This window comes from Zootoca vivipara, chromosome 10 (assembly GCF_963506605.1).
Source record: "Zootoca vivipara chromosome 10, rZooViv1.1, whole genome shotgun sequence".
NCBI classification, from domain to species: domain Eukaryota; kingdom Metazoa; phylum Chordata; class Lepidosauria; order Squamata; family Lacertidae; genus Zootoca; species Zootoca vivipara.
In genome coordinates this window covers 67,534,039-67,655,934 of record NC_083285.1, presented here as the reverse complement: position 1 = coordinate 67,655,934, position 121,896 = coordinate 67,534,039, and the positions used below count along the sequence as shown (strand labels likewise).

Below are 121,896 nucleotides of genomic sequence, written 5' to 3'. Positions count from 1 at the left end.
AGCTATCGCGATCTACCGGCAGATCGCGATCGACCTGTTGGACATGCCTGCTGTACACCATACTCTGGAGTAGACCCACTGCAACCCGCAGGAAGCCGCGACTCTAACTCGGCTCCCTTCATTTCTGGAGCCTAATCCCACTCCTTTCACGTTCCCCGAGACGAGGCGGTACAAGGAAGGGAGGAGGAAAAAAACAACAACACCCTCATTCTTTTGAAAAATAAATAATCCCCAAAGCGAAGAAGACCTCAGGCCTGGCAGCTAGGCCTCTTCCCCCACTCGCACCCCGCGCTGTCTCCTAGCAACCGGCCGTCGGCGGCGCTGATTGGCCGGCGCGGCTCCCGCCGCCATTTTCAAACGGCTTTTTTTTTTTTGCCAAAGCGGCCGGGCGGCCCTCCTCCCTCAGCCGCCGCCATTAACCATTCTCGTCCCGGGCTTAAGCGGAGGCGAGTCTGGTCTCGCCCGGCATGGAGAGCAGCCCCCTGGCTGAGAAGCCCCCTCTGAGGAGGAAGGGGAGGCGGCGGCAGCAGCAGCAGCAGCAAGCGGCGAGGCCCGGCGCCGCCGCGGGGGGAGCGCCTGTGAGGCGCAGCGACGGCGGCGCGCTTCTTTTCGAGACCCCCGGAGGGGCCCGGCAGGCCTCCTCCTCCTCCTCCTCAACCGCCTCCTCCTGCGGGCGGTAAGTGCCCCCTCCCACCCACCCCTGCCCTGGGTCCTTAGGGTGAGGGGCGGGTGACGAATAAATTCATGGTAATAGGAATAATAGTAATCGACGGGGGGGGGGGAGGCGGTGTGAGGTGCTGGGGTGTTGACCCCCCTCCCCAATATTACTCGCTTCAAAAGGAGGGGGGCGTAAGAGCCTTCAGCCCCCTACCCGTCACAGGGACGATCCGATTGCATCACCACCACCGCAATCATTATTGATTACAGTACTATTGAACCCCAGGCCCAGTTTTCTCCCCGAAAAGGGGAGGGTGGTGGTGGTCTGAGATGAAGCTGAGAACCTGCAGAGGGGTCCCCCCTCCCCCGCGGCACACCTGTTAAACGGATGAGTCCAGTACAATCTTATGTGCATTGCTGTATGCCATTATTATTATTATTAGTAATAGTGTTATTGATGCTCAGCCCCAGCTTTCTACCTGAAAGGGGGACGGAGGGGGTCTGACATAAAGCGTGAGAACCTGCAGCCCCCCCCCACCTGTTAAAGGGATGAGCCCCTATTTGTGTTATATTCTTGTATCATCATGAGTTGAGTGCAAACTATTCATATTGTATTGTTGTATCGTTATTATCAAACCCCCCCCGCCCTCATATAAAAGGATTTCGAGCCTCTGCACTCAAATAAAAGAAAATGAATGGCAGGTGAAGAAGCAGAGCAAATGCGACAGTCCCCTATTGCACCACCCATAGCAGTATGGCAAAAATCCTAAAATCAGAGTGACGTAGCCAGCCAGCTCTTTTGTATATTTCATATGGATTTTTGAAGTGGGCACTTGATATGTGATGTGTGTGGTTTTTTAAAAAAGTAATGACACAGCAAGCATCCCGTATGAACACAAGAGCGCTGCTGGATTACAGCAGAAATCCATCTCATTCTGTATCCTGTCACCCACAAAAGCCAGCCAGATCTGTTCCACCCCACCCCTGGGAAGGTCAGAAAGAAGGCATAAACACAATAGTATTGCTCCCCAGCAACTGGCAAAACTGCACGTTTTAGATTAATGCCCAAGGGACTTTTCTCGATGACACGGAAGCTGTTTAGACCTTATGCAGTGTGTTCAAGGTGCAAGTCTTTTCCCTGCCCCTCAAGATGTGTGCCCAGTGAGGGGTACCTAATGCCGCAGAATACAGAACTGGGATTCAAGATGACCTTAACAGATTGCAGAACTGGGCCCAAGCTAACAAAATGAATTTCAATAGGGACAAATGTAAGGCTCTACACTTAAGAAGGAAGAACCAGCTGCACAAATATAAGATAGGGGACACCTGGCTTACCAGTACTATGGTTGTTATTACTATTAATTCAATTTATATACCACCCTTTATCAAAAGATCAGGGTTTGTGTACAACATTAGAAACATATTACACGATATCAATGATAAAATCATAATAAAGAGTCCTATCCCCAACACTTTTGCAGGCCATAGATTATTGAATAACCATAGGCCTGGGTAAAGAAGCTTTTGCCTGGTGTCTGAAGACATGTAATGATGCACCAGGCGAGCCTCTCTGGGGAGAGCATTCCACAGATGGTGAGCCACCACAGAAAAGGCCTGTTTTCTTGTTGCCACCCTCTGAACCTCTGTGGGAGCGGGGAAGAGAAGGGCCTCAGATGACAATTGCAGGGTCTGGGTCGGTTTGTATGGGGAGAGGCGGTCTTTAATTTATTGAGGTCCTGAGCTGTGTAAGTACATTTATATTTGAAAAGGATCTGGGGATCTTAGTGGACCATAAGTCAACAGGGTCATGCAGCATCACAAAAAGTGAATGCTATTCAATAAATAAATAAATAAATAACCTTTATTTGGCATGACAAATTCAAGAGCTTCAGAACAAAATTATGGATAAAACATTCACGTTATAGACTTCATGAAATAAAATACATATTAATTAAATCAATATTTTAAAACGATATATCAATTTTCAGTTAGCATCCCCTGGTCCTCTCCACAGTGGCCCAATGCTATTCTAGGCTGCATCAACAGAAGTACACTGTCCAGATCAAGGGAAGTCATAGTACCACTCTATTCTGCCTTGTTCAGACCACACTTGGAATACTGTGTCCAGTTCTGGGTGCTGCAATTTAAGAAGGATTTTGACAAGCTAGAATGTGTGCAGAGGAGGGCGATCAAGATGACCAAGGGTCTGGAAACCAAGCCTTATGAGGAAGAGTTGGAAGAGTTGGGTGTATTTGGCCTGAAAAAGAAGAGACAGATGACATGAGAGCCATCTTCAGATAATCTGAAGGGCTGTCACATGGAAGATGGAGTGAAGTTTTCAGCTGCTCCAGAGAGTGGAACTCAAACCAATGGCTTCAGATGACAAGAAAGGAGATTCTGACAACCATCAGGAAGAACTTTCTGACAATAAGAGCCGTTTGACAGTGGAACGGACTACCTTGGAAGGCTGTGGACTCTCCTTCCTTGGAGGTTTTTAAACGGAGGTTGGTTAGCCTTCTGTCAGGGATTCCTTAGCTGTGATTCCTGCATTGCAGGGGGTTGGACTAGATGACCCTTAGGAGTATCTTCCATTTCTGCAGTTTTGTGATTCTATCAATGACCCAGGCAAGCATCACACATTCAATTCAAAACAGTTCATTATTCATTTTTTGGATTTATATACTGCTTTTCTGCCCAGGCACGTCAGGCAGTTTTCAAGTTTAGCACTAAAACGGCTGCATTATATAAAATGAAATTTGACATATTCCTCTCATGCTAACTGGGAGCTGATAGAATTTGTGCTTGCTGCCCTGGGCTCCTTCTCTTCTCAGTTTAGGGAAGCTAGTTGTGTGGAACGATGCATGGGAAAAGTTTTCTTGTAGACCTGATATTATGTCTAAATCTGACCTTAGGTCTGGTCTACCTATGCAGCAGAATGAGGTGGCAGAATCATGATAGGATAAAATAGACTGTGTAATTGCAGATGAGGGAGTAATCAAATAACAAGCAAACACTAGCACACTAAGGAGAAAGGTTCTAACCCAGCCTTCTCCCTGCTGTTGTGCTAGTTGTCTGCTAGTGGGGTGGAGTTTTTTTATTTTAAAACCAAGCCACATTCAAAATCTGACAACCTCCCCCTCACCACAGCCTAAAGTTGTGCAGTACATTCTACCATTGCTAACCTTGACCTCATAATGCTGCAACATGTGCAGATGAAGCCTTCAACATGCAACATTTCTTTTATTGCTAGATGGCCTTCTACTAGCCTTTTATTGTAACTCCAATTAAAATTCAGCAGCCAGCAACATACTTTTACTTATTTCAAGTAGGTCAAGTTTTCTTGAGGCATACAAGGACAAACAGGGTTGTTTTAAAGCATTTCTGCCCTGGCCAAGATTGCTCCCATTGCACAGTACTTTATACCAATACGGTAGCTGGCTTAATGGAGGGTAATAATTGTATTGATAGAGCTGGTCTCCATTATTGGAGCCAGTGATGGCTATGACACCCTTTCTCTTGAATTCTTACATACCTGTTCAGAGGTCCTGGGAAATTTTAAATCATGTCCATTAATTGGGAAGTGAGGAGAGCAGAAGTTGTCTTAGGAGTTAAAGTGCAATGCAGGCTTCCCCTTAAATACAGAATGTGTGAGAGAGGTGGAAAGTTCAGGTGCTGCCTCTAAGGTGAAGGAAGGTGCCCTCAGTCCTGCCATTCCTATTGAATGCTTCCATGATGTAATACTAAAGGTTAGCTGCCACTTATGCAAGGGTATTCTCAACTTCACATAATATTTGGCCCCAATCAAATAGGCAGCCAGTTGACCAGCATCCCAGCCCTACTCTGTGGATGGAGTGCCAACTGGCAATGTTGAAAAGGGATGAAACATTTGTCATTACTATAATAATAATAATAATAATAATAATTTATTATTTATACCCCGCCCATCTGACTGGGTCTCCCCAGCCACTCTGGGCGGCTTACAACAGAAAAATGAAATAAAATAATCTATTAAACATTAAAAGCCTCCCTGAACAGGGCTGCCTTCAGATGTCTTCTAAAAGTCTGGTAGCTGTTTTTTTTCTTTGACATCTGATGGGAGGGTGTTCCACAGTGTGGGCGCCACCACCGAGAAGGCCCTCTGCCTGGTTCCCTGCAACTTGGCTTCTCGTAACGAGGGAACCGTCAGAAGGCCCTTGGTACTGGACCTCAGTGTCCGGGCAGAACGATGGGGGTGGAGACGCTCCTTCGGGTATACTGGACCGAGGCCATTTAGGGCTTTAAAGGTCAGCACCAACACTTTGAACTGTGCTCAGAAACGTACTGGGAGCCAATGTAGATCTTTCAAGAGTGGTGTTATGTGGTCTCGGCGGCCGCTCCCAGTCACCAGTCTAGCTGCCGCATTCTGGATTCGTTGTAGTTTCCAGGTCACCTTCAAAGGTAGCCCCATGTAGAGCGCATTGCAGTAGTCCAAGCGGGAGATAACCAGAGCAGGTAGGTAGGTCAAGGCTGGTATAAAGTTATTTTACACAAATTCTGTATTAGCATTTATGGGTTGCAGTGCTTGTGTCCTCTTTCTGTAAGCTTGGAGAACATTAAAATCACTCGTCCATTTTATAGCAAAACTATTCTAGGGTGAGAGAAAGTGACAAAACAGGTTTACCATTCTGCCAGCCACTTTTGGAGCAATCCTGTACAAGTTTACTAATGGCAGAATGTTTAAAGGTGGCTTAGATATGTGTACCACATGTGCTTTACTTTCCAAATACACGGTACTGGGATTTTGAGTATCAGTATGTGGAGCCCTCAAAAACATGCATGCTATAGAGTCTGCATCTTACCCATTTTTCTGAATCCCAGGTTTAAAGTGGGTCCATATTAAGTTTAAAATGATGCTAGTTAGTTGTTGTTGAAACATTAAGATGAAGCACTGTTCCAATGTCATGGAAAAGAGTTGCCAGTGTCCAACCACTGCCCAGAACTCCACAATACACAATACACAATTCTTCTTCTTCTGTTTATCCCAACTGAATGTCTGTTGTAATGCAGAGAGGTGTTTTTTTTATACACTCAGGCTCTCACATTGGGACACTGCTTATAACCTCAAGCTCAAGGGCACAAAACTCCTTACAGAAATTTACAAGGCAAGGCAGGGTGAGTGGGTGCAATCCTTCCCTTAAGGATATTTCATGCAACACAAAACAAGGCATGCTTAGTTGGAAGTATATGTCCTATAGTATTCATTGGGGATTAGTGTAAATTACAAAATTAGTGTAAAATTACAAAATATAGCTCTATTTAGCCCCTAAGTGCTCTGGATGATTGTTTCAGCATAACTGATTTTGTTTTTATAGTCTGGACTTCCTTAGCTATTCAGTCTCTCCTACCTAATGTAAGGTGTATGGTGTGAAAATGACTTCCAACAGGAAAGCATGGGGTGCAAGTTGTTCTTTTTAGACCTAGGAAGTGAGGCCTGACAAGCAGACCTATGCTTCATAGGCTTGGATTTAACTAATCTTTGATGACTCTGTAAATACAGTTCTTGAGACACATAACAGTTCCAGCCTAGCTGTAGAGTGTTGACTGTAAGTCAGCTTCTGTCCACTAGATGCCAGTAGATGATAGTGATAATTATAGAGACTCTAGGCACTGTAAAAATTAGCTGTAATGTTAGCAGCCCCTGCCTGCAGTTTGCAGTGTAAACTAGGTAAGGCAGACATGGTTTGGGAAGGCTGGATGCAGAACAAAGCAGAATTGGGTGCTGAACTAAAATATGGGGAACTTGGGCCTTTTAAAAGGTTGTAGGATTCCCACACCTGTCACCCCTTACTATTCACCATGCTGCCTAGGAAAGAGGGAGTCCAGCAACACCTTGAGAGCCTGAGGTTTCCCGCCTCTTGGCTAGTAAAAGCAAAGGAGAGAAAATATACTAAAAACACAAATTATAACAAGGAAAATATCACCGTGTATGTCTTCTGATATTAAGACTCCTGGGTACCTGTGGCCTGAACCACCAAGAACTATGCTTCTTCCTTTAAAGTGTTGACAGCATTTCCCAGAAATGCAAGCTGTGATTTGAGTGTCAAAGATTAGATGAGGGAAATACACTCAGATCACTCACAGAAAATATTACTATTAACAAACAGGTGTTCACACATGTTTGTGGATTTCAAAGGGAAATTCTGCTCTTTGCCCCAGCTAGCAGTAGTAGTTTTGGATGACCCTCAGGATCCCTTCCAACTCTACAATTCCAGGATTCTAACTGTGAGTACAACATAACTATATATTGGGTTTGGTGTTTCTTGGTATTTTTGAGGTTGAATGCTTCCCCCTTGATACACAATAAAACAGGATCCCTTCACTTTGGTTTTGGCCTATAGTGTGATAGAGTGTCCTATCTCCTTTCTTGCTTTTTAAAGAAATTAAGTTCTGGGTGTCAGCTTTCCCTCCAGGTCTCAAGGGAACATGTACACATGGGAGAGAAAAGTAAACAGGTAATTAGGGAAAGGCTGCTTGAACTCAGAGGCAAAGTACATACTTTGCTTATATAAAGTGCCAGGTTCAATCCCTGGCATCTCTGGGTAGGACCGAGAGAGAGCTGCCGATCCATGTAGACAGCACTGAGCTAGATGCACCAAGGTAGATTCTGAATCTATACTATAGCAAAAAAATCCTTTCAGTTTCTCCTTTTTTTTACTCTATGGTTCATAATACAGTATAACAATGAAACACGGGAATGGGTTGATTGTGGTGGGAGCCAGGAGTAGAAAGTGAAAGGAAAAGCTTTGTTATCGTGATTTGCAAGCCATCCAGAGCAAGCGAAATTAACAAGGCTTCCCCCGTATGGCTATGACTGATGATGCAAGTGGGGCTCGATGCTTTCCAGAAAGCCATGTGGACTTCATGAATACAAATGATGATTCCAAGCAGTGCATCAGATTTTACCGTTGATGCTGATTTTGTAATGTTCTCCATCAGGGAATTCCCCCCCTTGCCCCAAAAGCTTGTCATTGCTTGAAAAGCCAACCATCCATTGCTTGGGGGCAAACTATATTTGGTTCCAGCTTAGTATGAAAGGATGTGTTTTGTTGCTGTTTCTTTTCCCCTCTTATCATAAAAGGCCCCATCTTTTTAGTAATTGGCATTAGAATTAATTGCTTAAACACATCATTTTATATTGCACATCTTTTTTCCAGTTCTTAAAGAGAATGCCACTAAATCGGATTATGGCATGTATCTTTACATGCTGTATATGCATGAGCACAAGGTGGCGCAAATTATGCTGCTTTTTTGACCAACTTGGTCCTTGTATGGAGCTGCTTTTGGACAGTGTTGTGGAAAACAGCATATTTTGTTCTGTATGGAAAGTCTTTCAGTTTTCAGTAGCTAGAACAATGTGAGTGTTTGCAAAGGTTGTTCTATGTCTGGCTGTACAATATTTTTTCTTCTTGACCACAGGCCATTTCCCTCTTGAATAGAAAGGTGTGCATTCTTTCCTCCCCAGCTTCTCCCCTATAGTAAAAGTTACTTGACATGTTATTTCGGAAGCATTCTTGAAGCTTCAACCTAAGCTACACCAAACAGGTTTTGTTGCAGCAATATTTCTGCATCTTCTTTCAGAACAGAATAGTTTTTATAGTGCAATCTTATGTATGGCTACCTGGAAATGAACCCTACTGTGTTGAGTGGTGATTATTCTCTGATATTGTGCTTGGGTTGCAGCTGCAGAATACTTGAATTGTTCACTCTCACAACAATCTGTTGTTGAGGACTGTTATTTTAGTAGACTTGCAAGTAACATGAAAGCAGTGAATTGTGCAGATGGTTATGCTGTGGTTGTGTTTAACTGGATTGTGTTGGCTTAATAAACCTGGGTGTATGGTGGGTGGTGGGTGGGAAGCACCCTGCACTCTTAATGTATTGGAAAGCTGCAAGCTATTTTCTGCAATGTGTTCAGATGAAAATAAATGCCCATCTTCATTCTCTTCTAATCCCAAAGTGTTTAGAAGACAGAACTCAGGATACCTCAGTCAGTAGAGTTCATCTAAGGGTCATGGGTTTGAGCCCCATGTTGGGCAAAATATTCCTATATTTCAGGGGGCTGGACTAGATGACCCTTGCAGTCCCTTCCGATTCTACAATTCTATGGTTCCAAGTGCATGGAAAACAGCTCCTTCACAACTGACTTAATAAGCAGCGTTTTGGCACACTACAGATGGTAGGTTCATCTTGTCCTTGATCCGAACACAGTGTAGAAACAGGGATTACTATTCATTGGGAAGGCCACAATACCATCAGCTTGGTGGTTACATGAAAATACAATCTGGCTGCTTGGTCAGAGAATAACACATCTCTTTGTGTAGATTAACTCAAAACTGGAGGTCTGCTTTTCCCATTTGTGTTGTCTTTAATTAATAAAATGCACACAGTAACTTTTTTGCTAATGGCCCTGCCAAAAGGCCACCATAATTCATAAATGGATACAATGTGACATCCAATGTATATGTGAATGTGCTGTAAATTTGAATTGAAACAGTGTTCACCTGCATGTTGTTCTCTCACCCCCCCCCCCAATAAGAACAACATAACTTCTTGGATATACATTTAATATACTACATATCAAATAGTAAAACAAACCTTTCTGAATGTGCACAATTACACCTGTACATCTATCCTTTCACCAGAGATTTTGATGTGGTATGAAAAAGGGAATGAAGGAAGAGACTGAAATAGCCAAGGTTATGCAATTTCAGAAACTACCCTTTTCTCTCACAGAAGGAAAATAGCAAGCTGTCTATGGTGAAAGGGTGGCTGTGCCTCAGATCAGCTCTTAAAAACGTTAAAGGGGAGAAACTATGGTAATGAAGCAGGATGGGTGGGAAAATGGGATGTGGTTGCTAGCTTTTCACTCATCTCATCTAGCTATGTGTTTTACAAGCAAGGTGATATGCAGGAATTAGCAGGAGGAGCTATGCATGGCAAAGAGACCTACGTTATCACTTGCTAGGTGCTCCACAGTAAGCTGCATCTAAAACGCTTGCTTATTGATTTGCGGTTCGAGGACCCGCCCCCCCGCGAGAAATAAAGACACAGTGACACATGGTATTTGAGTTAATAGGTAGAATAAGGCCACAACTTTATTGGTTAGAGCAGGTGAGAGGTATTGGCTTAGGCATTGGACTCCCTAGCAAGCATGACTCCACCCTGCTCAGTGGGGGGGGTCATATCAGGTTAACACCCCGAGGAAGGAGCCTGTGGATGCAAATACAACTGAAAGCTCCCCCTGGTGTCACCGGGGGTTGTACCATGGCCCTAGCCCCCAGCAGGGCGTCGGACAGGATTCACGACCGCCGGATCTCTTAAGGGGATACCCCTATAAGAGGAGGGTTGGATGATGGACACAACCAGTCCTCGAACACACCCGACAACTCCATATTCCAGTGCCTAACGCCAAATACCGAAAGAAGTGACGGAAAAAACCAAGAGGCCGGTGCCAATTAGCCAATTGGATAAAAAACTCCTACCAGGCCCCTTGGACAACCAAAGGCGACCAACCGAATTCCATAGCAAGGTCAAAGCAAACACACTAAGGGAAGACCTAAAGGGAGGGTGGGCGGGAGATCCGTTGAAGAGCAGCGGCAGAAGGGGAGATCGGAGGCTGCTGCGCTGTTTTAAAGCAGGTAAACCCCGCCCACGAGCTGGCCCTATTGGCCAGCCAGGGGCCTGAGCGCGGCAGCAGGTATAGGTGAAGCAGGCACGTAGAACGGGTCCCGCCCGCAAAGTCTCCCCTCCCTGAAGAGGAGAGATCTTAGCAGAGAATTGACACCCTGCATTTCCTCAGAGAATTGACACCCTGCATTTCCTCATTTGGGTCCCAAAGTGGCCTGCAGTTGAGACAGGAACTGGAATAAGGAAGACTATTACCAGCTCTTCATGCTATTCTATTTCAAAATGAGCCACTGGAGATGAGGCACAGAACTTCCTCATCTTCGGCTTTGGCTGCCCCCTTTCAAACTTTTATCTTCAAACAGACAAATTTAGTGTCTCATGCCACACAACTCTTGATCTTACAGCTCTGTTGTCCCAGGCATTTTAATTTTCCATTGTCTCTTATTACCATAAGCTGTAGTTTAACATTAAAGTCTTCATGGTCCTAATACCAGTGGTTTGGTAAAAAGGAAAAATTATTTCTGACTCAACCTGCCAATGGCTGAGGAGGGTATCTGCACAAAGGCAGCGGCAAAATGCTAGGTATGAGAAAAGACTCTTGGGCAAGCGGAGAAATTCGGTGCTGAACATTTGTCTTTTTTACTGCTCCATTTAAAAAGATGGCTTGTTTGAAATTTGATAGCTAATTCAGCAATTCAGTTTACTTGACCACAAATCCTTGTGCAGACCAAAAGTTGCGGGCTTTGTGTCTCTAGCAGTTTGCAAGCTACCTGGTTGTTGGTTAAGAAGAGAGGGTGGAGACATGCAGTAGATATAGATATGGCTGTTCTTTTATAAGCACTGTGGACCTTAAAAATGAAAGATCCATGAACATAGCTTGGCCCACCCCCACACAATGGTTTTTGGGTTTTTTAAGGTTTGCTAAATGATATAGGCATTACTCCTAGCACAGGGGTGGCCAACCCCCAAGAGACTGCAATCTACTCACGGAGCTAAAAACTGGCATAAACGTATAGCCGAAATCTTGTTGCTATTCATTGCAGATACTGCTTGAAACTAAAGGAATTCTTGTCTCATAAACAAAGTGATCATCTAAAATAAATAGCTAACAGAAAACAGTGTCTTAATCATGGGAAATGTGTTTTGTGACAAATCTCATGCCACGACTTCTGTTGATCCTAGTTGGGCATAATTTCCCACAAGAACTTAAAATGTCTCTTGAACCTCACCCCACCTCTGGCAATTCTTTTGAGCTGGCATGATCTGCGAGTGGGGTTTTTGCTCATGGATTTGGCCCAGTGCCTTTATTTGATCTTTGCTGTTCGTCTGTGGGAGCACTTGAAATAGGTAGGAAAAAAATGTGCATCAAGTTCAGCTAGCCTTGGAATTGGCCTCTTGCCTGCTAACTGGAAACATGCTATTAGTCTGGAATTCTATTCTAGTCTATTAAGTAAGCTGGAAAGCTTACTTAAAAAGGAGGTAGAGCAAATCCCAAGGGGCTGGTGGATGGCAGCAAGGAATCGTGGGCTGTGCCACGGTCCACGTGGAAACAACCTGGTGTGCGTCTTTCTCCAGGAATGAGTACAGCACAATCTGCCCTTTCCCATCAACGCTGCTGTTTGCTGTTCTGCTTTGGAATTAGAGTTCACTTTTTTCCTTGAGCATTGGCCATATATTTAATCCTATTTATTGCTGAGGCTGCTTAGTGCTAGGTCTTGGGTTTTGTTGGTCCTAACTGTCTACCTTAATTTTTCAGTTGTGTGCCCAGGCTTGCTTTCTTGCTTTCTTTTTTTAAGAGTAGGAGGCAAGAGATAAGATGTCCTAACTGATAAGCTAGCACCAACAGAGTGTGTTGGACTTGGACCTGTGAAGTCTTGTGGCGTGTTCTGCTGTCGACTCACTAGATGCTTTGGATTCCGTTGCAGTTTCTCCGCTTGCTTCCCTGTTTGTAAAATGGGGATAACTGGGAGCATGTTTTTGGACTCTTGGAGATTTGATGCAGGCTACAAAGTATCTGATATTTCTCCCAAACTTGGTTTGTTTTCCTATCTGGTTTAGAGGTGTCACTGTGAGAGGTATTCAGCACAATCCTACTCAGAGTAATGCTACTGAAGTTAATGGGCATGACTAACTTGATTTATTAGGTCTACTCAGAGTAGGATGCAGTTGGATACAGCCCCATGGATTTGCATGTCTGCTTCCCATTCCAAAACCTGTACAGGAGGATTTCCCAAGTATTTTTGTGGGGGAGGGGGCTGTGGGCACTGCCCTCATGCCACAATGTATGCATAGTAAGCATATGCATGTACCACACAGCTACTCATGTGCACCACTTACTACTCATACCCATGCACCACAATTAGGTTTGAATAAAGCTCTCTTCGACTCAAATAGAAAGGTCCTTTGAAGTCGTAATTTCAGTGCATGGGGTGGGTTTAGGTGGGAGACAGGGTGGGACCCTGAAGGACCAGGGAAGTCCTCTGTGAATGTACTCAGAATGAAGTCTTGAAGCGGTCACACTGTCATAACACTTTGCCCAGAATATCTTTTGAGTACATTTTGTGGTTTGAAATAGAATGCTGGACTCTGGCGCTGTGAGAACCTTAAGCCACTGAAGCAGACATCCCCAAGCAGGTGCCTGCTTACAGTTGTCTGAGCAGGACTGTATTATTGCAGCTCTGCAAATAAAGCCATAAGGTGCAGGTCTTTCCTACCTGTAGGTGGCTCATATTCTACCCAGAGATCCAAATGAGTGATTCTTTGCAAGCTTGGAATGTTGTCCAGAGTCAATTTCCTTTGCAGAGTAGCTTGGCCTGAACCTATTGCAGGTTGCTAGGCAGTTGGCTTGGACCAGAAGTCCCATGGGAGGAAAATCCGGAGAGAACATAAAAGGAAGGTCCTTCCTATAGGAAGTCTGCTGTTGGGAGATAGCGGAGGAGTTAAATGGTGAATTCGGGGTTGATGCATGGATGCTGCCATGATGATGTGGGAAGCATGCCAGATCACCACTGCCCTTCATATAAATTACTCGTGGATAATGACACTTTGTTAATATTCTCTGATGAGCTCAACTGTGTTGCTTCACCTTTTCAAGCTGGACAAAGAAGTTGAGGGCAAATGTTCTTGGAAGTCTGTCCCACTGCGCCATGGGACTTGTTCAAAAGCTGGCGTGTTTATGATTACAGCCATTGTTTTTGCTATTTAAAAGGAGGTGGGGGAGCACATGCACAGTATTGCTGAAACCTGTCTGAGGTGCCTAAAGCCCCTTCCCTCAGAAACCCCAAAGGATATAAAAAGATCAAAGTAGTGGCTTCTGTAGACTGTCTGAAAAGTACAAGAAGTCCCGAAATCAACAGTAGCAGTCTGTCTTATCCACTTGGTTACAATGGTCAGATTTTGTTTTGCACACGGACCCACACACCAATTGCTACTTAACCTTTTCCACCCAATAGCACCTTAGAGACCAACTAAGTTTGTCATTGGTACACGAAAGCTCATACCAATGACACACTTAGTTGGTCTCTAAGGTGCTACTAGAAGGAATTTTTGTTTCAACTACGTCAGACTAACACGGCTACCTACCTGTAACTTTTCCACCCAGTTGTGCCACTTTCATGGTTTTGCTGTATTAGAAGCAGCCACTAGAATTGCTAATTGAATCAGAGTTGCAAATTGCCAAATAGTGGCTCAGCCAGAGTGTTTTGGGAGTTGCTTTTCTCGGAGGGTAGAATTCCCCCTTAGATTTGAGATTTCTACCTTTCCCACTCCTAAGGATTAATTTTAACAATATGTTTACTGTATGTGAAAAGCTCTCTCTCTCTCTACACACACACACACAAAACAAAAGTAGGGTAACAGTAAAGCTGTGTGCAGTGGGGCTTACTTTTTAATAATAATAATAATAATAATAATAATAATAATTTAATAATTTATTATTTATACCCCGCCCATCTGGCTGGGTTTCCCCAGCCACTCTGGGCGGCTTCCAACAGAAATATCAAAATACACTAATTTCTTAAAGATTAAAAGCTTCCCTAAACAGGGATGCCTTCAGATGTCCTCTAAAAGTCTGGTAGTTGTTTTTAGTAAACATGTAGAATTGTGGCCTTAAAAGATGCAAACTAGGTACAAATACATTGGGCTGAAAGCACTCCCTTTCCAACCTGGGAGTGAAAACTGCTTACTCAATTTCTGCCTTGTTGACAACTGTTAGTTAGAGGGTGCTAAAGGTTATTTCCTTGTTGTAAATTGTTATTAGCATAATCTAGCTGCCTGAAAATGCATTATTCAATATGCATTTAATATCATTGAATAGAGCTGTGTGTTTTAAAACTGGAAAAACAAAGCTGGTTAGAAGCCAAAGAGGAAGGAAATAGAGAATTGCTACTTAATTTATTTTGGACATTGAAGGGTGTTTTAAGGTTAACAGGGCTACTAGATACAGGTAGGTAGCCGTGTTGGTCTGAGTCGAAGCAAAATAAAAAAATTCCTTCAGTAGCACCTTAAAGACCAACTAAGTTTATATTTTGGTATGAGCTTTCGTGTGCATGCACACTTCTTCAGATACACTAGAAACAGAAGTGTCAGACCCTATATATATACAGAGGGTGGTGGGGGTGGGTGGGAATGGGAGATGGGCTGATGGGAGTGGTAAACCTGTAGATGGGTGTTAATGGCTGCTGATGGCTGCAATTAGTCCTGGGCTGAGGTGCTAAAGAAAGCTTGATCATGCATAATGAGATAAGAATCCGATATCTCTATTCATCCCAGGTGCTTCCATGGTTTTAAGCTTGGTAATGATTTCCAATTCAGCAACTTCCCTTTCCAGTCTGTTCCTGAAATTTCTCTGTAATAAAACAGCTGCTTTGAGATCTTGTATAGAATGTCCTGGGAGATTGAAGTGTTCTCCTACTGGTTTTTCAGTCTTATGGTTCCTGATGTCAGATTTATGTCCATTTATCCTTTGGCGTAGGGTTTGGCCTGTTTGTCCAATATAGAGAGCTGAAGGGCACCGTTGGCATTTGATGGCATACACAATGTTAGAAGATGAGCAATTAAATAGTCCTGAGATGGTATGTTGGATGTTGTTGGGGCCAGTAATGATGTTGTCCGGGTGTATGTGGCAGCAAAGTTGGCATCTGGGTTTATTGCAGGCTCTGGTACCAGTGTCCATGTTAAGTCTGGTGGTTGTATTATTGTGGGTGAGGAGTTGTTTAAGATTGGGTGGCTGTCTGTAGGCAATGAAAGGTCTTCCTCCCAGAGCTTGAGAAAGGGAGCTGTCATTGTCCAGGAGAGGCTGTAGATCTCTGATGATGCGTTGTACTGTTTTAACTTGGGAGCTGTATGTGATGACTAGTGGTGTTCTGTTATTTTCTTTTTTGGGTCTGTCTTGCAGCAGGTTCTCCCTAGGTATCAGTCTGGCTCTGTTGATCTGTTGTTTAACTTCATCAGGTGGATATTTTAGTTCTAAAAAGGTTTGCTGTAGATCTCTTAGGTGAGATTCTCTGTCTGTAGAGTTGGAACAGATACGGTTGTAACGTAGGGCCTGGCTGTATACGATGGATTGTTTGGTATGTTTGGGATGGTAGCTAGAAGCATGTAGATATGTTTGTCGGTCAGTTGGTTTTCTGTATAAGGTGGTGTCTATACGTCCATCCTGTATTTTTATAGTAGTGTCCAAAAAATGTATTTCTTGCATAGATTGGTTCATTGTTAGGTTGATGGTGGGGTGAAAGTCATTGAATGTCTGGTGGAAGGTTTCCAGGGTCTGTTGTCCATGTGTCCAGATAATAAAAATATCGTCAATGTATCGTAGGTACAAGAGAGGTTTGAGTGGGTAGGAGTCTAGGAAACGATGTTCTAAATCTGCCATGAAGATGTTGGCATACTGTGGGGCCATGCAGGTGCCCATGGCTGTGCCGCTGATCTGGAGGAACAGGTCATCACCAAATTTGAAGTGGTTGTGGGTAAGGACAAAGTGGCAGAGTTTGGTAGCAAAGTCCGCTGTGGTTTTATCTGAAATGGTGTTCCTTATGGCTTGTAAACCATCATTGTGTGGGATGTTGGTGTATAGAGATTCCACATCCATAGTGGCTAGTATAGTATTGTTAGGAAGATTGTTCAAAGATTGTATTTTCCTCAGAAAATCTGTGGTGTCACGTACGTAGCTGGGAGCACTGATAGCATATGGTTTCAGAACAGAGTCCATATAGCCGGAAACACCCACTGTAATGGTGCCAATACCTGAGATGATGGGGCGTCCTGGATTTCCTGGTTTGTGTATTTTAGGTAGATGGTAGAAAGTTCCTGGTCGAGGTTCCGCTGGTGTGTTTGTGAGGATCTGTTCTTGGATGTGTAGGGGTAGCTCCTTGACAATCTTGTTCAGTTCTTTTTTGTATGCTTGTGTGGGGTCTGAGTCCAATTTCATGTAAAAGGCAGTATTGGAAAGTTGTCTGTGGGCCTCTTGGATGTAATCAGTTTTGTTCATGATGACGACAGCTCCACCCTTGTCTGCCTCTTTAATTATAATGTCTGGGTTGTTCCTGAGATTTTCTATGGCTCTCCTTTCAGCATGGTTTAGATTTTGTTGTAAGTGATGGTGTTTTCTGGTCACATCCGTTTGGATTCTGTGGCGGAAGCAGTCGATGTACAGATCTAGTGTGGTATTGCGTCCATCAGGAGGGGTCCATCAGGAGGGCTACTAGATTAAACTTTCTGGACAAACCCTCAAACAGAACAGCTACCAAAGTTTGGTTGAATATGCTGATGGAAGCTTTTGAGACTTGCAGCAATTTAGAGGTGACTTGGAGGAGAAGCTGGACTGGAAGATATACTGCTACCTAAGGGGAGTATCCATCTCTCTTGTCTAATAGTGTTAGGTATCCAGGCTGTAAGGGATGTGGGCGTCGCTGTGGGTTAAACCACTGTGCCACTTGGGCTTGCCGATCGAAAGGTCGGCGGTTCGAATCCCTGCGACGGGGTGAGCTCCTGTTGTTTGGTCCCAGCTCCTGCCAACCTAGCAGTTCGAAAGCACGCAGTGCAATTAGATAAATAGGTACCCCTCCGGTGAGAAGGTAAACGGCATTTCTGTGTGCTGCTCTGGATTCGTCAGAAGTGGCTTAGTTATGCTGGCCACATGACCCGGAAAAACCGGCTCCCTCGGTCTGTAAAGCGAGATGAGCGCTGCAACCCCAGAGTCATTCATGACTGGACTTAATTGTCAGGGGTCCCTTTATCCTTTACCTATCCAGGCTGTCATGTTCTGGCTGAATGGACCAATGTGTGTTGCTCAAGCAGAGAATGAAGAAGAAAACTTTGTTCTGTTGCATTATAAGGCATTCATATTTAGTTTCTAGTAATATGCAGTAATTTAGTAATATGCAGATTTATTAAGGTTGATCCATCTGTTTTAAAGGCAGATGACTGATTACGTAACTAAAAATGCTTTGAATACCTGACAGCTCTGCTATTTTTATTTTTTTTACATCTGCATCTTTTGGGACCTTCAAAGGGTCCTCTTATCTATATTTTGGGAAGAATCCAAGCTTATTGTTCTGTTTGATGTTCCCAGCATGCTTCCTCCACAACAATAGATTGACAAGATATGCATATAGTGGGGATGGGTAGCAGGCTTTCCTTTGAGTTAAGCAGGCAGAACAGGAAACGTACCACAAGGGTCCAGTATATTTGGCTGAAGGGAAACACTCTTGTTTTTCCTTCTTCAGTTTGCCTCCCTTGGTGCAGATTAATTCTGGAAGGGGAGAGGGTGGGGAAGGTTAAGCAAACAAGCTGAGCTTCCAGCCAGGCAGCCAAAAGGAACTTGCTGTCAAAGCATCTTTGGAGAGGCAAAGCAGAAATTAGAAAAAGAACCAGATGGCATAAACATTGAGATATGCTGGCCAGACTCTTGACTGCTTGCAAAGCAAAGGCACCATCCAACCTCAACAGGAGAATATCCTGTTCTGTTCTATCCAAGTGGATGGTGTGCACTGCTTCTCCATGATGGATTTGCCAGTGACAGGATTCAGTTCACTGCGTTACCCTACCTACCCATGGTCTGCTGGATGCGACTAAATGTGGATAGGGAGGCCTCATACCACTACACTTGTGTGCAAGTTGTGACTATGGAGCAAGACACCCACAATTTATTAATGTACTTATATTTATTTCAACAGCTTGTCTACCGCTTAATCACAGTTGTCTCTAAGTGATGTACAGGAGGCTAAAACTGAGTTAAAACAATAAAATCAGATCCCAATTAACAGCTTGCTGGATTAAAGAAGTCTTCAGCAAGGGCCAGAAGTTCAAAAGGGAAGGGGTCTTGTCTTACCTCAACTGGAAGTGAGTTCCATAAAATTGGGCCTACAATGGCTCTTGCTTGGATATAAACTGTACATCCGAGCCATAAGGTAAAGGTACCCCTGACCATTAGGTCCAGTCGTGACCGACTCTGGGGTTGCGCGCTCATCTCGCATTATTGGCCGAGGGAGCCGGCGTACAGCTTCCAGGTCATGGGGCCAGCATGACAAAGCCACTTCTGGCAAACCAGAGCAGCACATGGAAACGCCGTTTACCTTCCCGTTGTAGTGGTACCTATTTATCTACTTGCATTTTGACGTGCTTTCGAACTGCTAGGTTGGCAGGAGCTGGGACCGAGCAACGGGAGCTCACCCCGTCACAGGGATTCGAACCGCCGACCTTCTGATCAGCAAGCCCTAGGCTCAGTGGTTTAACCCACAGCGCCACCTGGGTCCCATACATCTGAGCCATAGGGGACCACTAACAGTGATTCCCCTGAAGAGAGCTGGGATTGAGCAAGGAATATAAGGGATCAGGTGTTCCATGAGGTATCCTGCACCCAAGTTGGTTAAGAACCTTGGAAAGACACTTGGAAAGTAGTAGGGCTTCCTAGGGATGACCTAGACCTGGTAGAGAGTACTGTATGTGTTTTGTATGCAAAATGTTCCAGCTGGTAGAGATATCTGTGGAACCCTGGAGAGCTGCTACCAATCAATGTAAGCAGTATTGAGCTAGGTGGAGCAATAACTCTGGAAGCTGCCTTGTATTATGTTCCTAGGGATGAAAACCTGTTTCACCTCCAAATTGGAGGAGAGGCTGGGATGATGGTCCAGTGGTGCCTTGCTTTGTTGTTGTTGTTTAGTCGTTTAGTCGTGTCCGACTCTTCGTGACCCCACGCCTTGCTAGACGAATTTAATTCGTTCCACAGGTCAATTCGTATAACGAAAAATTCGTCTAGTGAATCCCATAGGAATGCATTGAATTTTTTCCCCAATGTCTTACAGGACATTCGTCTAGCGAGGCACCACTGTAACTGCAAATTATGGCTGGCTGAATAGTGTATTCCAGAACGGTCTTAAGAACAATTTGTCTGTGAAATTGAGAGATGTAAAAGTTATCCAGTCCCTCCACACCAATTTGGAGGTCAGTGGCTCCAACAATTTTTCTGTGGGGAAAGTGAGCAACTGACCAATTAGCATATTAATATAGACAAATGGAGAGGCTCAGAAGCTTCCCGTCAAATCCCAGGGTGATTGCAGCTATTTGTTGGAGGAAGTCGTGCCATTGTTCAGTCTTCCTCAAGTAAATATTTAAGGGTTTCTAGTATGCTCAACCCCTTCATGGATCAATGCCTTGTCGTGGCGAAGGGGCTTGAATAACTCAGAGAAGCTATGAGCTATGCCATGCAGGGCCACCCAAGATGGACAGGTCATAGTGGAGAGTTTTGACTAAACGTGATCCACCTGGAGAAGGAACTGGCAAGCCACTCCAGTATCCCTGCCAAGAAAACTCCATGGACAAAGACAACAGGCATATAAAAGTTATGACGCTGGAAGATGAGCCCCTCAGGTCGGAAGGCGTCCAACATGCTACTGAGGAAGAGCGGAGGACAAGTACAAGTAGATTCAGAGCTGATGAAGCGGCTGGGCCAAAGCCGAAAGGACGCTCAGTTGCGGATATGCCTGGAAGCGAAAGGAAAGTCCGATGCTGTAAAGAAAAATATTGCATAGGAACCTGGAATGTAAGAACCATGAGTGGAGGTAAGCTGGATGTGGTCAAAAATGAGATGACAAGAATAAATATCGACATCCTGGGCATCAGTGAACTAAAATGGAAGGGAATGGGCGAATTCAGTTCGGGTGACTATCATATCTACTACTGTGGGCAAGAATCCCGTAGTAGAAATGGAGTGGCCCTCATAGTCAACAAAAGAGTGGCAAAAGCTGTAATGGGATGCAATCTCAAAAATGACAGAATGATCTCGATACGAATCCAAGGCAGACCTTTTAACATCACAGTAATCCAAGTTTATGCACCAACTACCGGTGCTGAAGAAAGTGAAATTGACCAATTCTATGAAGACCTACAACACCTTCTAGAAATGACACCAAAGAAGGATGTTCTTCTCATTACAGGGGATTGGAATGCTAAAGTAGGGAATCAAGAGATAAAAGGAACAACTGGAAAGTTTGGCCTTGGAGTTCAAAATGAAGCAGGGCAAAGGCTAATAGAGTTCTGTCAAGAGAACAAGCTGGTCATCACAAACACTCTCTTCCAACAACACAAGAGAAGACTCTACACATGGATATCACCAAATGGGCAGCATCGAAATCAGATTGATTATATTCTCTGCAGCCAAAGATGGAGAAGCTCTATACAGTCAGCAAAAACAAGACCTGGAGCTGACTGTAACTCAGATCATCAGCTTCTTATAGCAAAATTCCAGCTTAAACTGAAGAAAGTAGGAAAAACCACTGGGCCAGTAAGATACAATCTGGATCAAATCCCTTATGAATACACAGTGGAAGTGAGGAACAGGTTTAAGGATTTAGATTTGGTGGACAGAGTGCCTGAAGAACTATGGATGGAGGCTCGTAACATTATACAGGAGGCAGCAACGAAAACCATCCCAAGGAAAAGGAAATGCAAGAAAGCAAAATGGCTATCCAACGAGGCCTTACAAATAGCGGAGGAGAGGAGGCAAGCAAAATGCAAGGGAGATAGGGAAAGATACAGGAAACTGAATGCAGATTTCCAAAAAACAGCAAGGAGAGACAAGAGGGTCTTCTTAAATGAGCAATGCAAAGAAATAGAGGAAAACAATAGAATGGGGAAAACCAGAGATCTGTTCAAGAAAATTGGAGATATGAAAGGAGCATTTCGTACAAAGATTACCATAATCAAGGACAAAAGTGGTAAGGACCTAACAGAAGCAGAAGACATCAAGAAGAGGTGGCAAGAATACACAGAGGAATTATACCAGAAAGATATGGAGGTCTCGTACACCCCAGGTAGTGTGGTTGCTGACCTTGAGCCAGACATCTTGGAGAGTGAAGTCAAATGGGCCTTAGAAAGCACTGCTAATAACAAGGCCAGTGGAAGTGATGATATTCCAGCTGAACTATTTAAAATCTTAAAAGATGATGCTGTTAAGGTGCTACACCCAATATGCCAGCAAGTTTGGAAAACTCAGCAATGGCCAGAGGATTGGAGAAGATCAGTCTACATCCCAATTCCAAAGAAGGGCAGTGCCAAAGAATGCTCCAACTACCGCACAATTGCGCTCATTTCACACGCTAGCAAGGTTATGCTTAAAATTCTACAAGGCAGGCTTAGGCAGTATGTGGATCGAGAACTCCCAGGAGTGCAAGCTGGATTTCGAAAGGGCAGAGGAACCAGAGACCAAATAGCAAACATGCGCTGGATTATGGAGAAAGCTAGAGAGTTCCAGAAAAACGTCTACTTCTGCTTCATTGACTATGCAAAAGCCTTTGACTGTGTCGACCACAGCAAACTATGGCAAGTTCTTAAAGAAATGGGAGTGCCTGATCACCTCATCTGTCTCCTGAGAAATCTCTATGTGGGACAAGAAGCTACAGTTAGAACTGGATATGGAACAACTGATTGGTTCAAAATTGGGAAAGGAGTACGACAAGGTTGTATATTGTCTCCCTGCTTATTTAACTTATATGCAGAATTCATCATGCGAAAGGCTGGACTAGATGAATCCCAAGCCGGAATTAAGATTGCCGGAAGAAATATCAACAACCTCAGATATGCAGATGACACAACCTTGATGGCAGAAAGTGAGGAGGAATTAAAGAACCTTTTAATGAGGGTGAAAGAGGAGAGCGCAAAATATGGTCTGAAGCTCAACATCAAAAAAACCAAGATCATGGCCACTGGTCCCATCACCTCCTGGCAAATAGAAGGGGAAGAAATGGAGGCAGTGAGAGATTTTACTTTCTTGGGCTCCTTGATCACTGCAGATGGTGACAGCAGTCACGAAATTAAAAGACGCCTGCTTCTTGGGAGAAAAGCAATGACAAACCTAGACAGCATCTTAAAAAGCAGAGACATCACTTTGCCGACAAAGGTCCGTATAGTTAAAGCTATGGTTTTCCCAGTAGTGATATATGGAAGTGAGAGCTGGACCATAAAGAAGGCTGATCGCCGAAGAATTGATGCTTTTGAATTATGGTGCTGGAGGAGACTCTTGAGAGTCCCATGGACTGCTAGAAGATCAAACCTATCCATTCTTAAGGAAATCAGCCCTGAGTGCTCCCTGGAAGGACAGATCGTGAAGCTGAGGCTCCAATACTTTGGCCACCTCATGAGAAGAGAAGAATCCTTGGAAAAGACCTTGATGCTGGGAAAGATGGAGGGCACAAGGAGAAGGGGACGACAGAGGACAAGATGGTTGGACAGTGTTCTCAAAGCTACGAACATGAGTTTGACCAAACTGCGGGAGGCAGTGCAAGACAGGAGTGCCTGGCGTGCTATGGTCCATGGGGTCACGAAGAGTCGGACACGACTAAACGACTAAACAACAACAACAGTATGCTCAAATGGCTTGTCCTTTAGCACCAGAGAGCTCTGAGCATCAGTAAATACAAAGGAACAGAACAATGCCCTGGCCCTCTGGATTCTACCCAGCAGAAGTAGCAAGCGGGGAGCCAGGTTCAGTAACTATCACCTTACTAGCGATGGTGGTTAGAACAAATAGTTTCTTCTGCATTGTAGCAGCAACAGTACATGCTAAATGGTAGATGTTTTTGTCTTCTCAGAATCGTCTCCACATCCCCCACAGATCACCTATCTATGACTTCTCTTCCCAGTTTTTAAAGATTGTACCTGCACAGGTTCCTGCATGTCTCCTATGTAAATGATGTAGAACAGGCATGTGTTTCCGATTGATTCAGCAGAGCACTGATGGAAGTTATACAGTTTACAGCAATTCATAGGACTTCCACCCGCCCAAATACTATGATGTAAACTGAAGCACAGAGTGGAAACATTATAGCCTGCTAGTTGTTGGAGCTTCATGTAAAAAAAAATAATCCATTATTTGATCAAATTAGGTGTTGTCATTGGCCAATTATATAAAACTACTCTTCTGAGATATTAAAAATCTGAGTTTTCGATAAAAGCTGTGGTGTCCAAAATAAATGAAAAGGTCTGTGCCTCAAGCTTATTAGACAGTGAAACTTGGAAGTGAACGTATTTGCTTAAGTCTGTTCTAGTCCTGGAGAATGACTTAAGGCAGTGGATTTAACACGCTTAAAAGGTGTATGTCGCACAACTGTGGTATTGTATGAAGTACTCCCTGGCAATGTTCCATCCTTGGCCACTGAAATACTGAGACAACATTGCAGTTGGAATATTTGTCAGAAACATATGGCTTCTTCAGAAACTGCAATTTCCACGGAGGTCACTGACATATGGCAGATGTTCAGAAGCACAGAAAGAATAACAATATTTATTTATTTATTTTACTTTGTACCTTTATGAAAATTCAGGTAGTGATCATGCAAAGAAATAAGAGATTTTCCATTCTCTTGCACTGGAAAGCCAGGAACAGCTGTTCTGTTCTGATGAGAGCAAGCATGCAGAGACCTGAGCAGAGTCAGATCTAATTTTGGAAACTAAGCACTGGTGCCGAGATGGAAGATGTTAGGAATGGAGTGTTCCCTTCTCAGTTCTTGGCGTGGAGTTACTTGTGAGGGCATTTTAGTGGGCTGCAGTTTCATGATATTATTATTATTATTATTATTATTTATTATTATTAAAATTTGTATACCATCCTTATCTGAAGATCACAGGGCAGTTCACAACATAAAAATTCAAAATGAGAACACAGAATACATAATAAAAGAAAAACAAACAAAATGCCTTAGAATGTTATTCAGCCAAAAAGCTTGGTTATAGAGAAACATTTATGTAACTTACCGGCCAGTTACCTATCTCCTTGAGTAAGGTTCTTGAGTGGGTTGTCAAGGACCAGATCCAGGTGTACTTGGAGGGAACTCACTTTATAGATTCATTTCAGTCAGGGTTTAGGTCCGGTTTTGGAACAGAGACTGCTTTGGTCACCCTTTATGATGACCTCTGTTGGGAAAGAGACAGAGAAAATGTGTTCCTGCTAATTCTCCTCAACTTCTCACTGGCTTTCGATACCATCAGTCATGGTATCCTTCTAGAGTGGCTGTCTGAGTTAGGGGTGGGTGGCCCCACTTTGCAGTGGTTCCAGTCCTACTTGGATGGTCTTTTCCAGAGGGTGGTGCTTGGGGAGTGCTCTTTGGCCCTGTGGAGCCATCAGTGTGGAGTTCCCCAGGCTTCAGTTTTATTCCCTATGCTGCTGTTTAACATCTACATGAAACTGCTGAGTGGGATCATTTAGAGTTATGGAGTAGGTTGTCAGCAATATGCTGATGACACATAACACTGCTTAAAAGCTCTCTGCCTTGCATGGGGGCAAGGCTCACTTGGCACACTGGCACATGCACACATGTGTATGTATATCTTGTGCTAAATGTTCTTGATGGCAAAGTAGCCCGGAACTCTGTAAGAGCTTCAGGGTTTTCCTTGTAACTGCTGTCATAAAAAAAACTCTTTCTGTCCACAGGTACCCTCTGCGGCGAGGAAGCTCATTCACATTTCTAACTCCTGGGCCACATTGGGATTTTACTCTGGTGAGTAAAGCAAACAGCGTATTAATTCACAATTGGAATAATGAACAAAGAAACAGTTCTCTCAACTAAAAGTTTGTTCTGTGCCCAGACAGACAGCTACAGGTTTTTTCCCTTTCTGTATGCTGCTGGTGGTTAAACCAGCTTTGCTAGCTCTCAGATGGTAGTCAGTGTACCTGATCTGCCTTGCGAGACTTACATGATGTGCAGCAGTGTATTTCCATGTGCTAGAACAACGTCTGCCATTCATTTCTTCTTTCTGCATACTGTAACAGAATAATTTGACCAGCTATGGATCGAGTAGGATTTAAACAAGACCTGCCGAAGTCAATGTGACATATACAGCATCTACATTCAGGAACTGATTTTTTTTATAAAAAAAAACATTCAGTAAAAAGATATTTCCCATCTCGAAATGTGTGTTCCCATTGTGTCTTGATTTCCTTACATGTAGTAGCTACTTCCACTCTTGCGGCTCAGAAAAGCATATTGCTTCTAGCAGGAACACTGTGTGGCTAGACAGCTAAAGTAATTTTATCTTCCAATTACACTTTCTGCTTACACATTTGTTTCTTGCCTGGGACTATCGGCATCATTGGAGAAAATAGTATCCCCCCCCCCAATCCTGCTTATCGGAGATGGTGCATTTCAAACTTGGAACACAGGAGGCATGTTCAGACATTTGCCTGAACATGTGAACGCTGTATCTGTGGTGGGAGGCAGGGGCGTACACTCAGGTCTTGCCCCTAATGTCTCCATACATGTTACCCTTTATCAGGGTCCCCAGTCACATGGATATTTAGTCACAAGAACAAGTCCTTGCAGACGTACCCTGCTCATTAAGTGGAAGTTCATGCTGTTTATCTAGGGGGAAATGTGCTCCTCAAGGATGACTGACTATTATGATCTTAACTGTTGTCTCAGTTTTGATCCTGCGGTGACTAGCTAAGACTGGTCCTTCCTTCAAGGCAACAACCAAAAAAGTGATTACCTGTACAAAACTATGCTCCCACTCTGCCTACTTGAACCTCATCTTCCCACCACTTCCATTTCTTCATGAATTGCAGAAGCTAGATAGGGATGCTAAGGGTTATATCCAGCCATGTTTTACTCAGAGTAGACCCACTGAACCAAAGTGAAACGAAGTTAGCCACACCCATTGAGTTCAGTGGGTCTGCTCTGAGTATGAGTAACTTTGGATACAATTCAAATTATTTTGGATCTTGTGGAATGGAGGCCTATATACAGAGCATTGACTGGATACCAAGCTGGATCACACTCAGGTTCTTCTATTTGCTTTGAGGCATGGGGCACTTGTCCGCTGGGGTTTTAATAGCTCTTATTCCCTTTTCTCAACCAGAGCAAATACTAGGAAAGAGCTGTAGTGGTAGGATACATGGTGTGCATGCATAAGGTTCCAGACTCAATCCCCGACATCTTCACCCAAAAGGTCATGAGGTACCAAGGCTAGAAAAGACTGGAGAACTGCTGCCAATTAATAGAGTACTTGGCTGGATGGACTAGCAATCTGGCTGTCCCTGTGCAATGAAGCCACATAAGTTCAGTTTTAAGGTTGATTTCTGTACAAGAAAATGATGATAGTACAATAAGGCCATTATTTTTTATTGTCCTAAAAGCAAAGGAGTGAAAGTAGATAGGAATATGGGCAGCAATATTTATTTTAATCTGTGTTTTCCTATTCACCTATAAACAGTATATGCCTTTTTATCTTTTATTGTGGAAAATGGTTGAGACAGGAGAAACCCTGCAGGCCTTACCCTAACTAATGCAAATTAAGATGTGCCTCCAACTCCCAGCAGCTCCAGTCTGGGATAGCTAATGCTCAAGGGTAATGGGAGTTGTAGTCCAGCAACTTCTGGAGTTCCATAGGTTAGCCACCAAAGCACTTTTCTCTTACTTCATGGTACTGGTCCCGACCTTGTGCCGTGTTTCAAATGCAGCATGAGGTCATGGAAGAACCTGATTTTCCCCGTTTTGAGCTGGTGAGGTTATAAGCAAGATTTTTGAAACTTGATGAATGCATATCTGCAAATGCACCCATGCAGAACACATAAAAAAGAAGTGCCAAGTCTCCCTTAAGTATGAAATCGAGAAGCAAAAGTTGGTGCCTGTCTGGTCTATTAAATTTTGCTGCTCAGTTTGCTTGTATGGGATTAGTGGAAGTGACTAAAATTAGCCATAAGGTAAATGGAGTACACTGGCTCATCCCACACTTCTATGTATCAGAAAATCCACCTATCCTTCAGGCTACTGATGCTGAATCAGAGCTAGAGCACCTGTAGCAGTAATAAGTGCTGTTTGACAGATGTCTGTGCACTATAAACCTAGAAATATGGCTATAGAAATATTCCTTTGCTTTTAATTCCAGCCCCTTGGTAATAACTACGGATAGGTGTTACTTCTCAGAATGAGACTATTTCTCCACTCCTAATCTCTTGAGGATCTGCTTTTGTATACTTTTTGCTCTGTTCATTATGTTATTAAGGCTTAGGGTAAGTAAATGTTCTTTTAATAGAGGCTAGTTCCAGTAGAAGAGGATAACAAGATTAGATGCTATATATTATAAACCTGAAACTGTATTTATACAAGTTTAACAGACATGAATTGTCCCCAAGGACATGAGGCTGCCAAGAATCCTGACCTTACCTGGGTAGTACAGCTCCTTGGGTTTCCTGATTTGGGAGATTATGACAAGCTGATTTTAAGCTTGTATCAAGATGAGTCTGTAAATCATGAAAGGGAATGATTAACCTGACCTCAGCATCTCCTGGTTCCTGGATTTATCAATGTGAGGGACTGTCAGAGTTGGACCTGGGTTCAAATCCCTGCTCAACCCTGAAGTTCATTGGATGACCTTGGGCTAGACACCATTTTTCAGCCTATCTACCTCCAAATTGTGAGGACAAAATGTGGCATGTGTGTGATATGTGCACACTTTTGAGTATCAGAGAGGAGAGGCATGTTATAAAGGCTATTTTAAAATAAGATTTGGTGTGGAAATAAAAAGAAGCCAACCTCACCCAAAGGAAGTTTCTCTACTTACAAATAAGAAGTCTCCTATTATCTGATACAATCATTGAATCACCCATTTTAGAAAGACGGGTTTTCTTTCTAATTAAGGTGTTTTTTTTGTTTTATAGAATGTTGATGAACACTTTTTGCTGAGTCTTTAGACATCCTGCTTTTTCAGTCTGGTGCACTCTCAGAAATACTTTTCCACATGAACTGATCTCAGGAGGGTTTAAAAGTGTCATCCAGTCTGAGAAGAACGTATCAATCGGATAGCCCTTTGTTTCTCTGAGCCATTCAAGTGCAGGTTTTTTTTAAGAGTCTGCATCTGATTTAGCAGATGTAAAACAGCTGGCTTTGCTGTCAAATGTCTGCTGTCTGTATGAATTGCGACTGGGCTGAGAAAAATGAAGGGCCCAGCCAAGGCAAGACCTATTAAAACTAGTCTAGCCAGTCTTAAAAACAAACCTCTGGACTTCCTTTAGAGTCTGGAGTTGGATGAGACTAAAGCCTATAGGTTGGCTATAAGCAGGGCGTAAAGCTGAATTGCAGAAACTAGGGTTTCTGAGTAAAAAGCACAATCTGAAATTCTTGGTAGCATTGCAAGATTAATAAAAAGAAAACAATGTCTATTTTTAATGGTATTCTGACCAAGTCTGTAAAGTTAATGTGCAAATCATTTCTTTGAATAATTTGCAGATATGTAATAGATATGGTTAGAAATCCTTTGAGGTGCAAAAACACTCATTTCTATGTTGTTCATAATATCATGGCATTATAATTTTTTGAATAATGTTTTAGAAAGTCATTTGGTGGAGAAAGGGGTATCTTTCAGGTTGTTCTCCTTTGCTTCTCCTGCATGCTTCACTCCGTACACACACACACACACACACACACACACACACACACACACCCAACCCACAGTGCATGCATGAACTGGAGACTCACACCAAAGCATTATCCTATTGGGGAGAGAAACAGTGCCACATGCAGCCTCTGTGGTGATAGAACTGTGCGCGCAACCACATAACACTGTCTTGTGTTAAAGAGGGCTGTGCTACAGGGATCCCACATGAGGCTAAAATATTTTTAAGATTAGAAGGGGGAATGAGAGCCATATGTGTTGTTCTCAGAGTATGGTCCTTCATGAACACAAGACCATGCTCTGGTGGTGGGACACATGCTGTATTCCTCTGACAAAGGCCTGGTCGCTGGGAGGAAAGTTTACTTGCCACTACCAGAGGTGAACTGGTAAGGACATTATTATGCCATAGTTGTGATGTGTAGAACAGGGGTCAGCAACCTTTTCCAGCCGTGGGCCGGTCCACCATCCCTCAGACCATGTGGTGGGCCGGACTATATTTTGAAAAAAATAATGAACTAATTTCTATGCCCCACAAATAACCCAGAGATGCATTTTAAATAAAAGCACACATTCTACTCATGTAAAAACACCAGGCAGGCCCCACAAATAACCCAGAAATGCATTTTAAATAAAAGGACACATTCGACTCATGTAAAAACACGCTGATTCCTGGACCGTCCGCAGGCTGGATTGAGAAGGCGATTGGGCCGCATCCGGCCCACGGGCCTTAGGTTGCCTTCCCCAGCAGAAGTGGGAGATAGCACACATTGGCTCTTATATAATGGTAAGCATAACTGAGAACTGTGGAATCCGAATGGGTTTCTTGTTTCGTTAAGTAAATTCTTGAAAGAATTCCAGGTGTCAATAGCGACATTCATTCATGTTGCTCTCCTTCCTTTTGGATTTTCATTGTTTTCTTTTTAATCTGTTTCTCATAGGAGCACAAAGGAGGCAATAACTTCTAGGCAAATTGCTTGTATGTCAAGTCAAATGACGTTAATTGCCAGAATGAAATTCCTCCAGCTTGTTTACATCATAGCTGTAAAAAGGAGGGCAGCTTTGGGGCACGCAACACTTGGGGAAGCTGGTTCCTTTCAAGGATTTCAAAGCCAGGCACGTAACTCGTATAACTAGTGTTTTCTTTCCTTATAGAAGAGGAAGCGGAAAGAGAGAGATGATGATGTTGTCAGTATTTGTAGCCTCGATCTTAAGGTAATTAAAACATTTTTTGCATGATTATACTGATAAGCAAAGGTGCTGCATTCATTGAGGTTTCTGGTCCACCTTATATTGAAGGCTTGTGGTGGGTTTTATTATTTTTCTCCTTCTGTTGACCAACCATCCAAGGTAGTTGAGAGGATATTGCTGTTTCCATTTAATTGATGGGAACTGAGAGATTGCAACTTTCCAAAGGCTCCACCCACCAAGTCTCCAGCTAAGCTGGCATTTTGAACTTCAGTTGCCAAGCTTCAGGCTCAGCACACCTACCTACTTGCCAGTGCTGACAAATCCAATACCTGAAAGAACCCAAATTTATTGTCTCTGATAATTGAGACCTCCAGACCTAGAGGGTGGTATCTTACTCTGTCCTCATAGTTGAAAGTGATGGACTTAAGTCCAGTGATTTCATTGAGTCTGCCCTTAGTATGGTGAGCATTGGATATCACCCGAGGCTTTACTACCTGAAGATTTTGGGTTTATTTCCAAACCTATCTCTGTGACCGTGAAGCCTAGAATGTTGCTACTTCGCTTTTTTATTACAGAATTCTAACTTTATTGAGCAATTACAAGAGGCAAGAATAAGAAACTGCTATAAAAATGGTTTCCCTTCAAGATACACAGTGAGATGGAAGATTCTCAATACCTGCTTTTGTGCATTCTTCTAGCAAAATGTCATAGAAGGGGGCAATTTTTCTGAATAATTATTTCTGTACCTTCCACAACTAATATAATTTATCAACAGACATCCAACTGTTCTCCCTTCAAGCTTTTTCCTACCCATCTCCAACAAATTTCTCACTGCCTAACATTAGGGAATAATATTAAACTAGGTTTTGCTTGGTCTAGACGCATAGAAATTCATGGACCTAACCTAGTCATGTCCATCAATTTCAGTGGGTGTACTCTGAGTAAACTTAGTTGAATACCACCCTCCCCCCCATTTTTCTAGCAGGGACTGTAAAATGCCATCTGTTTTTCTAGGATGAACTTCATTTCTCTGGTCTTTTTAATGACATCCATGCTGTAGAGCAGGTGTAGCCAACAAAGTGCCCTCCAGATGTTGTTGAACTACAACTTCCATCAGCCCCGACCATTAGTTCTGCTGGTTAAGCTGACGGGAGTTGGCTATTCCTGCTGCAGAATAACATTTCCCTGGGAAGACCCACCAATTTGAAATGTATGCTGCATAGCATCCTGAGCACAAAATGGAAAGGTAACTTGGACATTTTATAAATGAAAGAACGCCTCTCAGTGCCAAAAGCAAGAACTTAGCAATGGTGAAAGGTTTGTAATGGTGAAACCTTGCAATGCACTGCCCCTTCTGGCATTAAGAGTATATCCTGTATTTTTCCTGTATGTGGCTTTATCTTTTCCTGAGCAATGTAACTAAAGTAAACGCTATGAGACTGAGGCATGCTAATTCTGATTTATGGGATCCCCAATCATTGCCTCCTTTGTTAATTAACGATTCTATTGTTTGGTCTTTTTATCAGCCTCAATTTTATTATTTCTCAAAAGTGGATTCACTGACCTGTGAATGGCCGTGACTGTTTTTTTTATTATCTAAGGTTCACATGTAGGTTCCTTCAGCTCAGAACAAGTGGGTATCAAAGCAGGCTCAGACAACAGAATTGTTGCTCTCTTCAGTGATTGCTTCATATCAGATTGCACAAATCTCCCTGTTCATCGGACTCCTCAAAACCTTGGAAGAAATGAGGCTTATTATCAGCTCAGTAAATATACAAGTATCCAGAGATAACCACTGAAAGAAATACGTGCCTCTTCTCAGGTGGATAATAACCTACCACTTTTACTGCCTTCACCCACTGCTGCTGCTGTTCTACATGGCACTGCAGCTAAAGTGTAGGCACTTCAGCTAAAACTTCTGGACTGCCTGCCCTTACACTCCCAGGCTGGGTTCAAGGTTTTTGAATTGTTATAGAAAGCTTTGCACAACCTGAGTCCAGGATGCCTTAAGGACCACCTGAGCACTTACATCCTAGCTTGGTCACTGAGATAGTCCTGGGGAGCACTGTTAATTATCCCTGTCTTTCAGAAGCCTGACTGGCTTCAGCTAGAAGTTGACTGTTTAGTGTCATGGGTCCCATGCTGTAGAATATTCTTCAGTGGGGATTCAGCAGGCAGCCTTGCAACTAATTTTCAGGTGTCTCTTAAAACCCTTTTATGCCAACAGTTCAGTTGTTTAAACTTATTCAGTGTGAGCCAGTCATTTATTATTAGTCTGCATTTCATTTTTATGATTATTTTGCATTGTTTTAATTGCATTTTATATTTATTGCACATATAAATGTTGTTGTCTACCACCCTGATATTTTATATGCGGAGGGGTGGTCTATAACTATTTTTGTCAATAAAGAAATAAATCTCCCAGCTCTCCTCATCAAAACTTTATCCTCCTGTCACTCTGAAGGCAACAAAGCCTTTGCTGAATCAGCATATTCTCACTGTACCTATTTGCTAATTGATACTTCTCTGGCTTGTCCTGCTGCTGCTAATCTCTGTCTTTTCACCTCTCCTGGCTTGTCCAACTGATTCAAGTGTGGGGAACCTGAGGCCCTGCAGATGCTGTGGAACTACAACTCACATCATCCATAATAATTGGTCGTGCTGGCTGGGTCTGATGGGAGATGAGAGTCCAACAATATCTAAAGGACCCCCAGGTCTCCAGCCTTGGTCTAAGTCAGGCATCCCCAAACTTCGACCCTCCAGATGTTTTGGACTACAATTCCCATCATCCCTGACCACTGGTCCTCTTAGCTAGGGGTCATGGGAGTTGTAGGCCAAAACATCTGGAGGGCCGCAGTTTGGGGATGCCTGGTCTAAGTGACCATTTGTATGTTCTGCATAAGGCTTAGTGTAGTCTTAATACGAAAAATGTAGACATCAGTATTAATTGGCTTGATAGAATCCAACAGAGTGCTTTTAATTCATTGAAATGGCTTTCTGTTCTGTCGCACACAGTTAAGTGCAATGGTACTACCTAACCCAATACATATGCTTAGTGGTTATAATTCAATATTTGTTTTGAAAAGGTGTGGCTGTCTACATTAAGATGGCATTGTTTCATTTTGACTCATTAAAGCAAAAATGCTGCTATTTTCAGAAGCACGTAGCTCATACACCCCACACAGCAACTGGGTTCCATCTCTCTTGCAGCTGGTATGAATTATTGCAAAGGTCCTGTCTGAATGACATTTGCTTCTGAACATGCACAACTGTTAACATTCAAAGCCAACAAGGTGGAAGGTTAGATCTTAGTTTTCAGCAGTTCAAGTTTGTCTTGCTGACGTCACTGTAGGATTGTAAAAATCCCTGACCTTCCTCCAGCGTTCAAGCTGACACATTTGGAGAAAAAGAGAGAAACAAAGAGAGAAAGTATTTTTATTAGAGCATGAGGTTGGTGAAGGTCTGTGCCAACAAATGTTGATCGATGGCAAAATATCTTGTCTATTTTAAGCTGATGACAGTATCTTTCAAGTGTTTGCTCCCTTTGCCTTTAAGATTAATGGGTGAAGGTTGCTTGGGGGCCCTGTTGGTCCTGCTACCTTTCCAGAAGCCTCATCCTGGTTGGGCCCAGTATCCAGATCGAGAGCCTAGAATTCAATAAATGAGCGGCTGTTCTGAGCGGTGAAGAGTGAGGCTGTGGAGACAGCTGCAGCACTGCAGGTGGATTGAAGGGACAAGAATGCATGGCCATTTTAGATTCAGTTGACTTTGGAAGTTTTGAACTTCTTGTGGCATTGTGAATTCTTCCTCAGATTGATAAAGATGGTAAAGCATATTTGATGCAGACCCTGGTCTTGAAACTGTGAAAGGTTGGGGTATGTTCTTAGTGTCACACTTCACTCGGGGGTTCTCCCTTTACTGCTAAATCTGAGAAATACAGGCTGTCTGCTTCCTAATTTTCCCCTGCTTTCATGAGAGAACTTTCTAGTGCTTGGTGAGCTCCTCCCCAACTCATGGGGATCCCAGTCCACACTATTTGACAAACTTCAGTAGTCTGCCAAATTTGTAAGCATTGCTATGGTTGCAGCTGCACTGTGAAAGATAAATTGTATGGTTTAGATGCTTAGCTTTCTCTTAGGAAATGTAGTTATGTGAAGCTGGCAGGAATCTTTGAAAAACTGTGTACTTGAACCCATGCACGTGTATCTTTCCACTGCATTCTCACTTCACTCCTTGTTGAAGCAGTTCTACTATACTTGCAGTAAAACTGCCTCTGACGTGCCATAGCTTGTCTTGCTAACATTATGGTGATAGCCACCAACTTGGATGGCTTTAAAAGAGGATTACCCAGATTCATGGAGGGCAAGGCTATCAATTGCTACTACCCATGATGGCTTTGTTCTGCTTCCATTGTTGGAGGCATTGTCCCTCTAGGTCGGGGGTCGGCAACCCGCGGCTCCGGAGCCGCATGCGGCTCTTTTACACCTTTGCCGCGGCTCCGGGGCGGATACTAACGCCACCGTCGCCTGCCGCCCTCCCACGGCGCCCCTGTGCGCCTTTCTTTTGGTTTTTTTCCCCGGCGCGCCTGTGGATTCCTCTTTTTTTCCTCTGAAGCTGCCGGGCTGGGGGGCGGGACCTGGGAGGAGGTGAGGGGCAGGCTAGGCTAGCATGGCGGCGCGTTATTGGGTGGCTGACGCTGACGCCCCTCCCTCCTAACTGGCCCGCCCCTCGCCTCCATGCCGGCTGCAGCTTCCTCTTTTATTTTTTCTCCTCCCGCCGTTGCCGGGCGAGGGGCGGGTTAGCGAGGCGCCACGCTAGTGGCTGACTGGCGTGATGCCCCTCCTCACTGGCCCACCCCTCGCCCGGCAACATCGGGAGAAGAAAAAATAAAAAAGGAAGCTGCCTGCCGAGCGAGGCTGCCGGCTGCAGCTTCCTCTTTTATTTTTTCTCCTCCCGCTGTTGCCGGGCGAGGGGCGGGTTAGCGAGGCGCCACGCTAGTGGCTGACTGGCGTGACGCCCCTCCTCACTGGCCCACCCCTCGCCCGGCAACGTCGGGAGAAGAAAAAATAAAAAAGGAAGCTGCCTGCCGAGCGAGGCTGCCGGCTGCAGCTTCCTCTTTTATTTTTTCTCCTCCCGCCGTTGCCGGGCGAGGGGCGGGTTAGCGAGGCGCCACGCTAGTGGCTGACTGGCGTGACGCCCCTCCTCACTGGCCCACCCCTCGCCCGGCAACGTCGGGAGAAGAAAAAATAAAAAAGGAAGCTGCCTGCCGAGCGAGGCTGCCGGCTGCAGCTTCCTCTTTTATTTTTTCTCCTCCCGCTGTTGCCGGGCGAGGGGCGGGCTAGCGAGGCGCCACACTAGTGGCTGACTGGCGTGACGCCCCTCCTCGCTGGCCCGCCCCTCGCCCGACAATGCCGGGAAAAGAAAAAATTAAAAAGGAAGCACCAGCCGAGCGAGGAGCCCCGCCCAGCAGCCCTCCGGGCACAGAGCCTATGCCTGAGCCAGCGGGCACGGAGTGGCAGCCCTGCCTGCCAGGGCGTGCTGCCAAGCGCCAGGGCCGGAGACGGCTGGGCAAGCCAGCAAGCCTTGGGTGCCTGGTTCCTCAGCGGAGTCTCCTGGGTGCGTCGCCGCTGGGACAGGGAGAACTTAGCTGAGGAAAAATAAAAAAATTCCTTCAGTAGCACCTTAAAGACCAACTAAGTTTTTATTTTGGTATGAGCTTTCGTGTGCATGCACACTTCTTCAGATACAGTGAAATGGAAGTTTCCAGGCACTTATGTAGAGAAGGGGTGGGGAGGGGTGGGGATGGGGAGGGGGGATCACTCAGAAGGGTGGTGGAAATGGGTGATTGACTGACTGATAGCTGTTGATGACCGCAAACGACTGCAAATGGTTTTGCATGAAAAAGCAAGGGTTGAGATGGCTGAAGATCGCTTATCATGTATAATGAGATAAGAACCCGATATCTCTGTTCAAACCAGGTCCCTCCATGGTTTTGAGCTTGGTGATAAATTGCAATTCAGCAACTTCTCTTTCCAGTCTATTTCTGAAATTCTTTTGTAGTAAGACAGCTACTTTGAGATCTTGTATAGAATGTCCTGGGAGATTGAAGTGTTCTCCTACTGGTTTTTCTGTCTTCTGGTTCCTGATGTCAGATTTATGTCCATTTATCCTTTGGCGTAGGGTTTGGCCTGTTTGTCCAATATAGAGAGCTGAAGGGCACTGTTGGCATTTGATGGCATACACAATGTTAGAGGATGAGCAATTAAATAGTCCTGAGATGGTATGTTGGATGTTGTTGGGGCCAGTAATGGTGTTGTCTGGGTGTAATGGGCCAGTAATGGTGTTGTCTTAGCTGAGGAAAGAGAAGGTGTGTGTGGGTGTGTGTGAGTGAGTGAATGAGTGAGTGAGAGACAGACAGACAGACAGACAGACAGACAGACAGACTGTGAGGGAGAGGGGGGAGCCTTGCCCCCTTCTCTGTTTCTTCCCCTCCCTCCCATCCCTAGTCTGTACAAAGTGGGCCAATGCCATGTGGGGAATTGCTTGATAGGCATGGAGTGATCGGCCAATAGGGGTGTAAGGAGGGGAGGCCGAAGAGGGAGGCTGGTCAGGCTTTACCCCACCCTCTAAGAGAGGCATCATAGAATCATGGAATGGGGTGGAATTGGAAGGCACCCAGGGATCATCTAGTCCACCCCCCTGCAATGCAGGAATCTCAACTAACGTATCCAAATGGTCATCCAACCATTGTTTCAAAGCCTTCCCGGAAGGAGAGTCCACCACCTCGGGGGGGGGGTGCCAGATGGTGATCTCGCCTAGGGCGCAAAAAACCCTAGCACCGGCCCTGCTAACGAGGCCAACTGGCCTGGGCCAACAAGGCTCCGCCCCTTGTCCGCCGGGCGCGCTCCGGCTTTTCTCGATCGCGAGGCACGCACTTTTGCCGGGCGACCTCCACTGCCGCGCGCTGTCAACGGCATTTTAAAGAGGCGCAGGTCAGCACATGACTCCGGCTTTCTGGCTGGCTTTCCCGAGGGGGCCAGCAGCGCGCGCGCCTCCAGTCTCACATTTCCACCACGTCTTCTTTCTTGGAAAGGGCTTTTGCGAGGCGAGCAGCTACTTGTGGAAAAATGTAACCGAAGGGGAGGAAGGAGGAGAAGAGCTGAGCGGGCGGTGGCGGGGTGTGTGTGGAGGAAAAGGAGGGACACACACACACACGTCCCGGGCGCCCTCCATCCTTTCCTTCCTTCCTTCCTTCCTTCCTTCCTTCCTTCCTTCCTTCCTTCCTTCCCTCCCTCCCTCCCTCCCTCCCTCCCTCCCTCCCTCCCTCCCTCCCTCCCTCCCTCCCTTTCCTTCCTTTGCCAGCCACTCAGTCTCTCCAAGGTACAGTCAGAGGGCGCTTTAGCCATGCCCGCCCCCTGCGGTTGCTGTTGCTGCCACTCCAGCGCTGAGGAGGCTCCCGTTCCCCGGCCCCTGCTGCTGCTGCCGCTGCCACTGACAGATGCCCGGGGAAGCGGTGAGGAGACGGAGCCGCGCCACTGCCCCTCACCGCCTTCGTCCCTCCTTGGCATATAGCCCCCCCCGGGGGGGGGGGGGGCTGGTGGCTTTTTTGTATGGTTGGACAACTCCATCTATTTCTGGTCTATTCTAATTCTGCACAAGTCCGTTCCATTAATCTGCCACCTATTTAAACAAGAACCCAAAAAACACACATTTTGAAATGTATATTCTTTTAAAAAGACATGTTTCTAAAGATATTTTCGCTTTTTTAAATAGGCATTTTTAAACAGAGGTGTTTTTTTGGCCAGTAACTACATTTGAACATTTGAGAAGTCTAAAAGCCAGTAGATAATGATCCTAACCATGTTTCTCAGAAGTAAGTCCCACTGAATTATATAGCATTAAGGTAAGAAACAATATATGCAGTGTTATATTTGTTTTTAATGTCGCAATGGTTTTGCGGCTCCCAGTTTGTTTGTTTTCTTTGGAAACGGGTCCAAGTGGCTCTTTTTGTCTTAAAGGTTGCAGACCCCTGCTCTAGGTGCCAGTTGCTGGGACTCCCAAATGGGCAGGGTGCTGCTGTTCTCATGTCCAGCTTGCTGGCTTCCCACAGACATCTGACTGGCCATTGCGAGAACAGGATACTGGATTAGATGGGCCATTGGCCTGATCCAGCAAGCTTGTCTTATGTTCTTATTGTGCACTGTCATAAAACTAGGCTTCCTCTGGTTCTTTGAGGGATCTCATGAATTAAGTGGATCAGTACTTATTAGCAACCCTATGACTTGGCATTAGATAAAGTCTTCATTGTGTATACTGTGCTACAATGCTAAGCTCTGCTATTATGTAAGTTGCAAACTAATGATTCATGCCAGGTGAAGCCTAAGGTGTGTGTATGTTCAGAAGGTGTGGGCCCAATGTTTATTAGCAACAAGATTGCGGGGGCCTCAGTATCCAGCGCTGAGTCGAAGAGAAGTACAGTGCAGCTTGCAAAGGGCATGATGAAGCTATCCTTAGTAATCTCCAGTCTAGTCTGTGCTCTAGGTCCTCAAAAGCCTGGTAAGGAGTACTGTGAGAATTTGTTACGCGAAAGAAATAGGAATTCTGTGCCAAGAAAATATAAGTGGTTTTTTAAAAAGAAGTTTTGTACACTAAATGTAGCAAACCACATAAACAACGGCGCTTGGAATTGAGACCACTGTTATAGGAAGATACTGCCTTTTACCATGGAAAGTCAGTTAGATAGCATGAGTAATAACTGATTGACATCCTCTGTGAATTTGTCTAATCCTGCTTCAGAGCGACCTGAGCCAGTAGCCCTTGCCATAAACTATCCACTGTGTGAAGCTACATGTGCAACAGAATGCAGGACCCTTGGCACATGAAGGGCTGGAGCACCTTTGTTACAAGAGAAAGCTAAAGATTATGGCTTTTTACATTAGAACCAGGGTGGGGATCTGGAGCTGGCCAGTGGGCTGGATCCCTAATGCCCCCACCTTCTGTGGACCTACTTTGATAGGTGGGTGGGACCACCTTCCTGTCAATCACTTGATGTCACAAGGATGTCAAAGTTCAGTGGGAATCACTGGAAACCCCCAACCAGCTGCTCAACTGCTATAGTGACCTACTTTGAAGGTGCACTCCCAGCTCCAATCAGCTAATTGGTGCTGGAAGTGCATATTCCACGGGGCATGCTCCATTTGCTTGAAGCACTATTTTAGCCGAGTGGTTTGAATGCAAACTACTTCAAGAAAACAGCAAGTTTATATAAAAGTGAGCTTCCGGTTTCAAAAGATCTTCCTCTGCTTCTAACTAAGGGGAAGTCCTTAATGCATCTGATCTCAGTGAGGATTCCTGCCAGCACCTGTCAGCTGATGGGCACTGATGGAGAGGAGAGCCTCACTTGTAAAGGAACAATTGAGAGCATCAGGCATGGGGCATATGGGCATAATTTGTGGGGAACAGTCTCGCAGGCCAAATTGGGCCTGCGCCATACCTAAATAGGTTTGCATACTAGAGAGTCCCCACCACTGCTTTAGAAAAAAGACGACATAAGTGGAGACATGAGAAATCTACTAAAGTTAGACATTATGTGGAAAAAGTGGGTTATGATTTCCTCCCTCCCTTTCCCAAAGTTCTAGAACTTGGGGCCATTCAAATTGATGGGCTGTAGACCTAAGGATGACAGTATTCAATACAGCACATAATTCATTATGGAATTTGCTGATCCAAGATGTGACTACCGCAAATGTAGGTGGTTGTTTAAACCACCTGAAAGGAGTTTAGACAAATTTATGGTCATCATATCTATGGCTGTTAATCATGATGGCCAAATGGGACTACAGTAGAGGGGCATTACCATCAAGCCCTGTGCCTGAACTTTCTACAGACTTCTGTAGAAAATGAGGTGCTGGAGTAGGCAGACTTTTTTTTTGTTTAATTGAGCTGCCCCCCCTTTTTTATTAAGATGACTCTAGATTTGTCCGGATAAAGTTATATTGCATGGTAAACTAGCTTCTTGGCTGTTGCTGCTTTACAGTAGTCAAGCAAAATACAGGTGGCAACCATTTTTCACGGGAGTTCCATTCCTGACCCCTGTGTGCATCAGTGGAGCACACATTAACTCCACCCCATTCTGCCCACCACCCCTTTTCAGACCACTTCTAGGTGTGTGCATGATTGTGCATTAATTGGACGAGTAAAATGGTCGCTGTTAGTAGTAACATAAATGTGACAAGCTGGAATGTGTCCAGAAGAGGGCAACCAAAATGGTCAAAGGCCTGGAAACGATGCCTTATGAGGAATGGCTTAGGGAGCTGGGTATGTTTAGCCTGGAGAAGAGAAGGTTAAGGGGTGATATGATAGCCATGTTCAAACATATGAAAGGATGTCATATAGAGGAGGGAGAAAGATTGTTTTCTGCTGCTCCAGAGAACAAAAGCGGTAAAAGCGGACACGGAGCAATGGATTCAAACTACAAGAAAGAAGATTCCACCTAAACATTAGGAAGAACTTTCTGACAGTAAGAGCTGTTCGGCAGTGGAATTTGCTACCAAGGAGTGTGGTGGAGTCTCCTTCTTTGGAGGTCTTTAAGCAGAGGCTTGACAGGCATATGTCAAGAATGCTTTGATGGTGTTTCCTGCTTGGCAGGGGGTTGGACTGGATGGCCCTTGTGGTCTCTTCCAACTCTATGATTCTATGAAGTAAAAGAACCTTTCATGGGGTTAGAGCCGTGGTTCTCAAAGGGTGTGGCAGGAAAGGATGGCAAGTGTGGCAGGAAGATTCAAGGACAATTCAATGAAACATTTAAACAATTCATTGTAGTATAATATAGTATAGTATCAAAGTAATTTTTTGGATATACAACCAGAAACAGTATCCACACCTCTCTTTAAGAGCATTGGTTATTTTTCTACTACAGTAGTACCTCTAGTTACGATCTTAATTTGTTCCAGAGATCAGTTCTTAACCTGCAACTGTTCTTAACTAGAGGTCTGCTTTCACTAAGGGGGCTTCTTGCTGCTGCTGCGTCGCCGGCACACAATTTCAGTTCTCATCCTGGGGCAAAGTTCTCAACTCGAGGTAACTTCCAGGTTAGCGGAGTTTGTAACCTGAAGCGTTTGTAACCTGAGGCGTTTGTAACTCGGGGTACCACTGTATTCTCCACTACATATAGTGGAAAACAGGGGTTTGTCATATGTGTCAGAGTCGAAAATCCCTGCTCACTGCATATAGCAAACAGGGATTTTTTTGACTCTGACAAATATGAAAGATCATAAAAGAGAAAGGTTTGTTTGTGTCAATGAGGAGATGAGAGCTTGTCTCAAATTAGACCTAATATAAATGAGATTACCTGGCAAAAAAACCAAGCTCACACCTCTCACTGAGTTTGCATACATACTGAAAGTACATATGTAAGAGGCTCGTTTATAATTATAATTTGGGAATGATTCATGTTCTTATGTGTAGCTGCATTGTTTTATACTGTATGGGTGTCCCATGATCATATTATAAAGTACCGTACAGTGGAACCTCGGTTTATGAACACCTCGGTTTATGAATTTTCGGTTTATGAACACCATGGACCCTTCTGGAACGGATTAATTCATTTTCCATTACTTTCAATGGGAAAGTTCGCTTCAGTTAATGAACGCTTCAGTTTATGAACAGACTTCCGGAACCAATTACACCCATGCTTCAGTTTATGAACGCTTCAGTTTAAGTACTCCGCGGACCCGTCTGGAACGGATTAATCCACTTTCCATTACTTTCAATGGGAAAGTTCGCTTCAGTTTATGAACGCTTCAGTTTAAGTACTCTGCGGACCGCCTGGAACGGATTAATCCACTTTCCATTACTTTCAATGGAAAAGTTCGCTTCAGTTTATGAACGCTTCAGTTTATGAACAGACTTCCGGAACCAATTGTGTTCATAAACTGAGGTACCACTGTAGTTGTGTTCTGTGTTGCAAATCAAGCACTGCTAGGAGTTGTTTCTTTTTGTTTTCCAATGCATTTCTTATTGATAAAAAAATTGGTGTGGCCATGAGCAGATTTTTGTTCTGAAAGTGTAGCCAAGAGAAAAAACGTTTTAGAACTAGTGGGTTAGGGTTCGGTATATGACTTTCTTAAAAGCATGGCCATTACTCTTATACCAGATAGATGCTGCTGTAAAAAATAGCATCCTTTCCCGTGTTGGGTACCACTTTCAGGGCCCACAATTATAGGACCCCTAGTCAGACATGGCAGCTGAAACTCACTCATTTGTCTTGGCCAGCCCTGAAAGATAAATGATTACGGTAGTTGGAGATCAGCATTTAGGATGAACTGCCAACTGGACCACCCAAGTCATGAGGAGAAAATAACTATGAGTGTATGGGTTAGCATATAAGTTTAAATAAAGAATATAAAGTAGCTTCAAATTTGTAGTGTGGTGGCTGCTTTTCTCCCTTCCTTTCATGTAAATCTTAGCTTGTTTTTACATCAGGAGCTTATGGCAAAGCTCTTGTATTAACACAGGCAGAATGTGAAAGAATAAAGAGAAGGCTTTATTTGATTTTCTGTGCTTTCATCCATCTTGAATGTTGATATTTGAATGGTACTAGTGATGGCCTATACTGCTGAATTTCAATGGGGGAATGAATTGTAGAAAAAACACATCTGTGCTGCTCCACTGTAGTTGAGCTTTTTATTTATATAGTCCATCTTAACTGCAGAGACATCCCATCAGCCTAATAAAATGCTGTGTTCCAGACTGCATGTATACATTATAGGAGCCAAGCAACCCCTTTGTCTGCTTACAAGAACACAGCTTTACATTTTTGACAGGGACATAAATATCTATTGCTGGAATGTTAAAAGCAGGTTATAGCCAAGAAGTAATGTGGTCAAGCAGGTCATATGGGCTAACTTCCTATAAGTAGTCATTCAAACAAAGCTGTGTATTTTCCCGAAGAGCTAAAGCAAGCAGTAATTTTCTCAGTGTATGTGCATTCTGGTCATAGCATTTGATAGATGACCCCTTTGACAAGGCAGCAGCTTAAACTAGCTGTGGTCCCCCAAACCCTACTATGAGGAAATGTAAATTCTTAAAAGTTCTACCTAGAATAAGTAGATAATGAATAAAATTGCATTTTTTAAAGGACAGAAAGCAGAATAAAGTGGTAGAATCATGAGGTGTTTGACTAGGACCTGGGAGAGCCGTGTTCAAATCCCCATTCAGCCATGAAGCTCACTGGGTGACCTTGGGCCACAGTCACCATCTCTTAGGCTAACCTACCTCACAGGATTGTAAGAATGAAATGGGGAGGAAGAGAACCATGGACACACTACCTTGAGATCCTTAGAAGGTGGTATAACTTTAATAACTTTTAGAGTCAGTCCACAAATTACAAAATAATAATTAGGAGTAAAAATAATAATTGGGGAGAACCTTCAAAAACTTGGTCACGACATGGACTTCCTAGTAAAGCAAGCCACCAGGTTTGCTGGCCATTGCTCCCCATGCAATTGGAGGCTGCTGTGCACAAACTCTTTGTAATGTGAAGTTGTGCATCCTTCCTTAAGAGTTAACATTGTTTCTGTATTCCCAGGCATTTGGGTCAGGGAGTGGTGGGAAACAAAGAGAATTTTAGCATATTCTGCATGCCCATAATGCATACCCTCCAACGATTCTCTGATGAAAATATGGACGTCCCATTCCTTAATGATACTTTTACTATTTATACCCCACACATCTTATATGCCTGTTGTCTTTGTCCATGGAGTTTTCTTGGCAGGGATACTGGAGTGGCTTGCCAGTTCCTTCTCCAGGTGGATCACGTTTAGTCAAAACTCTCCACTATGACCTGTCCATCTTGGGTGGCCCTGCATGGCATAGCTCATAGCTTCTCTGAGTTATTCAAGCCCCTTCGCCACGACAAGGCATTGATCAAAAAACCCAAGATCATGGCCACTGGTCCCATCACCTCCTGGCAAATAGAAGGGGAAGAAATGGAGGCAGTGAGAGATTTTACTTTCTTGGGTTCCTTGATCACTGCAGATGGTGACAGCAGTCACGAAATTAAAAGACGCCTGCTTCTTGGGAGAAAAGCAATGACAAACCTAGACAGCATCTTAAAAAGCAGAGACATCACCTTGCCGACAAAGGTCCGTATAGTTAAAGCTATGGTTTTCCCAGTAGTGATGTATGGAAGTGAGAGCTGGACCATAAAGAAGGCTGATCGCCGAAGAATTGATGCTTTTGAATTATGGTGCTGGAGGAGACTCTTGAGAGTCCCATGGACTGCAAGAAGATCAAACCTATCCATTCTTAAGGAAATCAGCCCTGAGTGCTCCCTGGAAGGACAGGTTGTGAAGCTGAGGCTCCAATACTTTGGCCACCTCATGAGAAGAGAAGAATCCTTGGAAAAGACCCTGATGTTGGGAAAGATTGAGGGCACTAGGAGAAGGGGACGACAGAGGACAAGATGGTTGGACAGTGTTCTCGAAGCTACGAACATGAGTTTGACCAAACTGCGGGAGGCAGTGCAAGACAGGAGTGCCTGGCGTGCTCTGGTCCATGGGGTCACGAAGAGTCGGACACGACTAAACGACTAAACAACAACAACAACACCCCACACATCTTACTGGGTTGCCCCAGCACTCTGGGCAGCTTGCAACATATATAAAAACATTAAAAAAAACCTTCCCTATACAGGATTGCCTCCGCCTGCTTGGGTGTTGGAAAACTCCATACCCTCCAACATTTCTTAGATGAAAATATGGACATCTGCTGACTTGCTTGTCTTCCATTTGATTGTTCATCCTCTGTTTCTGAGTAAACAGGGGTCAGTGTGTGTAGCGGTTAAACTAGTGTTGGGAAATGTAGAGTCCAAAACCTACTTAAGTGATCTTGGGCTGCTCAGCCTATCCTACTCCATAGGTGGAGGTGGAGAGAACATGCATGCCATGCTGAACTCCTTGGGGGAATAGTCAATCAAAATGCACATTGGAGCCACAGCCAGGGAGGAACAACGCATTCCCCACCCCCATGCTTGCAAGAGCCTCTTATTGCTCATGCCTGGAGATTGTCCACATGTGATTAGTTCCATAAATGCCTTTGCAGAGAATCATCACATCCACTTACTTATACCTGCCTGTGTGTACCTTGCAGCATTAAATCATCACCTGCTGTCCCATCCCAAGGCACTTCACAGGCTGCAAATGATTCTTCAGTGCCTCTTATACCTCCCGGGGCAAAAGATTGTGTCACAATAGATTAGGGCTCTTTTGCAGTTCAACCAGCATTGATCATGTGCTAGTTTCATTTAAGTATGAGCTTGGAGCATTTGGGTAGGTGAAAGTTGGCAGGCATTGGCGAATCCCAGGTCAGCAAAGATAGCAGGAACAGTTCTTCCCTACCAAGGCCTTTGGTAACAAGAAAACACTTCACACCCACAAAATATGCCCAAGCTTACATAATCCATTGCCAAGCATGTTTAAGAGGCAGAACATCAGTTCATTGTATTAGGTAATTAACACTAATTACTTAATGACAAGTTCCTGTGTGACTCCATGGAACTGCTCTTCTCCTACGATAGTAGCTCTGTCCTTTTCTTCACTACATTTACATTGCTGTGCTAGCCTTTCTGCTGGCTAGATGTTTGTGCTGTGGATATCTTTGGGACTCTCTTTAGAGACTAGCTGTACAGATCTTGTGATGTGATGATCTCCTACCCACCAGAAGATGTTTTGGCTGACAGGAAAATGTGGTAATTTCCTGAGCATCTGAAAAACCAGAACAATTAGAACAGCTCCTTGGTGATGTCTACCTGGTCCTTTGAAGTGAGTTTTTAAAGTAATGTGCTTTTTTATATATATAAAAAGCAAATAGTTTGAGATGGGGTAAGGAAAATACATCATATTTTATACCATAGAAAAAGGCTCCAATCGAAGATATTCCACTGGTTTCCTGTACAACTGGGCCTGTTATGCTGGGCCGGGGTGGGGGGCAAGGGTCTAGCAGTAGGAGAACAGGCTCAATTTAGACACCATGCTAATTTGTTAAAAATGAACAGATAAGAACCTTAGTTTCATACACTCTTCGCTCCCCTTCTTTATGACGTGATGGGAAGACGCCAGACTTGAACTATAGCTTATCAGTTCGTCTTCAGATGGTAAGCCATGATTTTGTGTCAAAGCTATGGTTTGACACAAACTTAGAAGTACAAGAGTTTAACCACCTCCCCTCATATAGAAAGGAAGAAAGAAGCATAAGAGTCTAAGGCTCAGTTGTCTCATTCTCTCATCCTCCCTATCACTAGATTGAAGTAGGTAACTTGGAACAGGGAGTTATGTGGGTGTGAGGGAAGCCTAGCAAAAAAGTGTAGTGAGAGTGATGCTGGAATGAATGCTGGGGCGGTAATTGTGTTTCAGAACTGGGAACCAAGTTTGATATGGTTCCTTTCCAAAATGGTTGCATTTCCAAATCCATCTTAAACAATTTTCTTTTGAAAATTAGAGTAACACCGGCCACATATAGTCACTAGAAGTGCACTGTGTTCAAGACCTATTTACTTAGCTTTTATATTGCATGTCTTGTGATTGTTTAGAGAATATACATTACTGATAATATTTATGACTGCTCTGTGAGGTCGTTTGATATTATCCCCTTATTATATGTTCCTCCTAAGGGTTACCAAAGTGTGACCCTGAAGACGGGGGAAAGAACCTTATTCTTTAGGTAATGCCTTTTCTGAAGGATGTTGTTGTTGTTGTTGTTGTTGTTGTTGTTGATGATGATTTTAAGCTGTTACCTGCTCTAAGCCAGAATGGCACAGATGAGAAGCTGAAATAAATGAAATAACTCAAGAGATGTCAAACTTTCATAGTAGAAGGTGAAATTCTCATACCTTTAATCTAGCTTCCTGAGAGCAAGAAAAATCACAGGGCACCCCCCCCCGTAGAAAGAGAAATGGCACCTGTGAGACCTTGTGTCACTTGTGAAAGCTGTGCCATTCATCTGCCCCTTGATCTCCTTGAAATAATTGTGAATACGATTGAAATGGGTTTATAGCCCCTAACACTTCGCAGCTATACAAACAATCTCAAGTTGCTCATTCCGTTTTTCAAAGCATTGGAGTCTGAGGGGTTGGCAAAGCCGAAAATGAAAAAGAAGCTTACCTAAACTGGGTGCAAAATTGTGTATTGACTCCATGCTCCTACACAAGTAAATAATGGGATCTGTACTGCCGGTGTGCCAATAGGATAGCATGTGATGCTGGTATAAGTATTTCCCACTATTCTTTGGTTTGAAGGTGCTCCCTTGCCTCTTTTGCTGTGGTGAAGCAGGAACTGTACAAGAAGACCCAGCTCAAGGCTTCAATCCTGTGCCTATTTATTTAGATGCAAGCCCCACTTTGTGGCCCCTGCCATCTTACTGCAGCAGACCACTGTCCTCTAGCCCAGTACTGTCTATTCTGACTGGCAGTGGCTCTCCCAAGGCTCCAGCAGAGTTCTTTCCCATCCATGGTAACTGAGATCTTTTGGCTAGAAGGACCTCTACATTGGGGAAGGGCCATGGCTTAGTGGGAGAACATCTGCCTTACAGGCAGAAGGTCCCAGGTTCAATCCATGGCATCTTCAATGAAGGCTTGGAGAGAGCCTTGTCTGAAATGCTAGGGAGCTGCTGCCAATGTAGATAATACTGAGCTAGATCGACTAATGGTCTAACTCAGTAGTGGGCAGCTTGCTGTGTTCTTTCCTGTGTCCTTATATTCTCTACAGTTCCTTCACATATAAATTCAGTGAAATTTACTTCTGGGCAAGTATGCATAGAGTGGGCTGCAAAGTCTAAGCAAGCTTCTGTCTAAATAATCCTTGAGAAAGCAATGGAGGTTTGCTTTTCTGTGATCGCATTTAGGTGCTCCTTATTTTGACTATAATCTCAACTCTTGCTGTCCACCACCTTTTAATTAAGCTTTAATGTGGGTTTATTTACACCTTGGAAGGGCTTGGCCTACATCTTCTCATTACTTTGGGAAAGGCCAAAATTTGAGAACCTTCATTAATTAAAAAGAGCCCAGCTGAATGTTTAGGGTGTTTCCCCTGCCCCTCCCCTCTCAGTTTCACTAGAACTTCCTTCATCCTTTTAAAATACCTAAATATAGGACCAGTTCTTTGGCCCTGTTTGACACAGATTTTATTAGGAACTGAATACACTGACGATGGGATGGGGGGAGAATTACTGGAAAACAGATGAGCTGTTATTACAGCAATGCTTGTGTGATCTTGAGATGCAAAATGAGTAAAATAATACATTCTTGAGCAGCCTTCCCCAGCCTGTGCCTTCTGGCTCTTTTTGCTGTGCTGTCTGGAGTTGATGTAGTCCAAAACATCTGGAGATACCAGGTTGGGGGAGCCTGTTCTAGAGCGTAGAGAGGAGGCGGAGGAGGAAGTTAGCATGTCTCATTAAACAGAATGAAGAGTTATGCTTAATTCAAAAGCCAAAGAAGTGCAAATGCAGTCATATTGACTTCTAGAACAAGAGTCACAGAGCAGTTCCATATATATGGCGTCCACCTAAAAGTTCAGGAAGTGTCCCCCTACATGTAGAAACAACATTCTCCCTTCTGATGGGCCCTTGCTTGCCAGAGGGAGCCACTAAGATAAGTCCAGGATCAATTTAACTTCACAAGCCATGTGAAATATTTCAGGTACCACCATGGGGGGAGCTGCCCCTCCCAAAACAAGTAAATCAATAAAAACACTTAACTGAGGTTCTGCCCCCCAACATAAATCCTTGCTATGCCCATGGGTACTACTGAAGCAGCTGCTTCATCTGAACTTTGCCCCCCCCCCAGCCTTGGGTTATCTTTTAATGTTGCAGAGGGTGCTGAGGACCAGCCATGGATCACTCAGCCCTAAACAATCTGAATGATGCACATTGCCACACTCCTTAAAGCAAGCAAAATGTTTAGTAAAGGGTGAAGGGACCCCTGACCGTTAGGTCCAGTCGCGGACGACTCTGGGGTTGCGGCGCTCATCTCGCTTTACTGGCTGAGGGAACCAGCGTACAGCTTCTGGGTCATGTGGCCAGCATGACTAAGCTGCTTCTGGTGAAACAGAGCAGCGCACAGAAACGCCGTTTACCTTCCCACCTATTTATCTACTTGCACTGCGTGCTTTCGAACTGCTAGGTTGGCAGGAGCAGGGACTGAACAACGGGAGCTCACCCCGTCACGGGGATTCAAACCACCAACCTTCTGATTGGCAAGCCCTAGGCTCTGTGGTTTAACCCACAGTGCCACCCGCGTCCCTTTGTTTGGAGCTGACTCTTATTTTCAAGTAAGGGAGCAATGTGGGGAAAAGTGCTTGAAATATGGGCATCTGCACAGAATGGCTGTAATGTTTAGCGCATCTCCACAATAACTGAATTTATTTCTTGCCTTGGACCATCCTGAGGTTTGGATTTTTGTAGGGTTTTTTTAAATCCCTACAGCAGGCACAGTTGTTTACAGCAGAAAATAAAACAGAGGATGTTAACATATCCAGTTTGATGGCTGGCTGGGGCTGCTTTGAGAACAAAGAAGGTGGAATGCAGGATATATTAATCAGGGGTTCCAGTTTCATTAAGAAACACTGTAGCACATAATTGCTTTGCTTTGCTGCAAGAGAAAATGTCACATCTTACAGTAGTTGGTTTTGCCCTCTTTCTTATTCCATGTGGGTTTTGCAAATCTTGAATATTTGAACACCTAAGGAAGCTGTCTAATCTAAAACAAATAATTCTTATCTAGTTTTGAGAGAAAAGCTGAAGGTTCTAGCAGCAGAGGACAAGAAAAATCATGTTGCATGGCTGCAGTCTAATGCACACTCATGTGTGAATAAATCCCATAGAACTTGGTGGGATTTCCCCCTTGAATAATCATGCACAGATGTGAGCTACAGGTTGCTTGAATATTGTGAGCCCTGATTATCTTTCCTATGCTACAAGTCCTGTTGAGATGTGAAGGGGGTTGCGTTTTAAGACCTGGGTGCATAATTACTCTGGCACTGTAGAAATGGGCCAAGGCATGAGATTGGGGTCAAAATCTGTTTAATCCAACAAATTGAGGATTGGGATATGAAACTACTGTATATGTATTACACCAAGGAAAGCTTTGGCTACTGTCCTTCACCTCATGGGCAGTAAAACCAAACCCTCTGGTGCCTTTGAAATCTGGGCACTCAGGAGTCCTCAAGTTCAATTGCCTGATGTCAGGTGATCAATGCAAGGTTCAGATCTGATAAAGGTGTGGCCTGTGAAACCAAAAAGGTTCCCCACACCTGCTCTTGACACACACCGTTTGAAATCCTCGAACCACTTACTTTCTCAGGAGTAAGCTCCGTTAACTCAAGTCACTAGAGTTGTGCTATTTAACTCAGTTTTAGCCATCATATCTGTACCTCACCTTCCTCTAAGGCATAGCTGCCAAGTTTTCCCTTTTCTCGCGAGGAAGCCTATTCAGCATAATGGAAAATCCCTTTTAAAAAAGGGATAACTTGGCAGGTATGCTAAGGTGGTTGGAGCGTCACCACCCACATGATTCCCCCCAGTCCGTCCCCCCAGTTTAAGCCTCATAACAGTCCTGTTAGGTTAAGTTGGGCAATTGGCCATAGATCACATAGTGAACTTTGGGCTTTAGCGGGGATTTGAACCCATGCTTTCTTGCTTGCCAAAGTATAGCAACATCACACTGGCTCATAAACATATTTAGGGGCTGCTTTACGTGGGGCTGCCACATACAAAGGAAGGCAGGGCTTGTCTCAAGGGTCAGGGTGGGGCAGAACAGGCGATTGGTGCAGCTGCAGCTGCCCTGCCCAGCCCCCCCCCAGGAGTGAGAAAAAAATCAATCACCTGCTAAAATTCCCACTTGGCCTTCACTATTAAAGATACAGGAAGAAGCCTTATTGTCTTTAGCATCTGATTATCTTTCAGCCCAGCCCTATACACCAGGGGTGGGCCACCTCAGACTTTGGAAATAAATGTGGCCTCTTTGCCTGGTCCTTAAAACTCTCCCCAGGCCACACCCCTCTTTTCCCAGGCTGGAATGTGTCTTAAACCCTGTCTGGGTAGAGGACAGAGAGGGGTGTGTGTAAAAAATCAGTCGTCTGGACAAAGGTAAAATTTACATTAGATCTCTCCTCTTCAGGGAGGGGAGACTTTGCGGGCGGGACCCCCTCTACGCGCCAAGCAAGGGGGGGTGTCCGGCCCCCTGCTTCACCTCTACCTGCTGCCGCGCTCAGGCCCCTGCCTGACCTATGAGCGGGGTTTACCTGCTTTAAAACAGTGTGTTAGCATCCGAATCCCCCCTTCTGCTGCTGCTCCTCAACGGATCTCCCGCCCACCCTCCCTTTAGGTCTTCCCTTAGTGTGTTTGCTTTGACCTTGCTATGGACTTCGGTTGGTCGCCTTTGGTTGCCCAAGGGGCCTGGTAGGAGTTTTTATCCAATTGGCTAATTGGCCCCCGCCTCTTGGTTTTTTCACCTACCTCGTAGCAATTCATCACAACTTCTTTTGGTATTTGGCGGTAGGCATTGGAATATGGAGTTGTCTGGTGTGTTCGAGGAATGGTTGTGGCCATCATCCAACCCTCCTCTTATAGGGGTATCCCCTTAAGGGATCCGGCGGTCGTGGATCCTGTCCGACGCCCTGCTGGAGGCTAGGGCCATAGCACGACCCCCGGTGACACCAGGGGGAGCTTTCAGTTGTATTTGCACCAACAGGCTCCTCCCTTGGGGTGTTGACCTGATATGACCCCCCGTGGAGCGGGGTGGAGTCATGCTTGCTAGGGAGTCCAATGCCTAAGCCAATACCTCTCACTTGCTCTAACCAATAAAGTTGTGGCCTTATTCTACCCATTAACTCAAATACCATGTGTCACTGTGTCTTTATTTCTCGCGGGGGGCGGGTCCTCGAACCGCAAGTTGCTTTGCCCAATTTTGCTTCTGGTCCCACCCATCTTTGGCATATGCCCCACACCCCTAGTTTGCCCCCAAAGGAATGCAAACCTTGGCCTGAACAAGGTTCCTCACTCCTGTTATACTACTCAGAAGCAGATCTGACATGGAGTTGTTCCCAAAACTCCAACCTTAAATTTCCCCTAAGCTGCACAAGTGCTGTGCTTGAACATCAGTTGCTTTGGAATTAGCACTACTGTACTTGTGGAGCTCTTTGCTGCACTCTTAAAAATACTTGCACATATGTACAGTAAATTAAAGGTCATTTTGATAGAGACGCTCTGGATTTCCAGCGAGTCCCCCCAAACAGTTCCGATAAAGCCGCATCAAATGTCCCACGCAGGAAAAATAGAAATAACCCAGGTGTGAAGGATGCAAAAAAAAAAGTGGTGTTAAAAGCAGGCGTTTTAGCAGGTGTCACTTGTCGCGCAGAGGTGAGAAACCTGACGCCTCCACAAATTCCTCTTGCAATGAGCGATTTGCGGAGCTAGTTCCGCCTCCCGCAAAGTGCCACGACTCTTGTTTACTTACTTGCGAAGTCTCATTGTTTAAGCAATAAATCTTTGACCTGAGCCTATGCTTGTTTGCTCAGAAGCAAATCCCACAGCCACCGGTAGGGTTTGCTTCTAGATACGTGCATCCTTTTGTTGCTGTGTAACTTGACTTTTGCTGGGGGTTCAGCGTGGTTTACTCTGAAGTAAACGTGTATAGGATTGCCGCCGTGCAACCCGATCGTATGCATGTTAACTCGGAAATTAACCTTCAAGTATGTGTGCCGTACATGCTGTGAAACCTACTTTGGGAGTAAAGTGCGAGGGATCTTGGCGGAGCCTACTTCTGCGAAAGCATGCACTGGATCGGGTTACCCGGGCGCGATCCCGTGCATTTATTTTGCCGGTTAGATTGCAAACCTAATTCCGTTTTCCTGCAAGTGAGCCTCACTGGATTCAATAATTTACTTACGAGTATCTGAAGTGTGCATGCACACGAAAGCTCATACCAATAACAAACTTAGTTGGTCTCGAAGGTGCTACTGGGAGGATTTTTTTTTTTTACTTATGAGTAGACACGGTTGGGCTCGTAGCCTTTGTATTTGCGATTCACAAGCTAAGCCCGTTTACTTGCAAGTAAGCCCCAGCGTGAGGCACTTGCTGCTCGGTAAAACATGCATGGAGTTTGCAAGGCTATTCCTCGGGATCGCGTCGAGCCATTTTAGCGAGGGGCGGTTTTGCAAAGACTGTGACATTCGGTTCTGATCTCAGCATTTAGAGTCCGTTTCTTCCTACGTTTCCAGGGTGCGTGGGTGTTATACTGACAGTTTGTTACAAGTTAGGAGAACACGCTAGCCCCCTTTGGCGTCCTCCTGTGCAAGGCAAACGTCTGAAGAGAGGGCTGTACACGCGAAGCCATTCTCCCTTCGGACGTTTGCAGTGTACGATCGGGCGCCAAGGGGACGCGCTACTTGGTGCTGCGACGGTTCAGGATACCTCCCACAGGGGGCTCCAGCCCAGTGGTCCAGCGCCGGTTCTTCCCTGCCGTGGGGGAACCTGAGACGGCTGGGCGTGCCACTTAGCCGTGGGCTAGCCAATGGCTCCCGGGCGCCAGGAAGCCCCGCCCACCAGGCCGCTCCGGCGCCCCGCCCACTGCCTCTTGGACTGCTCTCCTCGGAGCTGCCGGCTCAGAGGGAGTCTGCGTGAGTCACCTGGAAGCGAGATGGAGCTGTTGCAGCCGCAGCAGAGCTCAGACCGCGGCGAGGGGCAGGTGGTGCCTGAGTAACCGCCTCGCTCTCGCAGTATTAGGGGTGGGGAGGGCGGATTACAGTCAGCACAAACCACGAGGAAGCCTTGGAAAAGAAGAGGGGCTATGGTGGCGCACGATGACGCCGGGGGGCTGCTCCCCATTAAGAGGACTATTCGGGTGATAGATGCGCAGAACCAGTCTTTCAGGGAACAAGAGGTAAGGCGTGCGTTAAAAGCATTCAGCAATCAGAAGGACGTTAAAGGGTTTTCTTAAGTGGCACGGGTCTGCATACTTGCCCAAAACGTTGCCCAAAGTCCGCTCTTTTCAACAGAAGGAGGTTTGCTTCAGAGTAAGCCTTCAGGGGATTACACTGCACGTGTAAGAGGTGGGAGCGTTGGTTTGTTTCGCACCTTGCTCTTAAACGCGCCTGTTTAAAAATGACTGAAATGAAGTCACCTGTAGCAGGCAACCGCGGAAGTCCTGCATAAATGGCGTCAGCTTACTGGGAGAGATGCAAAAGTGAGTGAAAACCGTCGGGGTTTATGGATTGCTCTCCGTAGGCTAAGGTGTGACTCAGTGAGTAGAGACGGATAAGTCAGTAGTACTATTTGTCCTTTTGTGTCCTGTATACTTTTATTTGAAGCTGCTAGCTAAGCATGACTTAACACAGCCCTTTCAGGAAAAGCTTCTCTTACAGCTGGGTGCTGTTAAGGAAAGGTATAAATGCGGCAGGCAGTTCTGAACTCCTTAATAGGCTGCCAAGTTTGTGTCTCATGCCTTTCCTGTTAAAAGGAAGCTGCTGGGGAGTGTTGAAACCCTTTGGGTATTTGTTGAGGTCTAGACGTTGACCCTGCTTTATTTACAGGAGGGACTGCTTATAGCAATGATGTTGAGGAGCCAGGAATGTATACTGTAGTCCTAAAATATTATGCATGTTATCTAAAGTTGCATGCTGACAAAGACATGAACCATGGAAGGAGAAGAAGGGAAGTCTTTGGATAGGCTAAAGTTTGTAAAATGTTTGTTTTGAAATGTAAAATTGGGAACTTAATAAAAATGATTACAAAAAAAGAGAAATAAGCTCCCCCCATCAGTTTAACATTTAAGGAACCTGAAGCAACTGAGCCATTTGTCAGTGGAATTTGGTAGCTCATTCTCTCCCCTCCCCGCCCCTTACCTTCTGAGTTTAGCATAGCTTGTTCCTCTTTTACATTAATTCCGCCCACTTCCCAATCTTGTGATGTTGTGTGTATGTATTCTGCAATGGAGTAAGCAGACACAAAGGAGTGGCTGTATTTCATTGATTGCCAGTAGGGTTACTTGTTTGGGTATGTGCTCTCAGGGGATCAAGCTCCACTGTGGGTGCTTAGCTGTACACTTTAATGGCATTTCCCTTATTGTTGAGTAAATTGGTCTCCGAGACATTCCTGCAGGATTATTGCTTGCATGGAGGCATAATATGAGGCATAATGAAAGTACTTAAATCCTGCTGAAATGCATACCTCAAGGTGTCTTCTGGTAGGAATTATGAGAACTCAAAAGTCAAGACTACTATAAGTGATGCCTTGTGACATATGACATCCTGTCCGGAAGCATTGTTGGTTTCTTTATGATTCAACAGTTCAGCTTTAATAAGGCAGAACTTCGAAGTTTAGAGTCTAAACATTCTGGTGTGGTACACGCAAGGATTTTGGCAGCTGTGGAGGTGAAATATACCAACTTCAGGATATTTCTCAGTAAGCTTGCCTTTCTTTGTCTGTCTGGATGTTCGATGTACAGGAGACTTTATTAAGTTAGGAGGACAAGGAAAGAGACCTTTTTTATGTTATCTGCCAACCTGAAGGTTCAGTACTGTGAGTCCTGACAGGTTATATAGGTCTTGAATGCAGCTTTGATGTACAACCTGAGATGGCTGACCATAGGGTGTGTCTCTTTGCCATTTGTTAACCTGTCTTAATTTGGGATATTGCCATAACTTTTCCTAAAGTGGATATTAATAGATGTAGTGAGCTGCTTCTGTTCTTGCTAAACAGATAATGCCATTAGAAATGTACACACAGGCGTTTAGGATTAACATCTTCACTTGGTGAAAGAGACTCCATAAATTAGATGTCAGTGATGTTTTGAGGAGTGGCGATTAAGTCAGATTCTTTATTGATTCACCAGTATGTTTATAGGGTTTATGGCTAAGTCATAAATTTGTTACAGGTAGCTGTGTTGGTCTGACGTAGTCGAAACAAAATAAAAAAAATCTTTCCAGTAGCATCTTAGAGACCAACTAAGTTTGTCATTGGTATGAGCTTTTGTGTGCATGCACATGAAAGCTCATACCAATGACAAACTTGGTTGGTCTCTAAGGTGCTACTGGAAGGATTTTTTTTATTTTGTTTCCTAAATTTGTGACAGAGAAGAGTTTCTGCTTCCAGAAAAACCTTGTACTGTACAGTAGTTTCTCTATTGGGTTCAGAGATCCAAATCCTTTGTTATCCTGGATATGGCAAAATGGTGGAGGGAAACTACTGTCACATGAGCACCTTTGGGTGAGTCCCGAGGAACCATCTACTGAGGAACGCGGTCTATTCCAATAGATATCTAACTATGTACAAACAGAAGCGCATTGTGGGATCAGACTTTAGTCTTAGAAGTGAATTTCCAGATGTGGCTATCAAGTGGCAGCTTCTTCTCCCAGGCAGTTGGTATGAAACCTGTGCCCCTGAACTCTTCAGCTCACATCTCATTTGGCATTAACTGAAAGCCTATGTTTCCCAGGTGTTCTCAGCATTTGTACTTGCTTGCCTGGGAGGCATTCAGGTTCAGTTCAAAGGTCTAATTTGAACGTGACTGATTTGTTTTCTGAAGCAAAAGAAGCATCTGGAAGAATATTTCATATCCTCTTCTTTGCTTGCTTCTGTGCTGAAGTGTGAAGGCTATTTTCTACATGGGAGCAGGCAAGGATGTCAGATAATGCTCTCTTTAAAATTCACAACTTGAAAAACTGGTTCAGTCGTGCTCTCCATTGCTGCAACTCCGAAACTCAAAGCTTGCCTCCTGATCTCCCATCAGGAACAACGAACAAATTGCTCAAAACACAATTCAAAAATACTTGGTGAACTATTGGGAGTGTGTGTGTGTGGAATCCTTTGTGCTCTGTAAAAAAAGGAATTTTTTTTTGCATGTGTGTGCTTCACATTGGCAGGGCTGTGCTACACAGGCATCTATGAAAACTTAATGTACACACCAACAGCATGGTGCTGTGATACATGCCTGTAACAGGCCCTTGAGAAAAGGAGCTGCCCTGCCAGTTCTTAGTTTTTCCTCTGCAGAGCTCTAGCTTCTGGGTGCTCCTCTTCTACCTTATTTTACAGCGCTGAATTCAGCATATGCCCATGCAAACCTTTTCCTCACTCTCCACTTGAAATATCATGTTGCACCACAGCTGTAGTGCCTAAAGAATGTAGAAGCCGCCATGAAAAACTCATTCTTCTTGTTTTTTATCATCACTTTTTGCTTATTATTTTAAAGAATCGATGTCTAGTCTACCTTTTCAGGCCCACAACACGGTTCACAAACTAAAGCACCCACTGTAATACATTCCACATTGAGCAAATGTGGGGGGAATATGTGTACCTCTTTCTCTTTTTTTAGTGCAAACTTAAGTTCGCTTCACCCACCTAAGTCATTAATATAGTACTTTTTGATTTACAGAGGGCTTTATATCGGCAGTACCCCTTTTCAGATAGTTGTTGTACACAACATTTACATGAGGGAGAGTGATTTGCCCAAATGAGGCACGCTCAGACTCGACCCCAACCTGCTGTTCTCTGGGCTAGACATTGCATCTTGAGAAAATTAAACAGTTTAAATTCACTGGTGAGTCTCTTGTCTCCCAAGCCTCTGTTCAACATATGTGAACTGGAAATAACAGCACCCTGCTTCACATCTTTAACCGCAAGAACAAATAAAACAGGGAACATGGTTATCTGTCCTGAGCTTTGGTGACCTAACAGGTCTGTATGAAAGGAGGTTCTGCATACACCCGTGGACATTAAAATGGCATACTTTTATTTATTTCATTTGTTTATGCATTGCTTCCTATGAGAACATCTCAAAGCGATTTAACAATAAAACCTATATAAAACAATTTCATATACTGTAGTTTGTTTTTGTCCATTCCCCCCTCCCCCAATGAGATACATTATGAAACTGCAAGCAAGCAACAAGGGGACTTTCCTCTGTCAGAAGGGCTGTTGATGTGCATGTTCCTTCCTTCACCTTGAAAGGGGATCCTGCACTCTGCCACCACCCCCCTTCTGTGGAATTCATGACATCATTCCTCTGTGTTCATTGGTATCTTAATGGGAGAGCAAAGCATTGTTGCTCTCTGGGGCTCTGCTTTACTGACTCCTCCAGCAGAGCTATTTCTGAATCGTCACTCCTGGACGTGACAGTAAGGCCCTATCGACTCAAGTCTTTCTCCTTTTTTAGTCCTACCACTTCCTCTGTGCGGCATGTGTTAACTCCCAACCCCAACAACCATTACTATCTGTGCACCTAGGAATGAAGTTGGTCCCACTTTTAATCCCCGTGGCAATAGCTTCCACCTTTCTGGTTTCTCTAGGGAGAAATTTCCTGGATTGAAAACACCAAACGAACTTGACCCTCTACTAGTGTGAAGTAGGCTGACAACACAGTCTTGTGATGGGGTTGCCTTCTGTTCTGGGTTCTTGTGAAATTACGGCATCCTGTCAATTTCCCATCGAAAATAAAAGTGTAGAAGGCCACAGTGATTGTGGTCAACCTTTCAATGTGTCCTCTGTGCCGTACCAAAACCGACAAAGCAACAGGATCCTGCCCCAAGGGCTTGAAATCAATTGGGGAAGGGAAACGGTTGGAATTGATAGCCTAAATCAAAAGTACAGTACTGAAAAAAGGGAGGGAAGTTAGATGAGATCACGATTCTTATTTCCAAGAGAAGGGAAATCCCTGTGTTGCAACTTCAAAGGGCAGATACTGTTTTGGGACAGACTTTTACAATAGCTTAAGACATTATCTCTTGAAAGTCAGTCCTAGCAATGACACAGACCTCAGCTATGCAGCCCTAAGGTATTTGAGCAGCCTATTTCTCTTTAGTTCAGCCCTTTGAACATCTCTCTCTCCCTCCAGTTGTGCCTTGTTCTTGCTTTGGGAACCTGAGTGTCTTTCAGAGAGAGGCATAGGAATGCAAGGATGTATCCCTGCTCTCTGCCTCCAGCACATTGCCTGGCAGTGGTAGCAACACATCTCAGTGATACACAGGAGGTAACATGCCAGTGACTGCTTAATCACACAAACCTTTCTATGTGTGAACAAACTTCTAGCAAGCTTGAGTCATCTTCCAGGGCAGATACACTCTTCCTTCTTCCACACCTCTCAGTAGACAGCTGGTCTCTTTATTCATGTCTCTTTTATTCATGTACTTTGCTGTGGTGGCCTGTCTTATTAAGACACTAAAAACTGTCGTGCTAGATTTTGTTTTAACACCCAGGGGGAGTCAGAGAAAAACTCACACCTCATTCTCCCTGGGACACAGGCCAAAAAAAAAGTGGGCCCTGAAAACAACATTGTTTGTTCCAGCTATAGTGGACTTTGTTATTCTTGCTTCTTGCTAACCTGAGCCATTGGTTTGTACTGTGGTTATAACTTTAGTGTTTAAACAAAATATATTTGTCTTTTGATGGGGCTTGTGTGCTTTGGGATTGGGTGCCTTGGTACTCTGTGTAGTCCTTATCCCCTTCCTCCAAGGGAGTCTGGACACTGTCAACGCACTAAGTCTTGAGTAAACAGTCAGTACAACTTGTTCTCTCATCTATTTGCAGGAGCCTAGCAATAAGCGCGTCCGACCTCTGGCTCGGGTCACCTCCTTGGCAAACCTGATTTCTCCTGTGAGAAATGGTGCAGTGCGAAGATTTGGACAGACAATACAGGTAAGCATGTGGGTTTGATGTTGCAATTGTTTTTTGGTGGTGGGGGGCGACCATGGAGTAAGTATTATCCACCATTCTGCTGTAGAAAGGATTTCTACAGCCTGCAGAACTGAGCCTCATATTTCTCTTTTTACTTTTTAAAATGAACAAGTTTATAGTCCTCATGGGTCCAGAGGGGGAAAATTGAAGTGGATGTTTGAGGGTATGGATGGCTTCTTTGTCTTCCTTCTCTTCTCCAGTCTCCAAGCACCTCTAGTAAAGCCACAAGGTGAGGGGAACATAGAAACTTGCTCAGTTCTTGCAGAACTTGGATTTAGAATTTTTTTCCTCCCCACAAATATTTTAACTCAGGTTTTCCACACACCAGCTGGCATTTTGTGTCCTAACTGCCTTGTAGTCCACATTTCTGCACAAACATATAAGCAAGTCATTGGAACAAAATAGATTTGCATGCTTTTGGTTGCAGATAATTGTGTTGTAGAGTCAAGACCCTGGTGCAGTTTTATAAGGAGCGGCCTATAAACTGAGGCCAATGTGCTGGGGGGAGAGGCATTAGATTGCCGCCTGTGCCAGCACTTGATGGCTGCATGTGACATGATGCAGCATGTGCTGATGTCTGAGTTTACCCGGCTGTTCATAATAGAAACATGACATCAGCAGAGCCTGTCATGTAAGATATACCATCCACCCCAACTGTGTAAATACTGCTCGCTCGGGATGCTAGTGCTGTTTCAAGCCTCAAAGAACACAGCTCACATGGCTTGTTAATGTTACCAGAGCTGGGAGAGGTAGAATTACACTATTTATGTACTTGAAACCAGATTCTCAGCCAGCTTGACCCCAACCCTCTCCAGCTATCCAAAATCTGTAGTATGGGAAGGGGAGGGTTGAGCAGAAGAGGGCATTTGCACATTAGATCTCTCAAGGCTCCGTGGTGCCTGGATTAGCTACACACACGCCCTGCTTACTGAAGCCGCTAAGGGTGAAGTTTCTTAAGGCGGGCCTGCACAATTTGGAATCCACCTCCAGGGCATTGGGTCCTGCTAGGTGTTTGACAACTCACCTATTTGTCACTTCCCTAGCATGCAGCAAAGCCAGGAGACTTGTTGCATCCCAGTGGGCTGCCTTTGGCTCGCATGTGTGGGTTTGTGACAGATTATGTGGGCCTGATCTTAAGGATATTTCTACAGGCATTCTTCCAGAGGCAGTTGCATTGACCGGGACTTCGTTGCGTTGTGTGTTTGTGCCTATGCACACAGTTTGCTGGGCTGTGCAACATCCCTGGTTGGCATGAAATGCCTCACAGCTGTTTTTCTGTACAGCGTCTGTTAAAATACATCATAAGTTCCTAAGGTTCGTGACTGTATGCAAACCATCTCCTTTCCCTCCCTGGTGTCCTGCAGTCATTCTCTCTTCGCGGCGAGAGCAAGTCTCCAGGTAGCGTGCAGAAACTGTGCAGTCGGTCAGCTGCCCCCACGCCACCGAAAAGAAGAAACAGTGTGCTTTGGTCCGAGACGTTGGATGTCAACATGAAAGAGACGCTGAGCACCAAAGAAATCAAGCGCCAAGAGGTATGCCTCCATTGGGGCAACCCCAACAGCCAGCCCTAGACAGATGGGGCTGTTAGAATTCAGCACTGAATTGGGATTTCTGAGCATCTTGGCTGTTGTTTTGAGAGGAAAAAGAGCCATATGTTTCTAGTCCTCATGGTCTCCGGAGGCATGTTTTGAAGACCTGCCGGCAGTGTAAGGAGAAGCACCCAGTGTTCAGGAGGCAGCAGTCATGTTTCCAGTCCCCCATTTATGACAGCTAGCCTCCTGCCACCACCATATCCCCAGATCTGCAGAAGGCGTTACTTTGCTGCCTAGAATAAGGCAAGGAAACTGGGCAGGGCAAGTAGATACATGAGAAGAAGATTGCATAAATGGTGTGCTCTCTGGTTTTGCATTTCTATAATGCATCGGGGGGGGGGGGAGGACGGGGGGGGGAGGAGGCCTCAGTTATTCGGTGTATAAAAGATAGTGGCAGAAGAGTTTGAAGAACTGCTCTGTTCTCCAGAAAGAAGGTGCTTCTGTCCTGCCACATTCCTTAAAAACAGATACTAAATTTCCCCTCTGAATCTTGACTGATAATATATTCTCTCTCCCCCCCCCCCAACCCAACCTGGGCCAAGGCCCCAACATGGGAGACAATATACTTCATATCGGGCATTAAAAAATGATTAATTCTGAAGCTCCAGCTTTATGACTCATGCTAGCTGGTGATCCGGACCAAAGTTATGCATTAATACAAATGACTAAAGCAGCAAATGAGAAAAAGAGGGGCAAAGTTCAGCCCTCTGGGCGAGTTCAGCACTTCACACTGAAGTCTAACGCGCCCCAATGTTTGATTTGGCATGATGTTGCAGCTTCAAAGCCTCCTTTCATGACAATGAGTTTACTTTTCTCAGCAATGATTCAAGCCATTCCCTTCCGTTTTGGCCCTTAAGCCCAGGGGGGCGGATGCAGCTCAACGATTGAGCTTCTCCCCTTTGGGGGCTGCAGGGCGGCTGGCTTCTTGATAGAAATGGTTTGGGCTCTACTGGTGGGGCTTGATTGGCTGCTGCTTTGTTGCTGCTTCAACATAACTGGCTAGTGGAATAGTCAGTGGTCAGCAAAAGCTCAGAAACCCCGAAGTGGTAGATCTTTGACTTCAGCTGTTATTTCTAGGGCAATAAAATGGAGACAGTTCTGATATTTCCCCCCACTTTTTGTTCACAGGCGATATACGAAATGTCTCGGGGTGAGCAGGATTTGATCGAGGACCTGAAGCTTGCCAGAAAGGTTAGCCTCTTTCTCTGCTTTCTTTATATTGACGACACTGCAAATCAATATATTATGTTAGCTCCCCACCCCCACCCCACTTTGCAACGGTTAAATGCACTGGATATACTGGATTAGGCCTCAGACTTTCTGAAGAGGAAAGGACTTTGCTCGTTCCATGAAAGGTCACTGGATAAATGTGGAAGTAGTTGTGCTGGTTGCTCCTCTGCCAATTTCCGTTTTTCAGTGAAATAAGTCACATGGTAGTAGCAGTACGTACTATTTTCATTTCTATGCCATTTTATGGTTTTTAAGAAAAAATCTCAAAGGAGCAGCTTTGTGGCAGGATATACCATTAATGTGTGGCAAGCTGCTTTGAGATATTTTCTTAGAAACATAAAATGGCATAGAAATGGTCATCTAGTCCAACTCCCTGCAATGGAGGAATGGCAGCTATAGCATTTGGGAGGGGTGAAGGTGTAAGAGGAGAGAACTCGGCTACAGGCTTATCTGCCATTCCCAGCCTGACAGTGCACCTGCCTTTTTTTGTGGGCAATGAATCCTGCAGACACAAAGTGCACTGGGAGCTCTTGCTTCAGCTGCCTGGAGGTCGCAATCCTGTTGCATGGAAACTCCCATAGGAGGCTGCCCATATAACGAGTCAGACTCTGGTCTTGTCTCCGCTCTCCGGTGTTTAAGTCTTTCCCAGATCTCCTTGGAGACCAGTGCTGGGGACTGAACCTGCAAGCATCTGCGTGTGACGCGTGTGCTCTGCCATTGAGATATGGCTCTCACCACCCTTTCCCCCTCTCCAAACCATGCAGTTGCACCGCAATGCCATGTCAAGCTGCTTTTTAATTTATTTTTTTGTAATTTCCCATCCTTTCTTGTTGACAGGCTTATCATGACCCCATGCTGAAGTTGTCTATCATGTCTGAAGAAGAGCTCACTCACATCTTTGGGGACTTGGATTCCTATATCCCTTTGCATGAAGGTGAGCTTCTCCACCCCTTCTTCCCACCCCCCCCCCTCCAGCACTCATGAATTCATGTAAACGTGCCGCATTCTCTGCCCGCCACATCAAAGTAGCTCAAAAAACCGACCTATAAAATGTTAAAACCATAACGCATCTGCCACAAAATACTCAAATGAAATCCCATGTGCAGACAGCACAGGGCTGCCTATGGCAAAAGCTTTCTGAAAGCGTCAGGTTTTTACCCGACTGTAAATTGTCCGTGGAGTGGGCTGTTTCATACACCCACCAGCAAAGTGCCGCTGAGTGCCATTGCACAGAGAGGGGCCGGCCAGTTCCTCCAGTAGACCTCTTCTGCGATGTGGAGCAGGGTTTCTCTGCAGATCTAAAGCCACACGAGAAGAAGCATTCTCTACGGGACATAGGCTTTGAACGTCATCCCCAGCACTCTGCACTTGTGCTGATTACTGTTTTAAATGTGAATTTTTAAAAAATGTGTATGTTGAGAAGAGTGTCCTGGTACCAATCCCCTTTTGTGTTTATCTTGCAGACTTTCTGGCAAGGCTGGGGGAAGCGACAAGGCCAGATGGGACAGTGGAGCAAATTGGACCCATTCTTGTGAAGTGGGTGAGTAACCCTCGGATCTCTCTCCCTCTGTTCCTTACGGGAGATCAGCCATCCAAAATTCATGGGAGCATTGGCTTTGGAAAGTCATGAGATCCTATAATTAAGCTGATGTGTGTTGCTCTGGATTTCATTTGCATAATGGACTTTTCAAGCCAAATTGACTTGCATTTCTGTCTGGTTGCTTGCCAGTTAATTTGAGATGAGCAGCAATAACTAACGCCTGAGGCCTGCTTCTCACGTCATTTGCCTCCTCCCAGCCTCAGTTACTCATCTACAACACGAGAATGATAGTAACCTAACTTACAGGGCTGTTGTGTAAGGGTTACTGAGATAATCTATATGACGTAACCTGGACACTTGAAATAAACCATGCTAAAAGAAACTTTGTACACTGCAACTGTGAACAAAGAGATGTGACATGTGTATTAGCACTCCAGACTGAAAAAGTATGGTATATGATGGCGTTCATAAGTCTTCTCTTGAAGCGTTGCACTTTTGAAGATCTTCACATGAGGCTAGATGGGCTTCACTTAACCAAAAGGCAGCTAGGAATTGGATATGGAATGTGCCCCTTGCTTTCTTCTCCCCCTGCTGTATTCTTCACAGTGGGAGCTGCATAATTGGAATTCCTTACATTCATACACAACACTGCAGAGCACCTAGCAGATTGCCTGACTCATTCAAGTGGGGAGGGGGCAGCGGTTCTGATGCTGCAGTTTACAAATGCCGTTCTTTTAATGTTTTATATTTAAATCCTGTTACATTCATACTGTCCTTTGAATTTTTGATATGTTTTATGGCCTGTGATATTGTGCGTGTTGATGCTGGTCTGCGACCGTATTAATAAATTCATTCAAATGCCGCTCCATCGTCTTTCTAGCTACCAGGACTGAATGCATACAAGGCCTATTGCAGCAACCAGTTGGCAGCGAAAGCCCTCCTGGACCAGAAGAAGCAAGACCGCCGAGTCCAGGACTTCCTCCAGCGTTGCCTTGAATCTCCTTTCAGCCGCAAGCTGGACCTCTGGAGCTTTCTGGATATCCCTCGGAGTCGGTTGGTCAAGTACCCTCTCCTCCTGAAGGAAATCCTGAGGCATACACCCAACGATCATCCCGACGTTCAGATTCTGGAAGAAGCAGTAAGTGCCTGTGGATTCTCTGCACGGAGCTTCTAATATATTATAATTGTAGAGTTGAAAGGGACCCCAAGGGTCATCTAGTCCAACCCCCCTGCAATGCAGGAATCTCAGCTAAAGCATCCATGTCAGATGGCCATCCAACCTTTCCTTAAAAACCTCCAGTGAAGGAGAGTCCACCACCTTCCGAGGGAGTCTGTTCCACTGTCAAACAGCTCTTAACTGTCAGAAAGTTATTCCTGATGTTTAATCGGAATCTTCTTTCTTTAGTAAAGTACCTTTTTAAAACCAAGTCCAACCCTACAAACTATCTTTCTTGCAATAATACGTAGTGAACGTAAATGCAGTTTGTGGAATGATGGATCAGATTAGCTGGAAATGGCCCCTCTGAATTAGTACTCGTTGACATGCTTTTAAATACATTGTTAAATGTGGCAGGCCCAACGCCAGGCACGAACGCAAAGGAAGACACCTGATTTGTGGGTGCAGAAAGCACTCTAGAAGCTGCCAGGAAGTTCTCCTGCACAAGTCCCATTGAAATGGGCTAAGAGCTTTGCAAGCACAAAGCAGTGCTCTTCCAAGGGCTTCTGCTCACCTTAGTGCAGTTTTGTAGGAAACTGCTTTGTGTGTTGTACCCCACTGTGTGCTTGTGGAAGAGATTCTGTGCCAGTTGGAGTTTCCACCCTAGCCCCAGAACGTCTTGAGCAGTCCTGATTGGCTCAAGCAATTGAACATTCTGTTTCTGTTTTGTGTTGTGGTGCTCGGTTGAGTAAGGCCCTGTCCCATGTATCTTCTCGATCCATTGCCTGTATGGAGGCCTGTGCTCTCACTGCCCGACTTCAGTTATCAAGCAGTATTAATTGGTGGACACTTTGCTTGTAGATCTCCATAATCCAAGGAGTCCTCTCGGACATCAACTTGAAGAAAGGGGAGTCTGAATGTCAGTATTACATTGACAAGCTGGAGTACCTCGACGAGAAGCAGAGAGACCCACGAATCGAAGCGAGCAAAGTGCTGCTTTGCCACGGGGAGCTGAAGAACAAGAACGGCCATGTAAGTATCTGATTTTAGAGAGCTGATGCTGCAGATGCTTCCATCTTGCAGCCACAACACCTGCCAGGGAATTGCAGAGTGAAACGGCACCAGTCTCAAATTCTTGATTGCGGCGCATCTTTTAACACTCTAGAAATAAGTGTCCAGGACCTGCCACTTTTATCTCTTGATTCGTTCTCTCTTTTTTAAAAAAGAGAAGACTACCTTGCTGTGACGAGAGTTGGCGCCCCCACTTTCCCCCCCCTTTCTTTCCAGACCTTGACTTTAGTGCCGGGTCATTAAAGAACCCATTAAGAGGCATCAGGCAACACCTAGACACAGAAAGCAGGGCTGGCATCTGCCCAGGTTGCAGTTGGTGGTGAAATAATTAGCATAAAGTTACTATAGAAAGCACAGCATGCATTTTGCTGGGGGTGGTGGTGGTCAAGAGGCATTTCCTGCGTGCTCCCAGTGATGCAATGCATCCCTTAGATTCTTCCAAGTATGTGATCTTTTGGGCTTGGGAGAAAACTGGTGACGGCTTGGAGTCTAAAGCGGTTCTCTAAAAGCTTGGCCGGTGCTGCTTCTCAAAAATAGAAGCTGGAACCTGAAGGGGTTGCCTGGCCTTCCTCCCAGCTATGAGCAAACCGTCCTGTCATAGGTCAGCTCAACCTATTTTGTAGTCAAAACTCTCTTGTGTCTCCCTGGCTGGCAGCCCTGCATCATTAGTTGCTCTGGCAATGCTAGTCCTCTAGCATTATCGTGGTTGTCTGCGTATGGAGATCTGGTGCTTATTTGGAGTCATGCTGCTGACCCAGTTTGCTCGAGCAGTTTCTCTGACTGCCAGCCCAGTCTCCTGTGCCTTGGGTAGGTCTTTCAAGCAAGGGCCCCTTGGATCCTTTCAACTGGAGAAGTGCCTAATAATTCTGCATGTAGCCTATATATATATATATATTGTTCCGATTTAAGACCTTGACCAAAGCATTTCCTTCCCCCTCCAGAAGCTCTACGTCTTCCTTTTCCAAGATATCTTGGTTCTGACTCGGCCTGTGACACGGAACGAGCGTCATTCTTACCAAGTGTACCGGCAGCCGATACCCGCTCAGGACCTGGTGCTCGAGGACTTGCAGGATGGCGACGTGAAAATGGGAGGCTCCTTCCGAGGTGCCTTTGGCAATTCCGATAAAGGTATGAAGCAAATAGGCCCGTGTCCTTCAGCAGTCTGTCCGAAGGCTGTCTTGTACGCAAGCCGTCTTTGCTTTAATGGGAATTTGTGAGGATTAGTCCCCCTTTCCCCTGGATTTTGGCATAAAGTTCAACACAAATCCAGGTTGGGACTTGCCAGGCCCTGAAAAAAATACCAGCATTGGTCCTGAATGTGACTCATGAATGTGACACTGAGGTCCAGTGCCGAGGGCCTTCTGGCGGTTCCCTTGTTGCGAGAAGCCAAGTTGCAGGGAACCAGGCAGAGGGCCTTCTCGGTGGTGGCGCCTGCCCTGTGGAATGCCCTCCCATCAGATGTCAAAGAGAAAAACAGCTACAGTGGTGCCTCGCTTAACGAAATTTTCGCTTAACGAAAGGATTTTTCGAGCGGAGGTTGCCTCGCTAGACGAATTCGTTTTATGAAAGATTCGTCTAGCGAATCACGGTTTCCCATAGGAACGCATTGAAATTCAATTAATGCGTTCCTATGGGCAAAAAAAAATTCAATGCATTCCTATGGGATTCGCTAGACGAATTTTTCGTTATAAGAAAAGACCCAGGGAACGAATTAAATTCATCTAGCGAGGCACCACTACCAGATTTTTAGAAGACATCTGAAGGCAGCCCTGTTTAGGGAGGCTTTTAATGTTTAATTGTTTTATTTCATTTTTCTGTTGTAAGCCGCCCAGAGTGGCTGGGGAAACCCAGCCAGATGGGCGGGGTATAAATAATAAATTATTATCATCATCATCATCATCATCATCATCATGATTTGGGTATAAATAATAAATTATTATTATTATCATCATCATCATCATCATCATCATGATTTGGATGTAGGTCAAACATTCGTGAAACCCCTTCAGCAAATGAAAACCGCTGGTGTGGGGGGGAGCTGGGGGTGGGGGAGACTTTGGCTGACCCAGGAATGTGTGTCAAAGTAGCCGGGCAAGCAGACCTCTGTGACCATTGCTCAGTAAACTCGTGTCAATCAGCAGTCTTGAAGCTCCATTCTGATGACATCTCTCCTCCCCTTGTTTCCCCCCTCTGCAGCTAAGAACATCTTCCGGGTCCGCTTCAGAGACCCTGCCCCTGGCCAGTCCCACACGCTGCAGGCCAACGACATCTTCCACAAGCAGCAGTGGTTCAACTGCATCCGGGCGGCCATTGGGCCCTACCAGCTGAGCGCTGCGCCTTGCGAGCTCAAAGAGCTGCCGGAGCTCAGCGAGGAGGCGGAGGAGAACAACCCCTCTGTGCCCAGTGCCAAAATCAAGAGGAGGCCGTCCACCCTCTCCGGCAGCCTCCACATGGAGCTGGACGAGAACAGCGTGGAGTGCAGCTCAGTCACGGACATGGCGTCAGATGAGGCCAAGAACCCCAAGCCGTACCGGATGCACTCTGGGCTCCGGAGGACGAGGGAGAGAGCCCAGCAGCTCAGTGGCAAGCGGAAAGAGACACTCGTTTGAAGGGGTCGGAAGCCCTTCTCCCCACTGTTTATTTATAAATAAAAAGTGTACATTTTCTTTCCTGTAATGTGAGGATGGTTACTCCTTCTGAATATAAATGTCTGTGGTCTTTCTGTTTGTGTTTTTTGTTCTCCTTTTATGGCAGCTACTGGTTTTCAGCAAACACTGTTGAACTGGAGTCTGATTCTGAAAAGTTAAGGGCTCTGATTTTGGGGGTTACAAAGTGGGTTTTGAAAATGTTGCATCTGTGAGGAACGTTTTGGAGCAAGCTTCAGCTGTTGCAGGATTTGTCACCAAGGAGCTGAATTTTTGAGGCTTGATGCCCAAAGAATATAGAGCAGACCCACCGTTAAAAGCATTTTTTCTCTCAGCAGTTCCACATAGAAAAATGCTCATTATTTAAAATTTGAGGGTTTTTTTTGGCTTGTAGAGGGATTCTGTTTGATGCAGTTCCCCCTAGGTTGTTAAATCTGGTTTATTCCAGCCCTTACTGTAGAAGGAAGGTGGTCCGAGACCTGCAACCCACATTTCTCAGAGAGACAGACGCCCAAGTTCAACAGGTTTCCATTTTACTGACTGGAATTCTATACTTAATTTTTGTTTGTTCGTTGTACATTCCTTGTGTGAATTGACATGACCTGCCAAGTATTTAATCTTGTTTTTTTATTATTATTACCTGAATACATTTGTAGAGAACTTTTGTACTTTGATTTCATTTTATTTCTCAACAACCGAATTGGCGTTTTTCTTTTTCTTTTTTTAAGTACTTGTTGGGGTGTGTGTGTGAGAGAGAGAGAGGGAGAGAGCATGTGTTGGTATGTTATGTATATTTAAAAGCCAGTTCAGGACTTTTCAAGGTGAAGCAAAGCCATATGTTCTTGAGCCATTGGGAAAATGGGAGAACAAGAGTTCCTACCCCCATCCCCAAAACCGACCTGGGGTGCCTGTGCCTTTAAAAACAGCTCTACTTCAGCAGAGAGAAGGTGCTGAGTAAGCAGAATTCTGTATTTCCTTTTAAAGGTACAGAAGAACTTAGGTGGTCCGCATGTTTGGCAATCTTAGGGGGAGGGGAGATTTGAGGTCCGTTTTGATGTAGCATTTTGGGTTGACCACAGGCCTGTAGAGTGCCTTGTGTGCTCTGAACTACTGAAAGCAGATCGCAGTGGACGCAGAAGGCTTAGATGAATGTCGCAGAAGGTTTAGGTTAGGTAAAGAGATTATACTACAGTGAGCAGAAAAGGGATGAGGTCTTTAGAAGGAAGCATCAGAAAGATGCATTTGGAAGCAAAAGGAGGCACAGTGTATGTTGCAAGACTTGGTAGGAGGTGGTGTTAGCAAGGAGAAGGAAGGAAACGGGTGAAGTCTTTACTTGCGGTTTTGAGGTTGTCGCCGTCCCCCCTGCTTAATTTCAAGGAAGGAGGGCAGTTTACCTTGGCGTAATGCAAATTAGCAGGAAGAAACTTTGAGCGCTTCTAGTAATGCATCTGAAGCACTTCCAAAAGTTAGCTGAGTTCTGCAAGTTTTCTTTTTGAGGGGGAATTTCTGGTGCAGAAGAAATTCATCTGGCTAGAAGCTAGAATGGGGATGAAATTCTGGAAACAAATGTAAATAATAAAAACAACCAAAGCACAACGACTCTGTAAAAATGTTTTTGTTTTTTTTGTACAGTGTTAAGTTTGGTGTACAATTAAAATGTCCTGCATATTTCCTTGTATTTCATCTTTAATGCGAGGGGTGGGTGAGAGTGGTTTATCAGGCACATCAGTCGCCAGCTCTCCAGGTCAAGCAGAGAATAATAATAATAATTTATTATTTATACCCCGCCCATCTGGCTGGGTTTCCCCAGCCACTCTGGGCGGCTTCCAACAGAAAAATAAAACACAATAATCTATTAAACATTAAAAGCCTCCCTGAACAGGGCTGACTTCAGATGTCTTCTAAAAGTCTGGTAGTTGTTTTCCTCTTTGACATCTGTTGGGAGGGCGTTCCACAGGGCAGGCGCCACCACCGAGAAGGCCCTCTGCCTGGTTCCCTGCAACTTGGCTTCTCGCAACGAGGGAACCGCCAGAAGGCCCTCGGTGCTGGACCTCAGTGTCTGGGCAGAATGATGGAGGTGGAGACGCTCCTTCAGGTATCACTGGCATCTTTTAACTCCAGATACAGCTGTGGTTCAGATACCTGGGTTCCTATCCCAATGGGAACATCTAACCCAGGCATCCCCAAACTTCGGCCCTCCAGATGTTTTGGCCTACAACTCCCATGATCCCTAGCTAACAGGACCAGTGGTCAGGGATGATGGGAATTGTAGTCCAAAACATCTGGAGGGCCGAAGTTTGGGGATGCCTGATCTAACCCAAACCTATTGGTGTGTATTGTACCATCCTTATTACTTTCAATTTTCTGAGGGTTCCTTTTCTGTATTTTGACAGTAAACACAAAAGTAAAGCAAAATGGCACTTGATGTGAGCTCTGTCTGTCACACAGCTTTGAGGCTGTGTCACCTGAAAACAACACACATATTTATCTTGTGAAGCATATTCCCTTACAGTAGGCTGGACTATCGGTCTCTTTACTGAGCCCATTGGCCTCTTGTGGGCCAAAAGTAGAAAAGTTCAGCTAGCTGGTGGTTTTAGTTCAAAAAAATATCTCCATCCATAATTAAGTCTCAATGAGCTTGTTGCAAACTATATGGGCTTTGCTGCTGGGGAAACGAACCATAGTATTATAGAGTTGGGAAGGGATCACAAGGGTTATTTAGTCCAAGCCCCATGCAAGGCAGGAATGTTTTGCCCAATGTGGGTCTCGAACCCAGAGCCCTGAGATTAAGAATGTCATGCTCTGGCCAACTGAGTGACCTGGATGTGACAGTAAGGGAATGTGTACATTCATAGGAAGCTGGCTTATGTGGAGTCAAACCAATAGTCTTACCTTCCCAGTCCTACCTGAGGATTCTGGGAATTGACCCTGGGACCTTATGCATGCAAAGCATAAGTTCTACCATTGAACTACCGCCCTTCGCCAATTCCCAGCACGATAAGAAGCTAGCATTGCAAACACAAACAGTCCAAGGGAACCTGGCTGTAAATATTTGCATTTTTAAAAATCCCTCTTGCTTGAAACTGATGGCGTGACGCCTACACAATAACGTAGGGAAGCGCTTAATAGCCAATACTGGATTACAAAGATGTCTGCATCAACCCCGCCCTGTGGGAATCCCTTGCAGATGACTGCAGTTGCAGAAAGGTTGTGCACCCACAGCAGTGACCAGAGGAGGAATGACCGCTGGGAGGAGTGCAGAGCCATGGTGCATCTGCAGCAGCACAGCTGGAGGCCTTCCTCTGCCCCAGCTGCAACAAAACATGTCTCTCCTGTATCGGTTTGCCCTGCTTCCTGACATCCCTAGAACACTCCAGGTGGCTCAACCGATCTCGGGGTGATCTGGAGCTGTCGCCAGCATCCTGGGCTGAAAGCATGGTTTTCCCAAATCGGCCCGATTCAGTCTGGCTTCGGCTGAATCTGGTACACAAGTTTTCCCAACCACCCTTCAAAGAGAAAGCTGGACCTGCAGTCCCACTCGACTCCATGCTGGTCTGGGCTGCATGCACCAAGGGGAAGAGCGGATCTCCCGGAGCAAGAGAAAGCCTCCAGACTTCTCCACCCCCCAACCTTTTACGTTCAGTTGAAATGAAAGCACACAAGGCTTTGCTTCTGTTCAAAAGTGCCCTCTGAACCCGAAAAGCTCACGCAGTTATTCCCTCTGCCCAAGTTGTAATCGGCACGCTCTGTTCAAAGCAGCGCCTGGCTTTTGTGTCTCGCTGTGCGTGATGTGCTTTTGGAAAACATCTGGTCCAGAAACATTTTATTTAAAAGGGGGGGGGGACACAATGGAAGCCTAATTGTTTTCAGCTGCTGAGCTGCACGTCAGACGCCCAACTAGCAACGATGGCTATGTTCTCCCTCTCTCATAGCTCTGGGGCTTGTGGACGTGCCATGAAGCTGAATGCTGGAAGATTTGGGACAGATACAAGAAGGTCCTTCACGCACCATGTAGTTCAACTATGGAACTCACTGCCACAGGAGGCAAGGATGGCCACAATTTTGGATAGCTTCAAAAGAGGATTTGACAAATCCACACAGGAGGAGAGGGTTATCGAGGGCTACCAACCCTGATGATGATGTTCTCCCTCCAATTGAAGAATCAGCAGTGCTTCTGAATACTAGTTACTGGAAAGCACAGGAGGGCAGAGTTACTGTTTGCAGGCTTCCCCTTGTGACATCTGGTTGGCCACTGTGAGAAGGGGATGCTAGGCTAGATCTCTTCGGCCTGATCCAGCAGCCAGCCTCTTCAGGTCTTCTTACGTTCCTGACTGCAGATGTAACCAAGGCAGTGAGATTTTACTTTCTTGGGTTCCATGATCACTGCAGATAGTGACAGCAGTCACAAAATTAAAAGACGCCTGCTTCTTGGGAGAAAAGCAATGACAAACCTAGACAGCATCTTAAAAAGCAGAGACACCACCTTGCCGTATAGTTCTTCTTCTTCTTTGGCGATCACTAGTAGCCGAGTAAGACTGTCTTCCATAAACACGGTTTTAACAATGTGACTCTGGAGACCAATTCTGGATCCACACATCCTTCCACAGTGGGGACATTGGTTTCCAGGTGGGAGTTGATCATGGTGTGGATTTGTCAAGTGTGCCTTCCTCTTAGCACATTTCTCCCTTGCGTCCTGATGGTTTTCCCAGTAGTGATGTATGGAAGTGAGAGCTGGACCATAAAGAAGGCTAATCACCGAAGAATTTATGCTTTTGAATTATGGTGCTGGAGGAGACTCTTGAGAGTCCCATGGACTGCAAGAAGATCAAACCTATCCATTCTGAAGGAAATCAGCCCTGAGTGCTCACTGGAAGGACAGATCCTGAAGCTGTGGCTCCAATACTTTGGCCACCTCATGAGAAGAGAAGAATCCCTGGAAAAGACCCTGATGTTGGGAAAGATGGAGGGCACAAGGAGAAGGGGACAACCGAGGACGAGATGGTTGGACAGTGTTTTCGAAGCCACCAACATGAGTCTGACCAAACTGCGGGAGGCAGTGGAAGACAGGAGTGCCTGGCGTGCTCTGGTCCATGGGGTCACGAAGAGTCGGACATGACTAAACAACTAAACAACAACAACCAAAGCACATTGTTTGGGCAGCTGTTTGGTTTCTTTGCTCTCGTGGTGGCCTTTGCTGGGTGGCATCAATCACACCCCATCCCCTCTGTCCATTGGCGAGGGCCTCCTTGGTGCATCGCAGGTGGGGCTGGCTGCAACACACAAGGAGGATTTGATTTATTTATTTAAAAAAACAACCCATTGTTTTGTGCAAGTCTGACATATCAGAAAACTTGTACCTAAAAGAAATAACAATAATAAAAATGGCCATGCACAGGTAAACAAATACATGTCCAGGCTGCACTTCATGTTTTCAGAAATTGGGGAGGGTGGGGAAGTCCTAATCCCCCCTCCCGGGGGGGGGGGGACAGTGACAACAGCACACCCCCACCAGTCACCACCCACTTGTGTGGTTGGAAACACTGAGTCAGAGTTTAAGTTGAAAGCTCTTGTGTGTGAACAAACACACAGAAGTGCACAAGGGAAAAAAATAAGTGCGCATGTTACCAGCCTAGTGTGAGCACCACCTAATCTTGGATACTACCCTGTGGTTTTTTATTATTATTCTTCATTAACAAAGTTTTAACATGTGCTTGGATGTGACTTGATTGCATATTTATGTGGCTTTGCAAACCGCCCAGAGAGCTTTGTTGAGTGGGCAGTGCTAAATCGCAGCATGGAAATAAACATATCCATTTAATTTTAAAAATGCCTCTGAACACTTTAGTAGTTCCAAAACTGCAGCGAGGTTCCTCGCTCCATGCCCTTGATCGTGCAAAACTGCAAACAGCTGACCACTTACTGATAAATAATTTGGGTTCCTTGTTTGGAAGTCCCTGAGGTGGCTCTTGAACTCAGCTCTTCTGTTCATGGTGGCGATGGCACTTAGTTCTAATCCCAACCCAGTGACTTCCACTCAAAAAACCCAAAATATCCAGGAATGGAATTGTTCCTCTATCATTATCGCAATTATATCATGTGCCAATGTATAAGCGACATACCTGCTTGATGCTATTGTTTTTAAATAGGACACTACATACCAGCTGCATGATGTCCTAGGTATAATTGAACTATATCCTAATTAATCACATGGCTAATTAAAGCACCTGACCAGTAGCCGCAAGCAATTCGTTGGCTAACCCACAATTATTTACAATGTCTGCCTGTTTTCCTCACCTGTCTTTGTTCTGCTTGCAAGTCCTCAATTATCACCTTGCCCAGAAACTCAACAGCTAACCATCTCTCTCTCTCTCTCTTAGAGGCCATCTGGGGTGTTGGGGTAATACTCTTGACCTACCCTGCAGGGATATTAAGATGATTCATTCTCATAATAGAACGGCATCTTCATTGGGAACATCCAGTGAAGCTTGACGTTGGAAGATTCAGGACAGAAAAAAGCCAAGTCTTATTCACACAGCCATTTCCCATTTTAAACCTTCATTAATACACATACATTTTGCGTTTCTGTTTCAATTAAATCTATTATTAATTAATTAATTAATACCCCGCCTATCTGGCTGGGTTTCCCCCGCCACTCTGGGCGGCTTCCAACAAATACCAAAATACATTAAAATATCACAGATTAAAAACTTCCCTAAACAGGGCTGCCTTTAGGTGTTTTCTAAATGTCAGGTAGTTGTTTATCTCCTTGACCTCCGATGGGAGGGCGTTCCACAGGGCGGGTGCCACTACCGAGAAGGCCCTCTGCCTGGTTCCCTGTAGCTTTGCTTCTCACAGTGAGGGAACCGCCAGAAGGCCCTCGGCGCTGGATCTCAGTGGACGATGGGGGTGGAGACGCTCCTTCAGGTATACAGAACCGAGGCCGTTTAGGCTTTAAAGGTGAGCACCAACACTTTGTGCTCAGAAACGTACTGGGAGCCAATGTAGGTCTTTCAAGACCGGTGTTATGTGGTCTCGGCGGCCGCTCCCAGTCACCAGTCTAGCTGCCGCATTCTGGATTAATTGCAGGTTCCGGGTCACCTTCAAAGGTAGCCCCACATAGAGCGCATTGCAGTAGTCCAAGCGGGAGATAACTAGAGCATGCACCACTCTGGAGAGACAGTCTGCGGGCAGGTAGGGTCTCATCCTGCGTACCAGATGGAGCTGGTAGACAACCGCCCTGGACTCAGAATTGACCTGTGGCTCCATGGACAGCTGTGAGTCCAAAATGACTCCCAGGCTGCGCACCTGGTCCTTCAGGGGCACCGTGACTCCATTCAGGACCAGGGAGTCCCTCACACCCGCCCGCCCCCTGTCCCCCAAAAACAGTACTTCTGTCTTGTCAGGATTCAGCCTCAATCTGTTAGCTGCCACCCATTCTCCAACTATACTTAACCTATCTACTATACTTAACCCTTCCAACTCGGCCATTCTAGGATTCTTTGAAATGGCAAAGCCAGGCTTTGTCATAAATCCAGTCCACAAGGGAGGAAGTTAGTGCGAGTTCCCCCAAACCAAGTGTAGCAGTCAGATCAGAGTTGTTGTTGCTGGCACCTGTCTGTCTTGAGAAACAATGGAGTTCGCCTTGGGGGGGGGGAGTCAAACCGCTGCGTCAGCAGTACCGAAGTGACCTCCCTGGGGCGCAAGCCTGGGTTGTGTGTCTGGAGGTCCTGGGCTGCCCAGAGGACAAGACCCCCCTCTCGGCCTCACTGATGTGGTCCACAGGAAAGCAGGGCAAGACGTTTGGCATCAGGTGGCTGCAGGAGTTGCTGGAAGGAGGCATACAAGGCGCCATCAAGCCATCTTAGGGACTCCACTCCAGATTGTGTGTAGGGTTTACTCCTTAGGTTAGACTGAGAGGCAGTGGCTGGTGCAAGGTCACCCAGTGAGGTAGAGGTAAAGGACCCCTGAACGGTTTTGTTGTTGTTTAGTCGTTTAGTCGTGTCCGACTCTTCGTGACCCCATGGACCATAGCACACCAGGCACTCCTGTCTTGCACTGCCTCCCGCAGTTTGGTCAAACTCATGTTCGTAGCTTTGAGAACACTGTCCAACCATCTTGTCCTCTGACGTCCCCTTCTCCTAGTGCCCTCCATCTTTCCCAACATCAGGGTCTTTTCCAAGGATTCTTCTCTTCTCATGAGGTGGCCAAAGTATTGGAGCCTCAGCTTCACGATCTGTCCTTCCAGGGAGCACTCAGGGCTGATTTCCTTCAGAATGGATAGGTTTGATCTTCTTGCAGTCCATGGGGACTCTCAAGAGTCTCCTCCAGCACCATAATTCAAAAGCATCAATTCTTCGGCGATCAGCCTTCTTTATGGTCCAGCTCTCACTTCCATACATCACTACTGGGAAAACCATAGCTTTAACTATACGGACCTTTGTTGGCAAGGTGATGTCTCTGCTTTCTGCTTTCTGGACGGTTAAGTCCAGACAAAGGCGGCTATGGGGTTGTGGCTCTCATCTCACTTTTCAGGCCGAGGGAGCCGGCGTTTGTCCACAGACAGCTTTCTGGATCATGTGGCCAGCAGGACTAAACCACTTCTGGCACAATGGGATACTGTGACGAGTGCCAGGGTGCACGGTAAAGCCGTTTATCTTCCCGCCACAGCGGTCCCTATTTATCTACTTGCACTGGCGTGTTTTCAAACTGCTACCGGTAGGTTGGCAGGAGCTGGGACCGAGCAACGGGAGTTCACCCTGTCACGGGGATTCGAACTGCCAACCTTCCAATTGGCAAGCCCAAACCAGCCAGTGTGGTGTAGTGGTTAAGAGTGGTAAACTCATAATCTGGTGAACCGGGTTTGTGTCTCCGCTCCTCCACCTGCAGCTGCTGGGTGACCTTGGGCTAGTCACACTTCTCTGAAGTCTCTCAGCCTCACTCACCTCACAGAGTGTTTGTTGTAGGGGAGGAAGAAGAAGAAGAAGAGTTTGGATTTGATATCCCGCTTTATCACTACCCGAAGGCGTCTCAAAGCGGCTAACATTCTCCTTTCCCCTCCCCCCCCCCACAACAGACACCCTGTGAGGTGGGTGGGGCTGAGAGACTTCAGAGAAGTGTGACTAGCCCAAGGTTACCCAGCAGCTGCATGTGGAGGAGCGGAGACGCGAACCCGGTTCACCAGATTATGAGTTTACCACTCTTAACCACTACACCACACTGGCTCTTTTTGTGTGTGTGTGTGATGCAAACACATAATTTTAGTGTGCATACAAACACCTAGGAACCACATTAAAGTTTGACTACACATCTAATTCCAATAATAATAGTAAAAAACAAAAAACTAAACTTGACCCCTTCCCCAAACAGTTGACACAGAGATCACCACAGGAGAGAAGCATGACCGATGCCATTGGGGGGAACTGACAATATGCACTTAATGTCAGGTACTAGCAATGCACAGTGAAAAAGCTCCAAGTCTTCAATCTGGAGATAAGAATGTGATAGCCAAGGGCCAGCACTGGATTTCTTGAGTTTCCACACTTGCTCTGCTGACTTAAAGTTATCTTGCTGGTGGTGGAGATTCATCCACAGCTTGGAAATACTTTTGCACACTCCATGTGGAAGAAATGAACAAGCTGATTTTTTTAACATGTCCAGGTTGGCACCAAACTCCCCACCATTCACAAGCGGATGCACAGGTCCAAACTATAATGTGAAAGGCACACATTTGGTTTCCTTTTATGACAACCAGAATGGTGGAATAATGAACCGCGTTGCACTCAAAATTATGAAAGTCTTCACCGAAACAGAAAGAGAATGCCATTAGTTCCAGCTGCCTTTTTCCTTGATATTTGCTGAACAAGCCAATTTCTTCACACACCCTCAAAGACGGCAGACTTGCTGGTCATAGCAAAGGTCAGATCAACAGTCCCTTGTATATTAGATAGAATAAAAAGGGAATAAAATCATTGTATTTTCCCCTTCCTTCCGTATGTACACAGTATAAAAGTATAAATAATGGAATTAAAAGGCTCTAATTCTTTTTCTCCAAATAATTTGAGGGCACCCAGCCTTTAAAAGGGAAACGAAGTGGTGTAGCTAGCCGCCTGGCTGCCCGGGGCGGCAAACCCGAAGGCACCCTGCCGGGCGTCACGACGCATGCGTCACGACACACGATGCATGTGCGGAGTGAGGCAGTCTCGTTTGCTTCAGGGCATCTCCTCAATGGCGGCAGTTGCGTCGTGCGGCGGCGGCCGTCGGAGGTGGTCAGCCCCGCCCAGCCTGCCACCCTCCTCAGCAACTCCTGAGGATCAGCCGGGTTCAGGCGAAGGTTGCCAACTTTTAAATCAGTTTGGGCAGCTGCGTCTTTCACAGCAGTTTGAGCAGCAGGGATTTCACAGCGCAGGTGTTAAGTGTTTTGTCTCTTGCCCCTGGAAAGTCACCTGGGAGGGAACACAACCCTCTGATAAAGTTTCTCCACCCGGCTTAAGCAACAGTGACGGATCTCTTCCTGATAAACACCACACTGCGCACTCATTGCCCCTCATGGCAGAGCTGGGCCTGTAGCTCTCTGCTTCGACAGGGCTTCACATGCTCCTAGAACGGATCCTGGCACCGGACCAGATTCCGTGGCTCAAGAGCTCAAGATAAGCCTTTGCATACAAGCAGGATTCTCCCCGCCTCTGTGCTATTGTTTCCCGTTATTACTCAGTTCTACAGTATTTCTCTCCGTAGTGTATTTTGATCCTGAGCCGCGCTTGCAATTCTCCAGAGGGCTCTTTTTCATGAAACAAAACCAAGGCGTTCTCTGTGTCGCTGACAACCCAGGAAGAATCTGCCTTTATTTCCCCGTGAAGCTGGTGCCTTGATGCACAAATATCACGCATGCAGTGCCTGTGTTGTTCAGTTTCACTTCTTTCTCTGCTTTTCCGGGGCACTTGGAGGACGGAGATGACTCACTTCTAAACAGGATGTGACCCTTGCCAACCCAATTTGCCTTCGGTTTCGAGTTCAGGCTCTTCGTTTCGTTTTTTGGTGCTCTGTCCAGTAAGTAGCTGGAGACGAGGACGCGGAGGTCTCTTTTGAGCTCATGCAAGCGAGGAAATGAAACCCAGATACTGCAGCCTGGAACCTCCTCCCCCTGCAGGGTGTGAGACAGGAAGTGACATACCTGAGACAGGAAGTGACATACCTGCTGTCACTCAGGGCAGCGCTAGGAAGACCTCAAGTTTGCAGGATCTGCCATGCTTCTTAGCTGAGCACTAACTGGAGTCAGTTGGGAAAGCAGAAGAGGCCACACATTTTCCTCTCCTCCTGATGACCTATTTATTCAGCATTCAACCTGGTTTTCTCACCCTCTGTTTCAGAGTATCTGAAGAAGTGTGCATGCACACGAAACCTAAGACAAACTTAGTTGGTTTCTAAGGTGCTACTGGAAGGAATTTTTTTATTTTGTTTCGACTACACCAGACCAACAAGGCTACCTACCTGTAACTACACATATAATAGCCACCAACATCTTGAGTCCCAAAACTGGGACACATGTCTTCCAGCCTGTGCTCTTGCCCGAATATGGGACCTTGTGCAAGATCATGAGATCCAAAAGACATGGTTCCCCTACCCCCCCCCCCCCGGCCAGAGGCCATGCTCACATGGCACCCAAAAGCATTTACAATCTGGAAGGTGCGCAGAAGAAAGAAACCAAGATAATCCAGGGTCTGGAAACCAAATCTGCTGAGGAATGGTTGAAGGAGCTGGGTAGGTATGGGAAGGTGTTGTTGTTTAGTCGTTTAGTTGTGTCCGACTCTTCGTGACCCCATGGACCAGAGCACGCCAGGCACTCCTGTCTTGCACTGCCTCCCGCAGTTTGGTCAAACTCATGTTCGTAGCTTCAAGAACACTGTCCAACCATCTCGTCCTCTGTCGTCCCCTTCTCCTAGTGCCCTCCATCTTTCCCAACATCAGGGTCTTTTCCAGGGAGTCTTCTCTTCTCATGAGGTGGCCAAAGTATTGGAGCCTGAGCTTCACGATCTGTCCTTCCAGGGAGCACTCAGGGCTGATTTCCTTCAGAATGGAGAGGTTTGATCTTCTTGCAGTCCATTTTATCATATGTGGAGGGATTGCAAGATTATTTTAAAAAATTGGGAAATGATATACAATGAATTGGGGGGAAAATGTTTAAAATAACATTCGTTAAAAAAAACAGAAGCTTTTTTGTTGGGTATTTTGAGACAAGAGCTGCTGAAAGAAAAACGGACATTATTTATGTATGCTACAACAGCAGCATGAATGTTAATAGCACAAAACTGGAAGACCGGAGAAGAACCATCCAAAGAACAAGGGCAAGAAAAGTTGATGAACTATGCAGAGTTAGCAAGTTGCGTGAAAAGGACAATAGCGACTTTGAAAAAGAAAGGGAACCCTTTACAACATATTTGCAGAAACAGCAACAAAAACATGGACTCACTGGCAGGATTTAAATAAACATTTACAATTTTATTTACAGAGAACAAGAAATGTAACAATGGGAAAACACAGTAGCTTATATAAACACAAGATTGTACCATTTGATGTAACAAATCAGAAATGGAGGCTGAGGGAAGTCAACAGGGAGGGGGGAAATTGGAAAATGAATGTTTAGTCATGATGATGGCTATTTGTTGCAAGAAATAAAATCAATAAGAATTATTTAATAATAATAAAAGGAGCTGGGTATGTTTAGCCTGGAAAAGAGGGGACTGAGAGGAGATAGGATGTTGTTGTTGTTGTTTAGTCGTTTAGTCGTGTCCGACTCTTCGTGACCCCATGGACCATAGCACACCAGGCACTCCTGTCTTCCACTGCCTCCCACAGTTTGGTCAGACTCATGTTCGTAGCTTCGAGAACACTGTCCAACCATCTCGTCCTCTGTCGTCCCCTTCTCCTAGTGCCCTCCATCTTTCCCAACATCAGGGTCTTTTCCAAGGATTCTTCTCTTCTCATGAGGTGGCCAAAGTATTGGAGCCTCAGCTTCACGATCTGTCCTTCCAGTGAGCACTCAGGGCTGATTTCCTTCAGAATGGATAGGTTTGATCTTCTTGCAGTCCATGGGAGATAGGATAGCCATTTTCAAATATTTCAAGGGGTGTCATATGGAAGAGGGAGCAAGCTTGTTTTCTCCTGCTCTGGAGGGCAGGACTCGAACCAACGGCTTCAAAATACAAGAAAGGAGATTCCGACAAAACATCAGGAAGAACTTTCCTGACAGGAAGAGCTGTTTGAGGGGGGAATGGTCTCCCTTGTGAGATTGTGGCCTCTCCTTCCTTGGAGGTTTATAAGAAGAGGTTGGGAGGCCCTCTGTCACGGATGCTTTAGTTGAGATTCCTGCATTGCAGGGGCTTGGAATAGATGGCCCTCAAGGGCCGTTCCAACTCTACAATTCTCTGATCCTAGGAACTATGGGCCAGTCACAGTAACTAACTGGTGCTTTTAGCTCAAAGGAGTCCCTCTCAGCCCTTCCTGTAGATGTCAGTGGGATAAGATAAGATAAGATATCTTTATTGTCATTGTCCCCTTGCAGGAACAACGAAATTACTCGGTTGCTACATCCACTCAGATAAAGCATTCCGCATAATCCAAAATTACAAAACCTAATTAAAAACAGTAAATATAATACAAATAACAAGTAAAATAAGATGACTTCAAAGTCCAGGCTTTCCATTTAAGGCCAAAATCGCTCTAGAGAAGAAACTGTTCCTGAGACGGCTCGTTCTTGCCTGCATAGTTCTATATCTCCATCCCGATGGCAGGAGCTCAAAGAAATGGTGACCAGGGTGCGTTGGATCTCTTGATATGTCTCGTGCTTTTCTATGGCACCTGGTGGTATAGATTTGTTCTAAGGTGGAGAGTGAGCAGCCAATAATGCTCTCTGCTGTTTTAATAATTCTACACAGCCCTGCTCTGTCCTGAGAAGTACAGCTTCCGTACCACACACATAAACCATACGTAAGAACACTCTGTATGGCGCAGTGATAGAAGGCAAGCAGCAGCTTTTGTGGAAGATGGTTTTCCCTTAAAATTCTCAAAAAAAAAAAAATACAGTCTCTGCTGTGCCTTCTTCACAAGCCCGCTTGTATTAACACTCCAGGACAGATCTTCCTGTAACTCAATACCTAGAAATCTAAACGTTGTTACCCTCTCCACACAAATTCCGTCAATCAAAAGTTGCTGGACCTCGTTCTTCTGTTTCCTAAAGTCCACCACAATCTCCTTTCTTTTCTTTGTATTTATGAGCAAGTTATTAACTCTGCACCACTCTGTCAGCCGCTCCACCTCATCTCTATAGTCCGTTTCACCCTCCTTATCAGAGATGAGCCCGATCACGGTTGTGTCATCTGCAAATTTGACAACCCTATTTCTAGGATTTGAACCTGAGACCTTCTACTTGCTAGGCAGATGCTTTTCTCACGGAGCTACGGCCCCTCCCTGAGGAGCGCCCTCCATCTCTGGCATCAGACCACGCCTGGTGAGTCTATCTTGCCAGCAAGTTCCTCCAGAAAGGAGCAGGATCCAAAGCCAGGCCTTAGGCCACGAATGAGGGTGTGGGTTGACGTCACTCTACGCCCCTGCACCATGCTAGATTTTCCTGTTTTGGCAGGGATTGCAACCGAGTGCTTCTCTTGCCGAGAGCGAGAGAGAGAGAGGCTGCTCGCTGCGAGATTGGAGGCAAGCAGCATGGCTCAGCGACTCACCGAGGAGCAGATCACCGAGTACAAAGAGGCCTTCTCGCTCTTTGACAAAGATGGCGACGGGGCCATCACCACCAAGGAGCTGGGCACCGTCATGCGCTCCCTGGGCCACAACCCCACCGAAGCCGAGCTGCAGAGCATAATCGACAAGGTGGACGCCAACGGCAGCGGCACGGTGGACTTCGCCGAGTTCCTCTCGCTGATGGCCAAGCAGTCGAGGGATTCCGACAGCGAGGAGGAGATCCGGGAAGCTTTCCGGGTCTTCGACAAGGACGGGAACGGCTACATCAGCACGGCGGAGCTGCGGCACGTCATGACCAACCTGGGGGAGAAGCTGACGGACGAAGAAGTGGATGAGATGATCAAGGAGGCCGATGTGGACGGGGACGGCAGAGTCAACTACGAAGAGTTCGTCCGGGTGATGATGGAGAAGTGAAGGCCCTAGGTAACAAACCGTTGCAATTTTCACGGCGGTACATTGCTTTGCGGTGGGGTGCAGGAGGCAGTTCCCTGCCCCAAGGTGCCTACAGTCCCAAAACTCAACTGGAGAGAGAACGAAGGGAAAGGAGGGATACAGGTGAAACTTGGGAAATTAGAATATCATCAAAAAGTGCATTTATTTCAGTAATGCAACTTAAAAGGTGAAACCAATATATGAGATAGATGCATGATATGCAAAGCAAGATGTGTCAAGCCTTTATTTGTTGTAATTGTAATTATTTGCCGTTAGGCGGGTCAATTATAAATGGAATGTAATTAACGAAATGTAATAGTGATGTTTATTTTTGTAACTATTTGTTTTATTTGTTTACCGCTCCATTGGGATGGTAAACGGCGTTTCTGTGCACTGCTCTGGTTCTCCAGAAGCGGCTTTGTCATGCTGGCCACATGACCTGGAAGCTGTACGCCAGCTCCCTTGGCCAGTAAAACGAGATGAGCGCCGCAACCCCAGAGTCGTCCCCGACTGGACCTAATGGTCAGGGGTTCCTTTACCTTTACCTATTTGTTTTATTACTGTCAAATTTCCAAAAGAAAGCATTTGTAAAAATTAAAATTAAAATAAATAATAACACGTTGCATTACTGAAATAAATGCACTTTTTGAGGATATTCTAATTTTCCGAGTTTCACCTGTAGGAGAGGCGATACAGGGGTGGGCATGAGCAGGTATTGCCACAGGCCTGTAGACTTTGCTGTGGCCAATGATGACTACTAATTCACGGAGCTCCTTGTTTAATTCACAGGGAGCTCTGTAGAGCTCCACAAATTGCACTTTCCCTTCGTAGTCATTCGCTTATGTTCTCTGCTCTCACTTTTTCTTTCGCCTGGCCAGAAGCCTTTCTTCCTGGGAAATTGGTGGTGTAGCAGGCAGGAGAAATTTGACAAATTAAACTGGGCAAAGGGCAGCCTGCCCTCTGTTTCTCTGCAACCCTGCAAATTCGAGAGGCTTCTCAAACTGCTGGAAGCAGCAAGCAGTTCTTCTAAATGCCAGTTCCTGGAAACCACAGGAGGGGAGAGGGCTCTTTTATTTATATTAATTTTAATTATTTATATTAATTTTAATTAATTTTAATTATTTTAATTATTTAAATTAATTTAAATTAATTTTATTTTATTTTTGAATCGGTTTTATTAAGTTTTTTGGGAAAAGAACACAAAGTTTATGATCAAATCTCTTTTTGTCGAAACGTAAAACCTAATCTAAGCAAAAACACAAACCAAAGAGAGAGAGAGAGAGAGAAAATAGGGAAATAGAGGAAGGAGAAAAGAAAAAAAGAAAAAAAAGGGAAAGCAAGAGGAAAAAAGAGAAAAAGAGAACTCCTATCTAAGTTGCATTCAGGGCAGAGCCACTTAAATGAATGGGCCAAAGTTAGCTGTTATGTACTAAGCTTGGATCCTAGAACAATAGGCAAGTAGGATCCTAGAATGCAGCAACTGATTGCCTTGCAGGAGAAGACCAATCAGGCTCCAGGAAGAAGTTAAGCAGCCTATTAGGCTGGTGGGATCATAGAATGCAACAACTGATTGGCCTGCAGGCAAAGACCAATCAGGCTCCAGGAGGGAAGCAGAATCAGCCAATCGGACGGGACTCATTGTGTAAATAATGTATATAAAAGCCTGAGGTTTGGGGGGCATTTCATTCACAGTGTTACAAGCTGCAATACAGAGCATGAAGCCACTGCAGGACTCTGAGTATATTTCATTAGCCTTGGGAAACATAGAATTGTAGAGTTGGGCGGGACCCCAAGGGCTGTTCTAGTCCAGCCCCCTGCAATGCAGGAATCAAAGAATTTCAACAGGGCAAATCTGAGCAGGGCAAACTGAGGATACCAACTTATGTCCTAGTTGCTCATTCACTTACTTCCGGAGAGCTGTTGCACTCATGTGCCTTTTGTGGGCTTCCCAGAAACATCTGGCTGGCCGCTGGAGGAACCGGGTGCTGGACTAGAAGGGCCACCGGCCTGATCCTGCTCCAGGCATCCTCTGATGCTCTCATCTTCCGAAATCAGGGCAAAGCCCAGTGTAGTGAAATACAGTGGTACCTCTACTTATGAATTTAATACGTTCCGAATGCATATTTGTAAGTCGAAAAAAATTGTAAGTCGAATCCCATAAGAATGCATTGGGAGAAAAAATTCGTAAGTCGAAGCAACCCTATCTAAAAATTTGTAAGTAGAAAAAATCCTATCTAAACTGCATCCAAGATGGCGGACAGAGCTCCATTCGTAAGTAGAAAGATTCGTAAGTAGAGTTATTCGTAAGTAGAGGTACCACTGTATGGAAACAACCAGGGTGGCAACTTAAGTTGACAGAATTTGCAAAAACAACAACAACAACAACACACACACACACACACACTCAACTAGGGACATCTTAGGGCTTCATCCTGATGTCACAAAACCGGACGGATAATGCTATGAAAGTTGCGCTGTGCGAGAGCTCCACCCAATTCGCATTCCTGATGTTGCAGAGATGTAGGATGTCGATGGCAGGGCACCAACTGCTTCTGCCAAGCCTATAAGAGGCTTCTGCCAAGCCTCACTGGGGCAAAGCTGTTCCTTTGACTGGTTTCACCACAAACAAGTAGATCCCTCTCCAGGCCAGGGTGTGGACCGAAGCAATCCGTCCCTTCATCTCCTCCTTCCGGCAGACGCTAGATTTTCCCATTTCAGCAGGGATAATGAGCGAGTAATTTCCTGGAGACGAGAGAGAGAGAGAGAGAGAGAGAGAGAGAGAGAGAGAGAGAGAGAGAAAACGAGCAGAGGCTGTGCTGGGCAGAAGACGGACACGCCATGGCTTACCGATTCACAGAAGCAGAACTCAGCGTGGTCAAAGAGGCCTTCACACATTTCGACACAGACGGCGATGGGGTGATCACCTCGTCGGAGCTGGGAGAGGTCATGCGCTCCCTTGAGCACGTGCTGGTCAGCCTGAGGGAGAGGTTCACTGACGAGAAGGTGGAGGAGATGATGAAACAGGTGGATGCCAACTCGGATGGGAAAGTCACCTACGAGGAGTTTGAGAAGCTGATGGTGGCCAGAGACCCCCGAGGCCCTCCATTCTAGGTACAGGTTAACAAACTCACATTAAATGTTGCAGGAGAGTTCTCTGCCCTGAGGAGCTTCCAGTTGAAGAGTTTGGCAGCGACGCGTGGATGAAGGAAGATGGGAGATGTGGCCAAGGGCAGGGAGCCCATGGTCAGGGCAGGAATTCGATTCAATTCATACCTATCTTTTAAATTTGTGCTTCCCTGAATTTTGCATTCTGCTTGTCCCCCCCCCCCAAAAAAAACCAAATGATGTGATCTCGTGGAAATGACAAGATGCAAAGACGCATTTTATTACGAGAAGATGCTTAGCAAAAAATGTATATATTAGGCATATATCTGTCAGAACTTTAGCATGGGTTTCTCCCAGGGAAAAATGTGGAAATACGGAGAAAGGAAAACGAAGAGAAAATAAAGTAGATGTTTATGCCCATTCCTGCCATATCTCCCATTTTGGGATGAAGATTGGGCAGAATCAGAAATGTGCAAGAAGCTGGCCTTCTCTCTTCCTTCCTTCTTTCCTTTCCCTAATCCTCAGTTCTCAAACCACCTTTTGTTTCAAGATATTTGAGATGCACAGAATAGCTTTTAAAGAACAACCAAAACTGAGGGTGCTCTCATGCTCAGAAATGTATGTGATGTGACTAACTTTGGCCCATGAATTTTGATGCACCTACTTTGAGTAGCGCTTGGCTGGCGACAATCCGAAACACACAGTTTTTCAGGGCTCTGAGTTTGGCCAGACCAGGAGGTTTGGGGAGAGGGGAGAGGTTTAACCCCTCCCATGCCATTTCCCTGATGTAAATATCAGAGGCACAGACACAAATATTGAAGGTCAACTAAAAAAAACGGCAAAAATAAATAAATCTTATTTTCTTTGTTCATTTTATTTCATAAGATTTATACATGGTAAGAAACAACCGGTAAAGGTAAAACAGGAAAATCAAGGAAAATTTACAATAGTAGTTTAAAACCTACAAGAAGTTAAAATGCTAAGACAGGTTAGAATTCACAACAACTTTCTAAGAATCTGGGGAGGCTCGTCTAAACAAGGATGTTTTTAGCAGGCGCCGAAAAGAGTACAGTGAAGGTACCTATCAATAGGCAGGGAGTTCCAAAGTGTAGGTGCTGCCACGCTGAATTAGCGAGTTATTACAAATGTGGAGCAGGTCTTATAATTCCACCAATCAAAGCGTTTGAATGGGCTCATGTGGGGCAAGGTGATCTCATAGAATCGTAGAGCTTCAAGGGACCCCAAGGGTCCTCTAGTCCAACCCCCTGCAATGCAGGAATCTCAGCTAATGCATCTTGTAGCTGAAGAGGTCCCAAGTTGTTAATAGGCAGCCTTACCCTGGTTGGGCTTGATGGGAGTTGGAGTCCTAAGGACCTGCGTGAGCAATGCTCATCAGTAGTATCCTTTTCATAGGATGGGAACAACAGAACAGGTGAGGGTTAATGGTACAGTATGGCCACCGGACATGGATGCTTCAGTTGAGATTCTTGCATTGCAGGGGGTTGGACTAGAGGACCCTTGGGAGTCCCTTCCAACTCTATGATTCCTTAAATGGCTCAGAACCGCAATACTTCAAGGACCGCCTCTTTCCATAGGAACCTACCCAGACCCTGAGATCATCTCCTGAGGCCCTTCTTCGTGTGCCTCCTCCTCGAGAGGTCCGGAGGGTGGCAACACGAGAACAGGGCCTTTTCTGCAGTGGCTCCCCGTCTCTGGAATGCTCTCTCCAGGGAAGCTCACCTGGCGCCTTCATAATACCCATTTAAGCGCCAGACAAAAACGTTCGTTTTTAACCAGGCCTTTTTAACCAAGCCCTTGGCTGATCTGATTTACATCCTATGTGTTTTGGGGGGGGACGGGGGGCTATTGGGTTGTTATTTTTATTTTTATTAGGTATTTTGTGGTTTTATATATTGATTTTATTCTGTGAACCGCCCCGAGACCCCTGGGTATAGGGCGGTACTGTATTCAATTAATAATAATAATAATAATAATAATAATAATAATAACCCCAAGCGGGTCGACGAATGGTCCTTACCATATTCTCTATTTTACCATTTCTTTCTTCCCCTCTTTTCTCTTTGCAGCGGAGCTGAGACTTTACCCGCTGGCTGAAATTTGCAGAGAAATGCTGTGCGTCTCGCCACCATCCCCGTTGACACTTAAGACCCCAAACTGCAAAGGAATACTCTCAAGCGGCTTCCTCTTCACAGCCAGGTTGAAGGAGACACACCCGAGAAAAAGATCTGGGGCAGATGCTTCTCGTTGACGGTGCTGTCTCAGGCCCCAGGGGAAAATAAATTCATGGTACTCTTTTCAGTTGTGGAGTCTATTATTTGACAGACCTGGCTCACGGGAGAACACCTGGCAGTTCCATCTCTGGGCACAATCCCCTGGGAGGTTCTCCCATTCAGTTCAGGGGAGCTTGTGCAGTAGACCTTCCCAGGGTTGGGTCACATGCCTTTGTAAGCCGGGGCGAGCAGGTTTTGAGTTTCATCCACCCTTGCTATTGGGTTGGCCCTTTTGCTGGAAGGTCTACCTACCCATTCCGGTCCAAACTTTCGTCATAGACAATTCATAGGCAATTTTTTTCCAGTGAAACTTAGGGCATGGACCCGTCTCAACCAGGGAGAATCATTATTATGATTTATTAAATTTTTATACTGCCCTACATCTGAAGATCACAGGATGGTTTAGAACAGGGGTCCCCAGACTTACCGCGCGGCGGGCCGGTGCCCGCCGCGCCGACCGCGCGGTGGGCCGGAGGGTAGGGGAGTATGCGCGCAGCGGGCCGGAGGGCGGGGGAGTGCGCGCCCGTGCGCATGCGCACACGCACACGGGCGGGGAAAAAATAGCAGAAAATCGCTTGTGCGCATGCGTATGGGCCTCCCCCGACCCGGAAGTGCACCAGAAATGACCTCTTCCGGGTCGGGAGAGGCCCATACGCATGCGCACAAAGGATTTTCGGTGATTTTTTGCTGATTTTTTAGATCGTCGCTGCGCCGCGCGCCGTGAGAGCGGGCGGCGGCAGCGGGCGGCGGGGGTCGTCGCGGGCCGGATTGGAAGGCCGATTGGGCCGCATCCGGCCCAGGGGCCGTAGTTTGGGGACCCCTGGTTTAGAATATAAAAACACAAAAATACATACCATAAAGGTAAAGGACCCCTGACAGTTAAGTCCAGTCGCAGGCGCCCCTGGGGTTGCGGTGTTCATCTTGCTTTACTAGCCGAGGGAGCCGGCGTTTGTGCACATGATCATTCCTGGGTCATGTGGCCAGCATGATTAAGCGGCTTTTGGCGCAATGGAACGCCGAAAGCAGAGCAGTGCATGGAAACGGCTTTTAGCTTCCTGCCGGAGCGGTACCTATTTATCTACTTGCACTTTTGGGCGTGCTTTCGAACTGCTAGGTTGGCAGGAGCTGGGACAAAGCAACGGGAGCTCACCCCGTCGTGGGGATTCGAACTGCCGACCTTCTGATCGGCAAGCCCAAGAGACTCAGTGGTTTAGACCACAGCACCACCCGTGTCCCGATACATAGCATACATACATTCAATAGTAACAAACAAAAACAACAACCCTCCCACAGGTCAGAAGGCCATGTTTAATTAGAGCCAGTATAGTGGTTAAGAGCGGTAGACTCCTAATCTGGGGAACCGGGTTCTCTTCCCCGCTCCTCCACATGCAGCTGCTGGGTGACCTTGGGCTAGTCACACTTCTCTGAAGTCTCTCAGCCCCACTCATCTCACAGAGTGTTTGTTGTGGGTGAGGAAGGAAAAGGAGAATGTTAGCCGCTTTGAGACGCCTTCGGGTAGTGATAAAGCGGGGTATCAAATCCAAACCACTCTTCTTCTTCTTCTTCTTCTTCTTCTTCTTCTTCTTCTTCTTCTTCTTCTTCTTCTTCTTCTTCTTCTTCTTCTTCTTCTTCTTCTTCTTCTTCTATTAGCCAAAGGCCTGGGAGAAGAGGAATGTTTTGCCTGGCAACTAAAGATCTGTAGTGATGGCGCCAGGTGAATCTCCCTGGGGAGAGCATTCCACAAACGGGGAGCCACCACAGAAAAGGCCCTGTTCTCAGGTTGCCACTCTCCTGATCTCTTGTGGAAGATGCACTTGAAGAAAGGCCCCAGATGATGACATATGTGGAGAGGCAGTCCTTGAGGTATTTAGCTTCAAGGCTCCACCTCTGAGTTTCGAGATGGTTGTTTCAGCACATCGGACAACCCCAAACAACTTGATTCCCCGACGCATGTGAAAAATAACCATCTCAGAGTAGTTCTGAGCCGAACACGCATTCCCTGAGAAGGGAGGAGGAAAACCAAATGGCTCACATTCTGTCAGAGGCCTTTGGGTTCCTACAGAAAATGATGGAGGGTGACAGATGATCCCATCTGGGGGCCAGAAACTAAAATGACAAATGGTGGTCAAATTAGACGCACCACGCCGAGCCACCAGATCTTTTCCCCAGACACCCTGACGAGAAGTAAAGCAGGTAGGGAGGGAAGGAGGGCATTAGACCCTGAGAACAGGCAGGGCGCTTTGCTGTACTCGCATGGATGAGGGCCCGAGGGCCACATTCCATGTTGGGCAGCCATCTGGGGGTCGCTTGCTGGCGATGCGTGGGCCAGAGACAAAAGTGCATAGAGCAATGAATGCAAATTTAACCTCGATATACGTAGTTATGTTTTCAGTGGTGGTAGCTCATCAGCTGAAGAGGAATAACCAGAAAACTGCTCTAGGTTTGACATTATCCCGGTGGTCAGTGGCATAGTGTGGGTTGCCAGTGCCCAGGGCTTTGCGGAGGGGATGGGGGGAGGTAGGGAAACGGTGGGAGTCACCCAGGAGACCGAAACCACAGAGATAATAAAAGAAAGAGTCATTCCATTGTCTGGAGAGGTTGCTTCCTGGTTTGCAATGGAGCCCGGGGACGGAAGCTTGCAGCTGTATTGAGGCAGCACCGGGTGTGGAAATTTTGCACCCCTAGCAATTTTGTGCCTAGGGAAACCCCCAAGTAGGATCTGAGTGCAAGAGCAACTCTCCCCCTCCTGAAGTTTCCATCAGCTGGTATTCAGAAACATCCCTGCTTCCATCTGTGGAGGCTGAGCAGAGTCATCACAGCCATTAGCCATCCATAAATTTGTCCAATCCTTTTTTTACAGCCGTCCATGTTGGTGGCCATGACAGCTTCCTGTGGGAGGGAGTTCCACAGTTTAACTCTGTGCTGTGTGAAGAAGGACTTTCTTTTGTCTGTCCCGAATCTCCCAACATTCAGCTTTAGTGGGTGTCTGCAAGTACTAGTGTTATGAGAAGAAGTCCTTTCTTTCTTTCTTTCTTTCTTTCTTTCTTTCTTTCTTTCTTTCTTTCTTTCTTTCTTTCTTTCTTTCTTTCTTTCTTTCTTTCTTTCTTTCTCTCTCTCTCTCTCTCTCTCTCTCTCTCTCTCTCTCTCTCTCTTTCTTTCCTAAAATGCATACACCTATTAATTGAAAAAAAAAGTCCCAGGGGTTTACAAAGAAGATAAAACAGTAAAACCAAGAAAAATTCAAAACCATGCTTTAAAACATACTGAAACAGATTAAAATTATTCCAACTTTCTAAGCATGTGGGGAGACGTGTCTAAACAAGAACGTTTTTATCAGGTGCCAAAGAGACTACAGTAGGAAGGCACGTACTTTATCTCAATAGGCAGGGAGTTCCAAAGCTAAACGATCTGTCCTGAATCTTCCAACATTCCGCTTCCTTGGATGCCCATAAATTCTAGAGTTATGACAGAGGGAGAAAATCCTTTCTCCATCCATGCCATGCCGAATGTTATAAACTCCTATCATGTCATCTATTGGCGGGAAGGTGAACGGCGTTTCCATGCGCTCTGGTTTCTGTCACGGTGCCCCGTTGCGCCAGAAGCGGTTTAGTCATGCTGGCCACGTGACCTGGAAAGCTTTCTGTGGACAAACGCCAGCTCTCTTGGCCTGAAAACCGAGGTGAGCGCCACAACCCCACGGTCAAATTCGACTGGAATTAACCGTCCAGGGGGTCCTTTGCCTTTTACCCTTTTACCTCTAGCACCCCAAGATTCCACAAACTGCTTTTGCCCACAAATGGAGGCCTTCCTATAAAATCACACTTTTAATTTCATGATTCCCCTTCCTCTAATTACAGGGGGGGGGGAAATTAAAATAATTGTTCACTACCTTCTTGCCTCTTTCATTTGCTACCCAAACGGGACTGGCAGGTTGTGTAACTTAAAAGGGTGCGGATCTTCTACGGTACCTCCCCGTGATTAGGTTTGCTCCAACAGAAGCTCAACCTGGGTGTTGCCTAACCTTTCCCCAAATTGTGGATCATCCCTGGGCAGAGGGCCAGAGAAGACACCCGCGGTTCTTGGCAACTCCCAAAACAGGGAAGAGAAGAAGTTCTTCACTGCGCCGGAGAACGCCAAGGCAGTCACAGGGCGACCGTGGACGTTGTCGGAAGCAACGAGGAAGCCATGGCCGAACACCTCTCAGAAGAGCAGATCGCTGAGTTCAAGGAGGCCTTCCTGATCTTCGACAAAGATGGAGATGGCGCCATCACCACAAAGGAGCTGGGCACCGTCATGAGGTCTCTTGGACAGAACCCGACAGAAGCCGAGCTCAAGGAAATGATTGACAAGCTGGATGCCGATGGGAACGGGACGGTGGACTTCCCAGAGTTCCTGTCCTTGATGGCAAGGAAGATCCAGAACTCCGATGGGGAGGAAGAAATCCGGAACGCCTTCCGGGTCTTCGACAAGGATGGGAACGGCTATGTCAGCGCTGCAGAGCTGCGCCACATCATGACCAATCTTGGCGAGAAGTTGACGGACGAAGAGGTGGAGGACATGATCAAGGAGGCGGACGTGGACGGAGATGGGCAGGTGAACTACGAGGAATTCCTGCGGATCATGTCCTGCAAGTGAAGACCGCTCCTGAGGGACTTGGGTCTGCGTACCCGAGGACAGTAGGACTTCTGGCTATTTCAGGGCACACGCCTTCTTCTCCTTTGCACGGCCTGGGTGAGGTGGTTTGGCTTAGTGGCTGATGAAATATGATTAAATGGATAATGAGCGGTGGAGCATTAATTTGATGGAAGAATCTGGAGTTCCAATGCACTTTTTTTTCCTTTCGCTTTCTCTGTGGCCCAGAGGGATTTGTGGCGCGGCAGATGGGGTCACGTTGCGTTCTTGCTACAAAATGAATTGAGAGGAGGCTGTCCACCACAGTCTAGAACGGAGCCAACATACGGAAGGTAGATTATGATCTACTGGGTGGACAGTAGGAGATTGGCAACGGGGGCAACCCAGCACGATGGGACGGGGACAAATAATAAAATGAATATTACTGATGCCTGAAAGTGTAACATCAGCAAGCGAAAATAAATTTTGCTGTGGCTGGTCTTGTACTAATTGCTTAACCTCATCTGCAGAATACAAGTATTATTAATTGATTGCTTTTGATCTGTTCTCCCCCGCGCCCCACCCCTTTCAGCAGTGCTATTAAGAGTTTGGGGCCAGATTAACTATAATAATAATAATTTACCTGAAGGAGCGTCTCCACCTCCACCATTCTGCCCGGACACTGAGGTCCAGCACCAAGGGCCTTCTGGCTGTTCCCTCGTTGCGAGAAGCCAAGTTGCAGGGAACTAGGCAGAGGGCCTTCTTGGTGGTGGTGCCTGCCCTGTGGAACGCCCTCCCAACAGATGTCAGAAAGGAAAACAACTACCAGACTTTTAGAAGACATCTGAAGGCAGCCCTGTTCAGGGAGGCTTTTAATGTTTAATAGATTATTGTGTTGTATTTTTCTGTTGGAAGCCGCCCAGAGTGGCTGGGGAGACCCGGCCAGATGGGCGGTGTATAATAATAACAATAATAATAATAATAATAATAATAATAATAATAATATATTATTATTATTATTATTATTATTATTATTATTATTATTATTAAAAAGAATTCTGATGCCCTTGATTCCTGTTTCTGTGAAATGGGCACAGCAATGACTTGTAAAGTTTCATGGGAAAGTGTTCTTACAAAAGGGGAGTACCAGTGTAAGGGGCTGAGGGTTTCACAAAACTCTCTTAGTCCCCACCTCCCCAAGTAGAGTAATGTAATGAGTTAAATTTTAATCGTTTAAACGAATGAATAAATAAATCTCCCTGCGTGGGAAGGGATGGGAGGTTGGCGGTTGGCTTTTGAGTTCAGCTCCCAACTTTCTGTCAGGCTCTAAAGTGACCGAGAAACAGAGCTCAAGGTAGGTCTTTGTGGACAGATGGGATTCCTCGAGAAGAAAGAGAGGGGCTCTCGCCTTTAGGGCCGCCGTCCCTCTGACTTCTCTGGTCCGCAGGGTTTGAACAGCCAACAAAAAACATCGGGTTCAGCGAGGCTATAAAAAGAGAGCAGTGACATATATTCAGATGAAATACAATGGAAGGGCTGTGCTATTTATAGTGGCCTCCAAGCCTGTCGGGTTTTGTCTTTTGCGGTCTGCCCTGAACTCTGACGGCATCAGATATTAAACACCCGTTTGCTCGCTCAAGGAAGAATAAAAGGGAAAGGAGAGAAGGACTGCGTCACACTGACATGTTTTCCAAGCACATTGAAAAGGCTGATGATAAAGATCGCCGACTCTGGCTCCTGACCCACAAATGACGGGTGGGAAGTGAGTAAACCAGATTGGTTGAGATTTGGTTCCTTTTCTGACCGTGTTTCCAAGGCCCCCCCAAATTCCTTGGAAGCTTAGCAGGCCGAGAGTCATCATCACTCAGAAGATGTCCCTTGTGATACATAGTTGTAGGAGAATCATAGAATTGTAGGGTGATCTATTCCAAACCTCTGCAGAAATAGGCAGCTGTCCGAAACGGGGATCGAACCTGTAACCTTGGTGTTATCAGCACCATGCTCTAACCAGCCAGGGTAGCCCAGCTGGTTTGAGTGCAGTGCTGATAACGCCAAGGTTGCAGGTAAAAACCTCTTATAGGACAACTGTGTATTCTTGCATTGTAGGCGGTTGGAGATGGCTCTCAGGGCCCCTCCCAACTCTACAATTCTATGATTCTATGAACTGAGCTATCCAAGGCTAAGCCCTGGGGGTGTTCAAAGGCAGCTCCAGGGGTTGCCCCCTACCAAGGGACCCATTGCCAACACACCCACCCCAAAGCCCTGACTTTGCTTCTCATTCATGGAATCCATGCAGATTTGTTGGCTGCAATAAGCCAATCAGCGCCAGAGGCTCCTCTGCCACTAGCACCATACAATGTGGATGTCAGCTCACTCCATGTCAGGGACTGGACTGAGGAGGAATAGTGTGTGTGGGGGAAACCCCTCCCATCTTCCTGCACCTTCCCGAGGGCAGTATAGATTTAGAACAGCGGTTTGCAGAAGGGCATAGTTCAGAGGCTGCAGAGGGGAGAAGCTGGTAAAGATTGGGAGAGCAGCCAGGAAGAAGCAGAAGCAGGGGAGAGACAGCTGACCGACTCAGTGTCCTTGGGAAGCATTCCTGACCCCCCCCCCTCCCAGGAAAAGGCGAGCATTGAGAGTAGTAGAACAGAAAGCTCAGAGGCAGAAAGCACAGACCAGTCATCGCAGGGATGATGTAGAATAGGAGAGACGGGGTGGGGTGGGACTTTACTCGGAGCAACGGTGATTATCTAAGAGAGACCGCATTCCTTCGTCCCTCTCTGTGACTATTGAATAAACTACTTCAGTAAGAACTCCTCCTTGTTTTTCTGCTTCCTGGCTGCCACCGTGGGAGGGATAGGATTCCCTAAAGTCTGACACTCAAGCACATTGATGCTGCCGGATTGATGCGCCATCACACACACGTCTCAGAAGCTGCAGCTTTGACAAGTCCCAGCGTCGCCTTGTGTTTTGAGCCAGGCGGGGGCATTTATTCATGGTGTCTCCCTGAGTGGGTCCAAGAGACATGTCCGAGGTCCAAAGGCATGGGATGAGGATGGCGATATTTCTTAATATCCTGCCTTTCCTCCAGACAGGCGAAACAACACAGATAGAAGACGAAAAACCGAAAACGTATAAAAGCATAGTAACAATAGATGCATAGAGTTGGAAGGGACCCCGAGGATCATTTAGTCCAACCCGCTGCAATCTTTTTGCCCAATGTGGGACTCGAACCCACAACCCTGAGATTCAGAGTCTTATACTCTACCGATGGAGCTCTTATCATTAATTAATGATAACAGAGTGCAATTAAACTCTAATAGAATTAAAACAACAGTAATAGAATTAAAACAAATCCACTACTGTTATTGTGGCAGTTATGGCGGTCTCACTTCATAAGGCCAGTGACCCTTCTGGTCAGCATCCAGTGGCCAATCAGATACTTATCAGAAGCCCATCAATGATGGCCTCATCCTCCCGGAATTGGCCTAATCCTCTTCCAAAGCCATGCAACTTGGTGGCCATCACTACTTCTTGTGGGAGTGAGTTCCACAGTTCAGCTCTGCACTGGGTGAAGAAGTACTTCCTTTGGCCGGATCCTGCAACGTTCATCTTTGCTGGACGTCGCCAAGTTCCGCTGTTCTGCAACAGTGCGCCAGAGCCATAGGAACACAGGAAAGCTGCCTTATCCCGAGTCAGACCATTGCTCCATCTAGCTCAGTATGGCCTACACTGACTGGCAGCAGCTCTCAGGCAGGGCTCCCTGCTACCTGGAGATACCTGCAGGGGTTGAACCTGGGACCTTTATCTTGCAAGGTTAGATGCTCTGCAAGTGAGCTATGGCCTTTCTGGGCTCTGGATCCAGGTAACCCTCCAGGCATGAAGGCGAACCACCCCCACTTCTTCCTAGAATGGCCCCCTCCCAGCCAAACACTGCTGCACAATGTCTTGGGAACGAGAGCCAGAAGATTCCATCCTTTCTGGCTTCGCTTTCCCCTTTTCTTTCCCTTAAACCCTCGGAGATCCCCTCGGAATGCGTGGCCTTTGCCATCCCTCGGCGTTTGTGTTTTCGGAGCTAAACAAATCACGCCGGCCTCCTGTTTTCTATCTGGGTACCACTGGCCTAAAAAAGTTGGGCTCCTCCGGAGAGCCTCTCTTGCCCCAGGACTGGAAAAACAACAACCCCCAAACAGAAACAGATGCAGAGAAGGGGGAAGGAAAATTGGAGACAGTTGGTTTTTTTTAGGGAGCAGCACGTTTTGCTGGGATCATCTGGAGCGATGCTTGCCGTGCAAGGGTGTTGATGCAATGGCGCCCGAACCCCCATGATCTGTGCCTGCTGCGCCTAGTTAATTGCTGCCTGGCATTCAGAGAGCCCGCCTTCGCCGCCAGTTCAGAGCTCTTTCTCTGCATTACGGAGGGGGGAATCCATCGCGCTCCTGATGTTGACGGACTCCTGTTCTTGTCAGCCTTAGACAGCATGGCCCAGGGTCGAAGGGGTGGAGGAGGGAGTTGTGGTCCAACAACCTGTGGGGGGGAGGGAGGCACAGGTTCCTCACCCCCAGCTGCACATCATGCCTGGGAGACCCAATGCGGTAGCTCAGTCGGTGGAGCAGGAGACTCTTAATCTCAGGTTCGTGGGTTCGAGCCCCATGTCGGGCAAAAGATTCCTGCATTATAAGGGGTTGGGCTAGATCATGGGTAGGCAAACTAAGGCCCGGGGGCCGGATCCGGCCCAATTGCCTTCTCAATCCGGCCCGCGGACGGTCCGGGAATCAGCCTGTTTTTACATGAGTAGAGTGTGTCCTTTTATTTAAAATGCATCTCTGGGTTATTTGTGGGGCATAGGAATTCATTCTTTTTTTTTCTTCCCTAAAATATAGTCTGGCCCCCCACAAGGTCTGAGGGACAGTGGACCGGCCCCCTGCTGAAAAAGTTTGCTGATCCCTGGGCTAGATGGTCCCTGGGGTCCCTTGTAACTCTACATTTCTATGATTCAATTATTTTTCATCATCCTTGGCCTTGCAGGCTTGGGGCGATGGGAGTTGGAGTCCAACAACATCTGGAGAACACCAGCCTGAATCTAGGTTGTTATAATCATTTCTCCTCCTCCTCCTCCTCCTCCTCCTCCTCCTCCTCCTGGTTAAGAGCGGTGGATTCATAATCTGGTGAACTGGGTTCGCTTCCCCGCTCCTCCACATGCAGCTGCTGGGTGACCTTGGGCTAGTCACACTTCTCTGAAGTCTCTCAGCCTCACTCACCTCGCAGAGTGTTTGTTGTGGGGGAGGAAGGAAAAAGGAGATTGTTAGCTGCTTTGAGACTCCTTCAGGTAGTGATAAAACGGGGTATCAAATCCAAACTCCTCCTCCTCCTCCTCCTCCTCCTCCTTCTTCGTACACCTCACTCTTTTCCCTATCAGGGACTCAAGCCAGCTTACAAATAAAAAGGGAATGGCTAAAAGCATAGAAAACAGCAATATTTTAAAAACTAGCTTTAATTCTATTAACGTTCGCTTTCTAATTACTGTCATTGTTTTCTGTGTTTCTAGCTGTTCCTGTTTCTATTCTTCATTCACCCATTTCATTTTTCCATTCATTACATTTCTCGTATTTTTATGCCGCTTTCCATTGTGATTCATTCGTGAATCACGAAGCGGCTCACAAGCAACTATAACATAATAGAACATCACGAATGCAACATAAATCGTATGGAATGATAAACAGGTTCTCAGTAAAACAATTACAAATAATCAGTAGAACAATGATGTTCTGTAAAACAACTAAAAGAATAAGCTAAACAGCACAATTACAACAAAAGTCATATTGTAAGGGCCACAAACTAACACAGCATTCATTGTTGTTGTTGTTGTTGTTTAGTCGTTTAGTCGTGTCCGACTCTTCGTGACCCCATGGTCCATAGCATGCCAGGCACTCCTGTCTTGCACTGCCTCCCGCAGTTTGGTCAAACTCATGTTCGTAGCTTCGAGAACACTGTCCAACCATCTCGTCCTCTGTCATCCCCTTCTCCTAGTGCCCACAATCTTTCCCAACATCAGGGTCTTTTCCAGGGAATCTTCTCTTCTCATGAGGTGGCCAAAGTATTAGTCGTGTGACGTGATAGAAGCCTGGACTGTACAACTTCGGACCACGGTCGGGTAGTTTTCCATGCCAGTCCTACTCAGAGTAGACCAACTGAAATCAATGAACCTGTTATCTACGGTGGGTCTGCTCTGAACAGGACACAACTTGTAATTTAGTTGTCCCTTACCCATGTGAAAAAAGCTCCCTGTTCACAGTAAGCTAGCACATCAGCCAGAACCCTTTGCAAAACCTTGCACTCTCGCGCTAGATTTCTACATGCAAAGAGGAGGATTTGTGGGGTTTTTAAAATGTGTGTACATATATATATATCTGGGAGGGCATTCAGAAATGCAACTCCCGCCTGCAGCCTGATGCGGTGCAGTTCTGCTACCCCGCCCTGTGAAACTTGCATAACAAGTCTCTGACTAGCTTGCGTAACATGTCTAAGAAACAAGAGGCTGTATCAGTGCTTAGGAGATCAAAGACGCTGGAAGATTTACTGCTTGGCCTCCCACTTGGAGATGTTTGCAGGGTCCTTTGCTGATAAGATCTCTCACCCTCAGCCTTTGTTGAAGTGGCTTGGAGGAATTGCATTTTAATGTGGCTTGAAGGCACTGGCAGGATTATTTTTTGCAGTTTATTTGGAGAGAGAGAGAGAGAGAGAGAGAGAGAGAGAAGGGTGCGGAGGCTTGGAGGGGGCAGCTGGTAGCTCCCCTACTTGTTCCTCCCAATTCTGCCAGCTGACCCATGTAGGACCAGCATGGATAGCTGGCTTCGGTGAATATCCAATGTTTCCTCCCTTTATGGTCTTGATTTATGGGCTACTACTAAAATGAGGCTGCATTTTAAGCTGTATTTTAATTAACTGTTTGTTTGTTTGTTTGTTTCATAGAATCATAGAGTTGGAAGAGACCACAAGGGCCATCCAGTCCAACCCCAAGCAGGAAACACCATCAAAGCATTCTTGACATATGCCTGTCAAGCCTCTGCTTAAAGACCTCCAAAAAAGGAGACTCCACCACACTCCTTGGCAGAAAATTCCACTGCCGAACAGCTCTTATTGCCAGGAAGTTCTTCCTAATGTTGAGGTGGAATCTTCTTTCTTGAAGTTTGAATCCATTGCTCCGTGTCCGCTTCTCTGGAGCAGCAGAAAACAACCTTTCACCCTCCTCTATATGACATCCATATATATATATATATATATATATATATATATATATATATATATATGAACATGGCTATCATATCACCCCTTAACCTTCTCTTCTCCAGGCTAAACATACTCAGCTCCCTAAGCCGTTCCTCATAAGGCATCGTTTCCAGGCCTTTGACCATTTTGGTTGCCCTCCTCTGGACACGTTCCAGCTTGTCAGTATCCTTCTTGAACTGTGGTGCCCAGAACTGGACACAGTACTCCAGGTGAGGTCTGACCAGAGCGGAATACAGTTGTACTATTACTTCCCTAGATCTAGATGCTATACTCCTATTGATGCAGCCCAGAATTGCATTGGCTTTTTTAGCTGCTGCATCACACTGTTGACTCATGTCAAGTTTGTGGTCTACCAAACTTTGTTTTTGTTTGTTTGTTTGTTGTTGTTTCCTATTATGTTTATTGTAATTCATATTTGGTGTTAGCCGCCCTGAGCCTGGCCCTGGCCGGGGAGGGCGAGGTATAAATATTATTATTATTATTATTATTATTATTATTATTATTATTATTATTTTGGCCGCCGAGGTGAATGCCAAAATGGTGCTCTTCCTCCCCACCAGGGGGAAAGTGGCGAGTGCAGATCTACATCAGAAGCAAGTGGGGAATAGTGATCTACATCAGGATCTGCTGCCTCTACAGATCCTGCCACCTGGGGCAATTGCCTCAGCTCGCCTCATGGCCTGATCAGCCCTGCCTGATCCCCTCTCTGGGTGCCCCTGCCTCCAAAACAGCCTGTTCCCTCAGTCATGGTCCGATTGCCAGTGCTAAAATGTGGCACACCTACGGGGAACGATGGAGGGGGTTCGGTATGTTTAGCCGGGAGTAGAGAAGACTGTAAGAGCTGGAACGCTCTCCCTCGGGAGGTTGTGGACTCTCCTCCCTTGCATGTTTTTAAGCAGAGGTTGGGTGGCCACCTGTCATGGCTGCTTTAGCTGAGATTCCTTCATTGCAGGGGGTTGGACTAGATGGCACTTGGGGTCCCTTCCAACTCTATGAGTCTATGATGTTCAAAGGAAGAGAACCAAGATGATCAAGGGTCTGGAAACCAAGCCTTATGAGGAACAGTCGAAGGAGCTAGGTGTGTTTAGCCAGGAAAAGAGGAGACTGATTATAATCAGGGGTTGGCAAGGCTTACAAGTACGTTTCCGAGCACAATTCAAAGTGTTGGTGCTGACCTTTAAAGCCCTAAATGGTCTCGGTCCAGTATACCTGAAGGAGCGTCTCCACCTCCATCATTCTGCCCGGACACTGAGGTCCAGCACCGAGGGCCTTCTGGCGGTTCCCTCGTTGCGAGAAGCCAAGTTTCAGGGAACTAGGCAGAGGGCCTTCTCGGTGGTGGCGCCTGCCCTGTAGAACGCCCTCCCAACAGATGTCCAAGAGGAAAACAACTACCAGACTTTTAGAAGACATCTGAAGGCAGCCCTGTTCAGGGAGGCTTTTAATGTTAAATAGATTACTGTGTTTTATTTTTCTGTTGGAAGCCGCTCAGAGTGGCTGGGGAAACCCAGCCAGATGGGCGGGGTATAAATAATATATTATTATTATTATTATTATTATTATTATTATTATTATTATTATTATTATCATCTCCCCTGGGCCGGTTCATTCCAGCGGAGATCCCTCCGTGGGCCAGATCGCATGTGTGTGTGTGGGTGCCGCGCCCGCGATTTCTGGCGCCGCAGAAGCGAGTCCCCGTGCCGCGCTGCGCCGGATTAGCGCAGCACGCCGGGACTCGCTGAGCAGGCGGCTCGGTCCGGGGGCGGCTCGTGGGCCGGTTAAACGACCCCCATGGGCCACTTGTGGCCCACGGGCCTTAGGTTGCCGACCCCTGGACTATATGATAGCCACCTTCAAGTATCTGAAGGGCTGTCATGTGGAAGATGGGGCAAGCTTGTTTTCTGCTGCTCCAGAGGTTTGGTGGCCATCTGCCAGCGATTCTGGAGCTTTGATTCCTGCATTACAGGGGGTTGGGCTAGATGACCTTGAGGTACCCTTCCAACCCTACAAAGCGATGGTTCTATGATTCCAGTCCGGTCGGCTTCTGTACATGGAACGAAGGTGGTGGGGGCTCTTTTCCTCTGCCTCAGGCAGCAGAATGTCTTGGGCTGGCCTTTCCTCAGGCAGCCACGTTTTGTAGGAAGCCCGCAACCAGCATGCCGATTCAAGTCGATGAGAACGAAAGGGGGCCTTCCCTTTCCTCTCCTAGCCTTCCTACAGAGACCTTAGGCTAATGTTTCCTCTACGCTTAACCTTAATTCAGGCGAGCCGGTTAACAGCTGCTTGACTTCTTAATCGAAACCAGGTCTGAGGAGGCCTGGTCTGTCGGGGCGCATTTTCTAGATCTCAGATGTGCTGGCGGGGAGACGGTTGCGTAGCTGGGAATGTTCTGGCTTCACATCAAAGGGGCTTTCAGAAACCAGATCAGAGCCGCAACCTCAGATCCGATCTCTCTTCCGCCTGCTCAGGTTAACTTCAAATTATCCCTGCTGCAGTGGAGGATGGCTGTGATCTGTTCCCACCCAGCCCGCCCCAGGCTCCTGCCTGTTTCTCCCAGATCGACCTTGAGTTTGAAACATCTGCTTGAAAGGTCTTGCACCCCCCGAAGCTACAAGACTTAGAGCCTGAGGAGCAGATTCTATCGGAAACCAGCCGGACTTGTCAGGTGCGACAACACAAACCTTGCAGGTGAGGACAATTTGGGGAAGGGCCATAGGTTCAATCCCTGCCATTGTCTCCAGGTAACGATGGGCGAGAACCTGGCCTGAAACCTCGAAGTGCTACTGCATTTCTTTCTGTTTTTATACTTTTTATTAAATATTCTGTTTTTTATTATGATTAAAGCTTTATTGCAGAACAATTTACATACTACATAAAAAACAACACAAACAAGCCAATACCATACCCTCATACAGCGGCGTAGCGAGCCGCTGCGACACCCGGGGCGACAAATTGCTGTGCACCGGGGGGGGGGGGGGAGAGCCGTCGCCGCTACGTAACGACGCATGTGTGTTACATAACGACGCATGTGTCATTACGTGGTGGAGTATCGCCGCCCCCCTGCAACTCCAAAGCCGCGCGCCTCCAGCTCCAAACTCCAGGTAGAAAGCATGGTGGGCGCCATAGCTGCCAAGTCTCCCGTAATCCCCGGGAAACCCCCGTTTTTCCGGCTGTACCCAGCCAAAAAAACGGATTTTTTTTCCTGGTTTATTCTGGTGCGGCGGCCATTTTGGAACTGGGCGGAGCATGCTCAGAAGCGACTTTTGATGCTGCTTTGCCCAGTTCCAAAATGGCTGCAGCACGACTTCTGGTGTGGTGGCCATTTTGGAACAGGGCAGAGCAGCATCAAAAGTCGCTTCTGAGCATGCTCCGCCCAGTTCCAAAATGGCGGCAGCGCTACTTCCAGCCTGCTACTTCTGGTCCAGTCCCTTATTTCTCAGACCGGAACTCGGCAGGTATGGTGGGCGCGCCGCGCCGAGCGGGCTTTCTACCTGGACTTTGGAGCTGGAGGCGCGTGGCTTTGGAGGCACAGGGCGACGGCGATACCCTGCCATGTAACGACGCATGCACAGCATTGCACTGCGCATGTGTGTTAAGTAGCGGGATATCGCCGCCCCCTGGCGACTCCAAAGCCGCACGCTTCCAGCTCCAGGTAGAAAGCCCGCTTGGTGTAGCACACTTGCCGCACCGAGTGGGCTTTTTACCTGGAGTTTGGAGCTGGAGACGAGCGGCTTTGGAGGTGTGTGGAGGGGCAGCGATACCCCGCCATGTAACGACGCATGCATTTTTACCGGGAGGCTGGAGGCTTGGCTTGGGAGTCGTGGGGGTGGGGGCGCCAAGTGGCACCCCCCCTCCCAGACTGGAAACTGGGGCGGACTGCCCCCATCGCCTCCCCATTGCTACGCCCCTGCCCTCAACACTAACTAACAACATATCATTTGATATCACACACACTTTTGACTTCCGATTCACCTCATTGTAGCTTTTAAACATTATTGGTCTGTTCACACTTCCTTATTTTTTAACTGTTACATATCAAAAGGAGATTTTTGCTTTTGTAATTTCCTTAGTATTCAAGGTTCAATCTAGACCTGTCAGGAGATTTCCATCACAATACTTTTTTAGATATTCTTTGAATAGTCCTCTTAATCTCCCAGTCATTTTCACAAGTTCTAAATATTCTATCATCTTTGCCTGCCAGTCAGTTTTTTGGGGGGTTGAGTCACCTTTCCAATTTTTTGCTATTAAAATTCTTGCCGCCCTGGTTGCGTACATAAAAAAGGTTCTAAAGGTTTTTTTGTATATAATGCCTAACAGAACGGCTTATGTTTGTTTGTTTTTTTGAAGGAGAATTTAAAAATTCTTTTGAGTTCGTTATATATTACCAGTATGTCCCAGAATTCTCTTATCTCCATGCAGTCCCACCAATGTTTTGCAATTTAGATTACTCATTTAAACATCCTTAAAATATCAATGACTTCACTTCCTAGTAGATGACAACACTAAGGAACTGGCAAGGTCTTTTACTGCTGCGGAGGAAACACATGACCTGGAACAGGCACCCCCAAACTGCGGCCCTCCAGATGTTTCGGCCTACAACTCCCATGATCCCTAGCTAACAGGACCAGTGGTTGGGGAAGATGGGAATTGTAGTCCAAAACATCTGGAGGGCCGAAGTTTGGGGATGCCTGAACTAAACCATTCAGTATTCTATTATTACACCCATCAAAACTTATTTACACTGTTGAATTTATCTTTAAGCCACCAACATTTTCAAGTGTACACAATTCCCCCCAATATATTCAATAAACATTTACCAATCTTCTCTAAATGTATGTTCCTCTTCAGTTGCCTCGCTCATTTTCCATTTTGGGGCTAACAAAACATGGGCCGCATTAGTGGCATACATAAATAACCTTTTTTTGACACCTAGGAATTTCAGTCTGAATTATCCCCCCCAAAAAGGACTCTGGTTTTTTTTGGGATAAGTACTTTTAAACATTTTTTTCAATTCATTATGGATTATTTCCTAATACAGTACTTTTTTACCCTTTTACAGGTCCACCACATATGAAAGAATGTTCCCATTTCTTGTAATTTGAAGCCATTGGTTCAAGTCCTGCCCTCCAGAGCAGTAGAAAACAAGCTTGCTCCATCCTCCATGTGACAGCCCTTGAGATATTGGAAGATGGCTCTCATATCTCCTCTCAGTCTCGTCTTTTCCAAGCTAATCATGCCCAGCTCCTTCAACCGTTCCTCATCAGGCTTAGATTCCAGGCCCTTGATCATCTTGGTCGCCCTCCTCTGCACACCTTCCAGCTTGCCAACATCCTCCTTAAATTGTGGTGTCTAGAACTGAGCACAGGACACCAGGTGTGGTCTAACCAAGGCAGAATAGAGGAGTACATGAGCCCACAAATGTACTATGAAAGACCTAAATGTTCCCTGGCGGGAGAAAGTCTGGGTTTGCAGGCTTTCCGATCGGAAGGTTGGCAGTTCAAATCCCCGCGACGGGGTGAGCTCCCGTTGTTCAATCCCAGCTCCTGCCCACCGAGCAGTTCAAAAGCACATCAAGTGCAAGTAGATCAATAGGTACTGCTCCGGCGGGAAGGTAAACGGCGTTTCCATGCGTTGCTCTGGTTCGCCAGAAGTGGCTTAGTTGTGCTGGCGACATGACCCGGAAGCTGCCTGCGGACAAACGACAGCTCCCTCGGCCTATAGAGCGAGATGAGCATGCAGCCCCAGAGTCTTCCGTGACTGCACCTAATGGTCAGGGGTAAAGGTAAAGGGACCCCTGACCATTAGGTCCAGTCGTGACCGACTCTGGGGTTGCGCGCTCATCTCGCATTATTGGCCGAGGGAGCTGGCGTACAGCTTCCAGGTCATGTGGCCAGCATGACAAAGCCGCTTCTGGCAAACCAGAGCAGCACATGGAAACGCCGTTTACCTTCCCGCTGTAGCGGTTCCTATTTATCTACTTGCATTTTGATGTGCTTTCGAACTGCTAGGTTGGCAGGAGCTGGGACCAAGCAACGGGAGCTCACCCCGTCACAGGGATTCGAACCGCTGACCTTCTGGTCAGCAAGCCCTAGACTCAGTGGTTTAACCACAGCGCCACCTTTACCTTAATGTGCTTGACACCTATACCATCCTTGCCATAGTGCTTTAGAAACATAGTGAATTCAGTAAAAAGGTAAAGGTACCCCTGACCGTTAGGTCCAGTTGCGGACGACTCTGGGGTTGTGGCGCTCATCTCGCTTTACTGGCCAAGGGAGCTGGCGTACAGCTTCCAAGTCATGTGATCAGCATGACAAAGCCGCTTCTGGCGAACCAGAGCAGCGCACGGAAACGCCATTTACCTTCCCGCCGGAGCGGTACCTATTTATCTACTTGCACTTTGACGTGCTTTCGAACCGCTAGGTTGGCAGGAGCAGGGAGCGAGCAACGAGAGCTCACCCTGTCGCAGGGATTCGAACCGCCGACCTTCTGATCGGCAAGCCCTAGGCTCTGTGGTTTAACCCACAGCGCCACCCGCATCCCAGAGTGAATTCAGTAGATTGCCTAAATGCAAATTCAACTCACATCCCCCCCTTCCAGTTCCTATGGGGAGGGCGGATGAGCACAAATTTCAGCCCCGGTGATGAGAAAAATTCTAAAATCAATATGGAAAACAAAACAAACCAACAACCTTGTATTCAGGAGTGACAAATACCTAAATTTAGAGTTTCCAAAAATATGGCATTTTTGCAGAAATTCTCCGGAGTGGAAAAGGAGAGAAAAACAAGCTCCCTTTTATTTTTAGACCTCGTTTTCCAAGCTCCTGCTCTTTCTAATTTTGGGATGTTTTATTAGCGAAGCTTTTTTGACGTGGGTTCGAGACGGATTCTTCCAAATACATCGCCATGAATGGTTCCCGGTAAACGTTTGCTGCTCTCAATGTGGATAGTGAAAAGGGGGGTGGGCGTGGCCGGTGGGGTAAGTATTATGGACTGCATCCAGAAATGACAACGTTGTTCCAAGAAATTGTTTCGTTTGTTTTTGGTGGCATCAGTCCTTGTTTTGTTTGTGTGGCTGTCCTGGACAGATTAATCCCATGAGAAGCGGAGGAGGGGGAAAGAGATTTAAGGGCCACACAGAGGGATTTTTAATTTTTATTTTGGCATCGTCCCCCTTGAGACTGCAATGCTGGTGGCCAAAGAGCATTGTGGGAAGAGAACCGATTAAAACGTTGCAGACTACAGCATCAGAAAAGCAAAATTATGGCACAGTGATGTCTAGGACCTGGTAAGAGCTCAAAGAGGACACGGGGATGCTGCCAATTTTTGTCTTACAAAGGAATATTGGAAGCTGTTGTTGTTGTTGTTGTCGTTTAGTCGTGTCCGACTCTTCGTGACCCCATGGACCAGAGCACGCCAGGCACTCCTGTCTTGCACTGCCTCCCGCAGTTTGGTCAAACTCATGTTCGTAGCTTCAAGAACACTGTCCAACCATCTTGTCCTCTGTCGTTCCCTTCTCCTAGTGCCCTCAATCTTTCCCAACATCAGGGTCTTTTCCAAGGATTCTTCTCTTCTCATGAGGTGGCCAAAGTATTGTAGCCTCAGCTTCAGGATCTGTCCTTCCAGTGAGCGCTCAGGGCTGATTTCCTTCAGAATGGATAGGTTTGACCTTCTTGCAGTCCAAGGGACTCTCAAGAGTCTCCTCCGGCACCACAATTCAAAAGCATCCATTCTTTGGCGATCAGCCTTCTTTATGGTCCAGCTCTCACTTCCATACATCACTACTGGGAAAACCAAAGCTTTAACTACACGGACCTTTGTCGGCAAGGTGATGTCTCTGCTTTTTAAGATGCTGTCTAGGTTTGTCATTGCTTTTCTCCCAAGAAGCAGGCGTCTTTTAATTTCGTGACTGCTGTCACCATCTGCAGTGATCAAGGAGCCCAAGAAGGTAAAATCTCTCACTGCCTCCATTTCTTCCCTTTCTATTTGCCAGGAGGTGATGGGACCAGTGGCCATGATCTTGGTTTTTTTGATGTTGAGCTTCAGACCATATTTTGCGCTCTTCTCTTTCACCCTCATTAAAAGGTTCTTTAATTCCTCCTCACTTTCTGCCATCAAGGTTGTTCTGAACAACAACAACAAAGATCTGAAAAGAAAAAAACCAGCTGAAGGGATGGGGGAAGTCACAAGCTCAGCAGAGCAAAGAGTATATTTGTTTGTTATTGTAAAGTTGGATTTGCTGTGTTATAAAAGGAAAAACTAATAAAAATTATATGGGGGGGGGGACGGAAAGGTGTGTGTGCACTGTGTCATGTGATTATGCCGGATAGGGTTTACCTGTCTGCCCCCCATATTTTATTCAAGTTGGCACTCCTGGAAAAGAGATATTTCTGCCTGGCGCCTAAAGTTATGCAATGAAGGCACCAGGTGAGCATCCCTGGGGAGAGCATTCCACAAACAGGGTGTCACTGCAGAAAAGGCCCCGTTCTCGTGTTGCCACCCTCCGGACTTCTTGTGGGGGAAGCACACGAAGAATGGCCTCAGATGATGAACAAAAGCTAATGGTGTATCTAGATCAGGCACCCCCAAACTTCGGCCCTCCAGATGTTTTGGGACTACAACTCCCATCATCCCTGGCCACTGGGCCTGTTAGCTAGGGGTGATGGGAATTGTAGTCCCAAAACAGCTGGAGGGCCGCAGTTTAGGGGTGCCTGATCTAGATCCTATAAAGGTGCCTTGAATTTTGTATTCTGGGGCCCAGTATTAGAGTTATCCAATAGAGTCACTTTATTCACGCAGCTGTATGCAATAAATCTGAATTCTTTCCGCATGCCGCTGTCTTCTTTGTGCCTGAAAAACCATTGTAGGCTGACAGTTTAATTAGGAATTGAATTGAATTTATCCCCACCCACCCCCCCAATCCGTCCTGCCTGATCAGTCTGCTGCCTGGGCAGTAACAGTGAATGAGCAAGTCCTGTTCTTTATCTAAGGGATAAGCCCTCAGAGATCTCTGCAGCTCTCTATCTTTAAACTGTACTTGGACTGACATAGCCTTTTGTACAGAGGAAAGGCCAGAGATAAGCAGCAAAGAGTACTGTACAAACTTTGCACTTAGATGGTCCCAGGTTCAACCCCAAGCGTCTCCAGGTAAGGCGGGGAGACACTCTGTCCTGAAAACCTGGGCAGCAGCTGCCAGCCAGTGTAGGAAGGTAACACTGAGCTAAAGATAAAGGTAAAGGGACCCCTGACCATTAGGTCCAGTCGTGACTGACTCTGGGGTTGCGCGCTCATCTCGCATTATTGGCCGAGGGAGCCGGCGTATAGCTTCCAGGTCATGTGGCCAGCATGACAAAGCCGCTTCTGGCAAACCAGAGCAGCACATGGAAACGCCGTTTACCTTCCCGCTGTAGCGGTTCCTATTTATCTACTTGCATTTTGATGTGCTTTCGAACTGCTAGGTTGGCAGGAGCTGGGACCCAAGCAACGGGAGCTCACCCCGTCACAGGGATTCGAACCGCCGACCTTCTGATCAGCAAGCCCTAGGCTCAGTGGTTTAACCACAGCACCACCTGGGTCCCTCAACACTGAGCTAGATGGACCAATATGGCCTGACTCGGTATAAGTCAGGCTTGGAGTAGGTGACCCTGAAAGTGCTTCAGGCCGCGGAGGACAGCTCTGTAAAGTAGGACGTGAAAGCCACGGCATAGCAGAGACATGGAAGGGGAAGACAACCCCCAGAATGTCAAGTGAGCACCTCCAGGCTCCAAGAAGCTGGTCCACAAAATTTCCAACCCTGCCTAGCTGCTGGTGTTGTTCAGCTCTTCGTGTGGAAAAGATCTAGGGGTCTTAGTGGACCACAAGTGAACTGTGTGATGCAGCAGCAAAAAGAGAGAATATTATTCTAGGCTGCATCAAGTGCCTGGAGGCGGTTGGAGGATGGATGGCGGCTAACAGATTGAGGTTGAATCCTGACAAGACAGAAGTACTGTTTCGGGGGGGACAGGAGGCGGGCAGGTGTGGAGGACTCCCTGGTCTTGAATGGGGTAACTGTGCCCCTGAAGGACCAGGTGCGCAGCCTGGTAGTCATTCTGGACTCACAGCTGTCCATGGAGGCGCAGGTCAATTCTGTGTCCAGGGCAGCTGTTTATCAGCTCCATCTGGTACGCAGGCTGAGACCCTCCCTGCCTGCGCACTGTCTCGCCAGAGTGGTGCATGCTCTAGTTATCTCCCGCTTGGATTACTGCAATGCGCTCTACGTGGGGCTACCTCTGAAGGTGACCCAGAAACTACAACTAATCCAGAATGCGGCAGCTAGACTGGTGACTGGGAGGGGCCGCCAAGACCACATAACACCGGTCTTGAAAGATCTACATTGGCTCCCAGTGCATTTCCGAGCACAATTCAAAGTGTTGGTGCTAACCTTTAAGGCCCTAAATGGCCTCGGTCCAGTATACCTGAAGGAGCGTCTCCACCTCCATCGTTCTACCCGGACACTGAGGTCCAGCACTGAGGGCCTTCTGGCGGTTCCCTCATTGCAAGAAGCCAAGTTACAGGGAACCAGGCAGAGGGCCTTTTCGGTAGTGGCGCCCGCCCTGTGGAACGCCCTCCCATCAGACGTCAAAGAGAAAAGCAAATACCAGACTTTTAGAAGACATCTGAAGGCAGCCCTGTTTAGGGTGGCTTTTAATGTTTAATAGATCACTGTGTTTTATTTTTCTGTTGGAAGCCGCCCAGAGTGGCTGGGGAAGCCCAGCCAGATGGGCAGGGTATAAAAAATAAATTATTATTATTATTATTATTATTATTATTATTATTATCATCATCATCATCATCATCATCATCTTCAACAGAAGTCTAGTGTCCAGATCAAGCGAATTCATAGTACCGCTCTATTCTGCCTTGGTCGGACCACACTTTGAATACTCTGTCCAACTTTGGGCACCACAATTTAAGAAGGGTGTTGGCAAGCTGGAAGGTGTGCAGAGGAGGGCAGCTAAGATGACCAAGGGTCTGGAAACCAAGCCTGATGAGGAACGGTTGAAGGAGCTGGCCATGATTAGCCTGAGGAAGAGGAGACTGAGAGCAGATATGAGAGCCATTTTCAAATATCTCAAGGTCTGTCAATTAGAAGATGGAGCAAGGTTGTTTTCTGCTGCTCTGGAGGGCAGGACTCGAACCAATGGCTTCAAGTTACAAGAAAGGAGATTCCGACTGAACATTTGAAAAAACTTTCTGACAGTAAGAGCTGTCCAAAAGTGTAACAGAATCCCTCAGAAGGTGGTGGAATATCCTTTCTTGGAGGTTTTTAAGCAGAGGTTGGATGGCCATCTGTCATAGATGCTTTAGCTGAGATTCCTGCATTGCAGGGGGTTGGACTAGATGTCCCTCGAGGTCCCTTCCAACTCTACGATTCTATGATTCTATAAGAGAAGCAGGCAAGTGGATTCAGGGCCCACCTGCACTATGCATTTAAAGAGCCATTATACCCCTTAAAACAGCCATAGAGAATTACGGGAGCTGTAGTTTGTTAAGCATGCTGAGAGTTGTTAGGAAAGACGCCTTTTCCTCACAGAAAGCTACAGTTCCCAGAGTTTCATGTGAAGATTGTTAAACCACTTTGAGAGTCAGCATGGCACAGTGGTTAGGGTGTCAGACTGGGACCTGGGAGGCCAGGGTTCGAATCCCTGCTCGTCCACGAAGCTCACTGGATGACCTGGGGCCAGTCGCTGCATCTCAGCCTGACCTACCTCACAGGGTTGTTGTGGGGATTTAATGAGAGGTAGAATCAGGCGGCCACTTTGAGCTCCTGGGGGGGGGGAACGGGGAGCTATGAATGTGAGAAATAAATCATAATTAAAAATGGTATCTCTGTTAGAGGAATGCGGTCCCCCAAACACATCTCTTAACCCCCTTTACTTACCCGCAGTTCCCCAGGATGCTTTGGGGAATGCCATGGCCGTTTAAAGAGGTATAATACTGCTTCAAAAGAGTAGTGCAGATGGGGTCTTTAACCCACCTTCCCCTACTAAACCAGTCCTTTTTCCTGCCAAAGAGATTTTAGGGTTATCTGACCTGGATATATGTGACTGCCTCCCCCCCCCAGCTTTTATCCTGATTTGCTGTTGGATAAAAGCAACTCACAACACTTTTAAGGCCGTAACAACAACAACAACAACAACAACAACAACAACAACAACAACAACAACAACAACAATTTATTTATACCCTGCCCATCTGGCTGGGTTTCCCCAGCCACTCTGGGTGGCTTCCAACAGAAATATTAAAATACACTAATTTCTTAAAGATTAAAAGCTTCCCTAAACAGGGCTACAACCCAAACAGGAGTAAGTAGGAACTTAGAAACTGGTTTTGCTAGGATCGTCTCACAATGTCTCACATTGTCTCGCAGTTGCTAACATTAAACTGAAATCTGTTTTTCTTCGTCCTTAACGTGTTGCCTGAAGTGAATATCACTTCCCTTCCTTTTGCAAAACGTGGGCTCCACAATGCGTTTTTTAAAAACCCCTTTGAATGAGCCCATTATTTTGTACCCTCTTACAAATTTGTTGCTTCTCTCCACCCCCACCCCCCATACCGAAACACTTTGTGTTGTTTGGGGTCTGAGAACCCTCGTATTTATATCTCTCCGATCCAGATCTCTGCGGCGCCTAGCTAATTGCCAGATGTCATGCAAACTCCTGCGCCGCGTAATCCTAACAACAGCTGAGTTGAATCTTCATTGTGTACTTCTATTCACTTTGGGGAGTGTGCGAGAGGAGGGGGAGAATGTTCAATCCTGTTTTGTGTTAGGAGAGGGAGGGAGGGAGGAATCGAGAAGGGCAGCGGAACGCCGTTGCTCTACTACCCCAAGCAAGGGAGAGATCGAATAGGAGGATTTCCTTAATTTCTCTCGTGTGAGCAAGAGGCAATGACCACAGGCTAAGGGCACATTCCAGCCAGGCAAAAGCAGTCAAGGAGGGTACGGAACAGGGCCGGTGAAGGGTGTGGCCTTGTGAGAGGGGGTGTGGCCTGAGCAGGGGTGTGGCCAAAGGCCAGCTAGAGAGACCTGGGGGGCGCCGCAATCAGCCCTCAGCACCCTTACCAAACTATGGTTCCCAGGAGCCTTTGAGAAGGTGGAATAATAATAATAATAATAATAATAATAATAATAATAATAATAATAATAATAATAATACAGTCATACCTCGGTTTAAGTACGCTTCGGTTTGAGTACTTTCAGTTTAAGTATTCCGTGGACCCGTCTGGAACGGATTAGTTCACCTTCCATTACTTTCAATGGGAAAGTTTGCTTCAATTTAAGTACGCTTCAAGTTAAGTACAGACTTCCGGAATCAATTGTGTATTTAAACCGAGGTACCACTGTAATAATAATAATAATAATAATAATAATAATAATAATAATAATAATACGGACTTCCAGAACCAATTACACACATACTTCGGGTTAAGTACGCTTCAGGTTGAGTACTCCGCGGACCCGTCTGGAACGGATTAGTCCACTTTCCATTATTTTCAATGGGAAAGTTCGCTTCAGGTTAAGTACGCTTCAGGTTAAGTACAGACTTCCGGAACCAATTGTGTATTTAAACCGAGGTACCACTGTAGTAATAATAATAATAATAATAATAATAATAATAATAATAATAATAATTTGTTACATTTATATAACTAACTTCATCTTCCAAGGATCTCAAGGTGGTGTACATGGTTCTTCCCCACCCCGTCTTGCATTGAATCTTAGGTTAGACTAAGAGATAGTGAATTTTGAATTATGGTGCTGGAGGGAGACTCTTGAGAGTCCCATGGACTGCTAGAAGATCAAACCTATCCATTCTGAAGGAAATCAGCCCTGAGTGCTCACTGGAAGGACAGATCCTGAAGCTGATGCTCCAATACTTTGGCCACCTCATGAGAAGAGAAGAATCCCTGGAAAAGACCCTGGTGTCGGGAAAGATGGAGGGCACTAGGAGAAGGGGACGACAGAGGATGAGATGGTTGGACAGTGTTCTCGAAGCTACGAACATGAGTTTGACCAAACTGCGGGAGGCAGTGCAAGACAGGAGTGCCTGGCATGCTCTGGTCCATGGGGTCACGAAGAGTCGGACACGGCTAAACGACTAAACAATAACAAGAGATGGTGGCTGATCCAAGGTCACCCAGTGAGCTTCATGGCTGAGTGGGGATTCGAACCCTGCTCTCCCCGGTTCTAGTCCAACACTTTAACCACTGCACCACTCAGAATATTAAAAGCACGATAAAACATCAAGCATTAAAAACTTCCCTAATCAGGGCTGCCTTCAGATGTCTTCTAAAAGTCAGATATCGTGTTTCCCCCTTTTGAAGACACCGTCTTATAACTTTTTTCCCTCAAAAAAACACACGGTGTCTTATTTTCAGGGGGTGTCTTTTTTTTTTTTTACGGCGCTACAAGACTTGGGTTTTGTGAAGGAAGAACTGTCTAGGGATAGATCCGCTCTGGGCGCCGGCGCTGGAGCCCTATCGGTTGCGAAAGCTGGCGCAGATTGCAACGTAAAAGAGGAGATACTCAAGCCGTTGCATTGGGACACCTTGCTGGAAAAAAATGGAATATCTCCCCGTTCACAACGCTTTTAAAGCCTTCCCTTTGTCCCCTTCCCGAGCTGACTCTCCAAACATTAATGAACTCCCCCCTCCCTTGCCCTCCTCCCCTCTAAAGTGGCAGCCTGCCTGCCGGGACGATGAGGTGGGAAACCTCTTTGCCAAGTTACCATATAACAGTTAAGAGAGGGATGCGAGCAGACGGACAGGTTGCCCTCCTCGCCACCCCTCCAGGCTCCCTGCGCTCCACCGGCAGCTCCTCTTAAGCAGTGGGGGGAGGGAAGTGATCCTGCCGAGGGATCTGGCTCCGGAGACTCTGAAGGGGGTGGGGTGGGGCTGCTTCATCCAAGGGGCAGGCTCGCAACGCCCCCCTCGCCGTCGCTAGGGCTGCCGAGGCTGGATCGCGCCCCTTATCCCACGCCTGCGCTCTGCCTCGGGCCATGCAGCCCGCAAAGTTCCGGCGGTGCGGCTCCAGCCGCCGCCAATCGCCCCATTGCCGCTCTTGCACCTCGGGCCATGCAGCCCACAACATTCCGGCGGCGCGGCTCCCGCCGCCGCCAATCGCCGTGCTGCCGCTCTGCCTCGGGCCATGCGGCCCACAATGTTCCGGCAGCAGGGCTTCTGCCGCTGCTCTGCCTCCCGCCGCCGGTCTGCTTCGGGCCATGCGGCCCACAACGTTCCGGCGGTGCAGCTGCCGCCACTGTAGTCACCCTGCTGTCGCTCTGCCTCGGGCCCCCTCCCATCTGGTCTCAAGCCTCTCTGAGGCTCTAAAGGAAAGCAACAAGGTACGTCTTATTTTCGGGGGATGTCTTATATTTCGCGAATGCATAAAAACCCTGCCATGGCTTATATTATGACTACATCTTTAAAAAGGGGAAACACGGTAGTTGTTTATTTCCTTGACATCTGATGGGAGGGCGTTTCACAGGGCGGGCGCCACCACCGAGAAGGTCCTCTGCCATTGTGAGGCTTGTTGGGGTGGGGCTTGCGCCTATTGGATTCTGTGTGGCCCAATCTCTTTTTTCCAATGCAGCAATTCTCCTCCTGGGTTGTCCCCCAGCTAACCACCAGCAACTTATCACTTCTACAGCTCGTCTTGGAACCAGCTCCACCCAGCGTGGGAGCGTGCGAAAGATAACAGCAGTGACGAAACCATCTGGTCTTCCGTGCAAAGGCTAAACAAACTTCGGCGCCTGGTCATCACTTTCCCTTTCCGGCTAGTTGTGCTGGGTGCAAGGAATTGAGGGAGGGTGGGTAGGGGTTGATAGAGAAAGCCCCGCTGAGTCACCGCACTTCCGGCCTCTTCGCCAAAGCTCATCAAAACAAGCCTTTATCAGCCACACCTAAATCCTCTTTGCTCACAAGGCCAATATAAGGCAATAAAGATAAAAACAAACAATCTTCCCTTCTGTCGAGGGGTTGCAAGTGGGGATGTCTCTGACAACCAACCAGAAACTCCTGAATTTGGAAACGACGAAACTTGCTAAGTGGGGCTGGGAGGATGAATCAAATTGCTCCGTTTACACAGGCTCCCGGTTTGTTCCTGGGCTCAGTTCAAATCCCTTTAAACTCCTTAACGGCTTGGAATCAGACTGCCTGCATGATCACTTACGGATTCAAAGGACAATAAAGGAGATTCCGACTAAACATTAGGAAGAACCTTTTGATGATAAAAGGCGTTTGGTAGTAGAACAGACTCCCTCAGAAGGTGGTGCGGTTTCCTTCATCGGATGGTTTTGAAGTAAAATTTTAAGCTGGTTCCTATGAACCCAGAGAAATGGATCCTGACCCAGGGAGAGCCCAAGGATCCAGGCAAGCAGGCACGATGTTGCCGCTGGCCGTAGAATGACAGAGACCAAACTAAGGCTGTCAAAAGCAAAGTACAGTTTATTAAAGAATAAAAACTGTTGCAACAGGGTCCTTCCTCTCACGCAGGAGAACAAGGAAGGAACACCAAACAGAGGTGTCTTGCCCTTAAAAAGAAATTTGAAATTGGTTTCAGCCCACCCCCCAGAAGCATCATCCATATGTCACAGAAGGGGTGTAGCCCAAGACCCCCCTCCCTAGATTCATCATAGGTACATCATGAAAGGGGAGGTCTGGTGGCAGTAATCTGAGCAGTCTGGACCCTGCCCCCTGCCCCCAAAACCTAATAAACAAAATTGAGAGATATTTACATTTCCCTGTTTCCCAGCCAAGTTAATCACACCCTTTTGTCTGGCACTCAGGTACCAGGATGCCAGGGATTATCACTTTAATTCCTGAGACAATGAGAAGGTTCCCCCCACCCCATTTCTTCCTTGCAGAGGAACACCTGGTCAGAGAGAGAGTCAAAATGGTGTCAGAAAGGCCTGTCTTCCTGTGCTGCTTCAGACATGTGCCTGTACTGTACATTCATGTACATGTTTTATGAACAATTATTATATATATATATATATATATATATATATGACCTCAAAATTCTTATAACAATTTCAAGCAGAGGTTGGATGGGCACCTGTCGAGGGTTCTTTAGTTGTGACTCCTGCATTGCAGGGGTTGGACTAGATGAACCTTGGGGTTCCCTTCCAACTCTGAACAGCTAGCAAGCAAGCCACTGTGGCTGCCACGCCTTCCTTCCCTTCCAGGGCTCCTTCGCTCCTGCCATCTCACCGCTGACATAGTGAGGAATTTTTTTACGCATCACTTGGGATTTGGGGAGGCAGCGATGAATTATGATGATGAATTATGATGGCAGTGATTTGAATTATGGTGCTGGAGGAGACTCTTGAGAGTCCCATGGACTGCAAGAAGATCAAACCTATCCATTCTGAAGGAAATCAGCCCTGAGTGCTCACTGGAAGGACAGATCGTGAAGCTGAGGCTCCAATACTTTGGCCACCTCATGAGAAGAGAAGACTCCCTGGAAAAGACCCTGATGTTGGGAAAGATGGAGGGCACAAGGAGAAGGGGACGACAGAGGACGAGATGGTGGGACAGTGTTCTCGAAGCTACGACCATGAGTTTGACCAAACTGCAGGAGGCAGTGGAAGACAGGAGTGCCTGGCGTGCTATGGTCCATGGGGTCACGAAGAGTCAGACACGACTAAACAACTAAACAACAACAACAACTGGGAAGGCAGGCAAACTAATGCCAGTGTACTGGAAGAAGCAAAGATCCCCCGTGTCGAAGTGATGATTCTTCAACATCAACTTTGTTGGACTGGTCATGTTGTTCGGATGCCTGATGATCGTCTTCCAAAGCAATTACTCTACAGTGGTACCTCGGTTTACAAACACAATTGGTTCCGGAAGTCTGTACTTAACCTGAAGCGTACTTAACCTGAAGTGAACTTTCCCATTGAAAGTAATGGAAAGTGGACTAATCCATTCCAGACGGGTCCGCGGAGTACTTAAACTGAAAGTACTCAAACTGAAGTGTACTTAAACTGATGTATGACTGTATTAAGTTAGGGGGAATTGCTTTACAAAAAGGTGTACGTTAGGCAAGATTGCATACAAGAATATTGGGAGAAAATGTGTCCTAAAATAATACTCAAACCGAGGCGTACTTAAACCAAGGTATGACTGTACTCTATTCCAAATTTAAAAATGGAAATCGTAATGCTGGTGGTCAACAAAAGAGGTTTAAAGACTGTCTCAAGGCAAATCTAAAAGAAATGTAGTATAAACACTGACAACTGGGAAACACTGGCCTGCGAGTGCTCCAATTGGAGAACAGCCCTTTACCAAAGGTGTCATGTGCTTTGAAGACACTCGAACTCAGGACAAAAGGGAGAAACATGCTAAGAGGAAGGCATGCATGGCAAACCCTCACCGGGATCAACTCCCACTCGGAAGCCTATCTCCCCACTGTGGAAGGACGTGTGGATCCAGAATTGGCCTCCATGGTTACGGACTCACTGTTGAGAACGTGTTCATGGAAGACAATCTTACTCGGCTACGAGAGATCGCCAAAGAAGAAGGAGAAGGTTTCAAGAGGGGAAGAGGTAGGAGGGGCCCCCAGAAACATCTGGGTTGTTTTAACTCTTCCCTTCTCCCCCCCCCCAGCTCGTCTTTCCAGAATTGTTACCCAGAAATACTCTGGGACTAGAGGACAAACTGCTCCCTAAGAACCGCTCTTTGATGTGGTTGTTTTTCGTCCCGTTTCTATTCACTAGCCTCCAGTTGTACAGTTCGATCAAACACACCGAGACGGTTGTCTCGTACATTTCCAGATGTTCCTTAATCCTTTTTGGCTGCTGGCCGCAGACGCAGCTGGGAGACGCGACGGGGCTGCGAGGCGGCCCTGCGAAAATACGACAGCTTGCAAACTCGGGTGGGGTGGTGACATAACAGCGCCTCTCGCTTCTTACTCTTTTCAGAAAGGACGGTATTATTATATTTATTATTCTTAATGTTTAATTCTTTCCATTTTCTAATTTAAACATCTTTTTATGCAAAAAAATTTCACATACCCAGTATTAATACTGAACGGGTGGTGCATTCAGAGACGATTGTCTGAGTGTTTGTTGTTGCTTAATTTTCATTTTCTGTAATTATGTAATGGTTGCGCATTATATGTTTTAATAATTAAACAAAAAACAAAAACAAAAAACCAAGAACTTGCAGATATCCAATGAAGCTGGGTGCTGGAAGATTCAGGGCAGATAAAAGGAAGTCCTTCTTCAGGAAGCACATATGGTAGTTAAACTGTGGAACTCCCTCCCGCAGGAGGCAGAAATGGTCACAAAATTGAACAATTTTAAATGAGGGTTAGACAAATTCATGGAGGAGGAGGAGGAGGAGGAGAGGGCTATGGACGGCTACTAGCCAGGATGTCTTTGCTCTGCCTACACAAGTTGGAGGCAATCAATGCTTCTGAATGCCTGTAAACCGCAGGAAGGGAGAGTTGCTCTTGGGTTCGAATCCTGCTTGCGGTTTCCCACGTTGCCCACGGTGAGAGCAGGATGCTGGATTTGATGGGCCATTGGCCCGATCCAGCAGCTTCTTCTTACACGTTAGAAAACCACTCTCGTCACTTGGCACAAGGCACCTTCCTAGGTTCCTTAATTCAAACATTTCCCTGCTCGGGCTGCACAAGATCTCTAGTTTCTTTTAGGTAGATTTTGTTCCTTTCTTTTGAAAGCCTGCTTCTCCTATGCAGCGGGAGTTTTTATAGTCGTCCCGGGACGCAGACTGCAGAAAAGTCCACATCCCTCCCCCCCCCCCTCCTATTGCCTGTGCCGAACAGTACAATAAAGAAACGAGACATGGAAAATTGTTGTTTTTTTAATTAGAGAAAGTGATGCGGAGAGGGGCTGCGAAGCATTCAAATCCATTTTTTTTCCTCCAAAGGAACAAAATGAAAAAGAAAAAGCAGGCAGACTTGGACAGATTCCTTCCTGATGACTTTTCCATGCCCTACAGCGACTTGTTTTCAAACCGTCTGCGAGGAGCCAAATCTCGTTTTTTTGGCTAGCAGCGGCCTTTGTTCCCGGGGT

At 46.1% G+C, this 121,896-nt stretch overlaps 2 protein-coding genes across 3 annotated transcripts; both read left to right on the top strand.

Annotated features, from left to right (window-relative positions):
- The first annotated feature begins 452 nt into the window (after window positions 1–452).
- Window positions 453–71,013, top strand: NET1 (neuroepithelial cell transforming 1). 2 transcript variants are annotated; one of them, XM_060279238.1, is made up of 12 exons: window positions 453–676; window positions 25,247–25,313; window positions 30,358–30,417; window positions 59,965–60,072; window positions 61,476–61,643; window positions 62,832–62,894; window positions 63,771–63,867; window positions 64,397–64,473; window positions 65,354–65,611; window positions 66,491–66,661; window positions 67,642–67,828; window positions 68,897–71,013. In XM_060279238.1, exons 1-12 carry the CDS (start codon window positions 468–470, stop codon window positions 69,307–69,309), a joined length of 1,878 nt encoding a protein of 625 aa, XP_060135221.1. In that variant the 5' UTR covers window positions 453–467; the 3' UTR covers window positions 69,310–71,013. The 2 variants fall into 2 exon arrangements, with proteins under 2 accessions (XP_060135221.1, XP_034984323.1); XM_035128432.1 differs by lacking the exons at window positions 453–676; window positions 25,247–25,313; window positions 30,358–30,417 and adding an exon at window positions 54,041–54,325.
- Window positions 71,014–83,963: 12,950 nt separating this feature from the next.
- Window positions 83,964–95,055, top strand: CALML5 (calmodulin like 5). The gene is made up of 4 exons (XM_060279759.1): window positions 83,964–84,504; window positions 85,208–85,223; window positions 87,383–87,603; window positions 93,975–95,055. The coding sequence occupies exons 1-4, from the start codon at window positions 84,058–84,060 to the stop codon at window positions 94,554–94,556; spliced, it is 1,266 nt and encodes a 421-aa protein (XP_060135742.1). The 5' UTR covers window positions 83,964–84,057; the 3' UTR covers window positions 94,557–95,055.
- The last annotated feature ends 26,841 nt before the right edge of the window (window positions 95,056–121,896 follow it).

Excerpts from the sequence above, each read along its gene's own strand:
- NET1 (XM_060279238.1), top strand. The coding sequence starts at position 468 with ATGGAGAGCAGCCCCCTGGCTGAGAAGCCCCCTCTGAGGAGGAAGGGG. Across the intron at positions 677-25,246 it reads ACCGCCTCCTCCTGCGGGCG|GTACCCTCTGCGGCGAGGAA; the intron begins GTAAGTGCCCCC and ends TTCTGTCCACAG. Across the intron at positions 61,644-62,831 it reads AAGAAATCAAGCGCCAAGAG|GCGATATACGAAATGTCTCG; the intron begins GTATGCCTCCAT and ends TTTTGTTCACAG.
- CALML5 (XM_060279759.1), top strand. The coding sequence starts at position 84,058 with ATGGCTCAGCGACTCACCGAGGAGCAGATCACCGAGTACAAAGAGGCC. Across the intron at positions 87,604-93,974 it reads AGGAGTTTGAGAAGCTGATG|AGGGCCAGAGAAGACACCCG; the intron begins GTGGCCAGAGAC and ends ATCCCTGGGCAG.